Source organism: Carcharodon carcharias, chromosome 5, assembly GCF_017639515.1.
Source record: "Carcharodon carcharias isolate sCarCar2 chromosome 5, sCarCar2.pri, whole genome shotgun sequence".
NCBI lineage: Eukaryota > Metazoa > Chordata > Chondrichthyes > Lamniformes > Lamnidae > Carcharodon > Carcharodon carcharias.
This window is the reverse complement of record NC_054471.1, coordinates 198,668,600-198,812,778: the sequence shown is the minus strand read 5'-3', so window position 1 is coordinate 198,812,778 and position 144,179 is coordinate 198,668,600. Positions and strand designations below refer to the sequence as shown.

At 41.1% G+C, this 144,179-nt stretch overlaps 1 protein-coding gene across 3 annotated transcripts; it reads left to right on the top strand.

Annotated features, from left to right (window-relative positions):
- Positions 1–36,417: 36,417 nt before the first annotated feature.
- Positions 36,418–136,399, top strand: si:ch211-243j20.2 (uridine-cytidine kinase-like 1). 3 transcript variants are annotated; one of them, XM_041187323.1, is made up of 15 exons: positions 36,418–36,529; positions 67,074–67,273; positions 69,595–69,701; positions 73,822–73,992; positions 80,468–80,539; positions 87,821–88,010; positions 95,132–95,193; positions 99,305–99,324; positions 103,252–103,350; positions 106,582–106,675; positions 107,660–107,722; positions 110,231–110,353; positions 118,644–118,751; positions 120,596–120,752; positions 135,240–136,399. In XM_041187323.1, the coding sequence occupies exons 1-15, from the start codon at positions 36,453–36,455 to the stop codon at positions 135,314–135,316; spliced, it is 1,620 nt and encodes a 539-aa protein (XP_041043257.1). In that variant the 5' UTR covers positions 36,418–36,452; the 3' UTR covers positions 135,317–136,399. The 3 variants fall into 3 exon arrangements, with proteins under 3 accessions (XP_041043257.1, XP_041043259.1, XP_041043258.1); XM_041187325.1 differs by having other exon boundaries at positions 36,426–36,520; XM_041187324.1 differs by lacking the exon at positions 99,305–99,324 and adding an exon at positions 98,110–98,126 and having other exon boundaries at positions 36,426–36,529.
- The last annotated feature ends 7,780 nt before the right edge of the window (positions 136,400–144,179 follow it).

Sequence of the window (144,179 nt, the reverse complement as noted above, 5' to 3'; positions counted from 1 at the left end):
GGAAGGAGTGTTTGGATGGTGATGACGGGGTCGTGGGGGGGTGGGGGGGGGGGTGTTGGCGTAAAAGGGCATATTTCCAGCATTTACATGGAAAGGTGCTGTGAGAAGGGGACAGGGGCTGTTGAGGAGTGGACGAGGGTATTACAGAGGAAATGGTCCCTTTGGAATTCTGAAAGGGGAGGGAAAGGAAAGATGTGTTTGGTGGTAGCATTGCACTGGAGGTGGTAGAAATAGCGGAAAATTTTCCATTGCATATGGCGGCTGGTGAGGTCAAAGTGAAGACAAGGGAAACCCTATCATGGTTCTGGGAGGGAGGGGAAGAGCAGAAGTGCTGGTAAATGTAGTGGACATGGTCAAGGATCCTGTCAACCAAAGTGCGGGAAGGGGAATTTTCAGTTGAGGGATAAAGAAGACACAGCAAAGGAACACTGGTGTGGAAAGTTGCATCATTAGAACAGATGCAACAGAGATAGAGGAATTGAGAGAATAGAATGGAGTCCTTACAGGATGTAGGTTGTGAGGAAGTGTAGTTGAGATAGCTGTGGGAGACAGTGAGCTTATAATGAATATTAGTTGATAGCCTATCGCCAGAAATGGAGACAGAGAAGTCAAGGAAAGGAAGAGTCGGAGATGGACCATATGTGAAACTGACAGAAATGTGGAACTTGGAAACAAACTTGATGAAGTTTTTTAATTCAGAGTGGGAGCAGGACATGGGACCAATACAGTTATCAATGTACCAGGAGAAGAGTTGAGGGAGGGGCTGAAATAGGACTGGGACAAAGAATGTTCCGCATATCCCATAAAAGACAGATATAGCTAGGGCTCATAGCAACATCTTTTATTTCGGGGAAGTGAGATGAATTAAAAGAGAAATTGCTCCATGAAAGAACAGGTTCAGCCAGGCAGAGGAGGGTTCTGGTTGGTGGAAATTGGTTGGGCCTCCGTTTAAGGAAGATGTGGAGACTCTCAGATTGCTCTGGTAGGGGATGGAGCTGTAGAGAGATGGAACCTCCATGGTGAAGAGGGAATGGTTATGGCTAGGAAATTGGAAGCTTTTAAAGTTGCAGAAGGCATCAGAAGCATCATGGATGTAGGTAGGAAGAGACTGGACAAGTGGAGCAAAAATAGAATCAAAGTAGGAAGAAATCAGTTCCGTGGGGCAAGAACAGGCTGAAATGAGAGGTCTACTAGGGCAGTTCTGTTTATGGATCTTGGGAAGGACATAGAAGCGAGCAGTATCGAGTTGGGAATGTATGAGGTGGGAAGCTGTAGAGAGAAGATCACTGGAGGAAATGAGGTCAGTGGCTCTTCTGGAAACAATGGCTTGATGTTCGATGATGGGATGATAGTCAAGCATGAGGTAGAAGGAAGTGTCAGAGAATTGACGTTTAGCCTCTGTTAGGTAGAGGTGAATTTGCCAGACAACAACAAAACTGCCACCAACCCCCCCACCCCCCACCCCCTTGTCAGCAGGTTTGATGAAAATGTCAGGGTTAGAGCTGAGAGAACAGAGTGCAACATGTGGAGAAGGAGACAGGTTAGAGTGAGTGAAGGGAGCAGAGAAATTAAGATGGTTGTTGTCACGACAGCAATTCTCAATGAAAATATCAAGAGCGGGTAAGAGGCCAGAGGGAGGGGTCCAGGTGGAAGGAAAACACTGGAAATGGATGAAAGGGTCTTTTGAGCAGGGTGGGGGCGGTTAGCATGATTATCTCATGCAGAGGTCTTCTAAGCACCTGATGCACAGTGTGAGCTGTACAGTGTGTTATGATTCCCAGAGAGACCAATAACTTTTTAAAAAAAATCTAAGCTTCCAGTTACTAGCTGAAAGAATGATATGTCAATATTTCACGTATTACAACTTTTACTGTAACGAATGACAAAAATGCTATTGACTAAACACTATTTTTGGAGGCAACTTATATTTTAAACTCCAGAAAGTGATGTTCTCCTTTTAATCCATTGTGACCCTTGGACAGCCTTCCTGTCCTGCTACCAATTGAAGACCTTAAGTGGGCAACTGATGCCTATTTAAGGCCCTCATCCTTCTGACATTAATGAATTGCAGGGGGCTCACCATGTGGCAATCACAACAAGCAAACTCTGGCAGGTTTGTTTCCTGGCTCCCAGTGATTGGCGCGGGAGAGGGGCCCCTCGTTCAAAGGCAGTCAGTGCCTGGTCAAGGGACCCAGCATCCTGAAAGTCACCTGCTACCCTTGCTCCTTACTCCACTCAACTCTCCCCTCCCTCATAATCCCTGAGTTAATTGCCTGAGCAACACAAGATGTGGTGGGCCTTCTTGGAAAGAGGTGATGTGGGGGGTTCTCGCCAACTCATGGCTGAAAATGGAGATCAAATGTTAAAGCTCACCTCCATAATATTCAGCCTTCAGAGACTACTTATTGTAAACTTGGAGACTGCTGCCATTGTCCCCAAGCATAAATACCTTGCACCTTCTTCTCAATAAAGCAATCTAAACCTTCCTTTGATTGCTAACCAACAAACCAACTAGGCTTCTTGTCAGGCAGACTTGCAGAACAAGCCACATGACCTCTTTACCATAAATTCAATCTCAAGATATAATAACCTTATAAACCTCATAATTGCAACACCCCAAAAGAATGAAAAGTCATCATCATAGCGATGGCCTTTCACAACTACTATCCAAAATATATCAACCTGTCAGATTCTAAACATTTTAATAACTAACTTACATACAAGTAACATTCTCGCACCATGCTGTCACATTGTCCATTAAACAGTCCATCTTGGCAGCATCATGATGTTTAACCTGTATCAGTTAAATACATGTAACAGTTAAAATTTTAAATCCTTTCTACAGTAATTCTTAAATGCCTTCCTATCAAATGATGACAAGTGTTTTCATTGCTAGTAGCTCCTTTCTCATGACAATTAAAGTCCATTTTCTTTCCACGTCCTTGTTTAAAAGGTGGCACAATTGATTCAATCTGGTAAACTTTGTCAAGAACAATATTGCTGACTTTTGATAGTCCATCTGGCTTTTGAATACCAGCAAGTGTAAATTGTAGACTCAGAAGAAATTCTCTATCATAAGGTTTTTTTCTCCACTGGATTCAGTATTTCCTTTTGTTTTCTTTCATAGTCAGTTTGTGAACCACTTGGCCCAAGCTTTAACATTTGATTTCCATTTCCTTTCAGGGTTACAGGTTTTTTAATGTCTAAATCTGCAAAAAACGTTTCAGCTATGGAACCAACCAAGTTGTCTTTCTCCTATTTATGTGCAAGATAATGATTCTTCCTCCGTTGCTTTAAGAATCTTGTTGAGATTATATTTATGTTCTGGCAAAAATTCTTGATGTTCTTTTTAATTATCTCTCTCAGTTTTCTACACTTCTCTCTCTGTTTTTGATCTTCCCATTCAGTATGAACTTTGTCCAATTCCTTTCGAGCAAGAGCCACATCTCCTTCATTTTGGAGTTTCATTTTCCACCTCAAAACTTTAATGCAGCCCTGTAATTCCACTGCATCAACATTAGCTACAAACAAATCTTTTTACTTCAAAGCACTCTCTTTCTTTGGCTCCATTAGGCTGGAGCACAGCTGCTGTATTGCCACCTGTGGCTTAGCATTGGTAGACAAGCTCAAAATAGACAAATTCAGTTCATTTGCATTTGAGTTTAACTCTGCTGCCAGTCAGAGGTTTCAAAGTTTCTCTACCCTCAGAATTCTGAGCTTTTAATTCTCTGAACACAACTTTAGTTGAAACAGCGCTTCCTATGGCAGGATTACAAATAGTCGCTGATTCTTTGCGTACATTGTCAATTTCAGAAAACTTGCCTCCCATCCCAGGAGATGGCAACACCTTATTCCCTGCGAGGTAATTCCCTAATTTGAGATCGACATGATAAATAGGCAGTTTCAACATCAACCTTACAATAACAAATCCATTGACTAAAGCACAGTTTAAGTTCACCCTACACAATGGAGTAGATGAACAATCTCCATTAATACTCTGTATTAATACATTTCTATTTAGTGAATTCTCTGGAGAAAAGTTCACATCTTTTGCTGATCTCAAGCTTTGAGCTGAACCTGTATCCCAAGGATCTTTTTGTGCCCTTTATCAGACAAAAATGGAGCTATTTCAACCTCAAATATAAAACTCCCATAAACTCTTACACCCACTGTAAATACATTAGATTGAATTGGTTTGTCACCAGCTTCACCTATTGATACGGCATTCTCTGGAGAAGCCCTAGAAACACTCATAAAAGCTACTGGCTTTGGTCTTAACTTCAAGTAGTCTGTTTTTACATTGTCCTGTCTTACGACAATAGAAACATTTTGGTCCCCTTGAGTAATTTTTTTCCTTTGCAGTTTTGCCATACTTCTCACGGTCATTAGGGCCCCTGTTCGTTATCAACTCATTTAAATCTCCAGCTCCAGTGGGGGAGCATTTTAGTGAAAGCGACCACAACACGGTACAATTTAAGCTTGTTACGGACAAAGAAGTAGACAAGTTGCAAAAAAATGTTTTGGATTGGGGGAGAGCGGATTTTAGTAAAATGAGGCAGGGTCTGGCCAAGGTAGACTGGGAACAGCTACTTTTTGGGAAATCTACACAGGAACAGTGGGGGGTGTTCAAAAAGGAAATGGGGAGGGCACAGGCTCAACATGTTCCCTCTAGGGTGATAAGAAGGAGTAACAAGCCCAGAGAACCATGGATGACCAGAGATATTCAGGATACGATGAGAAGGAAAAGAGAGGCTTTTAGCAGGTACAAGGGAAGCAAATCAGCGGAGGCATTAGTGGAGTACAGAAAGTGCAGGGTGGAGCTTAAGAAAGCAATTAGGAGAGCAAAGAGGGGATATGAGAAAGCTCTGGCTGATAAAAGTAGGGGAAATCCCAAGATATTCTATAAGTATATCAATGGGAAGAGGATAACCAGTGAAAGATTAGGCCGTTAGGGACCAAGGGGGCAATCTATGGGTGGAGCCAGAGGACACCAATAGAGTGTTGAACGAATACTTCACATCTGTCTTCACCCAAGAGAATAAGGATGAAGGTATCGAACTCGGGGAGACAGACTGCGAGGTTCTTGAGCAAATTGATATAGGGAGTGACAAGGTATTGGAGGTGTTGGTAGAATTAAAAGTGGACAAATCTCCAGGCCTGGATGATGTGTCCCAGACTGCTGAGGGAGGCAAGGGAGGAGGTTGCAGAGGCTCTGACCCAAATTTTTAATTCCTCTCTGGCCACTGGGGAGGTGCCAGAGGACTGGAGAACAGCTAATGTGCTTCCGCTACTTAAGAAGGGTTGTAGAGATAAGCTAGGGAACTACAGGCTAGTGAGTCTCACATCAGTGGTAGGGAAACTATTGGAGAAAATTCTGAAGGAGAGAATCTATCTCCACTTGGAGTGGCAAGGTTTGATCAGGGTTAGTCAGCATGGCTTTGTCAGAGGGAGGTCATGCCTAACAAATGTGATTGAATTTTTTGAGGAGGTGACCAGGTGTGTAGATGAGGGGAGTGCAGTTGATGTAGTTTATGTGGATTTCAGCAAAGCCTTTGACAAGGTCCCACATGGGAGACTTATAAAGAAGACAAATGCACACGAGATACAGGGTAATTTGATAAGGTGGATTCAAAATTGGCTTAGTTGTAGGAGACAGAGGGTGATGACAGAAGGATGCTTTTGTGACTGGAAGCCAGTGTTCAGTGGCATACCACAGGGATCTGTGCTGGGTCCCCTATTATTCGTCATTTATACAAATGACATAGATGACTATGTGGGGGGTAGGATTAGTAAGTTTGCAGATGACACAAAGATTGGCTGGGTGGTTAACAGTGAGGTTGAGTGTCTTGGGCTTCAGGAAGATATAGACGGGATGGTCAAATAGGCAGATAAGTGGCAGATGGAATTTAACCCTGAAAAAAGTGTGAAGTGATACACTTTGGAAGGAGTAATTTGACAAGGAAGTATTCAATGAACGGCATGACACTAGGAAGTTCTGAAGAACAAAATGTCCATAGATCTCTGAAGGCGGAGGGGCATGTTACTGGGGTGGTGAAAAAGGCATATGGGACACTTGCCTTTATCAATCGAGACATAGATTACAAAAGTAAGGAGGTCATGTTGGAGTTGTATAGAACCTTGGTGAGGCCACAGCTGGAGTACTGTTTGCAGTTCTGGTCGCCACATTATAGGAAGGATGTGATTGCACTGGAGGGGGTGCAGAGGAGATTCACTAGGATGTTGCCTGGGATGAAACATTTAAGTTATGAAGAGAGGTTAGATAGACTTGGGTTGTTTTCGTTGGAGCAAAGAAGACTGAGGGGCGATCTGATTGAGATGTACAAGATTATGAGGGGCATGGACAGGGTGGATAAGGAGCAGCTGTTCCCCTTAGTTGAAGGGTCAGTCACAAGGGGACATAAGTTCAAGGTGAGGGGCAGGAGGTTTAGGGGGAGATGTGAGGAAAAACGTTTTTACCCAGAGGGTGATGATGGTCTGGAATGCGCTGCCTGGGAGGGTGGTGGAGGCGGGTTGCCTCACAGCCTTTAAAAAGTACCTGGATGAGCACTTGGCACATCACAACATTCAAGGCTATGGGCCAAGTGCTGGTAAATGGGATTAGGTAGGTAGGTCAGGTGTTTCTCACGTGTCGTTGCAGACTTGATGGGCCGAAGGGCCTCTTCTGCACTGTGTGATTCTGTGACTCTGTGATTCTGTGTGGGTTTGCAAACAATGGTTTGTTGCCACCTAGGTGTTTGAGGTCTAAGTTGTAGCTATCAGCTAAAGCACCTGACTCCCTTATATTGAAAACTTTAAGGTCTTCTAGGTGGGACTTGATTCCTAAAGGAACATTATTCAACCCATACCATCGATCAAATACCATCTCTTTTTCTCCAGCAGATTCCACAAAAGTCTGATTCTGTCTCTTCCCCTCTTGTCTAAATTTTTGTCTATACGCTTCTGGAACTGCTCATATGTATTAAGCCCAACCATCTTAACTATGTCATAATCTGAAGACTGTTCCTCAGAAAGAGCCAAATAAACTTTCAATGCTTTTCCTACCAGAACATTTCATAATAGGATTGACTAAATTTCTTTTAATTCGCAGCAATTTTCTCAAATGGGACAAAACACATTTCAACTCCTTTGTCACTGAATTTAGGCACTAGATGAATATTCCTTACTAATCCGTATTCTATTATTCCTTAATAAACCTGGCCGATCATCAAATTTTCCTTTTACTCTCTGTTCACATAATCAAAACCTTTCTCTGTCCAGTTTAAGTTCCCTAGCTTTCCTTTCTCTTTGTAATTCAAGGTTTTCCCTTTCTTTTACTCTTTGATAGTATTTATCTTTTTTTCTTTCTTCCCTTGGGAATTCAAGTTTAAGTTTTCGGAATTCCCTTTCTTTCTCCTCCCTTTTTAATTCAGTTTCTTTTCATTTCTTTTTCAATTTCAAGCTGCTTCATTTGCAACTGAATCCTAGCCAACTCAGTCTGCATTTTATCTGGTTTATCTTTTTCTTCCTCAAGTTCAAATTTTGAGCCAATACTATTTCTTCATTCACAGCACCTATTTTTAACTCAGTTTCCAACTTTTCTACCATAGCTTTTAAATTAACCTTTGGTAACTGTTGCAAGGCACTCAAAGACAAATCCTCTCCTTTGAGGAAAGCTTCAGCAATAGACATAGCCATTTTTAACTTTCCAATAGGTATAGAAAAAGTAACTGTGGAATCTTGTGTGTGTAAGCTCTGGCCAAACCCAGTGCACTCACCTCAGCTTCTGGACCTGAAATTCAGGACAAGCCCACAATTTTGTTACAATCCGCAAAGAGACTGAAAGATTTTAAGAAGAAGTTTGAACGTGGTGTTAAGCCAAAAGAATTACATCATGATTTCATGCTAAAACCTTTACTGTAAAGAATGACTAAAATACTATTAACTAAACAGTACTTTTGAAGATAAATTATATTCGAAACTACAGAAAATGATGTTCCCTTTTATACTTATCACCCATCACACTCTCCATGGAATTACAGTCCTTAAAACAGTTCACAGATACTCCCAGCTTCCAATGGGTTCTTACCCCCGGCTGTGCCAGGACAAATTTAATGAAATCCTTAGAAGATTTCAGGATGTGACTCTTCGACTAGAGACCATCTCCCTGCCACATCTGGCTGTGGTAAGTTACAAAGTCAAGCAGCCTTATCTCTTGGCTAACCACACAAACCCACTGTCTGTCTGAGATATGTACTGATTTGCAGGGAAGCCAGTAACCTGATCTCAAAAATGGCTTCCTCTGTCCTCTTCTGCATGGCAACATGAAACTCATTAGCCTTGTATCTAGGTAGAAATGCTAATTAGCCATCCTTGACCTCACTGCCTTTCATCTTAGAAGTAAATGCACAGTTTACAGCACAATCTTTTACCACCCAGCACTTTCAATACCTTTCTGGGGCTTTGGAGGCGCAGGCCTAGATTTTCAGAGTTGTGGAGACTCCACAGATTTTCCAAAATGGTGCTGGAACCATGGATCCGGAAGTCCCGCCCTTTTTCTAACAGATCCTATTTTCATCAGTCGGGAAACTGTTGGCGCGGGGGGTGGGGGTGGTGGGGGCAGTGGGCAGGTATGACTCACACATGAGGGAAACCCAAACCCACCAGAGCCATTTTCACTCAGTGCTGAATTGAAATAGACCCCATTTTTGCTGGAGTGAAGGCTTTATCCTTAGTAGACATAAATGCTTGTAAAAGGTGGATACCATCTGTGGAACTATCAAACTGTTAAGTTATTGAAATTCTTGCCCTTTAAATTTGAAAAAAAAATACAGGCTGACTATAGCTTTGAGTTGAAAAAAATGGTGCTTGTGGTTTCAATTTATATTTGTTGATATAACTCTAATTACCCATTATTATAGAATTGACTTATACTATATACTGCTTGACTTATTCCACAACCTGTCATTATCACCATTTGGGGGATGGGGGCTGTAAGTTCACAGTATTATTGACAAGCCCCAAGTGTTTATTAAGGATTTAGCTGCCTTTGATGTGGGACAATGAATACAAGTGTCTGTTTTAATGAGGGATTGAGTACTTGGGGGGGGATTTAAATGTATTGAATAGGTTTTTATCAATGAGAGTTTTTTTATATAGTGAAAGCTGTAATATTTAGAACTTTCTTTTATTTCATCTCAGTGTAGCTTCTGAGGTCTGCCTATGGTGGATACAGGGTGAATTTTCATGAAAGGTGTAAGGACAAAGAGTGATAGGTGGGGTGCATGGGTTGTCATGCATTGACACAAAGTGCCATTGGGATGGGTGGAGTGTCATGTGTTGGCATAGAGGGTTATGAGGTTACATTGGGGGTGGGTGGAGGGTCATGGGTTGCTATAGAAGGTATTAGGAGCCATTGGGCATGTTAGAGGGGCACGGCTTGAGATGAGCGGTAAGGGGGCCATTGGAGGTGGGTGGAGGGGCATGGGTTGGCATGGAGGATATGAGGAACCATTGAGTGTCGGTGGGGGCATGGGTTGGCATGAATTGGCAACAGAAAGTGGTTGAGAGTTCAGGAGGTGTAAAGGGTGAGATCTAGAGGGCTTAATATTCAGCCACATAATTGGGACAAAGTCTCAGAGCATTGAGGCAGGACTTTTAAACAGATCACCTCGCCACTCAGCAGCTCCTGTGGCCACCTTTGAACTATATCCAGGGGCAGCAGGCCTGCCTCCAGCACCACTGGGCCCCTGGAATGAAGATCGTGTTTTCTGGGCACTATATCCCAAGGTGGGTGTGGCAAGTTCATTGTAAACTCAGGTTGCTGCCATTGTCTCCAAGAGTAAATATCTCACATCTTCTTCTCAGTAAAACAATCTAAGCCTTCCTTTGATCTCAAACAATTAGACCAACCAAACTTACTGTCAGGCAGACTGCAGAACAGGTCACATGACCCCTTCATTTACCCTAAATTTAAAGATACAGGGCAGAATTTTCCATGCCCATTGGCGTTGAGCGTGTTTGGCGGCATGAGCGGACAATATGGCAAGGCAGCCAAAAATCAGTTTCACAACGTCGTGAAATCAAATTGCAATTGCCTGCTCAGCCCATCAATGGCAGGCCCCCTTTCCTGCCATCGGGAACCTTATTGTAATACATCTGCATATCATTATAAGCCTAGCCCATTGGAATCATCCCCCCATGCTGGATCATCCAAGCAATCATGTGCAATTATGCCAACATGTTTCACAACTGATCATAAGCAACGTGCACCTGGCGAGCTGCACTTCGCTCAGGGCTTTGAGGTTTCGTTGCTTACCTTGCTTCAGGAGGCACTCGGAGTCATCAGCACAAGGCTTCACAGAAAGCACCATATCACAGGGGGCTCACAGGCAGGTCTCTACCTATCAGACCAGCCATAAGGTGGGGAGGCTTTTCAACAGCTGAAGGACTAGGGCTTGCTTGGGGAAGGGAGAGAAGTTGCTTCAGGCAAGGGAAGAGGCTGCAGGGCGAGGGCTATACTGGGGAAGGGGGTATCCCAGGGTGTGTTTGGGGGCTCAAGTTGATCTGTACAAGTAGTCTCAAGATGGTGAGGGCTGAGGAGGCAGTCTCCAGAGGAGATGAAGCCAGATGGAGATGTGAGGGCATGTGTCAGAGAGTGAGTGGTGATGTCCCTTGAGCTGTCAGTGAGTGACATGCTAGTGAATGTGTGATGGGATTGAGTGCTTGAGTTTAGAGTGATGAGATGGTTGCCTTACCCTGGTAGCACAGATAAGATCATTCATCCTCTTTTGCATTGGATGGCAAACCTCTTCTGTGCAGCATTGAAAATGATCACCACTGCCATCGCCTACCAAGCTGGGGTGGTAAGATTGCTGCCTTGCTTGCGGCCAGAGCGGGGTAGAGGAGACCACGGAGGGCCTCCATGGCATCCAGAAGGTGTTCCAGGAACATGTCACTAAATTGGTGGGCTGCAGTCTTTCGGGGCAATGTCTTCTTTGCAGCAGTCCTGGGCTGGAAGCACAGAGAGGTGTGTGTGTACAGCTGCACTTTAAATATGGCACTCGGTGTGAGGAAGCGGCAAGGTGACGGCGTGACAGGCAAATAAGAGTCCACCTGCTGTTGAGACAGCATGTTTCTCGGGAATGCATGATTAATGTGGCAGGATTGGAGTGATATGGCGTGAAAAGCCACCATTGTGGTCAGTGGGTAAAACGTTCATTCTCCCACCCGCTACCGCACTTAGTGCAAATCTGGGTCGATTCTACTCACAGTTTAAAAATATAATAATCTTATAAACCTCATAATTGTAACAAGTTACACAAATGCCCTGTAGCATTTTGAACCTGAGTGCATCATATTAGTCACGGGGCAGAATTTTTCGTCTGACGGGTGGGCGCGCACCCAACCTGAACGGGAATAAAGTTATGTGCGATGACGTCAGGCAAGCGTCCCAATATCATCGCGCGCTCAGACAATATTTTGCTTGGCGGGCGTGCATGGGTGCCAGAGCCTGCCATTAACTAAGCAGCCACTTAAGGCCCTTAACAGTCCAAGTGACTGTGATTTTCTGCTCGTCGCACGGGCAAAACGGGCAGGCGGCCTGCCGACATTTTCACAAACCTCAACCAAGGGCAACATAAAAAGGGTCAGCAGCATTGCCAGTGTGAGTAGTGAGCAGCTGGTTGTTTATTGGTACTTGGTAGCTTCATCTCTGTTCAGGGCTTCATTCTTAGCCATTCCAAGCTTCATTTCAGGACTCATTGCTGTCTGACAGGCCCCCAGAGGATTCAGACCGTGTGTTCCCTTCCAGGAATCAGACAGCCTTCTCTTACCCTGGTAGCGGGGATTGTGGTCTCCGCTGGAGGGACCTCCTCGTCCGAGGAAGAGAGGGGCAGAAGGAATAGGAGGCCACTTGTCCCTATGCATCTTCCAGGGGCAGGGAAGGGGGAACCTATGGGAGGAGAGGTGCAGGGCCAGCAGGTAATCCGAGGGGGAAGGGGCTGCAGAAGACGCCACTATCCTGCTGCCAGGGTTTGCAGGAGGTGATGCAGCTTCCTCAGTATGTCTGAGGTGCAATGCCGAAAGAGGATCTGCCTCTCATGGGAGACCATGATCTTCATTTGCCAGATGATTGAGCCTGAGATCAGCTCCAACTGTGTGGGTGGACACCCTATGCCAGTTGCTCCGAAGGTCACAGTGGCCCTCAACTTCTACGCCTCTGACTCTTTCCAGGGCTCTGGGGGATCTGTGTGGGGTCTCCCAATCAGCTATCCACAGTTGTGTCAAACTGGTGACAGAAGTTCTGTTCAGATGAGTGCTGACCTTTAATCCCTACCAAACAGAAGAGAACATCCAGGCTGAGCAAGACAGAGGCTTTGCAGCGATTGTGGGTTCTATTGCGTCCAGGGTGCCATCGACTGCACAAATGTGGCCATCAAGGTGCCAACAGGTCAGCCGGGTGCCTTTGTCAACAGGAAGGAATTCCACTCCATGAGCGTGCAAATAGTGTGTAACTACAGGATGCAGATTCTGCAAGTCTGTGCAAGGTACCCTGGCAGCTCCCATGACGCGTACATCCTGAGATACTCCCAGATGCCGGGGCTCTCCAGCCCAACTGGATGAATGGCTGCTCATTGACAAGGGCTATCCGTTGAAGGGGTGGCTCATGACGCCTCTCCGCCACCCAAGAACAGAGGCAGAGAAGCATTACAAAACGAGTCATGCTACAGACCAAATGCATTTTGATTTCACAAATGAATAGTGCCTTTGTAAAGCAAAGTTATGTCTGTGCATTTGGAAAGTACATGAACTGTAGGTGCAGAGCTGGGCATTGTTCTTATGTGAAGTAACACCACCATACATGGGCATCCTGTCTCAACTTTTCATTAATTTTGTGAATTTGCAAGTTTAAAATGTGAATTTTTGTTGTTGGAAATGATGTAAGAATTTAATATTGGTCCCTGTTTCTTTGAATTAATGCTAAACCACTGATTACTTACTGGAGCAAAAGCAGGAGCACTAAATTTCTAAAACAGACTTTGTTTTTCAGAGGCACCAATGATTCAAACCTTTTACGCATATAAATCTTCCATTAAAGGAGAAGCATTTAAAGCAAACTTAACAAGCCCCAAGCCCACAAAATTTAAACTGAAAAGGCCAACAGAATGAAAATAGGGGTAGGTGGTGTTGTGGGAGAGGACTGCAGGGCTGTAGTAGTCATTGGCAATGTTCCCACTTGGCTGCACGGTCACAATTGTAAAGGTATGCACAGCCACTCACAAGCTGTCAATTTTAAGATACTGGACATGCATGCACAAAAAATTTGAAGATACCATGCATTGAATTGAACAGGCTGCATACAACAAGAAATTTAGAGAGATTCTTGGTATCTGCAAAAGTAAGAGTCTTTAATTTTCCTTTAATCTAGTTAGTTTCCACAATCTAGTTAATTCTTGAAATGCAGCATTGCAAGGTTTGTGTTTGTTACATTTAATTCTAATCCTGACCACCCTAACACGGATTCAACTACGATGTGACCCAAACCTTGGTGAAATACAAGTAGATTTTGTAGAAATTCTAAGTATGCTACCAACCAAAAATACATCTTATAAGACTTAACTATATAGATTATGCCACTGAATAATAAATAATTCTTTCAGAAAAAAATAATTTAAAATCTAATTTTATACCATGGACCAGTTGTTTGAATCAAAAGAACAATTTTAGTGAGTAAGTAGTTTCTTAACTTTGGGAAATAATTACTGCTGTTGAAGTAAACCTATCATTTTATTTAAATTACTTGAACAATTCAATCACATAAATTATTGTAAAATTATTATAAGAAACATGACATAAGGAAGCTTTCCAGGATATTTGTCACACAGCCCTGAACCAGCATGAATTTTATAAATGTATATTATATATCCTGAAGCTGCGACTGCATCACATGTATTTTTAATATATGTCATGTATATGAGACAGGCCTTATAATTTTATTTTACTTATGCTTATCAAGATGCTGGAATTGGACAATGAATGCTTCCAGATATCTATTATACAATGAACTAAATTTTTAAATTCCCAATCCTTCATATTATCACCTTCGTTTTTTTCAGACACTGAAGGCTCAAATATTTTTAATGAGACTCTGGGCAAAAATAGTTGGGTAGGTACTGGAAAAATCAGATAGAGCCTGGATCTTTCCGAATTCTCCTGCTTTACGCAGCTGAGATATTTTACATTAGGGGAGAGAGAAGACAAATTTAAGCCTGAATGCCCAATCCCCCACAACAAGATTTACGCCTGCGGCAGGGGAGTTCCCAGACAAGCCTATGAATTCTGCCCAGTGCGTGCCTGGCAGGCCTCAGCTGGAATCCTTGTCAGTTGAGATATGGTGTGAGTCCCAGGAACTGACGCTCCAGGAAAGAGACCTGAATACTGGCAGCCAGACTTTAATCGCAGACTTTAATTTAAGTGGTGCCAGTGTTCCCTTCACTGCTGTGTCTTCCACAGCAGTGGTCCAGCTCTAACATTAAAGCCACATGCTACTGCTCCAATTTTCCAGGTTTTTTTAGAAATGTGTACCCCTAATATGTTTTTCTGGACATGGGTTTCACATTCCGATTATGGTTGATTAATGATCGGGGTATTCCCTGCAGTTTTGGCTTATGCTCCCAATTAGCTTTCCACATACAGGGTCATGGCATACATAACGAGGCTAATAACACTACAGGAAGTGCAATAGACGACTGTAGGCATTCTATGGTCCTGTTTCTTGATGCTGAAAAAATGATGCCCTCCTTTAATTGGTTGCAACCTTTTAAAGGATGCACCAACTCTATAATCCCCTCTCTCCCAATAGCAGTAACTCAGTCAGGAGCAGTATTACTCCTCAGCCCAGCCTGCATGACTAACAAGGGCCATGGAAGGTAACTTCAGTGTGTTATTGGCGGAGTCACAGACTACGCACCTGTCATGAAAACATAACAATTCTCATAATATTATTGTGATTTTTTGTAAAGGTAGGTTAATAGTGAGGTTTGGATAGTTTGTGTGTGTGGGATTTAATTGACTTGGAGACAGCTAGTCTGGAGACTTTGAGTTGTCAAAAAAAAAGCTAGGTTTGAAACTAAATACGTAAACATGGCTGAAGTTTTAGAATGTGAGGTGTGAGGAAAATTTGCATTTATAGATAAATTAGGTTAGTTTGAATTTCAAAGAGATGGTAAGATGTTACACCTAACCAGAAGAAGCTAAGCCAAATAGTGTGTTTATTTTTCCCAAAAGTTACTGATAAAATTAGTACTATGAAAGATTTATATTATAAGGAAAATAAAGTTGCAAAAACATATGGGAAAAATGGAATTTGCATTATTAGGGAGAAACATGTATAAAGGAGATGAGGCTATGTATGAGGAAAGACGGCATTCTAAGATCTAACAAGTGTGTACAGCCTCAAGTCTCTGTGCATCAATTTGCTGTCTACAGAAACCGAAGCTGAGAAAACTCACTTTGAATTCGACTGTCCAGGGTATTGTGTTGCTTTATCTGGGTCTCATTAAATCTATTTGTTTGTACTGTTGCCTTAATGGGGGTATAATTGTAAGCCAGATTAATTAGGGGTTTTAGGGGGTATTATAGCAGTAATTTGTAGACCCCTGTATGTGCTTGAAATCTTTTCCTTTGTTAATAAATGTTTAATTTAGTTTTCTAAAAACCTCTGAATTCAGGGTACGCATCTCGAAATAAAATACAAATTGCAAAACAGTTGTGACTGCATGTTCAAGTTTCCCTCGTGGATTTGATCTGCCTGGCAAACATCACCTGCTGCGTCAAAACAAATTGGGGGCTCTTTGCGGGATATTTGAAATTCCTTGATTGGTTTGGAGTTGGTGAATCTTAAGGTTACGAATACAAAAGGCACTTTGAATTCAGGAGTTGGTGTGAGGGATTTTTAAAGTGGTGAGACTACAAAAATGTCTGTATCCATGGCTAAAACTTTTTTTGGAAGTAGAAGATATAACTCTGATTGGGTTACAAAAAGTATCTAAAGATAAGTTAACAGAGTTGACGGATAAGTTGCAGTTGAGGTTACCTGTGGGGCAAAAACTGCAGACATAGTTGATGTGATAGCACAGCATTTAAAGTTGGAAGGGATACCTGCCACTGGTGAGTCACAGTTAGAGGTAGTGAGAACTCATGTGGAGGAACAGAGGGTTAAAATGGTAAGACGAGCAGCAGAGATAGCTGATGATTATGGGTTAGTTCATAGATCTAAACCTTTTTTTTGTCATTCTTTTAAATCAGAGGAGGATAGAAAGTGGGAAGGTGAAAGGAAGGTGGGTAGTCAGGGAAGAGAAGGGGTAGGTGGAAATTCCAAGGAGATTTTTTTTCTCAGAATGAAAAGAAAGGTGCCGAGGGTAGAAGTGACACTCGAAAATTGAGGTGTTTTCATTGTAATAAAGTTGGGCACACAAAGTCAGTGGGTTGGAAATTACAGGGAAAATCTATTGGTATTATTGGGGTGCAGAAAAGTTCTGGAAGTAAAAGTACTGTGGGTTCTGAGGTTCAGGCACAGGAATATTCTGTGTTTTGTGTACAGGTAACACAGGAAAAATCAGTGATAGGTAAAGAAGTGGGAATGTGTTCACAATTTACCCAAGGGAGTTCTGAGAAACAGGTTGTAGGAATGTTTAAAGATTTTGTATGTGAAGGGGGAGTCTTTCCATGTGTACAGGGCAGAATAGGACAAGATATTAAATTTTTAAGAGACACAGGGGCTAGTCAATCTTTAATGTTGTGGGATAGTGATATTTGTTGTTCAGAGGGAGTGTTGCAAGATCAGGTGATAATAAGTGGGGTTTATGGAGATGCTAAATCTATTTCATTGTGGAAGGTAAATTTAAAGAGTAAGTGGAAAACAGGTGAGGTGATTGTTGGAGTATTAGAAAAAATGCCCATTGCAGGGGGTTCAATTTAGTTTATGTAATGATATAGCTGGGTCACAGATGTGGGTGATGTTTATGGAGTTGAGCAGCCTGTAGAGGTGTTTGCAACAGAAGTGTTGCAGAAAGAGCATCTGGATTGCTTCCAGATTGTGTGATAACAAGATCACAGGCACTCTTTTTGATAAGATTGTTCAGGAAGAAAGAATGGATGATAATGCAACTGAGGTATTTAACTCAAGGCAGTTGGTAGAGTTACAGAAAAAGAATATGCAAACAAGACAGTTATATCAGACAGCTTACTCAGAAACAGAAGCAGAATGTATTCCAAAATGTTATTACCTTAAGGGTTTTAATGAGAAAGTGGCGGGTGTATCATGTTGCAGCAAATGAAAACTAGAGGGAAGTGCATCAGATTGTTGTACCATTTGGATATGGAAATGAGATCCTGAGAATAGCTCATGAAATTCCAATGGACAGAGGGGGGATATTTAGGAACCAAAAAGACACAGGCGAAAATACAGAAACATTTCTATTGGCCTGGATTTCATAGAGATGTAGTCAAATTCTTTAGACCTTGTTACATATGTTGGATGATAGGGAGACCACAAGCAGTGATTAAGCTGGCACCTTTAATTCCAATTCCAGCACTTGAAGAACATTTTACTACGGTCATGATTGATTGTGTATGGCCCCTCCCTGGGACTAAAAGTGGAAATCAGTACTTACTGACAATAATGGATGTGTCTACAAGGTTTCCTGAAGTGATACCTTTAAGAAATATTACAACAAAGAGAATTGTGGAAGAGTCGACTAAATTTTTTTTACAAGATATGGTTTACCAAAAGAAATACAATCAGACCAAGGTTCAAATTTCATCTCACAGCTGTTTAAAGAAGTAATGAACAGTTTGGGGATAAAACAGTTTAAGTCAACAGCTTATCATCCTGAATCACAAGCGGCTTTGGAAAGATAGCATCAAACTTTAAAAACTACGATGAAGGTGTATAGTCAGGATTATCCACAGGATTGGGATGCGGGAATTCTATTCTTGTTATTTGCCATTTGGGATGCTCCTAATGCATGGACTGGATTTAGTCCTTTTGAACTAATCTATGGTCATGAGGTAAGGAGACCACTGAAATTGATTCATGAGAAATTGGTAGGTCAAAACTCAGAAACTATTCTCCTGGATTATGTATCAAACTTCAGAGAAAGATTAGACAGAACATGTGAGTTGGCTAGGAAACATTTAAAGATATCACAGCAAGTGATGAAAGTGAAGGCAGATAGGAAAACTACAGCTCGTAGTTTTGTTGCTGGGGAAAAAGTGTTAGTTCTGTTACCGGTACTGGGTGACTCATTAAAGGCAAGGTTTATTGGACCTTACAGGATTGAAAAGAAACTGAATGACGTAAATTTTATTTAATAAATACTCGAGATAAAAGAAAGAAGCAGAAGTTGTGTCATGTAAATATGCTTAAAAAGTACTTTGACAGGGAAGAGGACAAAAGGAGGTATTAGTGGGGATAGATAAGGAGAAAGAGGTAGAAATGAAGGATTCTGAAATTGATTTTCCTCTAATCAAATTGGATAATGAGGGGGTGCTTGAAAATTTAAATGAAATATTGAGTTACCTTCCAAGCAAATGTCAAAGTGATTTGGAAAAGCTATTACTGTCACACAAAGCCATTTGTGAGACTACGCTGGGGAGGACAAATTTAGCTATACATGATGTGTGCGCAGTTTACAAGTCAAAGGGGATGCTTTGCTCAAAAATGGAAAGCCATGTATATCAAACAGACAATGCCTATGAGGTAGTGAGTTATAGCAAAACATACTGAGGGAAGGTTAAAAGGGATACCGGGGGACAGGAAGGAACCTAATGGGTAGTTAGGGATACATAGCTCTTGGGAGAATTAACGTCAGTGACTTAAAATTTAGATGCAAAATAATGTTAATTTAAAAGTAGAAAATCCTGGAAATACTCAGCAGGCCAGGCAGCATCTGTCAGGAGAGAAACAGAGTTAATGTTTTTCATCAGAAAATGTTTTGCTTCTGCAAAATATTATTCCCTGCTATATCCCAGTGATTGGGAAAGAAGGGGAGCTCAGCAAGAAAATTAAGGATGTTAACAAGTGGCTTACAATATGATGTAAAAGCATGTTCAAGTTGATGTTTATACATGACACCTCCTCCCACCCTTGCCTCTTAATTACATCAATACTTCTTTCCAATCCTTTCTCCCTCATGTGTTTGTCTAGCATCCTCTTAAATGCATCTTTGCTAGTTGACTCAGCTACTCCTTGTGATTCAGAGTTCCACCTTATAGCCATTCTCTGGGTAAAGAAGTTTCTCTGAATTCCCTATTAGGTTTATGAATCACTAATTTATATCTATGCATTCTAATTCTGGTCTCTCCCACAAGTGAAAACATGCTTTCTACATCTACCGTTGCATAATCTTAAAGACCTCTAGATACCCTTAAGTACCCTGGGCCACCCCTCAGTCTTTTCTCATATCCATTAGGAATAGAATGCCAGTATTGAAGGGTGTTGTGGCAGTTTGGAACTATGATGCAGTGACAATATCAAAAACATTGCTAAATTTGGAGGATGAAACAAATATATTAAGGGTATATAGAGTGTTCATGGGGGGGCCGATTAGCTCAGTTGGCTAGACAGATGGCGTGTGGATCAGATTAACGCCAACAGCACAGGGTGTGGTCCTCGTTCCAGCTGAGGCAGACTCGGGGCCTATATCTGTGCCCTACCCATAGTAAAGAATCATGGCACTTTGCTGTGGTTCATGTAGTATAAGGATATCCGATATAACAAGTGTTAATGTGGGACTGGGAAACAGTTCCACCCACAGTATGATGTAAACAAACACATGACCTGAGACTAGAATCATTTGTGGACTGAACAGAGGCCCGTAGAAGCAAGCATGGAGTTAGCTCATAGCTTGGGCTATACCCTGCATATATGTACATAGGCATGTGTTATCAATAAATATTTAATGTTCAGCCAAACAAGACTCAGAATCTCTGAGACCTGCTGAACATACAACATAGTGACAGCTAATGGAAAACCCCAGAACCTCAGAGAAACTGGAGCAGAAATTCAAATGCTGGAAAACTAAAGGAACAGCATTCTGACTTGATTAAAAGCACCTGAAGTGAAGGCACAGAGGGAGATCCCCTGAAAGAAGTTCCACTGCAGAATTAGAAGCTGAAAGACAGAAGATAAAGCTCCAGTGTGGAGTTTAGGACTCCTTAAGATCTCATAGAGATCTATTGTGAATGCCCACAGAGTGCAGAGTCAAAGGACCTAGCAGGGATGAGCAAAAAATTCAGCTCTAAGCCAGGACTAGTTTAAAGTCATATGGACTCGAAACATTAACTGTATTCTTCTCCGCAGATGCTGCCAGACCTGCTGAGTTTTTCCAGGTATTTTTATTTTTTTTTTGGATTTTCAGCATCCGCAGGTTTTTGTTTTTATTCTAGTTTACAAAGCTTCAGTGCTGTACAAGAGTCAGAGCAGCCAATTTCCGAAAGCACTGGGGCCAGCCTGGGCTCAGAATCAGTGTAATACCACATGGCTGCCAAGCTTATTGTAAGAAGAAAAAAAATGGAAATGAATCGAATAGTTTAAAAACCTCAGTCAAAGCTGAGAGTCCACTACAAAACACCCGCAAGTCCTCCGCTATCACAGCAAAGACCCGGAATAGTTGACTGAGTAAATCGCCGCACAAAACTAAAGACAAAGAGGTCATGTCTACCATCGCCGCAGGAGCCCGCCAAAACGTGACAAGCGCGAGAAGACTCTTTCAAAAAATGTTTACTGTGAGGCCATCTTTAAAACCTGTACCACATTTAAAGCTGGACTCACCTGAACTTGAAAGGATCCATGGACGACAAACCAATATTACCAGACCAATCTGGACTGATCCAAGGGCCAGACCAAACACAGAATTGGGGACTTTGGCGGAAAAGATTCGTAGGACACAAGATGGCTTCAGGATTAGATAAAAAGATAGAAGCTGAACAAGTGAATACATTACTTTATTCAGTAGGTCCAATAGCCAATGATTTTATTGCGAGGCAAGGGATAAACAAATACTCAGATAAATTTGAAGAAGTTCTAAAATCCTTCAATACATATTTTAATATAAGAAGCAACAAAATTTTACAGAGCACGAAATTTAACAAACGTGTCCATCAGCCTGGAGAACCAGTTGACTCTTTTATAAACGAATTATACAGATTGGCTGAATGCTATGACTACGATGACTTTAAGTTAGAACTCATAAGGGACAGGATTGTTGTTGGAGTAACTGGAAATGCCCTTTCAGACATACTACAGGCCAAGGAAGATCTGGCTCTAGAAAATGGCATCCAAATAGTCAGACTGCCTGAAATCCACCAAAAGCATTGATCAATTTTATGTGTCGAAAGCAAGTCATGGTACTGAGCAACCCCAACTGCCCAGCTCGCAAAGCATCAGAGGGCTAGAGAGAGTCCAGGCCAAGGAAGGCAATACCCAAATCAACCACAAGAGGGTGGGCAACCATATCAGTATTGTGGAGCCAAACGACCTCACAGTGAGCAATGTCCAGCAATCTCAGTACAGGGTTTCAACTGCAACCACCCAGGACACTTCAGAAAACTATGCAAAACAAAGACAACCAGACAAGCAGAGGATCCCAAGACAACCCATGATAGCGAAGTACCACACCAGGAAGAGAACCAAGCAAAAATAAAAGCAAAATATTGCGGATGCTGGAAATCTGAAATAAGAACAGAAAATGCTGGAAAAGCTCAGCAGGTCTAACAGCATCTGTGGAGAGAAAACCACAGTTAACATTTTGAGTCCGTGTGACTCTTCTTCAGAACTTCTCCTTTGAAGAAGAGGCATACGGACTCAAAACGTTAACTCTGTTTTTCTCTCCACTGTGACCCAAGCATGTTTCTTGGGTGAGGTCAAGGATCCTGAATTCTCTTTTTGGAATGCGGGCATTTCAGTAAATGGTCACCACAGCAACTTCAACTTGGACACGGGAACCAGTGTTATGGTGTTCACAGATAAGGAACTGTGGCAGAGAGACCTCCGCTATGGCTGACAGGCACACCACCCTACGGGGCTGGAGGAATTGGCCTTCCGGTCATAGGCATGATCCTAGAACCACTAAGGTATGACAACAAGAAAATATCCAAAGTTATGTATGTCATCCAAAATCAATCTTTTTCTCCCTTCTGCAGAGATGCCCTTAACCTTTAAATGGCAGAAGATGTCAAGACAACCTCTGTCATCAACTACATGGAACTGCAAGTTCCCATGAGACCCACCAGCAAAGAGACTTTTGACTGGGGTTCCATCTCTGAATTTCTTTGTTCTTTGCAGAATCGGTTTGTCCAATTTCTTTGCAGGTGGCAGAAGCTACTCTTTGGTCAGACCAGCTAAACATTCCAATAATTACCATTCTACCTCAAGAGGAAGACACAGAGGGAAATGACCAGCAACAGAAGAATGAGCCCCAACCCCTGGCTGTCACACTACCTGTAAACACCACGCGCAGACACTGCAGCCTCCAGCCAAAGCGCAAATCTGCAAGACGATGCTGGAGTAACAAACTAGTGACCATCAACTTGCCAGGACAAACCTCAGTGAGGCACGGAGTCACACGGAAGAACACAATGTCACGATAAAAGCCAAACTACAAGGTGAGCCCATTGATGAGGAATATCCAAACAACAGAGGAGACACTTTCAATTCCTAGAAAGATAACGGCAGACCATACAGAAAAAGAAAACCAGATTTATATCACGAGTGAACAGAGTGAACACTCTCTCCAGAAAGAATGGGACAAGCCAGTGGTCCCCGAGCAGAGCAGATGGGGAGTCGACAAAAGAAGTCCAACTCCAAGGAGCAGAAAAAGCACATCCAAGACAGCCAATTGCCAGAAACACAGACGATATCTCAAACTCTGAATCAACAAAGGTTGCCCAAATCAACACAGCCTACCAATCCTCCAAATGTGACCAGAATGAGATCGGGAAGAATTGTCAAGCTTCCAGGCCATCTGGATTTGTAAAGTCAGAAACTTAAGTGAGGAAGGAGGGGTAACACAATTCTAATGTAAATACATTGGATAAAATTTGAGGGTGGTTTAGTCTAATGGTATCTGACATAGCCAGGGTTAACGTGGGACTGGAAAATAGTGCCACCAACAGTGTGATGTAAACAGACACATGACCTGAGAATAGAGTCAGTTGTGGACTAGACAGGGACCTATGTAGAATCAAGGTTTCTCATGTAGCTCATAGCTTGGGCTATACCCTGTATATTTGTACAAAGTTATGTGTTATCAATAAACACTTAATGTTCAACCATACAAGACTCAGTACCTCTTTGTGAGACCTACTGAACATACAGCATACAACAGTTTGGGGAATAATCACCATGGAGCTCAAGGAAAAAAAGAGTGTTCATATAGGCAAGTTGGACAAAAAAAAGAGGTGGCTTAACCCTATAGGTCAAGGCGCCCTGGAAGGTAAAATAATGTCATCCTGTGGAATGTGTCATGAAGCTATTAATGTTTATAATATTATTGGAAAATATTTTTCTTTTCAAATAGAGGTTAAGTCTGTGTGTGTGACTTAATTGAATTAAAGCCAGCTAGTCTGGGCGCTTTGATGTGTACTAGTTTTGATATGTAGGAGAGATAGAGTGTATTTGCATTTTTTGAATAGAGCATTCAAGAAGTGGGGTGAAAACTACCGCCTAGCTAGCAGATACCAAGCAATATGTTTTTACTGCTAATAAAATTGGTACTATGAAAGGAGTTTTATTGTTAAAAGGTGGAGTTCAAAGATGCTGGTGATACAATAAGAATTCACATTTAATGAGCAGTGCTAGGTATAACTTCAGCAGTTGTGTGTGTGCAGGGCAGAGGCAACGTTGGATCAAAGCCTGTAAGCCTACCACCATGTCTGCAAGGAACCAAGTTGAAAGGAACCTCATTTTGAATTTGTAAGGTGAAAATGCTTTGCCTGGTGTTTGGTTAAGTCTATGGGTTGCTGTTGCCTCAACGGAGATTAGTTTGGGAATTTGTTAAAAGTTATGATCTAGTAATTTGTAGCCATGTGTATCTATATTTTAACCTGTGTAAATTAAAAAAATGTTTCATTTAGTTGAATGTAAAACCTCGAGAACTAGTGCAAAAACAGAAACAGAAATACCTGGAAAAACTCTGCAGGTCTGGCAGCATCGGCGGAGAAGAGCACAGTTGACGTTTCGAGTCCTCATGACCCTTCAACAGAACTTCATGAGGACTCGAAACGTCAACTGTGCTCTTCTCCGCCGATGTGTGCAGATCTGCTGAGTTTTTCCAGGTATTTCTGTTTCTGTTTTTGTTTTGGATTTCCAGCATCCTCAGTTCTTTGCTTTTATCTCGAGAACTAGTGGTCCGATTCCTGAATTTAGAGTTGCATCTCAAACATAACACTTAAAATTATAGGTTAGGACAGTTGTTTAACGTTTCCCTCTGGGATTTTTAAATAACTCAGCTCTACCAACTGCATCAGTCATAACAAATGGATAGGCTACAATATAAAACTAACCAGGATAAACATCTTTAATGTAAAAAAATCCAAACAAATACTCGAGGTTTGTTACAAACCACCAGGTCAACTTAAAGGAGGAGAATTGCTCTACGAAGAGCACGTGACAACAGAGAAGTCATATACTGGAGATTTCAATCAAATAATTACAGCAACTTGCATTTATTTAGCATGTTTAACAAAGCAAAACATCGCAAACAATCTAGTAAAACCAAAGTATTTAAGAATCAAGAGAATTGGTAAATGCCCATATTTCTTTAATTCTTTCTGTCACCCCCATCCTGGCTGATGTGGCTTTAGTCTAGATTAGGAGACCCCTTCACTGCAATTAGATCCACCCTTTTCTTTAGCACCTCCTTCAGAAGTCCCCCCAACGTAATCTCTTGGAATTATGATGTTCTGCTTCTCCATATTTTAAATTTTCCAGTTACCCTTGAAGGGTGATCAATAGCTCTTTAAAACCTGCTGGTGCCAAATCCTTGTGTGTTCGCACTGAAAATGCATTATCAGTGCGAAAAACCTTTTTTAAACAACCTGTTCTTTCATTTAACTCCAAGGTCATCTCAGTGGAATGCAGGCACATGCAGAATTCACATTGAAGAGCTCATTACTTTGGGAAATATCACTTAAGTATAGCAATATGATGCAGAGATATATGAATCCTGTAAATATTTATCAATATGTTTCTACCAGAATAGAAATATCAAGAAATACGCTGCTCTGTGTTGCTCCAATGGCCTCAGGCCATCACAAATTGCCATGTCTTTATGCAGAAGCTAATTTGCACACAGGACAGCACAGCAATGTCCCACAAACAACAATGAGATAAACAACCACGTAATCCCTTTTAGTCTGTTGAGGGCACCAGCAGAATTCCTCTGCTGTTCTTCCAATAATGCCATGGAACCTTTTATTTTAATTTGAAAGACAGAGCCTTGATTTAACATCTCATCCAAAAGATGGCACTTCCAACAATGCAGCACTTCCACACTGCGGTACTGAAGTGTTGGCCTAGACTATCTACTCAAATCTCTGGAATGAGGCTTGAATCTATGACTGACTCAGATTTGAGAATGCTACTACTGAGCCAAGACTGATATTCCAGCAGGTCAGCAGGCAATAAGAATTACATCAGTGCTTGGGCAGCCCTCTACTTCAGTCGTCCAGCCTTTGATTTATTTTCCAGCTACTCCCAACTCTGTTCTGCATAATCAGTCGCTGCTTCCACTTCTAGAATTTTCTTCTATTCTTCAGACTGCTATACTTTACTTCTCAACCACTGCATTACTCAATTGGACAGTACCCAACCATCAGCTGTGCTTCTTTTCATCTAGTCCACTCACTGATCACTGCTTCATTTCATCCACTGAAACACTACCTCTTCCCAGTTGCATGAGCCAAGTCAGGCTCCAGTTCTCCCAATCACCAATGGCTCAAGCCTCCAACTCCAATTCCCTCGCAACTTCTGTTTCTTTCTCTCTGGCACATGTTATACTAACTCCCAGTTAGACTATCACCATCCAATCCTGGTATTCCTCTGAACCTGGTAACGTCAGTTGCCCTCTTCATGCATGCTCTGTGTTTTAACAAAAATACGATGTAAAGCTTACCAACATTAGTAAAAGATCATAAGTAAGAACCACACAGAGACTATGAGACATACAGAAGAGGTAGGAGAAAGAGGGAAGGAAAAAGAGTGAGAAAGGGGGTATGAGAAAGAAATAGTTACAAATAGATACTACAGGTGCAATAAGTGAAAGCCATACAAAAACATAAAGAGAACAGAAGAAAGAGCGAGGGAGAGGTAAAGAATGGGAAGGAAAAGTGTAAGTTATAAGAAAGAGGCAAGTCTTTTGTTTGTGAGCCCTGCCAAAGGAAGTCAAACAGTGGGTTTTGTTTATCATAACTTGGCAAAATCCAATGAAAAATAACCTCAATAATTGGCTTATAAAGCACCTTTGCTACTCGAGCGAACACTAACTGTGTTAAAGCCTTGTCAAAAAATGTGAGTCCATGTCCAAATGCAGCAAAACCTGGACAACATTCAGGCTTGGGCTGACAAGTGGCAAGTAACATTCGCACCATACAAGTGCCAGGCAATGACCATGTTCAACAAGAGAGAATCCAACTATTGCCCCTTGATATTCAATGGCATTATCATCACTGAATCCCCCAATATCAACATCCTGGGGGCTTACCATTGACGAGAAAATGAACTGGACTAGCCATATAAATACTGTGGCTACTAGAACATGTCAGAGGCTAACAATCCTGCGATGTATAACTCACCTCATGACTCCCCAAAGCCTGTCCACCATCTACAAGTCAGGAGTGTGATGGAATACTCCCCACATGCCTGGATGAGTGTAGCTCCCACAACACTCAAGAAACTTGACACCGTCAGGACAAAGCAGCTTAATTGGCATCACATCCACAAATATTCACTCCCTGCACCACCAACACACAGTACCATCTACAAAATGCAGTGCAGGAATTTGCCAAGGCTCCTTGGACAGCACCTTCCAAACCCACAACCACTGCCATCTAGAAGGACAAGGACAAGAATACCACCACCTGAAAGTTCCCCTCCACATCACTCACCATCCTGACTTAGGAATATATCACCATTCCTTCACTGTCACTGGGTCAAAATCCTGGAACTCCCTTCCTAACAGCACAGTGGGTGTAACCACTCCACATGGACTGTAGCAGTTCAAGAAGGTAGCTCACTACCACCTTCTCAAGGGCAACTAGAGACAGGCAATAAATGATGGCCCAGCCAGTGAAGCCCACATCCCATGAATGAAAAAAAATCTCATTGTCACCAATATTACCACTTAATGGCAGGTAATAGACCAACAAGAACAGTGCAGTACAAATTACCTCTTTTTGATCTTCCTTTTTTTAAAATTAAACTGTTCAAAATCATACATTAAGTTTTACCTATTGTGTTAATAAAAAAACTGTTGTAAGTTTTTTTGAAAATTTTATGTTCTCACGTAGTTCTGCTGTGTCTATAATGATGCATTGTTCAAAATTTATTGTAGCCTTACAAATTATATACCTGTATTCTACAAGCAAAAACTTAGTCAGCAGCAACTTGCACGGTATTATAAAGGGAAGAATAAAATACAGTGAAGCCAATGAATTTTATTCATTGTCACTTCCCACTCTTTGCCATTTCTGTCATTGTCACTTCCTACATATTGCCATTTACTTTGCTGTCACTACCCACACAGATATTTCTTTGCCTCTTCCCACTTACCACACAAAAAAGTGTTGAATAAAATTTAGCCCTAAAAGCTTTCAAATGTACATAAACAATGATAAAGGCCTAATTGATTTGATTCTCTGAGGGGGGGGGAGGTGAGTAAAAAGAACCAACAATTCTAAAACATGAAGCTTTTTCATAGTTTTTCGTCTCTGTTCACTTAAAATGGATCTTCCTTCCAACTGTTTTTAAAGAAATCATACTTCTCTCTTATGCTGATTAATTGTGCTAGGGTATAATTTCATAATTCCTAATATGTGAACCAAGACTATGATTTTTAACTGGATAATGAAGCAGGTTGGACATCACTCAAGCTAGACCATTCGCTCATTCAATATCAACATACACAAAATTGCAATATAGGTTTCCGGACAGTAGCCAAAGTTGGGGATCCTGACAGATTTCAGCATTCACTTTGTTGCTCCCCTAGCTAAGATTAGGTAACACAACACGAAATCACAAGTGGGACATTTCTGTCAACATATTTCAATCACACATGCAATGGGGCTGTATGCACCGATTTTTCCGACATTCCCCTCTATTCTTTAAAAAGGACAGCTCATTTCCCTTTGACGGTAAGAACGTCTGACAGGATTGCTAGGTAATTGCCAGATTCAGGATTTGGTGGCCACTGCTAGAGGCTCAAATGGAATATGTGTGTCCTGGGGAGCACCATAACTCCTGGTATACTTTGAAAGTCATCAGGAAAGATTTGGCATCTTAAATGGGCTTTTGGAATGGAGTAAAGTATGGATCTCCAGCGACATAATTTCTCTGTTCATTATCCTCCCAGCCACAAAATTGTTCATCATGGATGTCAGTCTATGTTTTTATTTTTTTCTCGGAATTTTCAATTTCAATGTAACTTGCAAAAATGCCCTCGTCTGAATATTCAGATACTTGGTTGATAATGACCCACCTTACTGTGCTCGTGTAAGATAGCTAGTATAATAGTTCGTAAGATATCTAAAATGAAGAAAATACCAGATTCATGTTTTCCTCCTATTTCTTCTTATATCATTGGTCTTGCCATTGAACACAAAAACACATGAACACAAGATGTAGGAGCAGGAGTAGACTACATAGCCTGTCGAGCCTGCTCCGCCATTCCAAATGATCATGGCTGGTCTTGGGCTTCAACTCCACTTTCCTGCCTGTTCCACATATCCCTTGATTCCCTGAGAGACCAAAAGCCTGGCTATCCCAACCTTAAATGTATTCAATGATGGAGCATCCACAATCTGCAGGGGCAAAGAATTCCAAAGATTCACAGCCCTTTGATTGATGTAATTCCTCCTCATCTCAGTCCTAACTAATCTACCCCTTATCCTGAGACTGGGCCTCTGCATTTTAGATTCCTTGGAAACAATCTCTCAGCATCTACCCTTCAGAATCTTGTACATTTCATTGCTTAAGCAGTATTCTCTGCTGTAATGCCAACCACATGGAAGATCTCTGCTACCTTTCATTCAGTTACTTCTGTTACAAATGTATTTACCTATTTATTTACCAATTATTTACCAGTTATAATAGCATTAGCAGTTCTCCAGTGCTTTGTCCAGATTGCCATTGTGTGGGCCTGGACAGTGAGTACCAGCAGACCATTGGAGGCATCAAAGTCCAGTCCAACTGTATCCTCACCCAGTGGGCTAGATTCTACGTGCTCCCTGATGGGTGTGCTTTCAGCAAGAGGGCATGAAAATCGGGCAGGTGCTGAGCCCACCACCTTTGCACCCGTGCCCGAGCTCACCTCCATAACACGGTAGGAGGGAAGGCGCCGAAATCAGCAATCTGCCCAATCAGCAAAAAAGAACCTTCTGGCCTACATGAGTAGTATTGGTAGGTATTGTACTTGCACAGTTAACTGAACACTAGGCAGCATCTGTTGGCAGCAAAAACACTGTAGCAAATACACTCCAGAATCTCCTCTAGAAAAGCAGATATTACACTACAAACTAAGTTCACTGTTTATTGGACATAAGAGGTACCAAATCAGGCAATGTCTTTAAGCTGTGAGGCAAACTTTTGTTTTAGCAAAAGCCTGATGGCAGTTGAGTTCAAAAGATAGCTTGTGATCAACATATAAGCTCACCTTACCTACTGACATTAAAACTAGGAAGTGGACATGTTCAGAAGATATATCCTTGATAGATTGTTATCATGATAATACTTGTGCTTGTCCTTTTTATGAATTACCTGGAGGAACTTTCAGAAGAGCTAAGAATAGGGGGAAACCATGTAATTGTGGTGGAATGAAGCTCTGAATGATAAAAGAATATTCAGTCTGTCAGTCCTTTCCAGTCCTATAGATCATAAACAATACACAATTCTTTGGATTCTCCCAAACCCATTTAATCCTTCTGAGTAAAGGTTGTACAATCATGTGTCAGAAAAATAAGAATTGAAAGAAAAATTTGCATTTATACAGCGCCTTTCATGACTTAAAGATATTGCAAATTGGTTTACAACAAATGAATTACTTTTGAAGTGTGGTCACTGTTGTCATGGAGAAAATGCAGCAGCCAATTTGCCAGAAGCATCCTTGTTACTAGCTGTGAATTCTTTCCAATGTATTGATATCCTGTCGAAGTACACATGATAGCCAGGATATATTCCTGGTGCATGCTAAAAGCATATCTGGAAAATGAAAGTCCTCAGGCTGTGGTTTTCCATCCATTAATTTTAATGACCAGAAGGCCATGGGCAGGAACTATGGAATTTCCAAATAATATGCCATAGGAACACTAAAGCAGAAAATCTCAAGTCAATATTCTGATTATGGCCTCACCAATGATCTATGTAAGTTGACAGCAACTTGTTTTGACTTACAGGAGGCAATTTTCTGAGTATACACTGGCAGTGGGAAACATCACCTGTGTCAAATGTATATCATGCATGCCTATTATTTTCATTATGTGCTGGTAGCAGTGTGCACTTAAAAAATTGCTTCCCAATGCAAATGCCCTGAAATACATTTGTTAGGTGACTAGCCTGGTTAAAAGTGGCGTCATATTCACTGGATGCTCTTTGATATGGTGGTTAAACCCCAAGCTAGCAAGTGTTAGGAGATTAAAGAAACATTTGGGACTTAATCACCAATTACATTCAAGCATCATAAGTGATGTAATTGAGTTTGAAAATCATATAGTGCCAGTAAGCAATATTCATGTTGTAGAATAGCTCTGAGGAAGTCAGTGGTCCTCTAGTACCTCATCAAATGCCTAACCTCCTCTTCTAAAGCAGAATAGCAAGTACCACACTGTGACAGCTATTGTAAAAGAGCTTGAGCCTCTTGATTTCTAAAATCATACATTTCTATAGCTAGTCACTCAATAGTGATTAGGAGTTGGAATATTGCCTAATTTCTGCCCTCACTTCTTCACGTAAACTGAGTCGAATTAAATAGCTCTGTTACCCTTTGATTCATAAAATTCTGAAGTTGTCCAAGAGAATTGTGAGTACTATTGCTGTTATCTTGAAAATGTGCCAGTTCATTTCTGTACCCATCTGCAACTGAAACCTTTGACACCTCCAACCTAAAAGTCACTTTCCTCAAATATATCCTCTATGCCAGAGAGGTATTTACGTTGTGCTGATACAGGAACAAGTGTTGATGCAGATACCATAATCTCTGTTCTGCTGCTTGCAATAGTGATGGTTTTGCATTGTAGAACTGAGTTGTGTGGTGTCTGTTTGAACTCCAGATGGTACAGGTTCACAGGTGGGAAAGTATTAAAGTAGGATTGTATCACACCACAACATATCCATATGCGCCGAGAAGATTATTTCTACTTATTGGCAGGAAGTTACTATATCAACTAATGGACAACACATGCAGTCTATACTTTTTGAATTTTAGCAAAAGATCATAATGCTTATGTAAGTATTCTTCCCGTTGTATGCTGTATAAAACCAAAGTTTTATATCGAAAATGCCTCTATATATTGAGTGGACTGAAACCACTGAATAAGTAAAAAGACTGAACAACATAATTTTTAAATGATTTAAAACAGCAACTTCTATGATGGCCACATATTTCCACAGTTGTACCCTACAAATTTCTAAGCCATTAGAACTGAGTCAGCCTGTCTAGAAATAGCTCACCACCAACAATCAACTTAGATGAATGTGGGCTAGACAGGTGGGCAGAAAAGTGGCAAATGGACTTCAACCCAGAGAAATGTGAGGCGGTGCACTTAGGGAGGTCAAACAAGGAATAGGATTACACAATAAATGGGAGGATAGAGTAGAGGAAGTGAGAAACCTTGGAGTGAATGTCCTCAGATTCCTGAAGGTGGCAGGATGGGTTGATAAGGTGGTTAAGAAGGCATATGGAATCCTTTTTTTTTCTTAGCCAAAGCATAGAATATAGGAGACCTGGGTGTCCTTGCACCAGTTGCTGAAGGTAAGCATGCAGGTGCAGCAGGCGGTAAAGAAGGCAAATGGTATGTTGGCCTTCATAGCGAGAGGATTCGAGTACAGGAGCAGGGATGTCTTGCTGTAATTATACAGGGCCTTGGTGAGACCACACCTGGAATATTGTGTGCAGCTTTGGTCTCCTTATCTGAGGAAGGATGTTCTTGCTATAGAGGGAGTGCAGCGAAGGTTTACCAGACTGATTCCTGGGATGGCAGGACAGACATATGAGGAGAGATTGAGATTATATTTGCTGGAGTTCAGAAGAATGAGGGGGTATCTCGTAGAAACCTATAAAATTCTAACAGGACTAGAGAGGGTAGATACAGGAAGGATGTTCCTGAAGGTGGGGAAGTCCAGAACCAGGGGTCACAGTCTGAGGATACGGGGTAGACCATCTAGGTCTGAGATGAGAAATTTCTTCACCCAGAGAGTGGTGAGCCTGTGGAATTTGCTACCACAGAAAGTATTTGAGGCCAAAATATTGTATGTTTTCAAGAAGGAGTTAGATGTAGCTCTTGGGGCGAGAGGGATCAAAGGATATGGGGAGAAAGCGGGAGCAGGCTATTGATTGGATGATCAGCCATGATCATAATGAATGGCGAAGCAGGCTCGAAGGGCTGAATGGCCTACTCCTGCTCCTATTTTCTATGTTTCTATAAGAGCAGGGAGGTTATGTTGGAACTATATAAAACATTAGTTAGGCCACAACTTGAGTACCGTATGCAGTTCTGGTCACCTCTTTACAGAAGCGATGTAATTGCATTAGAAAGGGTACAGAAGAAATTTACAAGGATGTTGCCAGGGCTGGAAAATTGCAACTGTGAGGAAAGATTGGATAAGCTGGGGTTGTTCTCCTTTAAACAGAGGAGGCTGAGGGGAGATTTTATTGAGATGTACAAAATTGTGAGGGGCCTAGATAGAGCGGATGGGAAGGGCCTACTTACCTTAGTAGGAAGGTCATTGATTAGGGGGCATAGATTTAAAGTGATTAGTGGAAAAATTAGAGAGGAGATGAGGAAAACCTTTTCACCCAGAAGGTTGTGGGGGTCTGGAACTCACTGCCTGAAAAGGTGGTAGAGTCAGAAACCCTCAACTCATTCAAAAGGTAAAAGGATATGCATCTGAAGTGCCGTAACCCGCAGGACTATGAACCAAATGCTGGAAAGTGGAATTAGGCCGGGTGGCTTGTTTCTCAATTGGCGCAGACACGATGGACCAAGTGGACTCTTTCTGTGCCATAAACTTTCTGTGATACTATGAATAATTCATCTCCTGAATCATTCACAAAACATCCAGACATCACCTGTGCATTCAACTAGGTGTAGAACAGGACAATAGACCCAATCACTTTGGACAATTGATCCTGGCTGAGAACAGAACTCCTCCAGCCACAAACTAACAATTTCTAAATAATGGACCTGGAATCAGCTTGCTATAACCACGTTTGGGTAACTGGCCAGCTTGTGAGAGGAGATCACGTGATGAGCAAGCAAACCCTCTTTGTGTTTTATGAAACTGCTTCTTTTGAGGCCAGCTAGAGTAAGGTCAGAGAGTGAGACCAGAAAGACCTTGAGTCTGCACTCTGTCTCTCTCTCCATCCATCCTGCAAGCTTCTGTCTATTGTTTGACCAGCCACTCGCTGCAGGCAGTATCTTAAATATCAACCCAGCAGCTGCTGACTCTGGAAGAAATCATCCATCAACATCTTTAAATCGCCTCAACACAGAATCCGGAAAGATCATCGAGCCCAGTCTGAAACCATCCAAGTCATCAATCCACAGGATCCATATACAACTGACTTATTTTAGGATTCTTCATCAATTTAATCTACCCTTCCACTTTGTAACTTACTTTTGTGTGTGTGTGTGAACTCTTGAATGCATGTGTGGGTGAGAGATGGAGTGTTTTTATTTTTTTAGGTTGGGTGTTAAGTATAATTAATTTCCTTTTCTTTTAAAACTTACAAAAAAAACCTGTCTGTGTGTCTTTTATAGTCCCAGCACTTAAACAGTTAATTAGTCTCTGAATTAGCAAGCAAATTCTTTAAAAAAAAGTCCTGTTGTGGTTAATCAAGGAGTGGAAAAGCATATTCTACCACTTTACACCTGACTGTAAAGCACAGATTGAACCTTTTGACGAACCTATGCATTTTGTTTGTTTTGGAGATGCCATTCGTTCACCACAGAACCTTCCCGAAGACTTTTATTCAATGAATGAAGACTTGATTCCGAATCTGGTGCCCCTGATCTGCTTCTCCAATCAAAAAACTTTGTTCATTAAATCAAACCTTTGTCGACTTTTTTGCCCTTCATGCCGCAAGCTTTACTATGTTACTATGGAGTTACTGTGGGGTTACATGTAAGGCCCATAACGCTTATTACTTTCCATTACAGGTGTTTTAATTGTGATGATTGCTAGTGCAATAATTGAATTGTTTAGATTATTGGTTGTGATATATTAAAGGGGTAAATATTGTCAATAATTCAGTTGCTATTTAATGTGACTTAGGTCAATTTGCCAATCAGACGTGACTATGTTAGTTTGCATTATACCCTGGAAATGGAAGCTACAGAGTGTGATATCAGTCTCAATTGGTCTCCACCCATTTCACCGACTGTATCAGCTCCAATGGTCCAGCCTTGGGTGGCAGCATAAGATCCTGGTCAAAACAGTTGGAAGCTCCATAAGTTTATTAAAATGAGCAGAAAGTGGTAACGTTTAGGCATCAATGACATTTTGCAATGTTTATTTACCTGGATGACTTAGGAATCCACAATCGAAGACATGAGTGAACCAGATTGGATTTTACAACAATTGATAATGGCTTCATAGTCACTATTACTGAGACTAGCTTTGAACTTCAGACTTTATTAATTGAATTTAAATTTCACCAGCTATTACAGTGGGATTTGAACACTTACCCCCATTAGTCTAGGCCTCTGGATTATTAGTCCAGTGACATTAACACGAACGACACCACTGCCTCCTCCAAGCTCATTGGCCCAAATTGTATTATTTAAATGTGACATCCAGTCCATTACATGGTTAGGGCAAATCAGCAGTGATCTGGACACACATTGTTCCTTTGGAACAGGCATTAAAAGGGAATCTTCAATTAAATCTTCACATTTAAAAAAAATGAGGGCACCTTAACTTTGTTGTCGGGCATTACTGCTCCCATTGGCAGTGAAGAAAGATTGAGTATATCCACAACTCAAATTACAATCCCATGTCCCATTGCATGTTAGTCTGCCTGAAACTTGTTGGTCTTCCAGCGCAAAGAGTTGTCCCCAACCAAGTGTTGCAGACTGGCACGTTCCAAGGTCCAAGGACTACGTGCTGAGGGATGCACTAAAGCTTGGGGCAGCCGCCACAAAGGCGCAATGGGGGAAAGGTCGCTGTCTAAGACCTTTCTGCCATAGGGCACCAAGGGGCTGGGAACTGTTGAGAGCCCCTCGGGCTGTACATCTCACAATGAATGTATGCATTGAATACTAGTTGTATTATAAATGTATTGAAGCGCCCCAGAGTGCAACATGACGTATGTTGATAACTCCAGTACCATCGTCTGATTGTCTGTAATGACCAGATGGAAATGATTGTCAAGACCCGCTGAGCTTTTCCAGGTATTTTTGTGGTTGCAACATTCATTGATTGTACTGATGCACCCGGTGGCCCATGCGTAAAAGCTGAATCTGATCGTACCCTTTGTGATGGCGATTTTGAGATGTTCTGTAACGTTCTCCCAGATATTTCATGAATAAAGTCTATGTTGAAAACAAAAAATAAAAAATACGGCACGTTCAGTGTTATGACTTTTACATTCTAAACCCATGGCCGGGGCCGATTTTAAGTCATGAGCAGAAAATTCTGGAAATATCCAGCAAGGCTGGCAGCATGGGTGGGAAGAGGAAGACAGTGGACAACCTTTCATCTGACTGGATTTGGTGGTCAGCTTTTGGAAGGTCGCTTTTCAGATTTATTCCCTGGGGGTGGAGGGGGGGAGGGTGGAGGGTGGAGGGGGGGGGAAGTTCCAATGCCGTGTTTATACATTTGATTAAATGTACACTGACCTTGATAAAGACGAGATCATTTTAATTCAACACCAAAGCCACAACAGGCCATGAGGGAAAGCAGCCCGACGTGATGACGTCACCCAGCGTACGCATTACGCAAGCGAGCGGAGTGCGGGGAAGCCATGGCGGGGAACGTGGACCAGATGGCAATGGTGGGAGAGGAAGAGGAGGAGGATAGGAGCATCTCCAGGTCGGACAGGTAGAACAAAAGCCAGGGCAGGGCCGGGCCGGGCCGGGCCGGGCCGGGACGGAGTGTGCTTCCCGACACAGTTAACGCGGTTTTGTGGGAGTCGCGGCGGCTGTGGAATTCCCTACACCTGGTGGGGGGTGGGTAATGGCAGTTGGTGAAGGAGGAAGCCGGGCCTTAGACTGGGGCGGGCGGTTACCAAGGGCAACCTGGTTATCGGGGCCGCCGCCGAGCGCGAGCGCGAGCGGGAGCGGGGTGGGGGCGCCTCGTGCCTCCTCCAGGGGACCGGGGTGGGGGCGGGACCGGGGCGGGGCGCCTCGTGCCTCCTCCAGGGGACCGGGGTGGGGGCGGGACCGGGGCGGGGCGCCTCGTGCCCCCTCCAGGGGTCAAGGTGCAACCCCCACTTGCCCCTTTTTGGTGTAACATGAGCTTCGGGGGAATGGCTGGCTGAATGTGAAGGCCACTTCTCTGCTGCAGTTTATTCCTGGATACCTGGTTCACTGGGCCTGGTTTTGTTGTGCCAAATCTACCTGGTTGCACCATAACCACATTGACAGGCAATTTAAGCTGGTAACAATGTAGAAGTGAAGGGTGGACGCTGAAAGTCACACCGATTCTGCTGCTTAAAGTGATTGTAATATAAGAAGCAGGTCAGATCTTTGGCATGTATAGGGAGCATCCGTCTCATATGGGCCATGCTACAGCCTTTTTATCCTTGAAAATGAAGTTGAAATTGAACCACATTGCCGGAAGTGGTTACAGAACGCCAGGGACCTTGTTACAAGCTTGTCATTTTTAAACATTCACTTGCTTTGGGGGAATGGTTGAATCTGAAGGCCACTTCGTGTTTTTAATTAACACGACGACATGAAATTTGTGAAATCAAAGATTTGATTTTTTGTAGATCTATCAAACACACCGAGTGAAGTAAAAGCAAAATACTCCAGATGCTGGCAATCTGAAACAAACACAAACATTGCGGAAAAACTCAGCAGACCTGGCAGCATCATGTGGAGAGAAAGACAGAGTTAACGTTTCGAGTCCGTAGATGGTGGGTCATACGGACTCGAAGCGTTAACACCAAATAGTGTTTTTCACACATGAGTCACTGGCACCAGCATTAGGGTAGAAGGGAGCTGTTCCAGTGGGAGGGGCTTCACTTGAACTGTGCTGGGACCAGTCTCCTGGCGAATCAAATAACTAAGGCTGTAGAGAGGATTTTAAATTAAATAGTTTGGGGGGGGGGGGGGGGGGGGGGGGGGGGTTGGTTGGTTCTGGAGAGGGTATATGTAGGCTTACAAAGCAAACGGATATGGCAGCATTGCAGAGTGGCTATTTAAGCAATGATACCCAGAGTGTGACAGGAAGGCACAGTGTCTAAACACTAAAAAAAAAGCAGCAAATAAGGTCAAAGGAGGGAAAAATTATAAAGAAAACAAAATTAGTGTCTCTTTACTTAAATGCATGTAGTATTTGGAACAAATTAAATGAATTAACGGCACAAATAGAGGTTAATGGGTATGATCTTATAGCCATTACAGAGATGTGGTTACAAGGAGATCAAAGCTGGGAACTAAATATTCAGGGGTATGTGACTTTTCGAAAGGACAGGCAGGAAGAAAAGGGTGGTGGGGTAGCCTTGTTAGTATGAGATGGAATAAGTATGACAGCAAGAAATGATTTTGAATTGGAGGGTGTAGATCCCATACGGGTGGAGGTAAGAAATAACAAGGGGAAGAAGACATTGGTGGGAGTAATCTGTAGGCCCCCTAATAATTGCTATGATGTAGTTCAGAGGATAAATCAGGAGATAATGAGGGTGTGTAAAAAAGGCAGAACGTTAATCATGGGTGACTTTAATCATCTTGTAGATTGGGAAAATCAAATTGTCAGAGGTAGACATGAGCAAGAATTCATAGTGTATTTGGGACAGTTTTCTAGAACAATATGCTATGGATCCAACTAGGGATCAGGCTATTTTGGATCTGGGAATGTGTAATGGGGCAGGTTTAATAAATGACCTCAGACTAACAGATCCCCTAGGAAACAGTGACCATAACATAGTGGAATTTAGCATTCAGTTTGAAAGTGAGAAACTTGGGTCGGAAACAACTGTGCTAAACTTAAATAAGGGTAATTACAAATGAATGAGGGCAGAGTTGGCTGGAGTGGACTGGGAAAGCAGTTTAGCAACAAAAACATTTGATGAACAATGGCAAGCGTTTAAGAAAATAGCTCATGATTCACAACAAAGATATACCCCAGTGAGAAAGAAGAATTCTAGGAAGGGGATAAACCAACCATGGTTAACCAAGGAAGCTGAGTGTATCAAATTGAAAGAAAAAAACATACAATGTAGCAAAGATTAGTGGTAAGCCAGAGGATTGAGAAAGTTTTAAAAATCAACAGAAGCTGACCAAAAAAAAATAAAGAGGGAGAAAATAAACTTTGAGGATAAACTAGCAAGTAATATAAAAATGGACAGTAAGAGCTTCTTTAAATATATAAGGAAGAGAGGGGCCAAAGTGAACATAGGCCCCTTAGAGAATGAGGCTGGGGTAATAATAATGGGGAAGCAGGAAATAGCAGAGGAGTTGAATAAATACTTTGCATCAGTCTTCGTCGTAAAAGGCACTAATAGCTTTCCAAAAATACTAAATAATCAAGGGGCAAAAGGGGGGCAGGGGGAGGAAATAAATACAATAGCTATCACTAGAGAAAAAGTACTAGGGAAATTAATGGGGCTAACGGCCGAAATGCCCCCTGGACCTGATGGGTTGCATCCTAGCATATTTTAGAAGTAGCTACACAAATAGTGGATGCACTGGTCGTAATCTTCCAAGAATCCTTAGATTCTGGAAAAGTCCCAGAGAATTGGAAAACTGCCAAAAAGGGATGGAGACAAGAACAGGTAGCTATAGGCCAGTTAGCTTAACATCCGTCATTGGGTAAATGTTAGAGTCTATTATAAAGGATGTTATAGCAGAGCATTTAGAAATGGATAATATAGTCAAGCAGAGTCAGGTTGGCTTCATGAAGGGGAAATCATACCTGACAAATTTATTAGAATTCTTTGAGGAGGTAACAAGCATGATAGATAAAGGGGAATCAGAAGATGTAATATATTTGGATTTCCAAATACTGTTCGATAAGTACCACACATAAGACTACTTAAGATAAGGGTCCAGGGTATTGAGGATAGTATGTTAACATCGATAGAGAATTGGCTAACTAATAGAAGACAGAGAGTTAGGATAAGGGGGGCATTTTCAGGACGGAAACCTGTGGAAAACTAGTGGAGTGCCACAGGGATCAGTGCTGGAGCCACAATTACTTACAATATATTTTAATGACTTGGATGAAGGAAGTGAATGTACTATCGCCAAGTTTGTGGATGACACAAAAGTAGGTACGAGGGCAAATGGTGAGGATGACACAGAGTCTACAGAGGGATATAGACAGATTATGTGAGTGGGCAAAAATTTAGCAGATGGAATGTAGTGTGGGAAAATGAGAGGTTATGCACTTGGACAGGAAGAATAGAAGAGCTGAATATTATTTAAATGGAGAAAGACAGCAAAAAGCAGTAGTACAGAGAGATTTGAGGGTCCTTGGGCATGAATCACAAAAAGCTAACCTACAAGTTCAGCAGGTAATAGGGAAGGCAAATAGAATGTTGGCTTTTATTTCAAAGGGAATGGAGTATAAAAATTGAGAAGTCTTGCTAAAACTATTCAAGGCACTAGTTAGACCACACCTAGAATACTGTGAACAGTTTCTGTCCGCTTATCTAAGGAAAGATGTACTGGCACTGGAGGCAGTCCAGAGATGGTTCATTAGGTTGATCCCAGGTATGGTGGGATTTTTTTACGAGGAGAGGTTGAGTAAGTTGGGCCTGTACTCATTGGAGTATAGAAGAATGAGAGGTGACTTTATTGAAACATGTAAGATTCTTAGGGGGCTTGACAGGGTAGATACTGAGAGGTTGTTTCCCCTTGTGGCAGAGTCTAGGATCATAGGGCATAATCTCGACAGTAAGGGGTCGCCCATTTAAGACAGAGATGAGGAGGAATTTCTTCTCTCAGAGGGTAGTTAATCTTTGGAATTCTTTACTACAGAGGGCTCTGGAGGCTGGGTCATTAAGTTTATTCAAGGCTGAGATAGACAGATTTTTAATCAGTAAGGGAATCAAAGTTTATGGGGGGGGTAAAGGCAGGAAAGGAGTTGAGGATTATCAGATCAGCCTTGGTCTCATTGAATGGTGGAGCAAGTCTTGATGGGCCGAATGGCCTTCTGCTCCTCCGTCTTATGGACAATCCTCGAATCCCCCTTCAGTTTGTCTATGCTTGACTTTGTTTAAAATTGGTAAAGTGTTCATGGGGTTAAAAACAACAGCTTGTATTTATATAGTGCCTTTAAAAGTCGTAAAAGCACAAAAATGCTTATCGAAGGCTTTAAAAAAACAATATGACACCGTGCTACATAAGGAAATATTAAGCCAGATGACCACAAGCTTGACCAAAGGGAGAGGTTTTAAGGAGTGTCTTAAAGAAGGTGGAGAGGGGTAAGGAGGGAATTCCAGAGCTTCAGGCCTAGGCATTTAAAAACATACCACCAATGGTGGAATGATTAGAATTGGGGATGCATTGGAGCCTGGAATTAGAGTGTAGATATCTTGGAGGGTTGTAGGGCTGCAGGAGATGATAGAGATAGGGAGGGGACAAGGCTGTGGAAGGATTTAAACGCAAGGTGAGAATTTTAAAAATGAGGTGTTCCTTAACCAGAGGCCATTGCAGGTCAGTGAGCATGGGTGAATGGGATTTGGTGTAAGTTAAGATATGGGCAGCAGAATTTTGGATATGACCTCAAGTTTACGTAAAGTAGAATGTGGGAGACTGGCCAGGAGTGCATTAGAATAAAAACAAAAACAGAATTACCTGGAAAAACTCAGCAGGTCTGGCAGCATCGGCGGAGAAGAAAAGAGTTGACATTTCGAGTCCTCATGACCCTTCGACAGAACTTGAGTTCGAGTCCAAGAAAGAGTTGAAATATAAGCTGGTTTAAGGTGTGTGGGGGGGGTGCGGAGAGAGAGAGAGAGAGAGAGAGAGAGAGAAGTGGAGGGGGAGTGTGGTTGTAGGGACAAACAAGCAGTGATAGAAGCAGATCATCAAAAGATGTCAACAATAGTAGATCAAAAGAACACATAGGTGTTAAAGTTGGTGATATTATCTAAACGAATGTGCTAATTAAGAATGGATGGTAGGGCACTCAAGGTATAGCTCTAGTGGGGGTGGGGAGAGTATAATAGATTTTAAAATATTTAAAAATAATGGAAATAGGTGGGAAAAGAAAAATCTATATAATTTATTGGAAAAAAAAGGAAGGGGGAAACAGAAAGGGGGTGGGGATGGGGGAGGGAGCTCAAGACCTAAAGTTGTTGAATTCAATATTCAGTCCGGAAGGCTGTAAAGTGCCTAGTCGGAAGATGAGGTGTTGTTCCTCCAGTTTGCGTTGGGCTTCACTGGAACAACGCAGCAAGCCAAGGACAGACATGTGGGCAAGAGAGCAGGGTGGAGTGTTAAAATGGCAAGCGACAGGGAGGTTTGGGTCATTCTTGCGGACAGACCGCAGGCGTTCTGCAAAGCAGTCGCCCAGTTTACGTTTGGTCTCTCCAATGTAGAGGAGACCACATTGGGAGCAACGAATGCAGTAGACTAAGTTGGGGGAAATGCAAGTGAAATGCTGCTTCACTTGAAAGGAGTGTTTGGGCCCTTGGACGGTGAGGAGAGAGGAAGTGAAGGGGCAGGTGTTGCATCTTTTGCGTGGGCATGGGGTGGTGCCACAGGAGGGGGTTGAGGAGTAGGGGATGATGGAGGAGTGGACCAGGGTGTCCCGGAGGGAGCGATCCCTACGGAATGCCGATAGGGGGGGTGAAGGGAAGATGTGTTTGGTGGTGGCATCATGCTGGAGTTGGCGGAAATGGCGGAGGATGATCCTTTGAATGCAGAGGCTGGTGGGGTGATAAGTGAGGACAAGGGGGGCCCTATCATGTTTCTGGGAGGGTGGAGAAGGCGTGAGGGCAGATGCACGGGAGATGGGCTGGACACGGTTGAGGGCCCTGTCAACGACCATGGGTGGAAAACCTCGGTTAAGGAAGAAGGAGGACATGTCAGAAGAACTGTTTTTGAAGGTAGCTTCATCAGAACAGATGCGACGGAGGCGAAGGAACTGAGAGAATGGGATGGAGTCCTTACAGGAAGCGGGGTGTGAGGAGCTGTAGTCAAGGTAGCTGTGGGAGACGGTGGGTTTGTAATGGATATTGGTGGACAGTCTATCACCAGAGATTGAGACAGAGAGGTCAAGGAAGGGAAGGGAAGTGTCAGAGATGGACCATGTGAAAATGATGGAGGGATGGAGTTTGGAAGCAAAATTAATAAATTTTTCCAAGTCCCGACAAGAGCATGAAGCGGCACCGAAGTAATCATCGATGTACCGGAGAAAGAGTTGTGGAAGGGGGCCGGAGTTGGACTGGAACAAGGAATGTTCCACAGAGCCCATAAAGAGACAGGCATAGCTGGGGCCCATGCGGGTACCCATTGCCACACCTTTTATTTGGAGGAAGTGAGAGGAGTTGAAGGAGAAATTGTTCAGCATGAGAACAAGTTCAGCCAGACGGAGGAGAGTAGTGGTGGATGGGGATAGTTCGGGCCTCTGTTCGAGGAAGAAGCTAAGGGCCCTCAGACCATCCTAGTGGGGGATGGAGGTGTAGAGGGATTGGACGTCCATGGTGAAGAGGAAGCGGTTGGGGCCAGGGAACTGGAAATTGTTGATGTGACATAAGGTGTCAGAGGAATCACGGATGTAGGTGGGAAGGGACTGGACAAGGGGAGAGAGAAGGGAGTCAAGATAACGAGAAATGAGTTCTGTGGGGCAGGAGCAAGCTAAGACGATCGGTCTACCAGGGCGTTGTTTGTGGATTTTGGGTAGGAGATAGAAGCGGGTCGTCCAAGGTTGGGCGACTATCAGGTTGGAAGCTGTGGGAGGAAGATCCCCAGAGGAGATGAGGTCAGTGACAGTCCTGGAAACAATGGCTTGATGTTCAGTGGTGGGGTCATGGTCCAGGGAGAGGTAGGAGGAAGTGTCTGCGAGTTGACGCTCAGCCTCCGCGAGGTAGAGGTCAGTGCGCCAGACAACAACAGCACCACCCTTGTCAGCGGGTTTGATGACAATGTTAGGGTTGGACCTGAGAGAATGGAGTGCAGTAAGTTCAGAGAGACAGGTTAGAATGGGTAAGAGGAGCAGAGAAATTGAGACAACTAATGTCGCGCCGACAGTTCTCAATGAAAAGATCAAGAGAAGGTAAGGATCCAGAGGGAGGGGTCCAGGTGGAGGGAGAATATTGGAGATGGGTAAAAGGATCCGTTGAACTGGGAGAGGACTCCTGCCCAAAGAAGTGAGCCCGGAGACGAAGACGGCGGAAGAAGAGTTCAGCATCATGCCGAGCCCGAAATTCATTGAGGTGAGGGCGTAAGGGTATGAAACTAAGTCCTTTGCTGAGCACTGAACGTTCAGCATCGGAGAGGGGAAGGTCAGGGGGTATAGTGAATACACGGCTGGAGTTGGGATTGGAAGATGGGGTGGGGACGGAGGGACGGGCAGGGGTGGAGGGTCCTAGATGGGTGTTGGTGTCGATGAGTTGTTGGAGCTTGCGTTCCTTAGCACTTGAGAGAAAGAGAAAAAGTTTCTTGTTGAGGCGTCGGATGAGCTGAAGAATAAAATGAAACTGGGGGCACGCGCAGCTTTGAAAAAGGGTACGGCAGTGCTGCTGGAGGGAGAGGTCGAGTGTGTTCATGTGGCGGCGCGTGGCACTGAGTGTGGATTTCAGAATGTGACAGGAACAGCAGTCCGAGAAACATTTTATGTCTTGGAGATACCTGTAATCCTGGGTGGGTTCGAAACATGAGGGGTGGAATTTCAGTTGAAATCCACGTGGGGTAAATCGGAGACGGAGACAGTCATTGAGAAAGGAGATGAGGACTCGAAACGTCAACTCTTTTCTTCTCCGCCGACGCTGCCAGACCTGCTGAGTTTTTCCAGGTAATTCTGTTTTTGTTTTGGATTTCCAGCATCCGCAGTTTTTTTGTTTTTATCTCTGTGCATTAGAATAGTCAAGTCGGGAGGTAACGAAGACATGGTAAATGTTTCAGTAACAGAAAGTCTTATACGGGGCAGAGTTGGGCTGTGTTATGGAGGCGAGAATGGGTGGATTTAGTGATGGTATGAATATGTGTTTGAAAGCTCAACTAGGTCAAATATGACTCAGAATTTGCAAGCAGTCTGGTTCAGCCTTAGACAGTTGCCAGGGACAGGAATGGTGTTGGTGGCAAGGGGGTGGAGTTCATGGCTGGCTTCCCTTAATTATAAATTTATTAGAATGTTATTGTTTATTGTGAGGGGAATTGAATACAAAAGTAGGGAGGTTATGCTTCAGTTATACTGGGCATTGGTGAGATCCCATCTGGCGTATTGTACAGTATTTGTCTCCTTATTTAAGGAAGGATGTAAACGCATTGGAAGCAGTTTACTAGACTAATACCCGGAATGGGAGGGTTGTCTTATGAGAAAAGGTTGGACAGGCTAGGTTGGTATTTGCGGGAGTTTAGAAGAATAAGAGGTGATTGACTGAGACTTTAAGATTCTGAGGGGTCTTGACAGGGTGGACGTGGAAAGGATATTTCCTCTTGTGGGAGAATCTAGAACTAGGGGATACTGTTTAAAAATAAGGGTTCGCCCATTTAGGACAGGTAAGAAGAAATTTTTTTGAGGGTCCTGAGTCTTTTGAACTCTCTTCCTCAAAAAGTGGTAGAAGCAGAATCCTTGAATATTTTTAAGGCCAAGCTAGATAGATACTTGATAAGCAAAGTGATGAAAGGTTATTGGGGGTAGATGGGAATGTAGTGTTGAGGTTACAGTCAGATCAGCTATGATCTTATTGAATGGTGGAGCAGGTTCAAGGGGCTGAGTGGCCTACTCCTGCTCTTGATTGGTATGTGCGTGTGAGAGCCCGGAAAGGAAGTTGGACACCATGCTCTACAACATTTACACCTCTAAACGGTGGGGATGGTTGTAACTTAATTGATCCACAAAATCTTCCCTTTGCTTCTGTCCATCTAGCTGCACAAGACGTCATCTTCCTGCATATATTTATTCCTAATGTGAACTCCATCACTAAACATCAGTGTTTACAGCCCACTGAGGAAGGAGAGCTGACAAAATGGGCCAAATGGCCCTCTTCTGCACCCTAGCAATTCTGTGATTATGTGTGTGAAGCAGTGCTTTGTATGCTTCTGGGGAATGGAATGGAGCAAGTGGAGCATTTTTCAGTCGGGGCTCATTTCGGGAACAGTGATCATAATACACCATAACCCCCTCCAGCCGAAATCTAGTGTTCGAAGCAGTTGTCCAGAATTTTGTTTGAGCAGACCCAAACATCGCAAGGTATCATTTTAGTACAGTACATTTGGAGTCAAAACATGGGAGATACAGTATTTGGATAAGTAAAGTAATTTTTATTACTATTTTATAATGTTTCACCCCTGGTTTATTATTCAGGTAAATATTTATATCTATGGTGTTTTTTGGGTCATGCACATTCTAAAACCCAGAAAATTCTGAAATCCAGAAATGACTACCAAGCATTCTAGACTGGAGAGGTTACAGCATATCAAGTTAGAATAGTCATGGAGAAGGACAAGGAACAATCAAGTGCAAAGCTTGGAGGGGGGCTAATTTTAAGTGAATTCAAAAGGTATTTAGTCCAAGTGAATTAGAATTGCAAATTGATGGGGAAATTACAGAAATTGAACAAAGCAAGGTTGTCGGACAGGATATAGTTCAGGAACATAGTAGACACATTCTCACAAGGGGGAAAGGAAGGGAATTCAAAGCTAAAACTCCCTGGGTGACTAAAATATAGATGTTAAAATGAGACAGAAAGGGGCTGATAAATTTAAGGTTCATAATACGTAGATAATCAATCTGGATACAGAAATTACAGAGGGAAAGTTAGAAAGGAATAAGAGGGGTGAACCAAGAAGTCTTTTATAAACCTGTAAGTGGGTAGTCAGAAGAAGGGTGGAGCCAATCGGGGACCAAAAAGATCTTGTGGAAGCACAGGGTATAGCAGAAGTATTAAATGAGTGTTTTGCATTATCTTTACTGGAGAAGCAGGTACTGCCACTGTATCAGTAAAGGATTCCTTGATAGCCACATTGGATAGGATAAGAAAATGATCAGGAGGGTGTACTTAAAAGATGGGCAGTACTCAAAGTGGAACAGTCATCCATTCTGGGTGGGTTGAGTCTTTGTTTACTGAGAAGTAAGGCTGGAAATTGCAGAGGGCCTGGCTGCACTTTTCCTAAGATATAGGAAGTGGTGCCAGATGACTGGAGGATTGCAAATGTTACACTCCTGTTTAATAAAATGGGAGAGTGATAACCCCAGTAATTAAAGGCCAGTTGGCCAAACGTTGGGAGGATAATTTAAGGGACAGTAAACAGGGACAAAGTTAATTAGCACTCAGAAAATAATGAGCAAATAAATGAAAGCCAGTACAAATCATATTTAGCTAACTGAGTTCTTTGAATAAGTAACGGAGAGGAATGATGAGGATAGGGCTTTTGATGTCTATATAAATTTCAAAATGTGATAGACCAAGTACCAAAAAACAGATCTATAAGGAGAACTGATGTCAATGGATCAAAAGGATAACGGCTGTGTATTGAATTGGCCAAGTATTAGAAAGCAGAGAGTAGTGGTGAACAATTGTTATTCATGCTGGAGGGAAGTATACAGTGATGGTTCCCAGAGGTTGGTATTAGGATCACTTCTCTCTTTGACATGTGAACAATGTGAATTTGGGCATAGTGGGCATAATTTCAAAATTTGCAGATAATACAAAACTTGGAAATACAGTAAACAATAATGAAGATTTTAACAGGAAACGGTGGGGGGTTGAGGTGCGGGGAGGGTAGTGAGGAGACAGTGGTGTAGTGGTAATGCAGAGGCCCAGGCTAATGCTTTGGGGACATGGGTTCAGATCCTACCATGGCAGCTGGTGGAATTTAAATTCAATTAATTAATTAAATCTGGAATTCAAAACTAGTCTCAGTGATGGTTGATTGTCGTAAGAATCCAGCTGGTTTACTAATATCCTTTGGAGAAGGAAATCTGCCATCCTTTCTGCAGAGCTGCAGGCTGAAAAGTCCCAAATCCCATTGGGCTTCAACATAGGGTCTTAAAAGAAATGGCTATTGAGATAGTTGATGTGTTGGTTTTAATTTTCCAAAGTTCCCTAGATTTGGGGAAGATTCCATTTGATTGGAAAACAGTGAATGTAACCCCTTTATTCAAAAAGGGAGAGAGACAGAAAGCAGGAAGCTACCGGCCAGTTAGCCTCATATCTGTCAATGTTGGAAACTGTTGTTAAAGACGTTATAGCAGGGCACTTGGAGAAATTCAAGGTAATCAGGCAGAGTCAACAGCTTTGTGAAAGGGAAATCATGTTTAACCAATGTATTGGAGTTCTTTTGAAGAAGTCTTGTGCTCTGGTTAAAGGGGAAACGGTAGATCTACTGTACTTAGATTTACAGAAAGCATTTGATAGAGTGCCCCATCAAAGGTTATTGTGGAAAATAAAAGCTCATGGTATAGGGGGTAACATGTTGGCATGGATAGAAGATTGGCTAGCTTGAGGAAACAGAGTAGGCATAAATGGTCTTTTTCTGATTGGCAAGATGCAATGTGTGGTATGCCACAGGGAGCAGTGCTGGGGCCTCAACTTTTTACAATTTATACAAATGGCTTGGATGAAGGGGCCAAAGGTATGGTTGCTAAATTTGCTGATGACTCAAAGATAGGTAGGAAAGGAATTGTGATGAGCACATAAGGAGGCTACAAAGGGATATAGAAAGGTTAAGTGAGTGGGCAAAGACCTGGCAAATGTAGTATAATGTGGAAAAATGAGAAATTATCAATCTTGGGAGGAAAAATGAAAAAGCATATTGTCTAAATGGTGAGAGATTGCAGAGCTCAGATGCAGAGAGATCTGGGTGACTTAGTGCATGAATCACAAAAGGCTAGTACGCAGGTACAGCAAGAAATTAGGAAAGCTAATAGAATGGCATTGTTTATTACAAGGGGAAGTAAATACAAAAGTAGGGAGGTTATGCTTCAGTTATACAGGGCATTTGTGAGACCACATCTGGAATGCTTTGTACAGTATTTGTCTCCTTATTTAAGGAAGGATGTAAATGTGTTGGAAGCAGTTCAGAGAAGGTTTACTAGAATAATACCTGGAATGGGAGGGTTGTCTCAAGAGGGAAGGCTGGACATGCTTGTATTCGCTGGAGTTTAGAAGAGTAAGAGGCATTGGGTTCAAAACATACAAGATCCTGAGGGGTCTTGACAGGATGGATGTGGAGAGCATGTTTCCTCTTGTGGGGGCATCTAGAACTAGGGGTCACTGTTTAAAAATAAGGGGGCACCCGTTTAAGACAGAGATGAGGAGAAATTTTTTATGAGCATCGTGAGTCTTTGGAGCTCTCTTCCTCAAAAGTGGTAGAAGCGGAGTCTTTGAATATTTTTAAAGCAGATGTTCTTGATAAGCAAGGTGGTGAAAGGTTATTGGAGGTAGGCAGGAATATGGATTTGAGGTTACAATTAGACCAGCCTTGATCTTATTGAATAAATAAAAGCAAAATACTGCAGATGCCGGAAATCTGAAACAAACACAGAAAATGCTGGAAAAGTTCAGCAGGTCTGATGGCTTCTGTGGAGAGAGAAACAGAGTTGACGTTTCGAGTTCGTATGACCCTCCTACAGAGTTGCAGGGAAGTAGAAATGTGATGAAATTTATATTGTTCAAAGTGGGTGGAGCAGGTGAAGCTGGATAGAAGGCAAGCGATAGGTGGGGTCAAAGGGCAAAGGAGAGATTGATAATGATGTCATGAACAAAAGGACAAAGGGAGTGTTAATGCTGCTGATAAGGGCTAAAAAGGGTGCTGATAGTGGCAAAGGTAAGAAAGCAGAATGGGATAATAGCAGAACAAGAGTAAGCACCCTGAAAAGAATGACATGAGCAAAGAACAGATGGCCCTTGTGGGGGTGGGGTGGGGGTAGTGGGCAGTGATAGGGAAAAAAAGAATCGAAAATGTGATAAAAATGGGAATAAAACAATGAATAAAAATAAAAATGAATTTTGTAACAAGGGTGAAGGTAGAGGATAGAGAACATGTTCTGAAGTTGTTGAACTCAATGTTAAGTCCGGAAGGCTGTAAAGTGCCTAATTGGAAGATGAGGTGCTGTTCCTCTAGTTTGAGTTGGGCTTCACTGGAACATTGCAGCAGGCCAAGGTCAGATATGTGGGCATGAGAGCAGGATGGTGTGCTAAAATGGCAAGCAACAGGGAGGTCTGGGTCATACTTGCGGACAGACTGAAGGTGTTCCGCAAAGCGGTCACCCAGTCTGCCCCAGTTAGAGGAGACCACACTGGGAGCAGCGAATGCAGTAGACCAAATTATAGGAGGTGCAAGGGAAGCACTGTTTCACCTGAAAAGAGCGTTTGATCCCTTGGACGGTGAGGAGATAGGAGTAAAGAGACAGGTGTTGCACCTTTTGCGATTACATGGGAAGGAGATGAGGTGTTGCGGATAATGGATGAGTGGACCAGGGTGTCGCAGAGGGAAAACTCCCTACGGGCTGCTGATCGTGGTGAGGGGAAGATGTGTTTGTGGTAGCATCATGCTCGAGTTGGCGGAAATGGCGGAGGATGATCCTTTGAATGCGGAGGCTGGTGGGGTGAAAAGTGAGGACAAGGGGGACCCTATCATGGTTCTAGGAGGGAGAGGTTGGTGTGAGGGCAGAGGTGCAGGAGATGGGTCAGACACAGTTGAGGGCCCTGTCAACCGCATTGGATGGGAGACCTTGAGTAAGGAAGACATGTCAGAAGCACAGTTTTAGAAAGTGGCATCATCAGAACAAATGCGACGGAGGCGAAGGAACTGAGAGAATGGGATGGAGTCTTTACAGGAAGAAGGGTGTGAGGAGCTGTAGTTGAGGTAACTGGAAGTCGGTGGGCTTGTAATGAATATTGGTGGACAGTCTGTCACCAGAAATGGAGACAGAAAGGTCATGGAAGGGGAGGGAATTGTCGGAGATGGACCATATGAAGGTAATGGAGGGGTGGAAATTGGAAGCAAAATTGATAAATTTTTCCAGGTCCAGACAAGACCATGAAGCGGCACCGAAACAGCCATCGATGCACCAAAGAAAGGAGTTGTGGGAGGAGGCCTGAGCAGGACTGGAACAAGGATACATATCCCATAAAGAGACAGGCATTATTGTGGCCCATGTGGGCACCCATAGCCACACCTTTTATTTGGAGGAAGTGAGACAAGTTAAAGGAGAAATTGTTCAGTGAGAGATGGGGATTGTTCGGGCCTCTCATCCACCACTACTCTCCTCTGTCTGGCTGAACTACTTCTCACTGAACAATTGATGACTGTTTCAGTGCCGCTTCATGCTCTTGTCTGAACCTGGAAAAATTTATCAACTTTGCTTCCAATTTCCACCCCTCTATCACCTTCACATGATCCATCTCCGACACTTCCCTCCCCTTCTTTCACCAGAAATAGAGAATGTGGGGTCATAAACAGTCCACCAATATTCATTACAAGTCCAATGACTCCCACAGTTATCTCGAGTACAGCTCCTCACACCCTGCTTCCTGTAAGGACTCCAACCCATTCTCTCAGTTCCTTCGCTTCCGTCACATCTGTTCCGATGATGCCGCTTTCCAAAATGGCGGTTCTGATGTGTCTTCTTTCTTCCTTAACCGAGGTTTCCCACCCACTGTGGTTGACGAGGCCCTCAACCGTGTCCGACCCATCTCCTGCACCTCTACCCTCATGCCTTCCTCTCCCTCCCAGAACCATGTGAGGGTCCCCCTTGTCCTCACTTTTCACCCCACCAGCCTCCGCATTCAAAGGATCATCCTCCGCCAGTTCCGCCAACTCCATCAAACACACCTTCCTCTCACCCCTCTCCTGTCAGCATTCCATTGGGACCGTTCCCTCCAGGACACCCTGGTCCACTCCTCCATCACCCCCAACACCTCACCCCCTTCCCACGGCACCTCCCCATCCAATCGCAAAAGGTGCAACACCTGCCCCTTTACCTCCTCACCGTCCAAGGGCCCAAGCACTCCTTTTAGATGAAGTAGTGCTTCCTTTGCACCTCCTTCAATTTGGTCTACTGCATCTGCTGCTGCCAATGTGGTCTCCACTACATTGAAGAGACCAAGCTCAGACTGGGTGACCGCTTTGCGGAACATCTTCGGCCTGTCTGCAAGCATGACCCAGACCTTCCTGTTGCTTGCCATTTCAACACATTGTCCTGCTCACATGCCCACTTGTCCGCCCTTGGCCTGCTGGAATATTCCAGTAAACCCCAACGCGAACTGGAGGAACAGCACCTCATCTTCCAATTAGGCACTTTACAGCCTACTGGACTTAACATTGAGTTCGACAACTTCAGACCATGAACACTCTCCAAATCGTCACCTGTTTTCTTTAATCCCCTTTTTTTCCAAAATTCATTTATTTTTTATCCACTTATTTTTATTGTTGTTCATTTTTATTTTTATTCATTTATTAATTGTTTTATCCCCCTTTTATCCCATTTTTGATCCTTTTTTCCCCACCACCCCTCCCCCACCCCACTCCCACAAGGGCCATCTGTTACTTGTTCATGTTGTTCTTTTCAGAGCACTGACCCTTGTTCTGCTATTATCACATTCTGCTTTCTTACCTTTGCCACTGTCAGCAACTTCTTTAGCCCTTACCACTGCCATTAATACTCCCTTTGTCCTCTTGTTCATGACATCTTTATCAAACTCTCCTTTGCACCCACCTATCACTAGCCTTTTATCTAGCTTCACTGCTCCACCTACGCTAAACAGTATAAATTTAATCATTTCTACTTCTCTGTAGCTCTGAAGAAGGGTCATACGGACTCAAAACGTCAATTCTGGTTCTCTCTCCACAAATGCTATCAGACCTGCTGAGTTTTTCCAACATTTTCTGTGACCTTATTGAATGGAAGAGCAGGCTTGCGGGGCTGAGTGGCCTTCTCCTGCTCCTAATTCATATGTTTGTACGTTTCCTGGTCTGGCCTACCTGTGATTCCAGATCCACAGAAATGTAGGTGACTCTTAACTGCCCTCTGAAATGGTCTAGCAAGTCACTCTTGTACCAGAAACCCCTACAGAAACATCAGCCAGATGGACTGCAGCAGTTCAAGAAATTGGCTTGCCAAGGGCACTTATGGAGGGGCAAGTAATGCTGGCTTTACTTGCGACACCCACATCCATGAAATAATATACTGAAAAAAGAAATCCAGGACATAAACTGACGAAAAGGCAAGACACGTGGCATTTAATATTTAATGCAGAGAAGTGTGAAGTGATACGTTTTGATGGGAAGAATGAGAAGCACGAGGTGCAGAAACAGGTGAATCCTCGGGGTGTATGTGTACACATTTTAGAAGGTGAAATGACAAGTTGATAAGGCTGTTAATAAAGCATATGGAACCTTTGGCTTTACTAATGTATAGAGTACAAAAACAAAGTTACATTTTGTTATAAAACACTGGTTAGGCCTCAGCTGGAGTATTGTGTTCAAATTTGGGCCAAGCTTTAGCATGGATGTCAAGCCCTTGGAGAGGCTGCGGAAGAGATTTACTAGAATTGTATTAGGAATGGGGGACTACAGTTAGGCTGGAATGGTTCTGCTTAGAGCAGTGAAGGAGTTTTCATGGAGATGTTCAAATCATGAATGGTTTTGATAGAATAAATGAAGAACTGTTTCCAGACACAGAGGGTCAATAATCAGAAGGTGCAGTTTTAACATGACTGGCAAAAGATCCAGTGGTGACATGAGGATTTTTTTATTTATGCAGCAGGTTATGACTGAAAGGTTCAGTAGTAACTGTCAAATGATAATTGGATAAACACTTGAAGGGAAAGAATTTATAGGACTATGGGGAAAGAGCAGGGGAGTGGGATTTTTTGGATGTCTCTTTCAAAGACCTGGCACAGGCATGATTGGCCAAATGGTTTCATATGTAGTGTTACAGTAAAATCCCTGAGTCAGATTCAGATGGCACGAAATTCTGCTTGTGTCTAAGTTCTCAACCATTCCTACCAGCAGAATAGCAAAAGCCATAAAACAACGCCCATAATCAGCTGAAATTCCACAGTGATCGATCCAGTTTAGCAAAACTTTTGTTTGGTGCCAGCAAGAAAAATAATGCCGAAATCCTTCGCAATAGAGGTGTTTCTGCGGCGCGCCAAGCTGACTGCTTTGCCATTGGTCATGTGACTGTACCAGCCAATCAGAGAGGAGTGGATAGATCTAAGCGCACTCAAATATGAATTGCTGAACAAGCTGTTTTGCATTGAGGTTTCTCTATGAAGCAATGTGCAAGTGGCAAAACCTGAGAGAAAGCTAAGTGTCGATCAAAGAGAAGATGATGTTGATAGAGCATGGTGTGTAGCAGAAAATGGGGATCATGAAAAAGTGGGAGGTACCCCATAAATTTGTCCACCATTCTGAAAACCAAGGAGAACATCTTGGAACAGTTCATCAAACAAGCATCCTCTCCAGCAAGGAAGAAGATGAGAATGGCTGCCTATCCCAAAGTTGAAGAACTCTGCTAATGTGATTCAAGGCAGCCTGATCAGAGTACATGCCCATCTCTGGCATTAGGGCGGTGTTTAATGCATTGCAGTGAGGGCCCAATATGTGGCATTTCAAATAGAATGCATTTTAGGCATATCGGGCTACATAGAGACGCATTCGCTTGGCACAGTGGGCCTCTGCAGCTATCACACAGTTCTGCTTAACTCAGATTTCAAGGTGGTTCCCCTGGGATTTGATTAATCGAGAGTTTACTGTATTTTGTTCTCATACAGCTTGGATTTGATGTAATAACTGGGGTCAGGAACATTTTAACTGAAAACTAGGTAATATGCAGACAAAACCTTTGCATCAGGAACTTTAAGTTTCCTCCTCTATTGAGTTACCAAATTTCTAACATTCTTCCCCACCCACCTTTTGGGGGGGCACTGAAGCTGTGCTTAGAGGGGATTTGTAACTCTACTGATAGTTATTGGTCTCTGGAACTAATTCAATTTATCAAATACTTTTGAGATCTTTTTACATGTGATGAGGCACTACACAAAATTATATATTTTAAGTGCCAGATTTTCTGCACACTGCAGAAGCAGAAAGAAGCCTGACCTAACAAAAAGACTAGAATTGAAAACAATAGTAACTACATATTCCGTACACATAGAATCTCAGAATTGTTTCAATGTAGAAGGAGGCCGTTCAGCCCATTGTGTCTGCACCGGCTCTCTGAGGATTTTAACTTAGTACCAATCTCCTGCCTTTTCCCTGTAACCCTGCACATTTTTTCTATTTAGATAATCACCTAATGCTCTCTTGGTTGCCTCAATTGAACCTTCCTCCACCACACTTCCAGGCAATGCATTCCAAACCCTAACTACTTGCTGTGTGAAAAAGTTCTTTCTCACCTTCCATTTGCTCCTTTTGCAAAACACTTTAAAACTGTACCCTCTGGTTCTCGATCCGTTTATGAGCAGGAACGGTTTCTCCCTTTCTATTCTGTCCAGGCCCCTCATTATCTTAAAAACTTCTATCAAGTCTCCGCTCAGCCTTCTCTTCAAGGAAAACAGTCCCAACTTCTCCAATCTTTCCTCATAACTGAAATGTCTCATCCCTGGAACCTAGAACATGTCAGAGTCTGTCATCGCCAACACACTGGTGTGTCTGCTTCATTAAAATATGATGCTAACTCTCAACAGCGCATCTCTTAGCTCCACAGTCCCTGAACTGAGATTATTAAGCAAAAAGAAAAATTAAAACATTCTTGTAGAAACCTTTGTCATTCTAAATTTATTATCTTGTCATGAAATGGTACAAGAATACTTCCATAGCTAAACAATGAGAAACTTCTTCCATGAATGGCAGAATTAAGCCAGTTGAGGAAATTAATGAAGCCTGGGTTTCGTTAAAGGGCCATTTATCATAAGGATTGGATGGAACAGAATGAACCACCCTAGGAATGACCAAATATTAACTATCGTGGAACTGTCTGCCGTTTCTGCATACCCTTCCGGTCATAGCTATAAGAAGTTGCGGGTTCTTGATTTTCTTGAAGACATCAAAATGGAGGGTTTGGGGAAACATACAGCTCAGGCCAAGTACAATCTTGCTCTGATGATTTTGTCTATCTTCTCCCTTACTCCACACAGGTTTACATATAAATACCAAAACACTGTCTGGTATCAGAAATGTGTTAGAGAGCGGAATCCTCTGGTAGTGGCAAGGTTGTCGGTGACAGTGGGACCGGAAGTATGTGACACTTCTCGTAGGTGGGCCAGCTGGCCACGCGATCATGCAGCAGCCAACCAATTGAGTATTTATGCATGAGAAGTGTGGCAAATCATGTGACAGGGGTAGACAGGAAGTTGACACTCCTGACATTACCTTATGGGGTTGAAGGCCTGGGTACCACATTTTAAAGGGCACTTGGACAAGCATTCATTCCCTGCATGCCAGAAGCATTACTCTTGCTGTCAGAGAGTAGGATTTGGGATCTGCAACTGTTGCCACCCACTCTCCACCTGCAATCCTTGGATCCCTGGAGCTGTTGCCACTCCATACAAAATTGGAAAATGTTTGAGAGCCATGCAAGACTGGTCCCACCATTCAGCGATGCCACCCTGCAGGTTCTCCTCCAGCTCATCCAGGAACAAAAAAGAAAGAAACACTCCCAGGACAGGTCCTGCTTTCCAAGGCGTGGCAGCAGGAGGCCCTCCTGTCCTGAGCACTTGATCAATGGGAAGGCCTATACTTAACATCAGCCACACCCTGGTTTTCACCCACCCCACTGTTGTCAACTTCATCCTCAAGGTTCACTGCAGAGAACTCTTCGTGTTAACACAGCCATGTCCGTGAACATTCACAGTGACCCTGAAACTGGAAGCCATCGCCTTCCAATGCCCCTCAGTCCCCTTTTTGATCTTCCCTCCATCATCCTCAACCCTCAGTCCATCACCCTTGCCCTGCCTTTGGTGTCCTTTGATCCACCCCAATCACACTTGACCAGCTATCATTTTCAGTCGAGCTCTCCCCTGGCACAGTGGAACTATGCCATCTGCCCACCTCCCTACCCCTTACCCTCAACCGTACCATGCCATCAATCATCCTCAACCCTCTCTCTAACATCCTTGACCTCTCCACAACCATGCTTCCTTTTGACATTGACCTTCCCTGCTTAGCACAGCTTCTTCCCTCACTCATGAGACTTCATAGGGCTGCCACCTGTCTCCCTCCTTCCCTCAGTCAACCATACCCTGTTCTCCTTTGACTTGCACCTACACTCCACTCCCCCTCCCTCCCTCCCTCGGTCAGCAATGCCTCATTCCTCTTTTTCACCTTCGACTGCCGTCACCCAATCTCGATTATCAATGCCTCCTCTCCAGTTGTTGAATGAAGCTTCTTATAAAGGAAAAAGCAGCTCCTACTCAACCCAAATCCACCAGGAAGACAACCTCACCTGCTGTACCACATGTTTAAGGATTCATAAATCTGAAAGCATGTGTTTTTTGTTTTCTGATTACTTAAATGAGAAGGTACACTTAATTTTGGTGATGTTGCTTCTTACTTAGCATACATAACATGCAAATATATTAAAATGAAGTGCCCGACATTTGCCGCTGGGAAGCTCGATCTGCTGCCAACTTAATTCTGTAGTTTCATCCTGCTGTTGGGAAGCTGACATTTTGCTTCCCGCTCAATTAAGTGTCACCGCCCACCTTGTTCCCTGGTCCTGGGAGCTTCACAAGGTTTCACCCAACAAGCCAAAATTTTGTTAATTGTAAGTCTTCAAAAACATCCTGTAAGCACTGCCTGTAGAACAGAACAAGGCAGAACAGCACAGCATCTTTGTTCGCGTGCAAGCATTAACACAGCTATTCACATCTTAGGATGCAGTTATAAGGAGGAGGAGCAAGTTTTTTGACCAAAATAGAGCAAGAATCTTTAGTCCTGTAGTACCTCAATTCCAGATCTCATTTCAGCCTCGGTCCGAATATGGACAACAGGGAGCACTTCCAGAGATGAGCTGAGTAACTGCCTCTGACATCAAGACAGCATTTGACTGAGTGCGGCAGCAAGGAGCCCTAGCAAAATTTGGAGCGAATGGGAGTCGAGGAGAAAACTGTCCACTGGGTGGAGTCATACCTAGCACAAAGGAAGATGATTGGCCCTCAACCGCAATCATCTTAGTGCAGGGCATTGCTGCAGGAGTTCTTCAGGGCAGTGTCCTAGGCCCAACCATCTTCAGCTGCTTCTTTAAATACCTTCTCTCCAACATAATGTCAGAAGTAGGAATGTTTGCTGATGATTTCAGTGTTCAGTGCTATTCACAGCTCCTCAAATACTGAAGCAGTCCATATCCCCATGCAGCAAGGCTTGGACAACATTCAGATATGGGCTGATAAATGGCAAGTGACATTCACACCACACGGCAGACAATGACCATCTTCCCTTGACATTCAACGGCATTACCGTTGTTACATTCTGGGCTTTACCATTCAGCAGAAACTTAACTGGACCAACAATATAAATTCTGTGGCTACAAGAATTCTGTGGGAATTCTGCAGTAAGTAACTCACTCCTTGTCTCCTCAAAGCCTATCCACCATCTACAAGGTACAGATCAGGAGTGTGATGAATACTCCACTTGCCTGGATAATCGCAGCTCCAACAACACTTAGGAAGTTTGACACCATTCAAGCCAAATCAATCTGCTTGATTGGCACCCTATCCACCGCCTTAAACATTCACTCCCTCCACCACTGGCACACAGTAGCTGCATTATGTACCATCTACAAGATGCACTGCAGTAGCTTGCCAAGGCTTCTTCAACAGTACCATCCAAACCTCTACCACCTAGAAGAACAAGGGCAGCAGATGCATGAGAACAGCACCTGCAAGTTCCCCTCCAAGTTACATATCACCCTGAGTTACCATTCTTTCACTGCTGGATCAAAATCCTGGCACACACTCTCAAAAATCACGGAGATAATACCTACACCACAGGGGCTTCAGCAGTTAAGGATGTGGCTTACCGCCACTTTAAGGCAATTAGAGATTGTTGGCAAAGCAAGCATTCATTATCAATGTTCACACTCCAAGAACGAATAAAGAAAAAATTCTCTTGCTCCTTTAAGACTACTATTTGATTAAGCACTCAGATGTCTCCTTAAGTGACCCAGTGTCGAATTTTGTTTGAGAATGTTTCTGTGAAGTGCCTTTGGATGTTTTACAGCATTAAAAACAAGTATTTGTAACAACATCTTGGACAGATCCACTGGTGTAAAGCTTAATACAGTCGTGACCTTTACAATCCTAGGAAGAGCTATCCCGGAACCAGATCAGGCAAAATCTTGGTGCTTTGCTGATCTTCAGGTATCACATTCTTTAGATCACCAATAACCCTTCCATAAAATTGCCTGATTCTGTCCATCCACTGTTGAAGCCTTTATCCATGCTTTATCATCATCTTTACTTCTTCCATTTCTGCTGACCTTTTAGTCTACACTCTCAAAAAACCCAAATCTCAGCTGTACATATTCTGTTTGCATTATTTTCTACACTGCTTGTCTTGGCTGACTCCAACTTTGCCTTATCCCCAATGCATTTCCTCAGCCACTCCATTTCACATTCCTTTGCTGCATCTCAACCTTAACTCTGCACTTTCCAACAGTATAACTCCACCCTTGGTCTTCTAACTCCAGTCCCCTTCCAAACAATTAATGTTGGAATGTGGGAAGTATGAAAAAAATTGATTTCCAATTTTCATAAGATTGTTTCAATCCTAATATTGATTTAAACAACCTACAAAAAACTATGGGATTTTATCATTTGAACCTCCAATTTCTTTTCACCAAATTCAAGGTTCTTTATAATGACATTGGCGTAAATTACATGTACCACAAACTTCCAACAGAATGTTCTTTTGCTTCGTCTACCTAATTTATGTTCACAAAGTTTGAGGCTTTCAACTGAAAAATGCTTCCATTAACTGCTGCTGTCCTACTCTGGAATTCCTTCTCTAAGTGCCTCAGTTTCTACCTCTCCACTGATTTCCCGAAAACTACTATTTCAACCAATATTTTGGATACCTATCCAAATCTCTCTCCACCCACTCCATCCAGTCATTTGATCTTTTATCTTTCTCTGTGTTAAGTGCCTTGCATGTTTGATAATTTAAAATGCTATGAGACTGCAAGTTCTTTTCCCTTTCCTTGTCACTGCTCAAGACCCCCTTTGTAGCTTTGGTACTTGGTATGGTTGCTTCAAGACACTTGAAGCTACAATGCTGATATGTGAAGTACCTTGCAGCTTGCAAGCTTGTAAGTTTGCAGATAATTAAGAGGCTGTTTGATGCCAGATACAAGCTACACCATTGTACTGCTACATTACAACAGTGATTATACTTCAAAAGCACTTAATTACTGTAAACGCTTTGAGGCATCTGATGGTCATGAAAAGTGCTATATAAATGTCATCATCCTCTGACTGCTCCTCAATGACATGCAAGCTGTGGTTCTCACCAACAGAGTCTCTTTCTCAATGAAGACTGGGGTCAAGTTAGGATCTGTCATTGTACCAACCCTCTTCTTCATCTTTTTCCCTGCAAAATTGCACCTCATTCGTCTCCAGCAAATTGCCCACAGGCCTGGGGATAATTTGAAGAACAGATGTGAAACTGTTCAACCTATTCAACCATGCCGAGCACATCAATAGACTTTGCCAAGGACATGCAGTGGCAAATCTGAGGCATGGGAGAGAGCGCATAAAGCTGCAAACACCTCACCTCGCCCAACCCTTCAAGCACCACCTGCCCCACATTTGGTAGTGTCTACAGCTTTGTGCATTGGACTTATTAGCCATCTCTTAATCCATCGAACCAGAGTGGAAACAAGTCATCCGTGATCTTAAGGAACTGCCTAAGAAGAAGAATATAAACAATGCAAGTTTTTCTTCCTTTTGTATCTGCCCATTCACCCAATATTTTTAGCGAATATATTCCATGTCAAAGCCTATCCTGCAAATTATTTTGAATTAATCTTATTAACCAATTGTTGGAAGTTTGCTGAAAACATTCCTTCATCACTGTCTCCTCAATTCAAAATGTAGGAAAGCACCAACACAAGCAGCATGACTTCATTTATGACTTCTGCTTTGTCTGAACGAGAAGCAATTCAGTTTTATCTTTCCTGTTCAAAGTCTCTTTTAAAGGCCCTTTTAACATTGAAAGTAGTAACGTTGAGCTTAATACCATTCTTATGAAAAAAATGTAGCCACAGCAATCGATTCAGTTCCATTCCAGCTCGGTCTTATCTTGTGCTGAATTTTTAGTTTCAAATACTAATTTGCCCTAATTCTTATGTCTGTGTTCTTTAAAAATTATAATGGATTTTGCTTCCACCACTGTTTTTAATGCAATATTCCGTGTTCTAACTACCTTCTGTGTGAATGTGAAAAAAATCTGCTGAACTCTCCCTTCTGTGAAATTTCTGCATTTCACCTTACTGACTCATCAACTAGCATAAATATATTTTTCTCATTTGCCTTATCAAAACTTCAATAAATGTGTTTTAAATTATATCTCCCTGTAATCATCTTTGAACAAAAAGAGCTCCAGTTTGTCTAAAATGCAAGCACATTACTACAGTTAATGGAAATCTGAAAGAAAGACGGAAAATGCTGGTTACTCTCAGCAGGCCTGGTAGAATCTGTGGAGAGAGGAATAGAGTTAAGGTTTCCTGATACAGGTCATTGGCCTGAAATGTTAACTTTCTGTCCACAGATGCTATCTTCTGTTTGTTTCTAGTGTTTTCTGTTTTTTAATCTCACTTTTCTCGCTTCTTATTTCTGGTATCATCTGGGTGAATCTATTAATCACCCTCTCTGTGTTTTGATGTTGTCCCTGAAGTAGGATACTCAAAACTATACACCAGTATTCTCTGGCTCACAATCCCTTTAACTATCCTTTGAATATTGAACCCAGAAGCATCTGAGCCTAAACACCATAATTTTATGTTTTCCAAGTCACAGGCTTTGCAGAACAACCTTGCTAATGATTAATGCAGGTTTCATTAAAAATATAAGAAACAGGAACATGAATAGGCCATTTGGTCCTTTGAGCCTATTGCTCCATTCAACAAGACCATGGTTGATCTACATCAAATACATCTTCCTGTACAATCCCCATTTCCCTTGAATCCCTTAACACCCAAAAATCTACTGTCCCTGACTTGAATATGCTTGACAACTGAGCGTCCACAGTTTTCTGGGGCAGGGAATTCCACAGGTTCACATGGACCGTTGATTCAAATTTCTGCATTTGTTGGCTGTTGCAACATGGAGCCAGTGCTCAGATATTCACTGCTTCAGAGTTGGCTATCAGTTCTTCTGTGAGATTCTTGTCTGGCGTCAGATGCTTCCTCTGCTGGTGGGATGTATTTGTAATGCTGAAAAAGGACTGGCAGGGAATTTTGCTTCTAGGTACAAACAATTCACTTGAACCCAGAAGGTAACTTCTCTACTTTGGGATGCCATACTATACTGTACATGATTTCTCAAATTCCACTGGCTCAAATTATAGATAACTTGTGATGTGACCTGCGATCTGAAACAGATGCCTTCAAAATCCAGACCAAGGTCAAGTAAGGCTGTGTGATAGCCCCAATACCATTTGCAATCTGTCTGACAGTGGCTATTCACCTCATCAAAGATCAATTGCCCTGTGGTGCCAGTATTAAATACTGCCTAGCAAGAAAAGTCTTTAGCCTCCATCACCTTCATGACAAAATTAAACTGTCCACCATCGGTATATATGATCTACGTTTTGGGAATGACTGCATTGCCATTGCCCACTCTGCGCCAGGTTTCCAAGCATGCTCAATCTCTTCAATTTTGCATGCAAGAAACTCAGCTTGTCCTTGAATATTGCCAAAACAAAACTCGTGTACTAGTCCACACCTGGTCAGCCAAATATTCCACTACCTCATATGTTGAAGGAGAGTCTCTGGAATACGTTCACACCTCCCATACCTTGACATCCACATCTCTCTAACGGCCTACGCTGATGAGGAGACCCAACACCAGATTAGCTGCACCAGCTCAACCTTCTACAAACTATGATAGCGAATGTTTGACAGCAAAGACCTCTGCAAGTCAGCAAAAGTCCTAATGTACAAAGCAATTGTCCTCACCACACTCCTGTACTGCAGTTAGACTTGAACTGTGTATCAGTGACACATAAGAGCACAAGAGAAATTTCATGAGCAGTGTATCCACCGCCTCCTACGAATTCAATAGAAAGACCGAGGAACAAATGCTCATGTCCTCCTTGAAGCCAGCTTCACAGGGATTTAGGCAAAACTCCTGCAAAATCAAATTCAATGGACCAGACACTCTATCTGGATTGCTGAAAACGACCCCCACCCTGTTTTCTCAACTCTCAAATGGCCAACGTTCAAGAGGAAGACGAAGAAAATGCTTTTGCTGCTCTCTCTGAAGCACGGCAGCATTGCCCTTAATAACTGGTTGGAGAATTCTGCCAGCCAACTTGTCCATCAAGCTGCATCGCACACACTGTGACAAAGTCTTAATGATGCAGCAGAGAAGGAGAGTAAAGGAAGCAAATCCTTCACTCTGGATCCAACTACCTCATGGGATGTCCTACCCCATGTGCCCAAAGACCTGCATTTGAGAATCCACCTGTTCAGTCACATGAAGATCCATGGCAAAACTTGTGACTCTGATGCCATATTTGAATCAAGGGATAGCTGACGACGATGTGAACTGCCAGAGGGCAAGGAACCTCACTAACAATGTTGATGTGTAAAATCATCCTTGTAGTTTTAACTTGAGATTGTCAAGTGGCATCTCCCTTCATTTACCCTCCCCCACCATTTGCCTTGCCAGAATGCCCTCTACTTTTTGGGAAATATTACCAAAGCAATACAGTAGCTTCACTCATTTAGATGTGCATCAAAGCTCTTGCATCTTAGTGAATTTAGTTATCTTAGATTGCTGTAGTGTGATGTACCTTTTATGAGAATACAAGAGTGTGAATAGCTTATATTAACAGTTCTAAAGTGTACTATGTACAGATCAGTTTTTCCTAAAATTCTTGGTCCTGAGTTGAATAGCATGTTACAAACTGGAATATAATTAGTATACTAGAGTTCAGAATGATTGCATTTCCATCATTAGTCATACATAATAGAACTTTTAATCTTGGGATATCTATTTGTAGTGGATGATGATCAAGATAAGAGGCACTTCAACTATCTGACCAAAATATTTTAACATTTTAAAACCTGGCAGTGTCCTGCATTATGGGTGACAAAAAGGCTGAGCACAGTAACTGAAAAGAATTGTGGCAGTAGATGGATAATGGGAAATGAGTTTTAAAGTAAAAAAGAGTTTGAGGACCAATTTGCAACACTGGAACTTCCTTATGGGACTTAACGGCATCTGAAAAGTGTTGAGTGGTGTACCTCCGGTGATCCCAAGAACCACTTATCTCTGTGACAAATCCTTTCTCAGGACTGGGGAAAGAACATACCTGTGCCTGGTTTACTGTGGCCAGATACAGGACTTCCAATACAATTAGGAATATTTGCCTTTAGAAAATTTTGATGATGGAAAAGTATTGAAGGTTTGACGGTTTTCTGCTCCAAAGTCCATTGCATACGTGGAGTTGAAGTTCACTGTGACTAATAACACATGCTTGAGAGTTATGGCTGTTGCATTCTGAATATCTTGCACATATATTGTTAATGTAAGATAAGAGTGGAAACCGTTAATGTTGATGTGAAATAAAAGGCTAGTTCTGATAAAATGAAAGAGGCTACTGTAGCACAATACAGTAAAGTCCCACAGTTTGCAACTTTGCCTTTTGTGATTTTGTTTATCTGCGTGAAAGTCCTTTTACACACGATCGTCCATTGCGGCAGCAGTGTGCGTGTGAGAGTGAAACACTGGCGAGGGGGGTGTGGGGGGAAAGAGATGCAGGTTAGCTGTGTATGCACGCACGTTTATATAGAGATGTTGTTGTAGTGGCAGCTTCTCACCCTTGTCCAAACAGGAGAGAGAGGGTCAGCAACAGCAGCAACTTCTCCTTCAATCGTCCTGAGTGTCACCTGCACAACAACAACCAGCAATAAAACAAGCGGCAACTCTTCACCCAATGTCACCCTGAGCTGGGGTGGGGAGAAGAGAGCACTCATTGAAGAGAGGGAGAGCCTTTAAATGGGCCTTCAGACAGACGGGACCCCAGCATTAGGCCATAGTCAAATGTTGGGGAGAGGAGGTGTAAAGAGGGTTAAATACCGGGATCACAGGTGGTGAGCTGTCTCCATACTGGACAATAATGTGATGTTGTCAATAACTTGGGAGGGAGGGAGAGAGAGAGAGAGGCCTAGTCCTTTAAACCCCGCTTTCTCATCTCTCTCTCTGTAATGGTGGAGTGAAAGGAACCGGCTCAGGCCATGCTTTTTGTTTTCGGTTTTCTGTCATTCAAAAGGCAAAGGAGAAAATAAATAAGGAAGAAAGGGAGGGAGGAACTGGATCGGAGCGAGAACTGTGTGTAACAGCAAAAGGAGCAGTTGGTCCCTTCAGTACAGGAAAGTCTCTCAATGGGGGAGAAAAAACCCGATTAACATCCAAATTTTGGGATGGCCGCAACCTATCTAATTCACTCCCATTATAAAGTATGTTTGCCGTTCATGATTTGCCTATTGTGAGAATTTGCAGGAGCGTAATCCCTGCGAACGACAGGACTTTACTGTATTCATTCATGTTCCTGATTATGGGTATTGGAGCAATAAAAACAAAAAAACTGCGGATGCTGGAAATCCAAAACAAAAACAGAATTACCTGGAAAAACTCAGCAGGTCTGGCAGCATCGGTGGAGAAGAAAAGAGTTGACGTTTCGAGTCCTCATGACCCTTCGACAGAACTTGAGTTCGAGTCCAAGAAAGAGTTGAAATATAAGCTGGTTTAAGGTGTGTGTGTGGGGGGCGGAGAGATAGAGAGAGAGAGGTGGAGGGGGGGGTGTGGTTGTAGGGACAAACAAGCAGTGATAGAAGCAGATCATCAAAAGATGTCAACGACAATAGTACAATAGAATACATAGGTGTTAAAGTTAAAGTTGGTGATATTATCTAAACGAATGTGCTAATTAAGAATGGATGGTAGGGCACTCAAGGTATAGCTCTAGTGGGGTTTTTTTTTTATATAATGGAAATAGGTGGGAAAAGGAAAATCTTTATAATTTATTGGAAAAAAAAGGAAGGGGGAAACAGAAAGGGGGTGGGGATGGGGGAGGGAGCTCACGACCTAAAGTTGTTGAATTCAATATTCAGTCCGGAAGGCTGTAAAATCCCTAGTCGGAAGATGAGGTGTTGTTCCTCCAGTTTGCGTTGGGCTTCACTGGAACAATGCAGCAAGCCAAGGACAGACATGTCCTTGCGGTCTGTCTGCAAGAATGACCCAAACCTCCCTGTCGCTTGCCATTTTAACACTCCACCCTGCTCTCTTGCCCACATTTCTGTCCTTGGCTTGCTGCATTGTTCCAGTGAAGCCCAACGCAAACTGGAGGAACAACACCTCATCTTCTGACTAGGGACTTTAGAGCCTTCCGGACTGAATATTGAATTCAACAACTTTAGGTTGTGAGCTCCCTCCCCCATCCCCACCACCTTTCTGTTTCCCCCTTCCTTTTTTTTCCAATAAATTATAAAGATTTTCCTTTACCCACCTATTTCCATTATATTAAAAAAAAAAACCCACTAGAGCTATACCTTGAGTGCCCTACCATCCATTCTTAATTAGCACATTCGTTTAGATAATATCACCAATTTGAACTTTAACACCTATGTGTTCTATTGTACTATTGTCGTTGACATCTTTTGATGATCTGCTTCTATTACTGCTTGTTTGTCCCTACAACCACATCCCCCCCCCTCCACCTCTCTATCTCTCCGCCCCCCACACACACACCTTAAACCAGCTTATATTTCAACTCTTTCTTGGACTCGAACTCAAGTTCTGTCGAAGGGTCATGAGGACTCGAAACGTCAACTCTTTTCTTCTCCACCGATGCTGCCAGACCTGCTGAGTTTTTCCAGGTAATTCTGTTTTTGTTTTGGAGCAATAAACTACTCTTTAGCAGAAAACAGTGTGCAAAATTCTTGACCTTAGAGGCACAAATGTTTGGGTGTTCAGCCGGATAAATGCTACAAGTTCTAAGGCTAAATTTGGAAAATAATTGCATTTGTAACTGCAAAGCAGTATGTGTCTAATATTGTAATTATTCTATCTTAGTGGCAGTGGTGAGGATTCCTTGGATAGTTTGTTCTCTCGGCTACCATTAACTCCATCTCTTTCTCCACGGAAAAGAACAACAAGCCAAAGTAAATCTGAGCCACCACTCCTGAGGACGAGCAAGCGCACCATCTATACTGCAGGGCGACCTCCCTGGTATAATGAGTCAGGAACCCCATTTAAAGAAGCCTTTGTCATTGGTAAGTAATACTCAGGTTTTACACATTGCCAATGAAAAATACAGTAAAACATGATTTAAACTTGGCAGCAGTAATGCTTATGGAATGTAGAACAGGAGTTGGGGCCAAATTAAAAAACAGAACCTGAAAGGTAATAATCTCTGGATTATTACCTGAGCCACAAGCAAATTGGCATAGGGTAAATAAGATTAGAGAGATGAATGCTTGGCTCAAAGGCTGATGTGAGAGAAGCGGCACTTGCTTTTTTTTTATTGATTCAAGGGATGTGGGCTTTGCTGGGCCAGCATTTATTGCCCATCCCTAACTGCCCTTGAGAAGGTGATGGTGAGCTGCCTTCTTGAACCATTTCAGTCCATGTGGTGTAGGTACACTTACAGTGTTGTTAGGAAGGGAGTTCCAGGATTTTGACCCAGCGACAAAGAAGAAACAGCGATATATTTCCAAGTCAGGATGGTGAGTGATTTGGAGGGCAACTTCCAGGTGGTGGTGTTCCCATCTACCTGCTGCCCTTGTCCTTCTAGATGGTAGTGGTTGTGGGTTTGGAAGTTGCTGTCGAAGGAGCCTTGGTGAATTCCTGCAACCATGATCTTAATGAATGGTCGACTCCTAATTCTAAGCCATATGTCCCTATGAGTAAGAATCTCAAGCATGTTCTGCATTCATTTAGACCATGGTTGATCTGTACCTCAATACCGTCTACCTACCTTGATTCCATACCCCATATTACCTTTACCTAGCCAATACCTGTCATTCTCAGGTTTGAAATTTTCAATTGACCAAGTTCCAACAGCTTTTTGAGAGAGAGACTTCCAGATATCAACTCCCCTTTGAGTGAAGGAGTGATTCCTGATATCACCCCTGAATAGCTTTGATTTAATATTAAGGTCTTCTGTCACTAGAGGAAATGATTTTGCACCGTAGCAATCAAATCCTTTAATTATCATAAACACTTCTTTTAGATCACTCCTGAATCTTCTATGGTGAGGAAATGCAAGCCTGGTCTTTCAACTTCCTTATAATTGAATTATTTTAGCCCCAGCATCATTCAGATGAACCTGTGCTTCACCTGCACCAAGGCTTTGTCTTCCTCGAGAACCAATCGTAGTACTCCAGATGTAGTCTAACTGCTGTGGCATAATTTCCACCCCTTTTTATTCAGTCTCCTTGGGATGCGGGCCAACATGCCATTAGCCTTTTAAATTTATTTTTGTACCTGCCCATTGAGTTTTTAGTGATTTTTGTACGTGAACCACTAAATCTTTCTGCTGCTCCACATTTCTTAACTTCTTACCATTTGGTAAATACTCTCATGTATCTTTTTGAATTCCATGTGGATGACCTCACACCTTCCCACGTTAAACACCATCTGCACAGTAAAGGATTAATTTGTAAACTGGCTCAATGCTGCTAGATCTAACCTGTTAGCACAAGTTTTGCTTCTGGGGTACATAGGAAAATGTTGCTTCAGTTGTACTGGTCTTATTGTATGCAACTAATTAGGTACTGTGGCTTCCTCTTGAACTTGTTTTACAACTGTGTAGCAGCCATGTGTTTTGTGTGTGTGCTTGTGCATGTCCTTAAACTTTGAGCGAGCCAGTATGTCAAGATACGTGCCACATTTGAACAACAATTACTTGTAGCCAACTTGATGACTTGTGTGTTGGGTAGGGAGTAGCCACAAATTACTCTTTAGATATAGAGCAAAGGAAAATATTCCTATAAAAGTAAGTAGACATTGACTAATACAGAAATAACTTTAATCTTTGCCACAGAAAAACAAAGTAAAGTGGCTTAAATTTTATTTGCACTTTTTTCAGTTACTTGCCATGAGAAGATCAGACAGTAAAAGAGAGAAAAAAATTCAAGTGTCAGTCCATGTATGATCACTGCATTAGTGCTAGACTCCAAACACTGCTCATAAAAAAATTGTTGATTGTCCATAATTTAGAGTGGGGAAATGAGGAAAAGAAATATAATTTATCCCCACCTTTTAATAAAAAATATTTTCATAAAAAAATCTATTAAGTGGCCTAAATGTCCATCTGTCTTCCAAACCTGACAACCATAGTTCACTCTCTTCCTCTACACCTCTTTTGTAAGCCCATTACCTATTTGAAAGACGCAGTCCTGGCCCACTATAACAATCACAAACACCAACTTTAAAGGAAACCTCATAACTTCAGCTATAATGTAATTCCCAGGGTTCATAATGCACTCCAGTTCTGAATAGCACCCTCCCCCCAACCTTCTGCCCTGTTGTTGTTCCCTCCCTCTCCACTTGTTAACCTCATAGTGTGCTTACAGAATGTTTTCCTTTCCAGGTTTGTGTGGAGGAAGTTCTTCAGGCAAAACCACGGTGGCTAACAAGATCATTGAGGCTTTGGATGTTCCCTGGGTGGTCCTGCTATCTATGGATTCCTTCTATAAGGTAGCATAGTTTTGTTTGTTGGTGTTGAATATGCTCTTTACAAATATCTAGGTCTTCAAATTATAATGCAGGATACTACAGTATTCATGTGAAATTCTTTCCTTTGCTTTTTTGGCGCCGTTAACATCTTCAGTAAAATACAAACAGAAGATTAAAAATGTGACACAAATTTTGTTATAAAAATGAATTAATTTATTGCTCTTAATGGATATAGCATTTTACATCATTAGATAGACACTTTCTGCATTTGCCTATATTTAAAATGATTTTGAAGTGTCTTGGTTTGCTAATCCAGGCACGCTACTGGGTTAAAAAAAAAGTCCTGCTTTAGTGATGACTATTCAAAGTGGCCTGTGCCTGTCCATGTCATTGAATGTGTCCAAATTTACTGAGCTGGTCATTTCCATGGTTTTCACCCTTTGCAGGGCCTAGAGCCTATAAATAGGGAAGGAAAGTCAACTGCTGATGCATATCGGTTGGGCCTTCAATAAAAGCAATGACTGCCATGGTCAGGGCCTTCTGCCCACATTCTAAAACCTCTATCTGATGCTTATAAAGGGAGAGAAAGGGACGCCTGCAGCACTCTGATTCTGCTATTGGTAGAAGCTGTGGGAAAGGTCTTGAGACTGATTCTTCTACCATCTTGCTACTGAAAGCAGAAGAAAGAGGAGTGTGAATGATCCTGCTTCATATTATATGCAACACAGTGCCTATGCGTATTGCAAGTGATCTGTACCCACTCTTCCCTGGGGATTCTTAAAATCTAGGTCTGCACCCAGTTATAATAGGCCTGAAGTCCTGCTCATTTCCTGCTGTGAGCAGTTAAGGAATAAGCCAGGATAGCCAAACTTTCTGAACCATAGAGCTGCATATGGCAATCTTCAGATATGCAAGAGCTGCAAGATGGGCAACCTTTACAGACACATTTTTATTACTTTGCACACACTTATGTAAGAAAATATATTTATCAAAAATGTAAGTGCAAATAGTAAAAAAAAATTTATGCATGTTTTCTAATCTATGTATTTATTTATTTTTTAAGTTTTCTCTTAAATTCAATAACCATTGTGCACATACCACAGTTTCTAAATCTGAATTGTTAAATTTGGCCTGTGTTCAAGATATGTGTGCTTAGATTAAATTCCACTTTAAAGTATTATAATAGTAATGTCACTTATAACTTGCAGTTATCAGAGCTAATCACTGCTAGAGGTAGAGGCCTTGTGCGTTTCCATCCTAGATACAAATCTTTGAAAATCTAGCTGATATGTTGCCATGGTCATACACAGGAGCTCCTTCAGGTGTTGAGGGCTGCATGATGTTTTGATTTTATGAACTTCATTGCAGAATACAGCGACTTACAGCAGTATATTGCGCCAAAAATTGAAAAAAGTCACACAAGAGCCTTGAGTTGAGGATATTTCGCTTCTGGCACTTGCTTCCAGAGCTCTTGTTGATTGGAATTTATGCGGCATCTTTAAACCTTGGTCCTCCTGTAATTCCAACAGTTCCATTCCTACAGATGTTTCTGTAACCAAGGGAGAGGGACGGTATGTGGAGGTTGAGGATGAGTTACACCCATATTTTTCCATGAGCCACACTTTATAGGTTAAAAGAGCTGCATGTAGTTATGAGCTGTGGTTTGGTCATCCCTGGAATAAGCCTTCCCAGGGCATTAATGAAAGGAAAGTTATGTTTAATATAACATATACATACCGTTTTTTAAAACAATAGAAACTTTGAAACAGTAGTGCTTCTTTGAAACTTCTGAAATAATCTCAAAATGTGGGCTGAGTTTTAGTAAGATGCTTTATTTCAGGAATAGATGTCATTACAATTTATGAGCTATAATGCTTCTTCCATTCTGATATTGGAGATAGAACTGTTTTTGGAGGGGAGTGTGGGTGGTGGAGAGGGGAGAATATAGATTAATAACCATAGCAGGCTTGTAGTGCATGATAGCAACACTCTATTTTATTAAGTCCCTAATGACCAAGATCTATAAATTTTTAGTCGGGGCCGTTGTAATTGCAATTTGATGCTACTTTGGTTTTTTTAAATTACATAGTTATGGATAGCTTTCAACATATTAAAATTAATAGATACCCTGCAAACCTGACCCTTTTTGGTTAATCTCAGTATGAGCTATTCCCACATCCATCTCTCTTCCTTCCAAAAAACATAAGTTGTTTCTGAAACCATTTTATGCCATTGGCTTTACCTGTTTTTCTTGTCTTTTGTGCAAAATATTTATCTGAGTTCCCTCTTTACCCCTAATTTTTAAATTGTCCTTATTTTTGAACCTGTGGCCAAGATAAACAACTTGGCTTGTTCAAACTTATCATCTTCTTAATTTTTAAAGCTTTTATTAGATCACATCAGTCGTTCTTCTGCACTGAGCCCATTTTCATAACCATTCAATTAATTATGATTCCTGAAATCGGCTAGCATCTTGATGGTCCTAATATTCCTGGTATGGTCATCAGTCCTTTATTTCAGATTGGAGCCCAGCCAGTGTCTCAAGAGCAACACCATCACTCTTGGTTTGTTTCCTGTCTTTTTGCTAATGCAGCCTAGAACCTGATTCGCTCTTTCCACTGCAGCAGTTCATTGGGCCAGTGGTTTCCAAGATATTTTTCTGCAATCCCTTTTCCTGACAAGTATTTTCTAGACTGATACACATCACTTAGTTTGACTTCTTTGCTTTTTCATGTCCTGAATCTGGTTATGTATTTCCTTATTACTTTCTCTGCCTATTCTTGTATCACCTGTGAGCTTAGTGATCTTGTTTCAATCCTTTTATCCAAGCTTTGATTGTATAAATTGCAATTAACAGAGATCCCAGGAGCTTTGGTGCTCAACAGATTACTTTCCTGCTTGAAAAATTGTCACATAGCTGTGCTGTTTCCTGTTTTTATCATTTTTGTACTTGACACTCAATCATTCCCTTCCTCATCCATGACTTAGTTATACCTTAGTCATTACTTCATCATAGAGTTCTGCAAACCTAAATATATAATATCTATTGTTTCCCTTGCCCATCATGGAGATGGTGACTATAAGAAACTTTAAATTACAGTAAGTCTTTGCTTTAAGTCACCCTACTTAACATCATTTTGTTTAAAAATTATTTATTCATAAGGGCCTGTTTTTCCAAAGTGCACTGTCATTTTCTTTTTTACATCATCTGCACTCAGGTCCTGCCACCCCCAGCGCTGCACTCTGGGCCAGCCGCCGCATGTTCTGATGCCGGAGCTGCTGTTGGCAGCGGCTAAAGCTGTGGGAGAGAGCGAGGCTGGAGACCCAGGAGCAGAAGCACAGGGCAGGGAGCCTGACTCAGAGGCTCGGTCGGGATGGGAAGCTGCAGACTTGCCAATTGGGTGGTAAAATTTGAGTAACCCAGAGAAGTGGGCAGGACCCCTAGCTCAGTCTGCAGCTAACCCCAACTCTCCCGCCCACTCCTCCTCTCCCCTCCCCCTCAAGCTCAATCCGTCTATCCCCCCCCATGGTTTAATTGGCCTGGGACAGAGGCTTGGCCCCCTACAGACTGTCAGGAAGAGGTCCAGGCTTCGGGCCCGGGTGCAGCTTCGGACTGGGAGTTGGCCAGAGCCATGAGTTGTTGAGTCACTGCCCTGGGCGGGGATGAGATCCAGGTGGAGTGGTGATGAGAATCAGGCGGGGTGAGAAGGAGCAAGCAAAATGTTGAATTGAGTTTCAGGAGTGCTGTGGATGAAACACATAAGCTGTGCTGCTTGGGTGATTTAATATTATTTAATTTGAATTTGTACAACATTTCTGTTATATTCCGTGATTTATTTTAGTTTGCAAGTTATTCCAACACACGTACGTACTGTATTTCAACTTGTACGTTGGTTTTTCCAGGCAAGAAGTGCTCGAAGGAACTTAGCTCCGGCTTTAACATTGATTCCTATGGGAACCAAGTTGTTTCACTTTGTCACAATTTTCAGGAACGCAACCACAACTCTAAGGATTTACTTGTATTCGTGACCTCCCCTGGTTCATACTGTATTGTCTGTGTCAAGCTGTGAATAAACCCTGAGATTTATTACTCATAAACATAAGTATGGCAATGGCTCAGTTGTTTTCTTTCTGTCACCAGGTCTTAAACAAGGAAGAACAAGAACTAGCTGCCAAAAGTGAATATAACTTTGACCATCCTGATGCCTTTGATTTTGACCTAATTATACATACATTGAGGAAGCTGAAGAAAGGGAAAAGTGTGAAGGTTCCAGTTTATGACTTCACTACACACAGCCGAAGAAAGGATTGGGTATGCAAAATAGTTCTAATTCCTTATTTATTTTGCAGAAAATTACAGTTTGGAATTATAACCTACATAGCTATTAATACAGCATGTTGGCTAATAATGCACCTTTATTGTTAGGAAACAAATGTCCTGTTTTTTCCTTAGCTGAATCACTATTGTATGCAGTTGCCCAGAAGAATAAATGTGCACAGTAGTGGGCTATAAAAAAAATTCTATCGCTTGGACTGTACCAATCAGGCAATCATGATATGAAAAAAGAAAATCAATTCCTATCCCTGATTGATTTTGGTGACTGCTGAAAAGAGTGGATGTAAGCATCAGCATGGACTCAGCAGAAATACCCCCAGGGCTAAATAACAACTTGCTTTTTTAAGTCCCTTTAATGTTAAAAAAAATCCCAAAGTGTTTTTTCAGAGCAGGAAGATAAAAATCATAGAAGACATGAAGCAGTGAATCCTATGCTTCAGTATAGGAAGAGATTAGGTGGGATGACATAAAGTTTGTAAGAAATAAAGTTGCAAGAATTTTCTTTTTCAAAGGCGTGGAGAGCTTAGGGAGGGAAATCCGGAGAGTAGGGCTGAGACAGATGAAGGCTGTGCTACTCGTGGGTGTGCCAGAAGAACGGAGAAGCGCAGAAAGCCAGTATCTGAGCTTTGAAAGTGAAATGTAAGGCAAGAAGCAGTTGTAAAGATTCTTTGGGGTGAAAACATTGAGGATGAGAACATTAACTTCAGTGCATTGGAAAACACAGATCTAATTTGGATATATGGACCTTGAGTAATTGGGACTTGGATAAGATGTGGAAGATGAATTTATGGAGAGCAGTTGTTGGGAAGTCAACAAGGAACATGTTGAAGAAATTGAGCCGAGAGGTGATAAGAAAACTGATAAGGATTTCAGCAGCTATGAACTGAAGGAGATAAAAACAAAAAACTGCGGATGCTGGAAATCCAAAACAAAAACAGAAATACCTGGAAAAACTCAGCTGGTCTGGCAGCATCGGCGGAGAAGAACAAAGTTGACGTTTCGAGTTCTCATGACCCTTCAACAGAACTAAGTAAAAATAGGAAAGGGGTGAAATATAAGCTGGTTTGGGGGGGAGGGGGGGTAGGGGGGTAGGGATGGGGTGGGGTGGGGGGGGTTGTTGAGACAAGCAAGCAGTGATAGGAGAAGATAACCAAACCACAGACAAAAGAACAAAGAGGTGTTGAAGGTGGTGATATTATCTAAAAGAATGTGCTAATTAAGAGTGGAGAGCAGGACAAGCAAGGTAGTTCTAGTGGGGGTGGGGTGAAATAAACAATGGGTGGAATACATTTAAAAATAATGGAAATAGGTGGGAAAAGAAAAATCTATATAAATTATTGGAAAAAAAAAGGAGGGGGAAGAAACGGAAAGGGGGTGGGGATGGAGGAGGGAGTTCAAGATCTAAAATTGTTAAACTCAATATTCAGTCCGGAAGGCTGTAAAGTGCCTAGTCGGAAGATGAGGTGCTGTTCCTCCAGTTTGCGTTGAGCTTCACTGGAACAATGCAGCAAGGCAAGAACAGACATTTGGGCAAGAGAGCAGGGTGAAGTGTTAAAATGGCAAGCGACAGGGAGGTTTGGGTCATTCTTGCGGACAGACCGCAGGTGTTCTGCAAAGCAGTCACCCAGTCTGCGTTTGGTCTCTCCAGTGTAGAAGAAACCTCATTGGGAGCAACGAATGCAGTAGACTAAGTTGAGGGAAGTGCAAGTGAAATGCTGCTTCACTTGAGAAGAGTGTTTGGGCCCTTGGACACTCCTTTCAAGTGAAGTAGCATTTCACTTGCACTTCCCTCAACTTAGTCTACTGCATTCGTTGCTCCCAATGTGGTTTCCTCTACATTGGAGAGACCAAACGCAGACTGGGTGACTGCTTTGCAGAACACGTTCGGTCTGTCCGCAAGCATTACCCAGACCTCCCTGTCGCTTGCCATTTTAACACTCCACCCTTCTCTCTTGCCCACATGTCTGTCCTTGGCTTGCTGCATTGTTCCAGTGAAGCTCAACGCAAACTGGAGGAACAGCACCTCATCTTCCGACCAGGCACTTTACAGCCTTCCGGACTGAACATTGAGTTCAACAATTTTAGATCTTGAACTCCATCCCCACCCCCTTTCCGTTTCTTCCCCCTCCTTTTTGTTTTTTCCAATAATTTATATAGATTTTTCTTTTCCCACCTATTTCCATTATTTTTAAATGTATTCCACCCATTGTTTATTTCACCCCACTCCCACTAGAACTACCTTGCTTGTCCTGCTCTCCGCTCTTAATTAGCACATTCTTTTAGATAATATCACCACCTTCAACACCTCTTTGTTCTTTTGTCTGTGACATCTTTTGGTTATCTCCTTCTATCACTGCTTGCGTGTCCCAACAACCCCCACCCCGCTTAAACCAGCTTATATTTCACCCCTTTCCTATTTTTACTTAGTTCTGTTGAAGGGTCATGAGGACTCGAAACGTCAACTGTGCTCTTCTCCGCCGATGCTGCCCGACCTGCTGAGATTTTCCAGGTATGAACTGAAGGAGGGTAGATGCAAGTGGTGACATGAAGCTGAAATTAGGGGGCCCTGGTAGTGAGCTGGAGGGTTTGAGATTCTGGTTGGAGTCAAGCAGGGTAATTAGATTTTCCACAGTCTGGTACAACATAAGAAAGTAGCTGGGGAATTGGTGACAAGGAAACAGAGTTAATCAGTTGAAATGATAGCTTCAGTCTTGATGTCTTGTTGGACTCCTGTCAGACAATCAAAAGGTATGGGAACAAGTGAGACATAAGAGAGGAAAAGCTGGTGTTATTAGCATTCATCAGAATAACTTGCAGGCATACATTATTCAAGCTCAGCCAAAGAATGGCCACTTGAGAAGGATAACTCTGAACTGTTCCAACCTGGGGGTGAATTTCAATCTTGTCCTGACTTTGCAATAATGTACCCAAATTTTATAAAGGTTCCCCAGCTTGGGGAATAAAGCATATTTGAAAATTTTTCAATTTTTTTCCATACCCTTCAAACTCAGAAGGATCAACATTAGTACCTTCATTTTATGAGTCCAAGTTTATCTTGGACCAAGATCCCTTGATTCGTTTGTTACAACCAAAGCACTGAATTTAACTCAACTGTAATGTAAATCATAGTTTAGAAATAAAATATTAGGTACTATGCATAGTCAAAGCAGCACAAACCTTTTGGTTTGCATGTTGAGGGGTACACTGTGGATTATTGCCGCCTGAGCAGGTATCTCCTATCATGAGTTAAGCTCTATTGAGAGAGGAAGATTGAAGAAATACAATAAATTTGTTCTATATATAGAAATTCTATATAATTTATAACACATCAGTGATGCACAATAGCTTAACCATGAAGAAGGGAACCACCCTGTGCAAGCAAGATCAGAGTGACGCAAGCACTGTTTCAAGAAGACATTGTTACAGAAGTGCTGTTGTAGCGAGGAACACTATCGTGTCAATTACTCTTAGAAGAAATGTTCATGACTGATTTGAATCTTCCTGTTCACATGCACTTAAACAAGATTTTGTCCCTTGTATTATTCTTTGTGCTAGCGCAACTGCCATCCATATTCATCCTTTAGAGTAGTGCAATTTTACTCTGCTCCATCCAAAAGAAACTGAACAAAGTGTAGTGTCTTCCCCAAATGCAGCCATGCTTTTCCCCCTCTTTCTCAAGTGTAAACATATACTTTCCTATCCCTAATGCAATTACTTATTTTGCGATATATCAGTGATATTGGAGAGTTCATTAAATGGTGTCTGTTTCAATTTTTAAAATATCAGAAATTAAGTGGCTGTTTATGTTTCATATGATTATCCACAGGCAGCTGCTTCCTGATTGACTTTTAGGCAGCCCCATACAGACAGGCTTGCATGTCATTTCACGCCTAGTAGCAGAAAGAAAATATATCTGTAGAGTTGTAATTAATAGCCGACAAATTATTGTATGCACAAATATCTACCAGTATTTTCAGCTTCTGATTATTCCTCTCTGCATATAAAGTAGTTTTTTTTCTTTCTGAAAAGACGTGCATTTGAATTTGATATTACACAGTCAAAGCACGAATCTTGTGGGTGTAGGATTGGGACTTATGACAGATAAGTGTTACTGCCTTGAATTTTGCCATTAGTGAGGGTTGTAACAGGTGCTTGAGGGCGGTAGTTGGCCCTCTGATGATACAACAAATACACTTGCTGTATTTTTTTTTTCCCTTGTTCAGTTTTATTGATCCAAGATTAAAATATATAACTATGACGTTATTAGATACATTCAAATCGAGCTTATGGTATGACTTATATTCAACAGAGGTTTCTGATTTACAGTGACTCACTAATTCAGATGCTGTTTTCATTTCACAAGTATGCTGAGATTTATACAAATGTTTCAGCAATTGTGTTCTGAACTCCTGCTGAGCAAAGGGCATCACCATCTGTGCCAGTGTAACTTTACTGTCGTCCAGTTTGCTTAACCATGTGGTTTTGCTGAGAATGATTTATTCCCATTTTGTCAAAACCTGCTTAAAGATATGGTTTGCTGGCAATAGCATTGAAATTGCTCAAAGTCCTTTCAATAGTAATGGATTCCAAAAAAAAAATCATGTTTAAAGTTGACACTAACCTCATAGGTTATTGAGGTACAACTCAGATGGCCAGACAGTGAAGAATAGAACTGGAACCTAGACTTCATATATTTATAGGGTTTTATTTACGGAGACACACATTACAGACACTTCATTACACATTCATCTCTGATCTAAGAACCATAGTTCCTATTTTATATATATATTTTTTAAAAATGAGCATAGGTGTTTCCCCATTGAAACGCCACCACCTGAATACAATTAAGCAGCCAATTAGTATATAATTAACATACTGGACACAATTTTGAAGCTCTTCTAGAAAATTCAAATCAAGTCCCATCAATGAATAAAATATACTTGCTAACTTTTGCGTTAGCAGGCTAGCAAATGGATTAAGCACAGTGACGTATACATTAAACTGCCAGCAATAAGAGTATTAAGATGCCTATGTTCCAAGCTTTAAATTTATCCCAGCAAAAGGAACTAAGAGTTCTATGTTGAGATTTAATTTTGATGAATTGTAAAACTTAAGTGTTGATTTGTTGCTGAATTAACCATTAAAGGGCAGTGCTTTATCTCTGGAATTTGAGGTGTTTTATTATTGAGAATCTTTTTTCAACTTTCTGTAGAGTTAGATAATCCTGAAACTTGATGACATACTTTCATAACATACCAAGTCTGTTAAAGATCTTTTTAATGTTTGAGGGGATAAGGAATCAGCCACTAATCGTGAAAGTTGTTGGACACTACTACTATTTCCTGAAAAAGAGTTGATTAGCTGTAATTGTTTAGCACTTATTACGTAATCTTTTACTATATACATTAAGAAACCTTAATGCAGATTGTAATTCTACCTTTGTGTGAGTAAAAGGCAATTAACAGGTTATTTGTAAAATGGCCTAATATTTTTAATTTAGTTCTTTTTCCACATTTTGGCTATTCTATTGCCAATTTTAGATTTCAAATGGCCTGGCTGACCAGAATGGTTTTAATGATTGAAATGAAATGATTGATATGAAATATAAACACATTTTTCAAGTAGTGCTAGATCTGTTGGTTGCACAATGTTAGCATTAATATCAGTTCATAGTTCTCTTTGTGTCTTTAATAAATAAATTTGTACTTTAATATGTAATAATAGAAAATATTTAGTATTATACTTAAAACTTAAATTGTTAAATTCTCATTTGTGGATTCTGGAATATTGAACCAAATTAGGATAAATTCTTAAGAAAATGTCTTACTGTTAAGAGAAAATACATTTGAAAGAGAATAGCTTTTCCAGATTTAAGGAATACATTTTTTGACCATAGTCGTAATTAGCTTAAGGAGAAAACATTTGGAAAGATTGAGGTGATGTCCTGGATAATGATATATGTATTTATAAATGGTCTGCATGATAAAAATTGGAAATTCAACATTTAATATTTTGAGTATCAAATCAGTTTCAATTTTATATGGTAAAAAATGATTGCTTTCAGGTTTAGTGAAATAAGTGTAATCGGTTTAAACAAAACACTTCATTTTTTAAATATTTATTCTGGTCCCCAAGTCATATCCTAATCTGTGTGTAATTATGTATATGCAATCATGTTCAATTGAAATCAAGCTGAAACTGAGTAAAATAATTCTGTACAAGAAGCACCCTTATAGCTAACAAAGTAAGCAGAAATTGTTGTGTCTCACTGGATTCAATGTCAGAAGTAGAAAGGTGATGATCTAACCATTTCTCCCCTGCCCCCATGCAGCCAGTGCTTGCCAGTCATTTGTTAAATTAATACTGATAGTCTATTTTATGGTAGCATTAAGCATAATCTATAATGTGTTAGTATTTTATGCTGTGCATTAACTTTTGTTTGTTTTTGCAGAAAACGGTATATGGAGCAAATGTTGTGATCTTCGAAGGGATTCTTTCATTTGCCAACAAGGAACTCCTAAAGGTGCATAGCTATTTTTTGTTGGAATATTTAAACAAAAACTGTTTAAGCACCATAACCCATTGAAAACCACTGTGTCTAATACTGAGTAGTAGTATGTTGAAAGTAAAAGTACTTACAAAGTATGTTTTCTGGAACTTAGTGCTCTGAATCCCTTAAGCTGAATGTAATACGTTTGAATACAAAATTGATTTTGCATGAAAACCAAATAATTGATGAAAGAGTGGGAATTATCTAAATTCTGTATTCTTGTCGTATGTTACACTTTTCTATATGAACTATCTTTCTACTTAGCTGCCCGTCATTCCATTTAAGTAGTCAGAATTTAAGTTCCTTCAAAATCTCCTTAATTCAGAAGTTTAAAATATATTTTAAAAATCCAGTGTGGTCAATGTATCATAACATATAGTCTTTTAAATTCAGTACAGGAGCTGAATTTTCATTTTCAAAATGTAGTTTCCAGTCTATTTTCTTTGTCACAGAACTGAAACTTTGTTCTACCTTTATAACTTAATGGTGGCTTATGATCTCATACTCCCCCGAAACATTGTGAATTGTCTCCTTTCTCTTTACCATCAAAAAAGTTCTCAAGTGACAAGAATTTTTATTATTCATTTTTGAGATGTGAGCGTCGCTGGCTAGGCCAGCATTTATTGCCCATCCCTAATTGCCCCTAGAGATTGATAATGAAGATGGTTATCAACTGCTATTCTGGTCATTAAAGTACACTGCATTTGATTTGAAAAAGGTTCAATGTTGTTAATGATCATGGAAAAGTGAAATCATACAGAAAATCAAAAATACAGAAACACGATTGTTACCCTGTGCTTTACTTGATAACATAATTTGTAGCTTTAGATGAAATGTATGGTTACTTACACAGTAGCTAACAAGGATTTTGAAGGTTGACCACTAGGAACAAGATTAGATGCTTGAAGGAGGAGCATATATGAGAAGAGTAAGGATAGTGACAAAGATATGTTTTGGTGTTCAGCATAATATTTCTAAAGGGAACAACTTGTAAGCTGCCTGCGTGGTAACTTCTTGGTTGTCGCATGGCCAGACTTACACACAGATTGGAGGGGAATTTTGCCCCTGCTCCCTTGGCCTTTCCAGACATTCCTGCAAGTTTTTCTCCTCCAAATATTTATTCACTTCCCTTTTGAAGACTAATATTTAAACTGCAGCCTCCATCTTGTAGGTAGTGCATTCCAAATCCTAACCACTTGTGCAAAAAAAGAAAAGTTTTCCTCATGTCGCCAGTGGGTGCTTTGCCAAACACCTAAGTCTGTGCCCTTTCATTATCAAAAACCTCCCTAAGAAATTTCCTCTTGGTCCTCCCTGCTCTAAGGAGAACAATCCCAACTTCTCCAATCTATCTGTGTAACTGTAATTTCTCAATCCTGGACCCATTCTAGTAAAAATCATCTGTACCCTCTCCAGAGCTTTCACACCCTTGCTAAAGTATGGTGCCGAGAATTTGGCACAATACTCAGGCTGGTGCCGAACTAGTGTTTATATAAGTTTCACATAACCTTCTCGTTTTTAATCCTTTATTCATTAAACCCAGGATCCTTTATGCTTTATTAACTGCTTTGTTAATCTTCCCTGCTATGCTCAGTTATCTGTGCACAAGCATCCTTGGGTCTCTCTCTTGCACCCTCTTTAAAATTGTACCATTTAGCATATATTGTGTTTCTCTATTCTTCCTACCAAAATATATCACCTCACATTTTTCTGCATTAAATTTCATCTACCGTGTGTTTGTCCATCCCTCCAGCCTGTCTACCTCATCTTGAAGTCTAATGCTATCTTCCTTACTATTTACTACGCTTCCAAGTTTTGTATCATCTGCAAATTTTGAATTTGTTCCCTGAACCCCCATTATGTCAAGAACAGTGGTAGCCCTTGTACTGAAGCTTGGGACCTCCACCTCCTTCTAGTCCAAAAAACAGCAATTCACCATAAATCTGTTTTATATCCTTTAGACAATTTATATCCATGCTGTTACTGACTCTTTTATGTCCCAAAGGCTGCAATATTGCTAACAGGCTATTATCAAAGGCATTTTGAAAGTCTACATATACACAACATCAACTGCACTGCCCTCTTCTACCTTCTCTGTTACCTATTAAAAAAACTAAACCAAGTTAGTCAAACATGATTTGTCCTCAGAAAAATTTATGCTGCCTCTCCTTTATTGATCCATGAGTGGCCACGTGCCTTGTTAATTTTCTCCTGGATTATTGCTTCTAAAAGCTTGCCCACCACTCACATCAAACTGACTTGCCTGTAATTGCCAAGTCTATCCCACTCCCTTTCTTTGAACTAGGGTGTGATAATTGCAATCCATAGTCCCTTGCAACTAACCCCCCCCCCCCCCCACCCCGCCACCGTATTTAAGGAGGAAGTGGGGATGGTTACAAACACCTCTCCAATTTCTATCCTTACTTTCCAACTATCTATGACGCAACCCACCCAGGTAACATATCCACCTTAGGAATTACCAACCTTTCTCGTACTGCTTCTTTATTTTTTCTCTTATCCTGTATCCCAGCAGCCTCCTCGTTTACCATGGTTTTTTTAACCATAGTTTTGGCATTGCCCTCTTCCATGGTAAACAATGGTACAAAATACTCAATTAGCACCTTAGCCACGCCTCTGCCTTCATCAATATATCTCTATTTTTATCCCATTGAGTTATAACCACAATGATCTGTGGAGGCTGACTATAATATAGTTAATGCAGCAGTATGAATGTTATGTCTGGGCAAGAAGGCTTAAGCTTTCATTTTGTTGTATGAATAAAACAGTGAAAACTGAAGCGAATGTAGCAATTCTGTATGTTAAGGATATTGTGGGAAAGCACACCTACCTTTAAACATTTTATTCATCGGTACTACAAAAATAGCTTGGAACTGATTTTTTAAAATCCATTTCAGAGGGTATAAATGAAGTTTATTTTTAAAACATTCCTCTCATAGTTGGCATATCATAATTTACTTCAGATTAGATCTTAGTTGAAACTGAAATTCATGCTACGGATTTGCCAAAGTGGCAAGTGTGGGATCATAGAATGAGAGTGATTTGTGGGGAGATACCCACAGTGTAGACTCCGTCAAACCTGATCAAGAATGTTAGTGTGGATTGATGTATCAAGGTGAAAAGTTTAAAAAATGCAGGGTTTTAAAATGCATTGCATGCATCACATTTCTCTTTTTAAATATATTTTTTAATTGATTTCCTACAAGACTATAGTGAAGGTTTGTGCATGTTCTGAGCTTTACTGTTATGACCGATGCAGTTGAATCACCTTTCGATAGTCCACACACAATCTTTGTGTTCCATCTTGTTTCGGTACCAGTACAACAGGCGAACTCCAGTTACTGCAACTAGACTCAATGATATCATTTTGAAGCATGAAATCAATTTCTCTTTGTACTTGTGATAACTTTGCCGGATTCAATCTATAAGGTTGTTGCCTTATTGAAGGTGATATTTCTATACATACTAAGCTAAATGCGTCTTTCCCAACTTATTTCCACAAATAGATTTGTGTGACAGCAATAGCTTTTCCAATCACTTTGACACTTGAAAGGTAACTCAATATTGCATTTAAATTTTCAAGCACCCCCTCATTATCCAATTTGAATAGAGGAAAATCAATTTCAGGGTCTTGCACTTCTAGCCCTTTCTCATCATCCACCATCACTGACAACTCTTTTTGTTCCTCTTTCTTGTCAGAGTACCTTTTAAGCATATTTACATGACATACCCTCTGCTTCTCCACATGAGTTCTCACTACCGAAGGGATTGAATCTTAGAATTCTTCCATAAGAATGACTTCCCTAAGAGCTGCATATGTTGCCTCTATTTTTAATGCCTGGTCAAAATTACTTTGTTTTACTCTTTCAAACTCGATATAAGTTTGCCCAGGTTGTTTTCTCATATTCCTAAATTTCTGCTTGTATGCTTCAGGAGCCAACTCATATGCACTCAAAATAGCTTTTCTCGCCACATCATAATTCACTGACATTTCTCCTGAAAGCAAAGCCCCCTACCTGACAACTTAGACTGTAATAATAATGTCCAGTTTTCCTGTGACCATTTCATCTGTTTAGCTAGCTTCAATATCTGTTTCCTCAAACTTTGGAAGAGCTTGTACAAATTTAAACATATCCCCACTGGGTTCTACTCTGGAGACGAATCCTTCCTCATCTATTGGCATCTGTTTTCTAACTGCCAACATTTTCAGTTGGAATTCTCTTTCTCTCTCTCTTTCTCTTTCCTCCTTCTCCATCTTCACAATTTCTAATTTCCTTTTAAAAGCCATTTCTCTGATCTTTGCTTCAAATTCAAGCTTTTTCATTCACAACTGAAGTCTTGCTCCCTCCAGCTGTGACTCACTAGTGTCAGGTTTCACTCCCAACTGTAGATGCTGTGCTCTACTTTTTATATCAGATTTCCTAGCCCCCGCAGGTAGCCCCAATTTTAACTTATCCGCCAACTCCGTTAACTTACTTTTGGTTATTTTCTCCAACCCAATCAGAGTTATCTCTTCTACTCCCAGACAAGTCTTAGCAATTGCCAAAACCATCTTACAGCCTCACCACTTCTAAAATACCTCACCAACTCCTGAACCCAAAGTGCCTCTCATACTTGTAAGCTTAAGATTCAACAATTCCAACCAATCGAGAAATTAGAAATGTTATTATCCTGGCAAGAGCCCCCAATTGTTATGACCGATGCAGTTGGTAACGCTGAGTTATTTAAAAATCCTAGAGGGAAACTTTAAACAACTGTCATAACCTATAATTTTAATTGTTATGGCCTAATAAGGCCATTAACAAAGTCATTAAAGCTGTTAAGAATGCAGCCCGTCCAACCTTAAGGTTGGCGGGCAGGCAAAGAGCCCAGGCGGCCTTCGTGTTTTTCATCAAACCTCATCCACAGGCGGGATGAGGTTTCATGAAGAGATCATTAATTAAATAAATTTTTACAAAAAATTAATGGACATCTCCCAGCTCACGTGACAGTTTCATACGAGGGGACATGCCCTTAAAAAATTTTTTAACCTTTACTACATTTTTCAAGACAAAACCTAATCTCCCTGAGGCACCTCCATGCCTCAGGGAGATTGCTGTGCTCTTTCACGCGCATGTGCGAAAGAGCGCAGGCCCCAACTCAGGGAATCCCCCCCCCCCATGGAGTGCACAGCCCTTCCGGGTGTGCGTCATGCTGGGCGGGCCTTAATTGGCCCGCCCATGGAAAGTTGCGGTGCGCACGCGATTTGGGGCGCCGATCAGGTTTGCGCTCGCTCCTGCTCACCCTCACACAACCCTTCCAATGGGCGAGAGAATTCAACCCATTGTCTCACCAGCCTCTTTAAACTTCATCTTTTAACAATGAAACCCCTTTCATAGTATCAATTTTAGTAGTAATATAAATATATTGCTTGGTATCTGCTAGATAGGCGTAGAAGTTTCACCCCACTTCTTGAATGCTCTATTCAAAAAATGTAAATGCATACTACCTCTCTCCTATCTCAAAACTAGTACCCATCAAAGCACCCAGACCAGCTGGCTTTAATCCAATTAAGAAACACCCACAGACTAAACCTCTATTTTAAAAGAAAAATATTTCCCAAAATATTACATACATTAATAGCTTCATGATGTACATAAGTCTTTAAAGTTGGGGATGCCACAAATACTTGCTCATAATCATATTTTCCGTCACACATTTTTATAGATTCCAGTAAATTGGTGAAAATGGAAGTGCACACAGGCAGCCACTTTTCCCAAGACTAATTTGTTCGTAATAGAAGTTTTTACTATTGCTTTTGCTGGCAGGGTTGTATAATCTTGAATTAGTGAACTTATATGAAGATGTTGTTTATCATTGTGGTGAAGGCAACTTAACTGCATACTCATTGAAGCCATTCAGAAGAAAAGTTTTTCTACAAATGTGTGATATTACTGTAATACAAGAAACATCAGGAATGTTTTAGTTTCAAATAAATAAGTAGAAGTGATAAATAATAAATACAAGGCTTTTACAAAGAAGATGCACATTGAGTACGCATTAGAGTTGGTGAATATTACAATCAGTAGAATAATGTAGGTAGTTATATCACTTTACCTCAGATTTGATTAACAGCATGCTCAGCATTAGCTGCTTGTATTAAATGAAATGCTAAATCAAATATCATGGCGTAGATAACGAGGGAAATTTATTTAGGAAGCATAACCTTACCCCATAATCCACCAGGAATTTTTATTCCTGCATTGAAACTGAAGTCATTTTTATAAATTCCTGCTCACCCAGGACCATAATTGCCAGGGTAAATAGTATATTAGATAATTTTGCTTTGAAGGACTTGACTTAGATGACTCTGTGCACATCGCATATGGTAAAGTGAATGTTGGTGCATTGCATCTACAAAAAAGTTTAGATGGGAATAAGAACTTAGTATGTGAGTGTCAGCGACCTGATTTAAAGACTCACCAGTATGAATAGAAAACCATATGTGCATGGGACTTGTGCAGTGCAAGATAGCTTAAAAAGAAACACAAAGTAAGCTCTAGTTGGGGAAAACCACAAGCAGATTGTGTTGATCATTACATACAAGAAAGGACAAGGTATTGAAAAAAGAGTTAAAAGTAAGTTATTTATATCACAATATGCAGAGACAGGTTATATTTTTTGATTTTTCCTTACAGATGTTATATGACAGCAATTCAAAAATGGTGCAATTTTTTCCTGTACTTAATGGGATTGCAAGAATTTTAGGGTGCTATTTAGTTATAATTTAACATGGAACGCTGCCAACTCTTTGTTCTGGGTTGGGAGAGAGGATAAAATACAGCATAAATTCCTGGTTGCTGCTATCTAATTATCCTTGCTGAAATTGTTACAGGATTACCCTCATGGAAGAGGAAGATGAAGAGAGCAGCATTTATACAAACTTGCCAAATTTTCATGTATAATTCAAAACCCACATGCATCCTTTGTAGAATGTAATAATTAATAGTAATAATACATCAAACATATTATGTTTGGCCTAATGGCCTCTTTCTGTATCATTCTATGACTCTGGTTTGTTTTCTGCTAGCTAGTTTCCTATGCATCTGTTATAATTACTACTCAAGCAAAGTATCTTTGTATTGCTGGGTTTTGTTGTATCAGTAGAAACATTGTAATGTTAATGTAAGTTTAAACATGGCAGACTTTTTTCACTCATGCAAAATGATGGAATTTCTTTTGAATTGTCTTTGTCTTCAGCTTTTGGATATGAAAGTTTTTGTGGATACTGATTCTGACATTAGACTTGTCCGACGCTTAAAAAGAGATATATCCGAGAGGGGTCGTGACATTGTTGGTGTCATCAAACAGTACAACAAGTTTGTCAAGCCTGCCTTTGAGCAGTACATAGAGCCAACTGTACAGCTGTCAGACATTGTAGTTCCTCGAGGTAAGAATCACCTATACAATTAACTGGGATTTGATTGGTTCAGTTGTTGAATTGAATAATGCATGAATTTGAAAAATATACCTGGTTTCTTATATGGAAGTGTTGATCTTTTTTTAAAGTTAGCGTCCTCTACAAATGTAAGTTATAATTGGGACTCAGGGAAAGGGAGTAGAGAACAGATCAGAATTTTAACCTGGGACTTTTGAACTCTGCGTCATAAAATTAAAATCTGATGTTTTAGAACATAAGAACTAGGAGCAGGAGTAGGCAATTCAGCCCCTCGAGCCTGCCCCGCCATTCATTATGATAATGGCTGATCTCATTTCGGCCTCAACTCCAATTTCCCGCCCTCTCCCCATAATCTTTCAACCCATTACTAATTAAAAATCTGTCTATCTCCTCCTTAAATTTATTCAGTGTCCCGGCATCCACTGCACTCTGAGGTAGTTTTCTTGCAAATGGACCATCTTCACTTCAGAGGCAATGCCATATCTGCATGGAGAACTTCTGTTAGATTATTTTCTTTGATGACTTGCCTACTTCTGGTTGTTGGAGGTGTTACTGATAACAGATCTGCCTTTTTTTAAATTCACTCATGGGATGTCGACATTGCTGGCTATGCCAGCATTTATTGCCCATCCCTAATTGCCCTTGACAAGGTGGTGGTGAGCTATCGTCTTGAACTGCTGCAGTACATGTGGTGTAGGTACACCCATTGTGTTCTTAGGGAGGGAGTTCCAGGATTTTAACCCAGCGACAGTGAAGGAATGGCAATAAATTTCTAATTTCAGGATGGTGTGGCTTGGAGGGGAACTTCCAGGTGGTGGTGTTCTTATGTGTCTTCTGCCCTTGTCCTTCTAGATGGTAATGGTTGTGGGTGTGGGAGGTGCTGTCTAAGGAGCTTTGCTGAGTTCTTGCTGTGCATCTTGTAGATAGTATACACTGCTGCTACTGTGTGTCAGTGGTGGAGGGGGTGAATGTTTGTGGGTGGGGTGCCAATCAAGTGGTCTTCTTCGTCCTGGATGGTGTCAAGCTTCTTGAGTGTTGTTGGAGCTGCACTCCATCCAGGCAAGTGCAGAGTATTCCATTACACTCCTAACTTGTGCCTTGTAGAAGGTGGACAGGCTTTGGGGAGTCAGAGCTGAGTTAACTGCTGCAGGCATCCGAGCCTCTGACCTGCTGTTGTAGCCTCAGTATTTATATGTCTAGTTCAGTTTGGTTTCTTGTCAATGGTCACCCCCAGGATGTTGATAATGGATTCAGCAATGGTAATGCCATTGAATTTAATGGGGCGATGGCTAGATTCCATCTTGCTGGAGATGGTCATTGCCTGGCACTTGTAACATTCGCACCACACTTGCCACTTGTCAGCCCAAGCTTGGATATTGCCCAGGACTTGCTGCATTTGAACATGCTTCAGTATCTGAGGAGTCGTGAATGATGCTGAACATTGTGCAATCATCAGCGATTATCCCTACTTCTGACCTTATGATGGAAGGAAGGTCATTGATGAAGCAGCTGAAGATGGTTTTGCTTAGGACACTACCCTGAGGAACTCCTGCAGTGATGTCCAAGAGCTGAGATGACTGACCCCAAAGATCACAACTATCTTCCTTTGTGCTAGGTATGACTCCAACCAGTGGAGAGTTTCCCCCCACCACCCCCCGATTCCAATTGACTCCAGTTTTGCTGGGGCTCCTTGATGCCGCACTCAGTCAAATGCTTCCCTGCCATAATAACTTCTTTAGTGATGTATTGGAAAAATTATAGAATGTAACCTCCAAAGCACTTGTTAAAAACCCCAGATTTTTGTGTTATAAAAATGGAATTTCACTTTATTCACTAAACTACTGGGCCTAAAATTAAAAGTGAAATATCCTTGAGCTTTGTTTAAGCATTTCCAAGTTGCCCAATAGAGAGAACAGAACTTGAAGTATTTTTAAGTAGCATGTATTTACCCTTTGGTGTCAGCTCTACACCCCAGTTCTTCACTAAATGCTCATTGACACTAGAATGATGCCATGCCTTAAAATTTTGGAGAATTCCCCTAGAAATAAAGGCCGTAATTTCAGTCGGAATCTATGTGCTGCTATGTCAACATTGATTTTTCTGGGAATGTCGACTAAAAAAATCACTAGAGTAGTTGCCTACTTAATGTAAATATTTGCCAAGGTTTATTTAATAATCCTCTAAATGTTTCGCTATTGACCACTTTCTGCACCTTCCGTATGCTGTTGGAGTAATAATGAGCTTGATTGATTCTAGATAAAGCATACACTGAGCAACCACAAAGTGGCCTTGCCACAGATGGCATTGCACATTGTTTTTTACTCCTATATTACATAAAACCCTAGGACCTAAGCTACTGTGCTAGTTAATTTTTATTCCCACCCTTGAATCTTCTATATGCCAAGAATGCAAACCTAGTCTATACAGCCATTCTTCATCATTTTTAACCTTTAGCCTGGTATCATTCTGCTGAATATGCTCTGTACCACTCCTAGGTCAGTATATCTTTCCTGAGGTGTGTTGCCCAGAATTAAGTGGATACCAGAGTCTAACCAGAGTTTTATCCAACAGGAGCCATCTAGCTTCCTTGATTTGAAGGCTGACATTCAGTTAATCTTTTTTAGTTATATTTTTTATCTTTCCACTAGTTTTTGTAATTTTTCCACAGTTCCAACCTTCTCACTATTTAAAAACTGTTCTTATCTGTCTTCTTTGGGTACAAAATGGTTAAACTTGCATTTCCCCATGTTAAACTTCATGTATCATTGTCCTGCTATCATTGTCCCTTTGCAACTTTCAGTTCCCATCCACATTACATACTGTGCCACCTAAGTTAAGTGTTGTTGGAAACCTTGGATATATGATTCTCTATTCCTTCATCTAAATGATTTATAAATATTGTAGAAAGCTGAGGCCCCAGTATAGATCCCTGGAGGACCACACCAGTCACAGTGTGCCAATTGGAGTACATACCCATTACCCTTACTCTAGTCTCCTATCTCCTAACCAATTCTGCAACCATGTCAAAAGGTTACCTTCATTTTCCTAATAGTGTCTTCTGTGAAACATTATCAAATGCCACCTGGGGAAGTCCACAGATACTCCCTTACCTACCACATTAATGACACCTCAGAAAATTCCATTATCCTTTACAAATTCATGCTGGCTTTGATCACTTCATATTTGTCCAAGCGCACCATCTATCCCTCTGTCCACATTAACAAATTCTAGTAACTTCTCCACACAGTACTTGCTTTGCATCTTGGCAGCCAGCCCTGATGGTGTCCAAAGGTGACAATTTTCATTCCTCAAGTATAATCGAAACATAAGATGTTTTCCTGAGGGACGTTGGATGATCTTGCAAGCTGTAATACAAATTATGTACCTCCAAATCAAGTTTTGTACTCCAAGCATGCTGTTGTGGGGGTGGATAATCCACATTTAAATGCTGTGAATGTCTCTGCCTGCTCTGATTTCATTTCAAATAATATCCCCTCTGATGATGCAGAATTAAATGATAAATTTGCATAGAAAATATACTGGCAAATCACTTGTATGCAGCGTATCTAATTTGACCCCCTAAGGGAATTTTTAGCACATCCTGTCTGTCGAGAACGGGGCAAGTGAGTGGCTGGCTCCATTTCATGCAACTATACTTTCCAGGTGGCTGGCTGAAGCTTTTTGCTGCAAGCGGGTTAGAACCTCACAAATCCCTTGAATTGAGAAAAGAGTTTGGATGGCAAAAAGGCTGAACGTTCTCATGTGTAAAGCCAAACTGTACTGGTTGAGGTTTTTTTATAGTTAGCTGAAGGTGTAATTGCTTGTGGTTTATGAAGGGGTAAAATCTCCTCGCTCTGTCAAACCACTCACCCCTCCATCCCAAATCAAACTCCCTTTTAAGAGGTACATTAGTATTTCAAATATCCTAATTTGTGAGCACTACTAGAAATTGCATGGAGTAGCTCAGCTGGGAGCTTGCTGCTGGTACTATCATCCAACCAGTCTGCCATATTATAATGAGACCCCAAACTTCAAATCAGCTTAAATTAATGACTTAACAAAATCGAGAAATACCATAATCATGTTCTTGAGCTACACAGCTAGCAGAGACTTAACAAGCCCACCTTAATCTCCCTCGGTGATTTATCCCACATTACTGTAAAGGATGAGAGACGCAATTTGAGAAACTTTTGCAAACATTATGAGGAGGCACCAAATAGTGGAGCAAGTAGCAGTAGATTGGAAATTGCCCCATATGGACACCATAATCAAAAAGGGTGAAACAACAAACGTAGTCAACAATAGACCTATCACTGTCATTTTCATTCCTTGTAAAGTAAACCAATTATTTAAAATCAGTATTATTTGTACAAAATAAATAGTCGTTGATAGGGATTCTGAAGGGGGGGGGACATCCTCTCTGACCATGCTCCTCACTTTCTATGAGGAAATGACATCCCAACAAAAGATTTTCCCACTGAATATACAGCATGGCACAGCTGCCCAATATAACTGCACTGGTGCTTTTCGGACAGTACAGTCATTGACTGCCATATGACCAACCTGAAGGCCATCTTCAGTGTAAGTGACTGTGTTTATGTTGAAATGGTTTGATGTGTGAAACTCTTGGAAGGTGTTTGTTGTAACATTTTCAATTGTAAGTTCGAATTTAATCGTATGCCTTGCCACAGTGGGATTATGCACTAAATGCAATGTAATTTCTGTAAGGTTGTGTGAAGGCTATGCATAAGTAAGTAGTAACTGTGGAATAGGTTTGTTAACAGCATTATGTGGCATGTAATCTTGGGCTGTTTACCTGGTAAATGTTTCCTGGATCCTAGAGGTTCTGTACATAGTCCTAGGCATGGTGCACTGCTGTCTTGTCAGGAGGATGCCCTGTACAGTCGAACAGGGCAACCACTCCTATCCATTTAATACAGCAGCATGTCCATTTTGTCAGTCATTAGAGTTAGTTTGAATAGTGTTTTTCAACATGTGCCACCAGGCTCAGTCTTGTGCTTCTACACTGAGTTTACCTTCTCTTACACTCTCTCCCCTTTCTGTCCCACAGCCTTTCAAAAGCATGCCAAATATCTTAAAACTATTTTCAATATTTCTGAAGTCTGGAAAAGCTTTTACCTCTTGAGGTTGTTTGCATTTAAGTATTTCAGAATCTTCAAATTACTTCAGCAGTCCTTATTGCAGGCCACACTTAGTTGCACTCACTGCATCTGGGTCAGTGTGTGCAGTGGTTATATCTAACTGCTGATGCAAAATAATCATTTTACTTGTGTTTGAGATACAGACTCTTCTGTTGCCAGTGTGATGGGGCCACAAGTTTAGCCCTCACAATCTGGAATGCCATTGTTCTGTTTTACGGTGTAGTCAGCACTTTGGTTCCTTGATGCGAAAGTATACTTTATCTTGATAAGTATGTATGGAGAATGCACATGATTTCGAGAATGAACAGCCATGAGCCATGTAATCAGATTTCCCTAGAATCTTGTCATTGTACCTGGATCTGACTTTTGCAAGACCAGGTTCATGGATATTTGTTCACAATCATATTGCCACATAATTGTTCACCATATTCTTTACTTCAGTTTCAAAAAAATGTTGTTGGACTTGTCACTCGATTAGTTGCAGCTTTATAACTTAAAAATAAGAACAATGATCTGATCTATCACTGAATTATTAGCTTGGATTTTGTGGTGCAAAATTGTCAGTGTTCACCATTATTATTCTGTGAAACTGACCCAACCTCTGGTGTCTGCATATGTGTAGTCAAACATGGGGCAGAATATTAAGCTCGGCGGGCGCACACGCGCCTGAACCCAGTCAAACGTAAAATGACACGCAGTGACATTGGGCAAGCGCCCCACGATATTTCATTTGACGGGCGTGCACCAGAGTCGGCAGCATGCCTGCCGATGATTAAAAGGCCTGTTAAGCCATTAAAACGGTAATTAAATTCAAATTTATGCTGCCCGTCCAACCTAACGGTTGGCAGGCAGGCGAAAAGGCCAAGCAGCCTTTACACTTTTTAGGAAACCTCATCCACATGAACTAAAGCAAATAAAAATCAAATAAAAATTTTACACTTGAATTAAAAAATATGTCCTTGCTCATGTCACATAAGAGGGACATGTTTTATGATATTTCTATTTTCTTTATTTTATGTTTAGACCGCGCTCCATCTCCCTGGGGTAGCTCTGTGCCTCAGGGAGACTTTGAAGTGCTCACTCACGCTCGCCCACCTCCCCCCGCCCGCACAGGTAGCGCTCAGCGCTGCTGCTCGGGTTCCACGCTGGACAGGCCTTAATTGGCCCACCAGTGTGAAATTGCAGTGCAGTACCAATTGCGGGCAGCGGTCAGCTTCCCGACTGCCCCTGCCGAGCCTGCACACCAAGGGCAAAATTCTGCCCATGAAATCCAGTAGTTGCTATCAGTGATTCACTGTTCCACCAAAGCTTATACGTTTGAAGTCTTCACGGATGGAAATCAAATAGACATCACTGAATTCGTGAGCTTCTACATTTTACACTATTCTTGTTGTACAAAACATTGAAAGCATTGAACCTTAGTGAATAACATGTAAATGGGTTTTTAATGGCATACTAAGTCATAATTATTGATTGAGCAACCTCTCTGGCCCTGAAAAACTAACTCTATATTTGAGGAATGTCAATTTTCTCCATTCTATGATTTAAAAAATCCATGGATTTTTGAAAGAAACATTTTTTTTAAAGTTTATGATTTCAGCTTCTCCCTTAATCCCATGTTTATCTCCCAATCTTTATTTTGCTTTCGGTTATATTATAAAAATGAGTAGTGAAACCTTGCTACTTCAGATTTGCTGTCTGTGAGATTTCTTCAGTTTGATCAGTTGCTTAGCCTGCTTAATAACATCACTGCTGCTAGATGCTAGTGATCCCCTTTGGCACCATAATGGAATTAACATCAGAAAAGGTGAAATTCATTTCAAACGGCTTGCTGGTTCTTTATGGACATATTTTTTAAATCAGCAGCAAGCACCGTCACTTCACTGCTAATCCCAAAATCTGGGCCCAAGTGTTTGTATAATTCACATTTGTATCTCTCTATTTTATCAGGTGGAGAAAACTTTGTTGCTCTTGACCTGATTGTCCAGCATGTCCATAGTCAGCTTGAAAAGGTAAGTATGGCTCATGGCTATTGTAAAATGTTAATTCTTTTTGTCTTTTTTTTTAACTTAATATGCTTATCCTTAATAAAACACTCTTCTTGCATGTTTATTTTTTTCTTTGAAAATCGCAGTAATAATTTTCATTGTTACTTGTTCACAATTATGTTGTTACATTGACCAAGATGTTTGCCATGAGTGTGCTCTCTTTTCTCACTAATGGTACATATCTAGCCCAACACCAGACCACAGCTAATATTGCAGAATATTTGTATGCTATTACCTAATCTGAGATTCTGAAAGAGGTCCACTTCACATCACAAAATGAGTAATTGCAATGCTAATTAATCAAAAGGTACAATAATAGATTTTATGCTATTGTGCTTCTGACATGAAGCTTCTCAGCTAGAAATTAGCCAGAATAAGACTGGAACAAATTGAATTTTCAAGAAAAACAAAGCTTTGAGAACAGTTGAGCAATATTGTCATAATTTCTGTTGTTAAAGAAGTTGTTATAACTGTCCCCATTCAGCATCCTAAATGGATTGCCAAAGTGAGATGACAGCTGACCAGATTCTCAAAGGATTAACATCACATAAAAAAGATCTCCTTTAAGATGTTATTGAAATTATCAGGTAAAATTTTAACACAAAAGTGTGCAAAACTGATGGTGCTTCAGACATTCCCAAGGCACCTCGCCCAGCTTTCCTTTCCACTAAGTGATGATGGCTGCAATTCTTGTCTTGACCAGTCCTGATCTAAGAGTCCTTCTCTTCTGTTTTTCTCCCCACTAGCCCCTCATCAGGCTAATTTTGAGATTCGCCTCCTATGTCCTCCACCCAACTCCTGGTCACATAGCGACTGACATCATCAGTGGCCCCCTTTTTTTTCTGTCTCCAAAACTGGCATCATCCTGTGCCTTAGAAAGTCTACTTCATCTTCTGCCCATCTTTGCTCTGTTCCTTTCTTAATATTTTCAAACATACCATTGTCATCAAGACCCACACCCACCTTTCTTGTTATTGCCATTTAAATTCCTTCAATCTGGCTTATAACCCACTGTGACAGTCTTGGTCAAAGTTTCCAATGATGTTTTTTGTGACTACAACTGTGGTGTGCTATTTCCATTGAAAGTTAGAGTTGGGCACTGTTGAGGAGGTGTCTACTTGCTGTCTCTTGGTGATATCAATTGTAGGCATGGTATTGGTCTCCAAGTGTATATCCATGCTCTTACCCCATAGCCACCATTCCCTGCTGTGATGTGACTGTTGTGGATGAACCAGAATGTTTTCTACCAAACATAACTTCTTCCCGAAACTCCACTGTAGCTCCTGTATCTGTCTCCCTTCTCAGCCGCATATTATAGTTGAACCCAATGGTGTGTGATGTTTAAAAATTCTGTTTGATCCCAAACTCTCATGTCCTTTCTATCTCCAAAGTGCTTATTTCTGCCTCCTCAACAGCGCTCAACGCTAAGTTTGCCCACTTCCCCATTGCTGCTGAAAGATGCATATCCAAATTCGGTCTCTACTCTGCAAACATTGCTGGTTTCCCTACCCTCGATGGCCTTCACTATCTCTCCATCCCTAATGCACGGAATTCGAAATCCTCATTTTTATATCCCTCCAGTAACTTGCCTCACCCTTTGCAATCTCATCCAGCCATTTGTAGGTCCATAATTTGTATTCCAATTTGTCCTCATTTGTTTGCCTACTCCACCTTTTAGATGTAGAGCAATCAACTGTCTTTGTCTATGTTCTGGAACACAAACCCCATTGGCTTAATACTGTTTCCCACTTTTAAAGCCTCCTCAAACTACATTCTTGACCTTCAGCTCCTGCACCACTTCTGTCCTCTGATTGCTTGTACACTCACTTCTATAAAGCGATATGAGGCATTTTACTACATTAAAAGGACCATATAAATGCAATTGGTTATTAAGATTTCCTTCAAAGTCCTCCCCCTCCATCTTTAAGCACTACTTTAGTATGTCCCCAACAATGCAGAGAATACCAGCTTAAGAAGGGCAGTCTAGCTTGTAGGATCGTCTTCATTTTACAAGGTAAGTGTTCTTCCTAAACTGGAATGCCACCTGGCCATCCTCCCGGGCCTTGTACGGAGGGCGTTTTGTTAATTGCTTTTTTTCCCTCTGCGTGTGACTTCCGGCAAATATGGACTAGCACAACTGTTATGAAACTATCCTTTTGTGCTACATACAGTCATGTTTCTAGTGTCATAAATCAAAAACATCTTAAAGTAAGGCTTTCCCCTTGTGCGATTTTAACCCTGCATAAATTAGGCAACTCTTCATTGTGTTATCTTCATTCTATTCTTCTAGGAATAAGTAAGACAAATACTTTCAAATAACATCTGGTATAATAGTACATTCAAATATAGCTGTTTCTTTAATTCCCAAAATAACATTTTCCTTTGTTAATTTTGTGTTTTATATGCCATCTTCCTGATTAACATGACATTTGGAATATCTGTTTGAAACCTTTGATCACTGAATGCAATATGCATTTTTGAAACTTTTCTAGTGTGTAAAAAAAAATTAGTAAAAATCTATAATAAATTCTGTATAATATAATCTATGGTCATTTTCAATTCTATTACAATGTGCATTTTGGTTTAAAAAAAGTGATGTGCAACATGTATATTCAGCTACTATTCAAATCAACATGAGATAATATATAACGGAATATTTTAGGAAGAATATCCTCCTCATAACATCAATCAAAAAGAAAGTGAAGACTGGCTTTATTCATGGCAAAATGCACACAGATTGCTTTTTTGTACTTGAACAGTTGCAGCTTGATATTGAATGATCCCACAAATGAGAATGACTTTCATTTTTATTTCTTTCCTCCCATGTGTGGTAATGAAATACTTGATAAATCCTGAACGAATTTACTGTAATCACCACAGCGTGAAATCACTGTAAGGTATGACAAAAAGAGTGATGTTTTGAGCCTGAAAAAGGGGAGAAGGAGCATGATGAAGCCATAGGCACCACTGATGGCCTTTCAAAAAAAAATAAAATTTCAGCTGACTGGAGCTTCTATGTGCCTCAGACTGTCTTTGTTTCAAATACCTCCTCCTTCCTTTTTAATAACATGCCAAGATATTTAAATGCAGAGAGCCAATTACAGAAACTAGTTATTTCAATGGTATGTTTTCAGCCACAAGTACGTGTTTTCTCTGTTTAAATTTAATTAATTACCTATGCTATGTGTCTTTAAAAAAAGCTGTATTCTGCCCAAACTATCTAAAATGCATTAAAGCTGATCTTTTGAGTATTTAATCAGTTTTACTTATAAATAATTCAATTTTATTTAATACAACTGAAATTTTTTCCAAATTTCTGTATCTGAATATTGTAAATTAGGTTGTACGGAACAGTTAGATGTTGTATTCATGCCATTTATACTTTTTTGGTGCAGAAATATTGCTGTTTTCCACAAACATAATCCAATTTGCATTTGTGTTCAAGTAAAATGTACTTAATTTAGAAGTAGTGCCTGAGAAATTGCAAAATACCATCTAAATAACTAGCACTTGGGTTGTGTCCAAAAATCATTTAAATAAATGTCACATTGCTCCTCTCTCTTGGCTTCCAGAAGTGAACCATAAATGCAGCTTTACATGTATTGCCCACGTCTCGGCAACAAATTTAAAGAACAAAATTGAGATTGTGAAGTAACATCATTTTTTTCCTAAAGCTCCTGCATTTCGTGAGGAGCTGTATGAAACACTCTGACTATAAAATTTTTGTTGTAGCATCCAAGGATTGTGCTTTAGTGAAATCGATTGTATATGAAAAAATTTGCATCCAGAAGGATTTTGTGAGTGATTTTCCTGAATCTGATTCTTGGGGTAGGGAGGAGAGGTGATGTTACTGATCTTCTGATTTCTTTACAAAATTTAATAGGCTGTCAGGAAATTGGCCTGTTTTCTCTTTCCAGAAATGTCTTGCTTCAAAAGTGAATTTTGGACAGCTCCCTAATGCTTTTTCAGTGCATACGTGTTTTTCTTTGTGCTGGCACCTAATATAGATGTCTTCTCTTTCTGTCCATGACTGTTTCATCAATTGTCTCGCATTGAATAATTCTGAACTGAACAGAGGAAACTTCGCTGGGATATGTGAGGACAACTTGTGTATTTTGAGTTTTGTTTTCAACCCTGAAATGTTAATTTGCAGTTAGTTTTATTTTTCTTGCTGTTTAGCTACTTTGCGTCTTAAGTTGTTTCTTGTCTTGGCATTCCTCGCAAGTAGTTTTAATAAGTTGGAAAGTTTTGAACATTAAACAGCTGAGTGAACATAGAAGTTTGGTATTCAGATGTGTGTGCACTGAATTTTGAAGGTATTCTGTATTTAGCTTGTCTTGTGTTTAAACCATTTATTTAAATAGAGATAGTGTTGTGTGTTTTCTTAATATTGAACAGTGCAGTATAACTATGTTAATTATATTATTTGTGTGCGCTATGAATACTGAAATTGAATTTTGGAATACTGAAATGAAACTAAGTACTCTCAGCCTGTTGTAAAGCTGTTCTTTGATGTTTGGTTGCTGATGAGAAACTAGCCTTGGTTTGTCATTTGTAGGTTGCATGAAGTTCCTTTGTTTACACTAGTCTAAATGTATATTAATTAATGGGAAATTATGGCCAATTTTCATATTATTGAACAATATGCATCTAATGGTTAAATATTATTCAAGTGAAACTTTAGACATTAGTACTTGGGAATATCAAAGAGAGTCTTGCCAACTTTATGTCCAAAAGACAGCCAGCCAGCATGGAGGCAGTCATGAGATTTAACCAGGTCTGGAGAAGTGCAGCTTAATGTCATCAGTATACATGTGGATGTATATATACATCTGTAGTCACTTGTGTTTACAGATAATGTTCAGAAGAGTAACATGTAAAGAAGGATGAATCCTTGGGAGACCATAAGAAAGTTGTAAATTCGTTTCTGGAGATGTGCTTGCTGTATTGGAACACATAGAAGTGGAACTATGCAAGGGCAATCCTGCATGCTGGAGAGGTAGTAGAGGGAAATGGTGTAATCAACTCATTGTGGAGAGGTTGAGGGGAAACTAGGTAAGATAACATGAGTCACAATGGACTTTGGGTTGAAGTCAACTAATTGAATGAGTTTAGATGGAAACTGTGCAGGGAGCTGAAATCCAAGGGCTTTGGAGATGAAAGGGAGAAATAAACTTGGAGCAGGAGTTGGAAATGATGTGCCATGGGTGACCTTTTTGGAAGTGGGATGATGGAAGTCGGTGAAAACTGCATTGGGAAATGAGAGGCAATGAAGGGCTTTGTGAAATCATGGGTGACTTAGCGGGTGCAGGATACAAGGGTACCAATGACAAGTGAGGGAGCTGTCAACTTCCAGAACACATCAGTTTGGTAGTTATATGTATTGACTCAAATATCTTTGAAATGTTTTCCTGCAGCTTTTTGTTCCCCTGGACTACTGTTTATAGGAGCCACCTTTTGACGTGTATCCTCCTGTAGTTTAGTTTTAATGGCTGAGAGATTAAAATAAGTGACTTTGAGATTGAAAAAATTAAATCTATTTAGGCCCACCTTTTATTGCATTCCTCTCTTTGAAAAAAAATCATGTTATTTCAAATACAGGATTCCAGTTAAAGGTGCTTCTGTTGCACTTGAGGAGTAGGATAATTGGTGTATGAAGTAGGTATTTCTTTATATTGCTTTCACAATTCATTTTAGAGAGCCATCCCATCTCAGGTTGTCCTCCAATGGAGAAACAAATTTGAATAAAAAATGCACATTACACAAACCTCTTGGCAAGGGCAGGCAAATCCACATTTTTTTTTTGTTCGTAATTATGCAATATTTTCTGCAGCATGTAATTATCTCTAATTTATTAACATAACTGCTTTGCATATCAAAGCAACAATTGATGTTTGGTTAAACTACTTAAAAAAGAATCAAGCTGGAAAATATATGTTAAGAAAGAAAATTCTGCAAGTACAAGTGCATTTTGTTGCCATGTAAACTCAGCTACAAAACAATCTACATGTTAAACAACTACATAACAGCAGCTTCCATTTTATGAAGCACCTTTAACAGAGAAAAATATCACAAAGCATTTCAAATGTATAAAGGGGAAAAATTGGGCACCCAGCCAAAGATATTAGGAATGACCAAAGGCTTGATTAAGGATGTAGGTTTTAAGGATGTTCTTAAAGATAAAGAGAACATGGATGAGACTTAATGAGATAATTCTAAAGTGTGGAATCTAGGTGGTTGAAACCTGGCTGCCATTGGCAGGGGGTGGGGGAGGGAGGAAAAGGGCATAATTTTAAATTTGAGGTATTGGGGCCAAGAGTCAATGTAAATCAAGAAGGACAGAGATGATGTTGAAGGATTATTGGTGCCAATCCTGGGGTCGGAGCCTTCCGGGCACTGTTGATAGCCTTACAGAATGTTGTCCTTTTAAACCTCCTACCACTACGACAGCCCTGCTAAACCTATGGTTGCCATGGCTTCATTGGTTGCCATCGCAAAGAAGTCACCAGCTTAGTGTGATGTTATCCATCAACACCCCTGAAACACCCTCGCGACAGAGTGGTGGTGAGAAATAGGACTGGCCGGTTACTGGGGTGAGGATGAGAGAGAGAGAGTGAGAGAAGTGTGGGGCTAGAGTGAACAAAGACTAGGGGTCATGGGAGTGTGCAATGGGCATGGATAAGGGGGTAGTAATAATGGAAGACAGAATGGGCACTGGGGGAGAGGAGTCTTGGGCATCATGTAGGTCCTTGTATTTCCTGTAGGTTGGGGAGCAGCAGATGCTGCAATATGGTGCGTGGCACTGAGGGGAACAGCCAGTAAACAGGTAGGAAAAACCGGTGGACTTTCCTTTGTGTCTTACGTTTGGGGCTGTGTAATGTATTGAAAGGAAAGAAAAACATAAAATTGTCATCTAAATCTGAAAAGAAAAACGTAATTGGGGGGCAATGCTTTGCCAGATATATTCATCCTCATATTAAAAGAAAAGCTCACTTATCCCATTTGTAAACATATTCGGAAAGAATAGCATTAAAAATGAAATTGCTTCCTCTGTTAAAAATATGACGAGGACCTGCAATTAGACATGTAGAAGTAGGTGTAGTCGGTGCGCAAAGCATAGCAATCACTACTGGGTATAGGTGTATAGTGCCCTCTGCTGACAGCTAAAAAAAGTCAATTTTCTGACACGAGAAAACCTCGACCTCAAATTTGAGAAAAATAATTTTGTAAATATATGTAGTTGATATGTTTTCAGCACTGGTTTTTATTTTCCCCTAGCATGTCCATTCCTAAAGGCATTAACACCTGCTGGAATGTAGTTCCACATGCACCAAGCACCCTTTGATACATCACCCAACTTATCATTTTTTATCAGCCATGACAGTGAGTGCTTAGAGATGATTGGGCAGTGGGTGCCGTACCTGAGTCAGATGCTGTTTTTATCTGATATCTGCTCAGACACTTCCAGAAAATGTGGCTAGAAAATAGGTCAAGAGGGGCAACCCTGGCCGATGCTCCCCCTTGTTGCCAATAAGCGGTGAGACCAATTCTAGCACCACCACCACTGGTTAACCATCAGTTAACTTAGCATAGATTTAGGATTGATTTTAGTATCTTAGCCTGTAATGCTTTTTATTACAACTGTGACTTCCTTGACTATTGTATTCATCAACTTTGTAGAATTTGATTTTGGATTTGAAAATTTAATTGATAGAAGATATTATTTGAATGCAAAAGCTTGAAGCAAGTCTTTACTGACAATTTTATAGAAATAATATAATTTGGATGATCCTATCAAGGATAAAAAGTCTAGACTGCCAACAAAAGGAATGGTTGTTTCTTAAAAATACCGAACCAGTTTGCTAGTTGTCAAATTAGAGAATTTGTGACAAATGAGAGAATGGTCTTGCAGTATTCTCTAACAATACTACTGACTGAAAGAAGATTTAACTCTGCACTTATTACAAATGCTGTTTCAGGTAAAGATTTTCATGGTGCTAACTTTCTTCTTTATTTCTACAGAGCAGCCCTGGCCTCTGCCCACCAAGGGCAACCTCTGCCAGATAAGCTAAGTGTCCTTGAAAGCACTCCACAGGTTAGAGGATTGCACACAATTATCAGGTAACTTTAGACATGCTTTACCGTATTTAAGAAATGTATAATTTACAAGAGCGGAGTCCCTTATCAAGAGGGGAAGAAAACTGCCAACATCTCATTAAGAGATGGGTACACTTAATGGAAGAATAGCTTTGCTGCTACACTACAGTAATTGTTGAGTCTGGGGCCTAGTTACCTATTGTTTGTGTGCATGAAGGATCCAAACCATCAAGGAGTTGGCCAATGTAGGTCCTCCCACTTTACTGAAAGGAGATGCTTGTCAGATTTATGATAAAGAAAAGCTGAGACTTGGGATGTTAGCTGCAGGAAAATGTTATTTTTGAGGTCAGCTGTAAGATTCCATCCTCGTATATCCGGATCTTGGTGTCTTACAATGATTAGGTTGAAGAGAGACAAATAACTGTGGCAGAAGCTCTGTACTTCCTTTCAGTGGGTCATAGTGTGTGTTCATCCTTTGGTTAGGTGGATGGCTACAATGAGTTCTGTTGCTTGCCATATCAGTAGTGAGAGACCCTCATTTCAGTTGTTCATGAGAGGGCTTCAAGGTAACATGCCTGACAGAAAAAAAGTCAATCTTCTGTGGTAGGTTTGGTTATCCAGTATGTGAACTGGCTGGGTCAAAGCTAACCCAGGGTGCTGTGAATGATTGACCAGTCAATTTGTTTATGAAAGCAGCCTAGAGGAAGTAGGGACAGCAGCAGGTAGTGGGCATGGAGCGATGTCAGGATTCTAGCCACTAGGATCCAGATAATCCTGAAAAACAATACCCTAATAGGTATAGTATGATATTAGCGGGGCAAGCAATGAAATCTTGCCAGTGCTCCATTCTGAAGAGCTAACATATTTACTTGTTCATATTTCAGCAGTGCCCCTACATACACTTGAAAATTGTAAGCCTAGGTTCTGCCAACCAGCAATTGAGCTCTATGGATTTAGAAATGTGGGATGTGTCCTTACAAGGGGATTGTATACGCTCCATGTTGAGTAAATAGAAACTCAACAAGTGACTGTAGCTTTCCCAGCTATATTTGGAGACTCTTAAATATACCGATGAGTTTTTACTTTAGTGGTGGACGATTAAACAACTCGCTGGAGGAGGAGGCTCCACAAATATCCCCATCCTCAATGATGGTGGAGTCCAACACAGCAGTACAAAAGAGACGGCTGAATATTTGTAAGAATCTTCAACCAGAAGTGTGGAGTGGATGATCCATCTTAGCCTCCTCCGAGGTCCCCAGCATCACAGACGCCAGTCTTCAGCTAATTCGATTTACTCCATGTGATATCAAGAAATGGCTGAAGGTACTGGATACTGCAAAGGCTCTGAGTCCTGACAATATTCCAGCAATATTACTGAAGACTTGTGCTCCAGAACCTGCCACACCCGTAGCCAAGCTGTTCCAGTACAGCTACAACTCTGGCATCTACCTGGCTATGTGGAAAATTACCCAAGTATATCCTGTACCCAAAAAGCAGGACAAATCCAACCCAGCCAATTGCTGCCTTATCAGTCTACTCTCGATCATCAGTAAAGTGATGGGAGGAGTCATCAACAGTGCTATCATGCGGCATTTGCTTAGCAATAACCTGCTCACTGATGCTCAGTTTGGGTACCACCAGGGCAGCTCAGCTCCTGATCTCATTGCAGCCTTGGTTTAGATATGGACAAAAGAGCTGAACACCTGCGGTGAGGTGAAAGTAACTGCCCTTGACATCAAGGCAGCATTTGACCAGGGAGCCCTGGCAAAACTGGGATCAGTGGGATCAGGGGGAAAATTCTGCTGGTTGAAGTCATACCTAGCACAGAGGAAGATGGTTGTGATTGTTGGAGTCAATCATTTCAGTTCCAGGACATCTCTGCAGGAGTTCCTCAAGGTGGTGTCCTAGGCCCAACCATCTTCATCTGCTTCATCAATGACCTTCCTTCAATCATAATATCAGAACTGGGGATGTTCACTGATGATTGCACAATCTCCAGCACTATTTACGACTCCCCAGATAGTGAAACAGTCCATGCCCAAGTGCAGCAAGATCTGGATAATATTCAGGCTTGGGCTGAAAAGTGGCAAGTAACATTCGTGCCACACAAGTGGCTGGCAATGACCACCTCCAAAAAGAGAGAATCTAACCATCGTCCCCTGACATTCAATGGCATTACCATCGCTGAATCCCCCACAATCAGCATCCTGGGGGTTGCTGTTGACCAGAAACTGAACTGGACTAGCTATATAAATACTGTGGCTATAAGAGCAGATCAGAGTCTAGGAATCCTGCAGTGAGTAACTCACTGCCTGACTCCTCAAAGCCTGTCCACCATCTACAAGGCACAAGTCAGAGTGTGATGGAATACTCTCCACTTGCTTGGATGAGTGCAGCTCCAACAACACTCGAAGCTTGACACCCTCGGGGACAAAGCAGACCACTTGATTGCCACCCCAGCCACAAATGTTCGCTCTGTCCACCACCAATGCACAGTGGCAGCAGTGTCTACCTTCTACAGAATGCACTGTAGGATCTCATCAAGCCTCCTTAGACAGCACCTGCCAAACTCTCAACCATACCATCTAGCAGGTTAAGGGAAGCAGAAGGATGGGAACACCACCACCTGGAAGCTCCCCTCCAAGCCACTCACCATCCTGATTTGGGAACATATTGCCATTCCTTCACACCACATGGACTGCAGTGGTTCAAGAAGGCAGCTCATCATCACCACCTCAAGGGTAATTAGGGATGGGCATTAAATGTGGCCTAGCCAGTGACATCCACATCCCATGAGTGAATAAAACAAAAAATTCTCTATGTCCCACGTAACTCACAGTCAATTAAGTACTTCTGAAATGTGGGCGCTGTTGTAATGAGGGATAACATGATGGCCAATTTGACACACATCATCTCTCTGATGTGGGCATTGAACCAATGATCTTTTGACTTAGGTGATGGTGATACTGCAGAGCTAAGGCTGACATCTAAAGTTTTCCACTTGAGCTTTTCTCTTGAAGTTTACCAGGACATTTGAAGCCTTCAATTAGTTTCTGTATTCCATCATTCTTTATATAACTAAATTGCATTTAGTTTTGCTTTAATTGGATTGAGTAAGTTAATGTACATAGTTTTCAATTAGTATTTTCAAAAATGTTAATCTCTAATTTATCTTTTGTTGACATACTGCAGTTGATGTTTCAGAAATGTTATTATATATATACATTTTTGGATTATTCCTTGTCTGTTGAACAGAAATAAAGACACAAGTCGAGATGAGTTCATCTTCTATTCAAAGAGATTGATGAGGTTGCTGATTGAACACGCCCTTTCTTTCTTGCCACTTAAGGTAATATTTTCAACTGTGCTTGTATTGAAGTCATGGGTATGGTCATTGGGCCTGATGGGCAAGAAATACATTGCATTTGGCTTGACACTTAGTCTGATTTAGTTTCATAATGATGGAAGCAGACTTCAGTCATTCTTGGCAAAACTAAAACCATTGGTCTGTTTACATTAGAGCAGAGGATATTAAGAGATGATTAGATGGGGGTTGAAATTATGAAGGGATGAGACAAAATACTGATAACATTGTGTTTCTAGTTGTTGAGGGATCCAGCACAAGAAGACATAAGATTAAATGTAAAAGATTATAAAGAGCAAGAAAAATAATTTTACACAGGCTTCTGAGTCTGGGAATGCCAACTAAAGTTAGTGATTTAAGCACAGATGATCTCAACATTTGAGAATACATTAAATTGCTATTTGAAGGAACAAAGGAAGGGTATTATGATTGAAAAGTTGCCACGGCATTATTTATCCCTCAACCAACACCTAAAAATAGATTACCTGATCATTATCCCATTGCTATTTGTGGGACCATGCTACATGCAAATTCCCCATCTTGCTTCTTAAGGCTGCATTTGCTGCCAACGCCAGGCATGCACAGTCGATTCTGTTGCTCCCTTACGTAATAGCAAGTGACAGCCCTGGCAGCTGCCAGGACAAAAAATGGCACCGCCCAAGTAATCACAATTGTTTTTTTCCCTGGAATATGGAATTGGGACCAGCACTCAAGTGGCGGATAAACATCAACGTGGACTCATTGGGAGGAATAGCCTGTTTCTGTATTATTACTTCCTCTATGTATCTTTTTGTTTCATTCCTCTTGTCATCTTATAATGGAACAGAATGAGGCTCATATCATGAGCTGTGTTATGGTCTGACTCAAGTCCAGCATATTTATATTGGCTTTTGCTGTCGGAAAATAACTGAAGGAAAAACGCTTCTTTTATTGATTACTGATTTCTGATTTTTCTTTGAATATTTATAGCCTGTTACAGTGGAAACACCCCAAGGAGAACTGTATGAAGGAAAGAAATTTGGTGGAAAAAGGGTGAGCATCTCACTGTATCTAGGAGGTCTTTAGAAATTTCATTGGCTGTTAATGTGAGTTTGTATTGTTTTACACAAGGTCTCAGTCAAATCCTTCAAAAGTATTGTGTGATGGTTTCTTTAGTTGTTTACAGAAGGAAATTTTTTGTTCGTGAGAGGATGAGAAGGTTAAAAGTTCTCAGGATTTGTAGGAAAAGGTGAACTCTTTAGGAAAGAGGAGGATATCATAATGACTAATTACAAAATTATAAAGAAAACCAATAAAACTAAATCCAGAAAATTGTTCGCTATGGTAAAGGCCTCAAATACAAGGGCATGGGTTTTAAAATTAGAATTTAGGATTCGGAAAGTAAATTATAAGAATTTATTTTAACCAGAGTTATAATTGTGGAAAAAGTTATGGGGGAATACCATTGAAAAGGTTCATGTAACTGGCCAATTAGGTGCATTCCTGGAGAGAGATCAAGGGATTATGGTTAAGAACCATATTTATTTAGTTAATCTTTGTAGATCAGGCAAGCTTGTTTGGCCTGGTGGCCTTTTTCAAAAGCACCTTTTATCAACAATGTCTTGCATTTATATAGTGTCTTTATGACCTCCAGATGACGCAAAGTGCTTTGTAGCCAATTAAGTGCCCCTTAGAAATGCTGTGGCCAATGATGTCATTCCACTGCACCCAGCCTGCCAGTATACCAAGATAGTTTAGCAGATCAAGAACCATTAAAATGCTGTGTGTGAAACACCCCTTATTTCATGACTGGACTTCAAGCCTGCTATTAAATTTTGTGCTTAAATTACACTTCTATGAAATTATATGCCTAATTTAAAATTAAAGCACTAAAACAAAAGTAGCCAAGTTTTTTTTTTTCTGACCACTTTACTGGTCAGCTGCTAATTCAAATATGAAAAAATGCAAATACGAGAAATCTGAAATGAAGCCAAAATATTGGAAACACAGTAAGCCTGTTGATATCTAAAAAGAGAAGACCAAATTCTAGATGTCGAGTCTTCGTCAAAGTAGCAGTAGAACAGAAATCTTCTGCCCCTGAAGCTCAATGGAATGTTGTGCTAGAAGACTTTAATAGTAAATTTGGAAAATAGCATCACAGTATTATACTGGTATTCGGTTACAGCTTGCATGAGCTGTGGTTATGCAAATTGCAGCCAGTATTTTTAGGTTTGTGCATATACATCTGATAGTCCCCTGAATTGAGACTGTATGCTGGCATTAAAAGACTTTTAAAACAGCATTGTATGTTGTCTATTCAAACCATGATCCATTGGACGTGTTCGTGCAGTGCATTTATTATTGCCACCAGGTTTAAAATAAGGAGGATATGGTTTAAGATTTCTGCCTTTCTTCTTAAAAAGATATCAGTGAAGTCATTATTCACAGAGATAATTAATGCAAGTTCTGAACTGAGAATTGTAACATATTTAAAAGGGGGGTGGTATTACCGTTGCCTAAACAAGGGAAAAAACAGTTGTGATTACTTGAGTGGCGCCATTTTTTGTCCAGGCAGCTGCCTAGACTGTCGCTTGCTATGATGTAAGGGAGCAACAGAATCGACTGTGCATGCCTGGCGTTGGCAGCAAATGCAGCCTTATGAAGCATTATGGGGAATTTACATGTAGCATGGTCCCACAAATACCAATGTGATAATGACCAGGTAATCTGTTGTTAGGTGTTGCTTGAGGGATAAATAATGCCATGACAACTTTTCACATGCACCCGAGAGGATAGGGCAGGGCTTTGTTTGAACATCTCATCTGAAATATTGTACCTCAGGAAGTGCAATGCTCCATTTTACCCTGTAATGTTGACCTAGATTTTGCGCCCAAGTCTCTGGAGTGTTTGTAACTTACAAAAAAGAGCCCTTCTGTTCAAATCATGGCAGTTGGAAGATTGAGAAGATTCATTTTTTAAAATCTCAAAAGCAGCTTAGGTGACTGAGAAGAACTGATGTATTCAAGAGTTACCTACAAACATCTTGCTTAGTTCTCGGAGTGTAAACTTTTTATTTATGAAGTTGAATGACTTCTTTGAAAGCAATAGGCTGTTTCAACAGACCTCATTTAAAGTTTACAATTTGAAGTAATTTTTATTGCAAATAAAAGAATATATGATAGTTACATACTTCTACTGTATATATGTAACTATTGCATCCCCCGGTTAGCTTATTGACTTGTTGATGACCTAGTGGATAAAGGCTAAGTCACAATAAGCCGCCCAGACCAGAAACTCCCTAGTTTGATTCCTCGTGAATAAAAAGTTAGCTGATCTTGGTGCTAGAAAATAGCTTTTGTATATTTGGGCTAGAGAGGGGAAATGCAGCCAGGTTCTTTTCACTGATCACTTGTCCAGTGGCTTTGTAGAGTGATTTGTGTGAATGTTGGGTTAAAAGTATGATTGGATTGTGAACTGTTAGCACCCATGAGGAAGTATTTGTGTAACAGTTTAACCTGTAAATTCAATGTTTCAATTAATGAATTATTCCTCATTTTCTAGATAACAGGCGTCTCCATTCTTCGTGCTGGCGAAACAATGGAGCAGGCACTAACAGCAGTGTGCAAGGATATCAGACTAGGAAAGATTCTTATTCAGACTAACCATGACACAGGGGAGCCTGAGGTACATACATTACTGTTAATTAAATAGTGCTGGGGGGCATCTAGTTTAATTAAACTTATGACAATTGTCTCGTGGAATAATTCCTTTACAATCTATGTTGTATCTGAAATAACAGCCTAGTTAACCCCTTAAACTGGTCACATAATAAACAACATAATTTTCTTAATTGATCAGCAATCTGTATTAGAACTACCAGTAAATTGGTATATTTGAAAAATAATTGATGTCGAGCATGTCTTATATAATCTAGTTGCTTAATGCTTTTGTAGAAATAGCAGCATCCCTGATGGTTCTACCTATCATTAAGCCTGTAATTGTATTGTAAATCTTTTCCAGTTATCTGTTGGTATAATTTGCATTCCTAGACATTATAGAAATTGAGTACTCTTGGGAAGTAGTGTCTTTGCATAACATGTTGGTGAATTTAATACAATTGGCCTGAATTTTCATGGAGAAGAGAAATAGAAGATGCTTCCCTATAGAGGGATAAACAGCTTGTTTTGCTTCACTTGTCCTTCCCCCCCTGCCCTAGGTTCCTTCTTTCCTGGATGTATTGGCTCATGCCTGGATATGGTTCCAACAACCTTCTAGTACTTTATTCAAATGGTTGTTCCAGGGTGAACCAACATAGTGAGTCCGTTTGCAGGATAGAGTCAGTGGATAATGGTCAGGAACGTACCCCATTTTTCCTTGGCTCGGGCACTGAGGCCAATTTTAGTATTCCTATACAGCTCAATACACACCCCAAGAATTAGGAACAGGAGTAGGCCATTGGGCCCCTCAAGCCTAATCTATCATTCAATAAAATCATGGTTGACCTGATTGTGGCCTCAACTCCACTTTCCTGTCTGCCCCTCCATAACTGTTGACTCCCTTGTCGATCAAAAATCTATTTAACTCAGCTTTGAATATATTCAGTGACCCAGTTGCCACTACTCTCTGGGGAAGAGAATTCCACAGACCAACAACCCTCTGAGAGAAAAGATTTCTTCTCATCTCAGTCTTAAGTGGGAGATCCTTAATTTTTAAACTGTGTCCCCTAGTTTCAGACTCTCCCACAAGTGGAAACATCCTCTTAGGCTCCACCCTGTCAAGTCATAGAAACTAGGAGCAGGAGTAGGCCATTCGGCCCTTCGAGCCTGCTCTGCCATTCATTATGATCATGGCTAATCATCCAACTCAATAGCCTGCTCCCGCTTTCTCCCCATTTACTTTGATCCCTTTTGCTCCAAGAGCTATACCTAACTCCTCCTTCAAAACATACAATGTTTTGGCCTCAACTACTTTCTGTGGTAGCGAATTCCACAGGCTCACCACTCTCTGGTTGAAGAAATTTCTCCTCATCTCAGTCCTAAATGGTCTACCCCGTATCCTCAGACTGTGACCCCTGGTTCTGGACTCCCCACCATCGGGAACATCCTTCCTGCATCTACCCTGTCTAGTCCTGTTAGAATTTTATAGATTTCTATGAGATCCCCCTCATTCTCCTGAACTCCAGCGAATATAATCCTAACTGACTCAATGTCTCCTCATATGTCAGTCCCGCCATCCCAAGAATCAGTCTGGTAAACCTTTGCTGCATTCCCTCTATAGCAAGAACATCCTTCCTCAGATAAGGAGACCAAAACTGCGCACAATATTCCAGGTGTGGTCTCACTAAGGCCCTGTATAATTGCAGCAAGACATCCCTGCTCCTGTACTTGAATCCTCTTGCTATGAAGGCCAACATACCATTTGCCTTCTTTACCGTCTGCTGTACCTGCATGCTTACCTTCAGTGACTGGTGTATGAGGACACCCAGGCCTCATTGCACATTCCCCTCTCTCAATCTATAGCCATTCAGATAATAATCTGCCTTCCTGTTTTTGCTACCAAAGTGGATAACCTCACATTTATCCACATTATACTGCATCTGCCATGCATTTGCCCACTCACTCAGCTTGTCCAAATCACACTGAAGCATCCCTGCATCCTCCTTACAGCTCACCCTCCCACCCAGCTTTGTGTCATCTGCAAATTTGGAGATGTTACATTTAGCTCCCTCATCTAAATCATTAATATATATTGTGAATAGCTGGGGTCCCAGCACCGATCCCTGCGGTACCCCACTAGTCAATGCCTGCCATTTGGAAAAAGACCCGTTTATTCCTACTCTATGTTTCCTATCTGCCAACTAGTTTTCTATCCATCTCAAAACACTACACCCAATCCCATGCGCTTTAATTTTACACACTAACCTCTTATGTGGGACTTTGTCGAAAGCCTTCTGAAAGTCCAAATAAATCACATCCACTGGCTCCCCCTCATCAACTAGATACATCCTCGAAAAATTCCAGTAGATTTGTCAAGCATGATTTCCCTTTCATAAATCCTTGCTGGTTCTGTCCGATTGTGCCACTGTTTTCCAAGTGCTCGGCTATTAAATCTTTTATAATGGACCCTAGAACTTACCCCACTACTGACATCAGGCTGACTGGTCTATAATTCCCTGTTTTCTCTCTACCTCCCTAAATAGTGGGTTTACGTTAGCTACCCTCCAATCTGTAGGAACTGTTCCAGAGTCTATAGAATCTCGGAAGATGACCACCAATGCATCCACTATTTCTAGGGCCACTTCCTTAAGTACTCTGGGATGTAGATTATCAGGCCCTGGGGATTTATCGGCCTTCAATCCCATCAATTTCCCCAACACCATTTCCCTACTAATACTGATTTCTTTCAGTTCGTCCCTCTCACTACACCCTGTGTTCCCCAACATTTCTGGCATGTTATTTGTGTCCTCCTTTGTGAAGACAGAACCATTGTATGTATTTAGTTAGTCAGCCATCTCTTTGTTCCCCATTATAAATTCCCCTGTTTCTGACTGTAAGGGACCTACATTTGTCTTCACCAATCTTTTTCTCTTTACATACCTATAGAAACTTTTACAGTCAGTTTTTATGTTCCTTGCTCTCGTACTCTATTTTCCCCCTCTTAATCAATCCCTTGGTCCTCCTTTGCTGAATTCTAAACTGCTCCCAATCCTCAGGTCTGTTGTTTTTTTTAGCCAATTTATATGTCTCTTCCTTGGATCTAATACTATCTCTACTTGTAAGGCATGACTTGGCCATCTTCCCTGTTTTACTTTCGCGCCAGACAGGAATAAACAATTTTGTTGCAGTTCACCCACGCGCTCTTTGAATGTTTGACATTGCCTAAAGCCATCATCCCTTTGAGTAATGTTTCCCAATCCATCATAGCCAACTCACGCCTTATACTATTGTAGTTTCCTTTATTAAGATTCAGAATCGGCTACGTCACTCTCCGTCTTGATGAAGATGAAGAATTCTATCATTGTCCTGTCAGGATATTGTATGTTTCAATAAGATCATCTCTCATTCTTCTAAACACTAATGGGAATAGGCCCAACAACCTCAACCATTCTTCATCAGTCAATGAACCTTCTCTGAACTACTTATAATGCAATTATATCCTTTCGTAAGTAAGAAGGCCAAAACTACACACAGTACTCCTGCAATCTCACTAATGCCTTGCACAGCTGTAGTAACACTTACCTACTTTTATACGCAATTCCCCTTGCCTACGTTCCATTTGGCTTCCTAATCACTTGCTGTACCTCCACACTAACTTCTGTGATTATGTACTAGGACACCCGATCCCTCTATCACCGAGTTCTGCAGTCTCTCTCCATTCAAGTAGTATATGGCTTTGTATTTGCCAAATCTTTGCCCGCTCACTTAACTTATCTATCCCTTTGTAGCCTCCTTATGTCCTCTTCACAACTTACTTTCCTACCTATCTTTATGTCATCAGCAAATTTATCAACTAAACTTTCTGTCCCTTCATCCAAGTCATTTATATAAATTGTAAAAATTTGAGGCCTCAGCACTGATCCCTGTGGCACACCACTTATACCTTGCCAACCAGAAAATGACCCATTTAAGCCAACTTTGTTTCCTGTTATCCTTATAGCCTTCTCGCAATTGATTTCTGGCTAACCTAGCTATTTCTAACAGTTATATAGGCTAGTACTCCCCACCTATATATCATCTCACTCAATGATCTCCTTTATCTTTTTGCAGGAGTGCTACTAATTCTAAATTGTTAGCATATAAGTGCATACAATTAAAGCGTCGGATTATGCATGAACTTAGAAGGTTCTCTGGCTCTCCCTTCACATTTCAGGCATTAGCATATATAACATGTTTATTCTTTATTTTAGATGATGTTTTATTAACCTAACATGTTGTGCCTGTCATTTAATAATTTCAAAATTATCCCAAATTCAAATAGTGTTGTTGGACTGATAGGTTTTCTTAGTTTTCAATTTATTCCTCGCCGAAATAAACTTACTTTCTTGATACCCAGAACCTTCTAGATTTGTCCCTCCACCAGCCCCCTTTTTAAAAATCAAAATATGACCAACGCCCCCAAACATCAGCTCAATTTCTCTTTGAGTGCTTGAAATAGCAGCTCATGCAATTTATTTTATCAATTCCAATTTCAGAAACAGGCCCAGGCCCTGTGATTCCAAATGCTTTATCCTCATCAGAGACAGAAGTGCTTGCATATGTTATTTAGAAATTAACTGCAAACTGGTTAGAAGCAATTGCTTCGAAACATAACAAATGGTAACTAATAGCCTAAACGGGTTAAAGCCAAGTCTTTGAAAGGCAAAGCCTTAGTTCACATCATGACTATGCTGTGTCATTTGATGTCTAGATTTCTTGCCGCGGTATCTGTACTCGTGTGGTCCTGGAAAACTTTTTTTAATGCAAAAACCTATTGTGGCTCAGCCCATGTGCTCAATGGGTTAACATGTGCAATGATATCTGCCAATTTAGGAACTTAACTTTTGGACATTATTACATTTTTTTATTTGGCAAGTGGTGAATTTTTTAAAAAGCAGCCATCAGCAGAAAGGGTTAACTTATCTGCTTGTTTTCAAGGGATGGAGCAAAACATTCTCTCATGCACACAATTGTGTTACTTTGAGTAAGTTTTTTTTAAAACTTAACCAATCAAAGAACAAAACTCTATTTTAAACATTTTTTTCAAAATTCCTTTTTGCTATCTCTTCGTTTTTGCCCAAATTTTATCCTAGAGGACCGAGAACAACATAAATCATTAGTAACCTTTTTTCAAAGGAAGAACATTCTGTTCAGGAAAAACAGCATTTTAGATTAAATTCCAATTGATTCAAATGATTTAGCATCCTTGTAAGATATTAAAACCAGGATGATTTCCCAACCAGAATCAATTCAAATTATCTCAAATTCCAATTCATATCATTGATCATTTAAAATTCAAAATTGCCAAGGTGTGTGAGCCTTATTATCTGGAATTAAAGTCTCCCACATACCTTAGCATCATAACTAGAATGTCACTGTGGCCACAAATGAAATTCAAGTTTCTGCAACTCAGCAGGTTAGTTATCCTTGATATTTCCAATTTGATTCAAACCAGCACTTGTGAACTAAATACAGAACATAATAGCGCACACACTAAGAAGAAAAGATAAATTACATAATTCTCACATTGTTACTTCAGGTGCCTTTTCAAATTACTCTAATGAAAGTATAAAGAAAAGGCTAGCTTTCACAGTTAAGTAAAACCTCCAAAAAAATTCAAACCAAAAGAGTTAGAGGGACACCAGCTTAAAGAGACATAATGGCAACTTTGCAAACTTTAATTTTAGCAAGGGACAGAATCTTTCCTGTTTCTCCCTCGTTTATCCTTTTTTTTTCTTTTAAAGTTAAATTTTCAAGCTCTGATGTTTACCACTTAATTTCATATCAGTAAGACACGTTTTTAAACTGCTAAGGGTAGTTTTTAAACTCTAGTCAAATTAAAACAAAATATTTAAACAATTCAAATTGGATTCCTGCCAATCATTTTCGGATTGAAACTCATCTTTTACAACACAAAATGTTCCTTTTCCACAGTTGCAAAGATCAATTTTAAACAAGAATGATGCACAAACCAGCAACTTTAATTTGAAATATAATTCAGTCTTATATAAGGGAAACAAACGGACTTACATTCCTACTTTCATGCAACTTCAAAACATTGGAATTCATAAACCATTACAGGAATCAAAGCACCAAAAATCTCTTGCATTCTGATTTCCCAGTCCAAAGGACACAGCTTCAACTAGTTCACAACTAAAACATAACTCAAGTTTCCCAAAAAGATTTACAGCTGTATAGATAGCACAAACTGATGCTTCCAACATTAAAGGCCAGATAACAACGGGTTAATGACTTTCAGCTCTGCAGAAAAGTACTCAAGCGGGCACAGTTATGAACAGACTTTCATTCACAACACATACTGAAAACAAAATCTATTTGCCATTACCTTAAAACGGAAATGACACTTAATCTTTCCTCATAGCAGTTTTAACTATTGCTGTGGGTCTAAAACTTATTTATTTTCCTACTAACCGTTTTCCCTCCTGCACAATCTTCAATTTTTCTCAGCACAGTAGTTAAAAACATTTACTATCAGCCTAAGTGATGGTTTCAACTCCAAAGCTGTTTTTTGCCTTTTGAATTGGCCTCTCAACAGCTTGTTTTGGTTGCCTAGCACTTTTTAAACAGTCATCCTCTTCCGCCTGATGTTTCGCCTGGTTTCTAGCTTCTTGAGTTTCAATCACAGCTGCACTAGTGTTCAGTTTAGAAACATGTTGTGCTGCAGCAAAAGCAGTTGTACACTTTTTGTACAGTTCCAAATCTCGAAACCCCTGGTTCAGACACTCTATCTCCTGATCTTTCCGGTTAATAATTTGAGCATACAAATGAGTGCTGTAAGCGAAAAGGTCTCTCGCCCTCTCACTTTTTTAACTACTTCCAGCTTATCCTGTCTTAGATAAACTGCATTTTCTGCTCGAAGACCTGTTTAACATTTTTGGATTGCATAACTTCATTTATTATAGTGCAAGTGCCTTTGATCACTGGTGGCTCCATAAAGGTCTCCACACTCCCCAAAGGTCTTCTCTCCCAAGAAGCGTGCCGGCCGAACTTGCTATGTCAAGACCCTGACATTCTCACAAAGTGTTCACAACCTGGCCAGTCCCAAATGGGGTGCCACTGTTGGCTTTAGTGGTTTTTCAGCCCCCAGTTGTTATGGGAATGGACTAGCAAAAAGTTCAGTCATGGGACTACTTTAGTGAGAAAGTCAGAACAAGTTTAAGTTTTCAGGTAAACTATAGAGGTAAACTTAGGCAGTGATTTGCAGTCTATAACACAGACAATTTACTTTCCATATTATGACTGGATGGGGAGTGCACAATGACTTTTTGCAGCCTTTGGTCTTAGGGCTCCACTTCTCTGATTCTTTTTGTTCCCTCTACCTTGTCTCTTGTCGTGATTGCTCTTGCCTTGTTTTCTAGATTTCTCCACCATGCGAATCTGATCAGGAGGTTCTCTTTTATCCTGGCTCTTAGCCAATTAAACCATCCCTCTCCCCATTCATTTTCACAAAATGGTGGTCATGCCATGAGCATGCTTTCCTTGACCAACCAGGAATAGTACATGTTGTTGTTGCTAACCTTACATAATTATGTAATGCCCTTCTCAAGACATTTGCATCCTGTGCTGCCTCATGGAGACAGACATCTACATTCCATTCGTACACAAGCAGTTTCTCATAAACAGCCTTCAAGGTGCAAGCTTTTTGCTACAGTAAGCTGCAAAGCTTGACATAAACTCCCAGAATCCCTCTATCGCAGCATCTTTTCTATACTGTGCCCTACTTCTAAGTTCTCCCACTCAACTATACTCCCAAGACAAGTGCCAAATCAAGTTAGATGTTAGTTTCAATAAATTTAAATTTTAACAATTGGTATTCTGAAAAAAGAGACATGCTGTCGAAGCTTTTCATCTTTCATTCATCAAGACAGACACAAGAATGCCAAAATTCAAAGGAGCAATAATTTGGACTGTTCGTTCACTGGTGCATTCTCCCTGGCAAAGCCTTGACCCTTCAGAGTCAACTTGCCAATCAATCAGCATTCTTTTCTCATACCGTATGAATTGTTACTCCCTTTGAATTTTGGCATTCTTGCATCCATCATGACGAGTACAAGACAAATGGCTTCAACAACATGTCTCTTTTTTCAGCAGTACCAAGTAATGTACTACTAAACAACGACTAGTATTCTGGTTAGTAATCTAGTAATCTTACATCTGCTATGCATCTTGAAAATTAACTTGCAAGTTTCAAAAAATGAAAGATGGAAATGGTATTTTAGGTGGCTTTAGATTGATCAATTTATTTATTTTTTATATAGCTACATTACCTTCGATTACCTAAGGATATCAGTGAGGATTATGTCATTCTGATGGACAGTACAGTGTCAACAGGAGCTGCTGCAATGATGGCAGTTCGAGTCCTTCTGGTGAGTAATCCGTTATTTTAAAAGGGGTGCAGGTTACCTTTTACCCCACTAAATCTTTGTAGATTTGAATTGCAACCTCTGGTTGGCAAGTGGTGTATATAAGAAAGACCTTGTGAGGGAAGGAGTGTGCATTATCATGCTTTAAAGCATAATGTTTCTGCCCTGTATCTTTAGATGACTGCAGTAAAATTAGTTTCTGTATTTAGTTGGAATATTTATGGTGAAAAAGTTAGTATGCAAAAAACCTCAAGTGATGTCTTCAGTGGTGTTGTTTGTCTATGTTCATATTTCAGTTGCAACAGAAATCACTTCATGCTTTGAAATATTGAATGCATGAGAGAAATGCAGATTCTGGTCAGAAACTAATAGTTCACTGAGCCAGGCTGCCTATTTGAGAATGGAAAGCTAGTTGACGTGAAAGGGAAATAAATTCTTGATCTGGCATATCGAAGGTACATTTTGAATTGTAAAATTTAGTGCATAGACATGTTACAGTGTACACTCTCCTGGCAAGAAATATAGTTAATACTGCTTTACCAGCATCTCCAGCATTAGCCTACCTGTTTGCTCATTGTGGCAGGGGAGGTTCTCTGTGGACTCTGATACCCACGTAATGTTCACCTGCTGAAAGTTTTTTGATAGAACTTCCAAATTGTGGACAAATTCTTTTTCAGGAGAACGACCCATAGCTTGAAATACCATGGTAAAATTTGTAGTCGTTAATCCAATGGCAGGTTATTCAACTTGCATGTAAAGGAGCAAGTTTCAATTCCTTTGGGCTCTAAATCTGTGTTTTTTTTCTTTTATTCTTTAATGGGATGTGGGTATTGATGACAAAGCCAGCATTTGTTGCCTATCCAAAATTGCTCTTGAACTGAGTGGCTTGAGCGAGCAGTTAAGAGTCAACCACGGTGCTGTGGGTCTGGAGTCACATATAGGCCAGACCAAGTAAGGGTGGGTTTTACGATAATCAATGGTAGTTTCATGGTTGCCATCACTAGATTTCGATTCCAGGTTGGTTAATTAAATTCAAATTCCACCTGTTGCCATGGTGGGTTTGAACCCAGGCCCCCCAAAGCATTAGTCTGGGCCTCTGGATTACTAATCCAGTGACATTGCCACTATGTCGTCGTCTCCCCCCCTAATATCTTCTAAGCCTTGAACCCAAGTTTAATGTGTTAGGAGCGAGCTTGCAAAGTTAAGAGTTATATGCACAGTGAATTATAGATTTATTTCTTCAGTAATTTATATTGGAGCTATTTATTTAGATCAGTATGGATTAACACATGCAATGTGTGATGTCAGAGAAACGTTGTGTCCAATTGTTCGATGTACTTAATATTTGATATTGCTTTGATATTTAATGTCCTTCTCCCCAAAGTGATGATGGTTTAACATGGCAGTGTAAATACTGTATTGTCTGATCTCAGTTCTTTGCCTTACTCTAAGGAAAGGCTCAGAGCTAAATCACATTCGTGGCACATCAGAATATGATAACTCATCGATCTGTAGAAGGGTCTGTGAAATATTGGATGTAATTTTGTGTAATGTAATGGAGCATTGTCTTTTGCAGCTCTAGTTTCTTGTGAAGCAAAATAGTTCCATGAAAATATTGTAAAGTTTCATCTATTTGACTTATATCACCTACTTTTATGATTCATATAATTTAATTGCATGATTTCCATTACTTTGAACAGTCTCCATGGTAATTTTATGAAGTAATTTTGGTTTGAATATGTAATACTAGTTTTGGCAAAATACTTTGTTTCCAGTTTAATGCCCGATTCAGAGCTGCAGCTGATGAAAACTAAACCATTTCTTAAAATTTGTCTGACTTATTTCAGGATCATGATGTGCAAGAAGATAAAATTTTTCTGCTCTCATTGCTGATGGCTGAAATGGGAGTGCACTCGGTGGCTTATGCTTTTCCTAAGGTTAACATCATCACCACTGCTGTAGACAAGAAAGTAAATGATGAATTTCACATTATCCCTGGAATAGGTAAGGTTATATGTGAATTTGAATATAACCAAACAGCCTTCTTTTTTTTCCCCACCCTCCATGTACATTAGTTGTTTAACTCAAAGTAAATTATAAGTCCTAGAGTCACTAAATATAATGTTTCATGGTAGTAAACATTCCTCTTTAAATTTTTTGTGGGTATGAGGGGACAGGAAGGCTGATTATTGGTATGAAGGTTATTGATCACTACACATTTCAACAGAATCATATGAGTGAATTGCTGATATGCAATCCAAGGCAATTTAGAGTTACTGATCAAAAGCAAGGCATATAGAACCTAATGATTCTGATTTCCAAAATGTAGCCCAGTATTGTGAATATCTAAAAGACACTTGACACAGAGTCAACTATAGGTAGATTCAGCAATAGTTCTTTATTTAGTACAAGTGAGCACACAAGGGAAAAGCTCTTTCAGAATGCTCTCAAAGTCAGTTCGAAGTTACACAGTTTCTGTTGGTTATATATACCATCTTTGGAATATCTCATCATTAACTCACTATGTTCTTATCTTGAATGTCTAATCGTTACGTCCTTAATTACAAATGAGTTTACAACATAAACACAGAATGAACTGTTCATCACTTCTGCAGTTCTGGAGGAATTTGTAAAACAATCACGGAATGACCTGAAGTTAGCACAACCAATGTTCCAAAGCATGTACTTTGCTTATCTATTCTGACGTTCACTGCAGTGGCTAGCATTCTGTATATCTTGACCCTGAGGTCAAGCTATCAGTTTATTACAGTATAACTCATACACCATTCATCAACTTGCTGGCCTGGCCAGGTCATATTTATTCTAGCATTTTTTTTTAACTGCAACCACTTTTTAAAATTTATATCCACAACTTGACCAAGCTGGGTAATCCCATGATGCATCCTGATATGCCACTTCAGTCTCCATTTTGGTCCTTGGCTTCTAACCCCCAAGATGGCCACATAGCACTAAACTAACCCATGCTCCTCATCCCATCACTGCTGGCCAGGCAGGCACTAACGTTCACATGGTTGCATTTTCTAAACTACATCTAGTTTACACACTCTCTCCCCAGGCTTGCGTAGTGCTTTAGTCACCATTTTAGCAATGGCTCAGTGCCAGCAAAGTACCACATTCAATCTGAAGAGATGGAACTTGGCTAAAGTACCACCCTTTGTCCAAATAGGAAACCCAGAGGGGAGTCCACTTTACAGGAATCTCACTGGTTGGGTATAGGGACAAAGGGAATAACGTTGTCTGCCCACATCCTGTAGGGATGGGGATGAGAGCTGCATGCGGTTTTAACAACACCTAAGCTGTACCCTTGAAATTGGACTTATGATACAGATAATTTCTACCTTGAAGAGAGCTTTGGATCCCCTTCCGGTAAATTGGGTATAGCCAGGACCATTCCTACTAATTGCTAGCGTGTGGTGACACAGTGTTTGGCAGTGCTCGTGTCAATCCTCTCGGTGCATAATTTCCACCTTTGGGCCACCCACTGTGGAGTTGGGTCAGATTGTGCTGGACTTCCCCCACCAGCCATGTGTCATAGGCTGTGCACACACGGTCCTTGCCTGTGCATGTGGAGAGCTGATGTAGGGTTGCTGATACCTGACTAATGGTGTGGGCGTGATTGTGAGAGGATCCCTTGGGCACACCCTCTATCTGCCATATTTGCTCCAAAACTCCCTCGTACCATTTCTGGGACACATTCCCCAGCCCGTTAATTTGATGCTCATGGTGTCTGAGATGGTGCTGCCAGTCATTACACTTGGCACATATACAATATCAAAACATTTATCCCCGACACTTGATGCATCGTTGGAAAGGGTCTTGCACCATTCATTTTTTTGTCCCTTTCGCTCAGGAGATCCCAAGGGTACTTCTTGTGGCGTTGTTGTTCCACTCCCAAGTGTCCTGGGGTATATCTTGGGCATACTCGTTTGTTAACAGTGATATTTAAGAGCTCCTGATCACAGTTGGCATCGCTCAAACTCGTGTAGAACAGGCCTGGCTGGGTCCTTTGGTCATCTGCCTTGGTTCCTTCTATGATGAGGCTAATCTTGGTCATCAAACATATTAGCAATATCATGGCATTCATTCCCCTGTAAGAGAGAGCATAACAGATGTCGGTCGTAAATGGTTAGTCCTTATTATTTTTTACACTTCCATACTTCTTAATCTGCATCTAGTGCTTCCACCGGCCTTTCCCTTTCATGTCTATGCGTGCGCACATATTGCTGGTCATCAGGATCTCATAAGGTCCTTGCCAGCGGGGTGCCAAGACTAGTTTTGTGGCAGGGCCCTGACCATCATTTGATCCCCTACTTCTGGAAATCTTTCCTTCTTTTTCCATATCCCTGGTAATCTGCTGGTCCCCAATCTCCTGTCATGCAATTGCTCACACAACTCTTTGATGAATTGTTTAACTTCTTTCCAGGCTGGCCCCACGTCCTCGCTGCCTGTACAAGTGCCCTCGGGCAGCCTCATAGCTCATCCGGTCATTAGCTAGAATTAACCCAGCCCTTGTTGGTTTCGGCAATGACCTTAGAGAGTGACACTCTGAGGGTCCAATTCATTCTTTCCACCTGACCTGAGCTCTGTAGGTGATATGGTATATGGAATGTTTGCTCAACTCCCAGCAGGGTTTAAGTCTGTTTTATTATTTTATCTGTAAAATGTGATCCCAGATCTGCAGAGGCATTCCCCATCCAGCAACAATTCTCACTACAGTATTAGTGGAACAATCTCTTGTCATAAATGCTTTGACTCGCTGGGTGAACTGATCTATTGCAACTAAGCAGTACGTCCTGCCTTGGCTAGGGGCAGTGGTCCGATAAAATCTACCTGGATGTGTTCCCAAGGCCCCTTGTATCTGGGCTGATGGACCATTTTGATTTTTACAGCTTTACCAGCATTAAACTGGATGCCAATAACACATTGCTGACAATGATTTGCTACATCCCTGCCTGTTCCCGGCCACCACCAACACCACTACAGATACCCGAGCATGGTGTTCCTCCCAGTATGTTGATTCCCATGATAAATCTTGAGCAGTTTTTGTCTCATATTCACTCATCCTACCTCCAGATTCTATACTCATCTTTACTCGCATTTCTTTCACACTCTTCCTTTTCTGTTTTGGGTATCATGTATTTTCTGCATTTCTACCTCCCTGGGCCAATAACGCAGGTTGCCACTGGCTTCTGGATCCCTGCTTCTGCCACTCGCTTTGCTGCCTCATCTGCCCACTGATTTCCTTTCCAGATAGGGTCTTGAACTTTCTGATGTGCCTTTAAGTTTTATCACAGCGGCTTGTCAGGATAATCATGCCTCTTCTACTAATCCTTTTGCTAATTCCTCCTGCTGCATGTGTCCCCCTTTAAACCAAATTTCAATTTTCAATGTTTGCTACTTAAGCAAGTTTGAAAGAAATAGTCAATAAAATGTGTCTTTAATTTGAAGGAACAGAATCTTTATTAACTCATGTTTTGAAAAATTCAAATTGGATTGCTGCCAAACTTCCGGCTTATCTCCTCAAACCAAGCAATTTGTTGGCTTTGGGCATTCCCTTTTTACACTTAGTGGAGTGTGCTGCTGAGGTAGACACAATCTTGATGTAATCTGTTCCTACTGGTATTCCCAACTCAAGAACTTTCTGGTGTTCAGGACTTAACCCTTCCTTTAACATTTTTAGAAACATTGGATCAGCCCTGACTGGGTTATCCATGCTGGAGAAATCACAATAAGCAGTGCATTTTCTTTCAGCATATTCATAGGAACCTTTGCCTTTGTTTTGTTACACCTACAACAGCTGTCCAATTGGAAAAAGCATTCCCCAATCTTTCCTTGACCAGTCTCTTCAATCGATTGCATCTAGCTACTTGGGATTAAACCCTGGGTGTTCTTCCACCTACCACTGGTAACTAAATTATTCATTTGTGGCCAAATCTGACGGGGCACTTTCGATCTTGTTAGAGCTTCCATGTCCTCCCAGTGGAGCGAGTGGATATCGATTGTTTCCTCCAACTTGTTCCAGAAATCAGTATTTGCATGGTTTTGTCTAGGGGTAGGTAGGTCCCTAGTCATCATTTCTCTCTCAGCTGGGGTTAAAGGGACAGATTTTACTGTCGTTTGGGTGTTCCCCTAACTGTTCCTACGTTGTTCATGTACAATGGGTGCCATGGCCACTGGCTCTTTCATCTCTGTCTCAGGTTTGCTGGCTGCTCCCAACTCCAGTCATCGTTCTGGCTGTCACATTCTGCAGCCCCTTTTCCCAGTCCTCCCCAGTCAGTGTTGTGATTATTGTCTGGGGATATAAGTCTCAATCCTGGCACCTGTGTCTCATTATTTTATTTAGTTTTTTTATCAATCTGATTTTTACTGAGTTTACTGAGTAGCTACGGATAACTATAATCATACCATTCTCTTCCTTATCCTAAGCATTCCACCACCCATTCCATAAGACCATAAGACTTGGGGCAGAAATTAGGCCATTCGGCCCATCGAGTCTGCTCCGCCATTCAATCATGGCTGATAAGATTCTCAACCCCATTCTCCCACCTTCTCCCTGTAACCTTCGATCCCCTTACCAATCAAGAACCTATTTATTTCAGTCTTAAATACACTCAATGACCTGGCCTCCACAGCCTTCTGTGGCAATGAATTCCATAGATTCACCACTCTCTGGCTAAAGAAGTTTCTCCTCATCTCTGTTCTAAAAGGTCTTCCCTTTACTCTGAGGCTGTGTCCTCAGGTCCTAGTCTCTTCTACTAATGGAAACATCTTCCCCACGTCTACCCTATCCAGGCCTTTCAGTATTCTATAAGTTTCAATCAGATCCCCCCCTCATCCTTCTAAACTCCATCAAGTATAGACCCAGAGTCCTCAAATGTTCCTCATATGTTAAGCCTTTCATTCCTGGGATCATTCTCGTGAACCTCCTCTGGACCCTCTCCAGGACCAGCACATCCTTCCTGAGATATGGGGCCCAAAATCGCTCACAATATTCTAAATGTGGTCTGACCAGAGCCTTATAAAGCCTCAGCAGCACATCCCTGCTTTTATATTCTAGTCCTCTCGAAATAAGTGCCAACATTGCATTTGCCTTCCTAACTACCACGTCAACCTGCAAGTTAACTTTAAGAGAATCCTGGACTAGGACTCCCAAGTCCTTTTGCACTCCAGATTTTTTAATTCTCTCCCTGTTTAATTTGGAGATGTGGGGGCGAGGGCTTCTCGGGATTCCATCCTTTCTTTCTCATTTTCTCTTAGTTTCTTATTTCTATCTATTAAAAATGTAGTTATTGACCCTTTTGGTCCTCACTGATTCTCATCTAGCCTGGACATATTAAACGGTACCTCACCTGGCCTGCGCATCAGTGTTTCTGACCTGCCTGCCTCCTGGTGCACCTCTGCCTGGCCCATCACCTAGGAATACTTCTGACCTGCCTCTCTCCTGGTGCTGCTCTACCTGGCCTATTGCCAAGGGGTGGTTCTGACCTGCCTGTCTCTTTTGTGCAGCTCTACCTGGCTCATCGCCAAGGGATGGCTCTGACCTACCTGTCTCTTGGTGCAACTCTATCTGGCCCATCACCAGGGGACAGTACTGAACTATCAACTGGCAGCTCATGACTAATGATATCTCACCTCTGGCCTGTGCTCCAGCGGTTCTGACCTGTCTGTCTCCTGCTGCAGCTCCAACTGGCCCCTTGTCTCAGAACGGTTCTGACCTATCTACCGTTCACGGCTAACTGCTTCTTCACCTTCAGCTAACTCTCTGGTTCAGCTCTCTGAACTGTGCCCGCAATCACTGGACTTGCACCCTAACTTTGGGTGGTAAATTAAAAGTACTCACCCACCTGGTGCATCTAACCAATCGGTTCCTCATCCACTGGTGGGGACCCTGCTCACAGTGCCAATTGTGGAGTATCTAAAAGACACTCAACACAGAGTCAACTGTAGGTAGGTTCAGCGGTAGTTCTTTATTTAGTACAAGTGTGCATGCAAGGGAGAATGCACTAAAAGGCAGTTCAAAGTTACACAGTTTCTATTTGTTATATATACCATCTTTGGAATAACTCATCATTAACTCATACTGTTCTTATCTTGTATGTTTAATTGTTACATCCTTAATTACAAATGAGTTTACAACATAAACACGGAATGACCTGTTCCTCACCTCCGTAGTTCCGGAGGAATTTGTAGAACACCCACAGATAGACCTGAAGTTAGCACAAAAGATGTTCCAAAAAAATGTACTTTGCTTATCTAACCTGGTGTTCATTGCCTAGCATTCTGCATATCTTTTCTCTGAGGTCAAGCTATCAGTTTATTACAGTATAACTCATAGACCATTCATCAACTTCCTGGCTTGGCCAGAAGGCCATATTCATTCTAGGTTATTTTTTAACTGTAAGCACTTTTTAAAACTTATATCCTCAGCTTGGCCAAGCCTGGGTAATCTCATGATTCTTCCTGATATGCTACTTCACCCAGAAATTCTATTAGCAAAACAGTCCTTCCTTTTTCGCTTGTTGGATATTTTGAATTACATTTTCCTCCTTTTTATTTTTGTTCTATGTTTGGCTATCGAGATATATTCATCTCTACTGTACAGTTTACTTCCCTGTTATTACTTTGTTCATATTGCCAATGTCTTTTTATTTAAACACTGAAAGATCATTTTTTCCAGAATCTGAAGCTTGGTACATTTACTCCTTGTACTACTTAAGAAAGTTATTTTGTTCTGAAATTTTGACATTATGCTTTTTGGACATTCGGAGGCTGTGAAAGTTGCTAAATAAATGCAAGTCCTTTCAACTATGTTTATCTTTTTATAACTTGCATTAACATTATTTTCTTTCCCATTAAATATAATTTTTTCTTTTATTAAATCAGTATGTTTACTGTCTTAAAAAAGGAGGGAAAATAATATGGTAAAAGTAACAAAATAGATTGAAGTGTGCAGTGGTGCTAATGCAGGAATAGCAGGAGTTTGGAGTTGACTGTGGGAAAGTGGTGGAAGGAAGATTAATATCAAATGGGAGTACAGGGTTGAGCAAGAGAAGATTTACTGGGGTGTGTAAATCGGGATTGTGCGCGCAGAAGTTAGGTTAGCAGTTTAGACAAGGAGTGGGCAGCATAAGTGTTGGTTTTGGGGCTGCTGGATGATGGATTGTCAGGGCTTCCAGGAGTTTTAGTTTGGTTGCTTGTTATTTTGCAGCAACTTCATAGTGCAACTTGATCAAATTCTTTGAAGTAACAGAGAACTGGGAGGTAATATCAGAGAGGAATACAAAGGTGTATAGAATATTGGGGGAGAAGGATAACATTAGAGTAGGAAATGGTAAGTTATTAGATGGGTTTTGGGTAAGGGAGAAAGTAACAAAGTCTAATTTAGGATTATTGTGCAAGTATGTGAATGTGTGGAGCTGGTAAACAAGATTGGTGAGTTACAGGTGCAGATTGCCATATGATGATGTGGCTAAAACAGAGACCCGGCTCAAAAAAGGGGAGGACTGGATATTAAATATTCCTGGATACAAGGTGTTCAGGAAGGGGTAGTGATATTGATTAAGGACAACATTGCAGAGCTGGAAAGGGAGGATGTAACAGAAGGGTCAAGGACAAAATCTATTAAGCTAGATTTAAAGAACAAAAAAAAGTGTAATTACATCACTTGGTGTAGTCTATAGATTGCCAGCTAGTGGGGAAGATATCGAAGAACAAATTTGCAAGGAAATTACAGAGAGATGTAATTTAAGTTATAATGGAGTACTTTAACATCCAAATAGAGACTGGGATAGCAGTAGGGGCAGGAGTTCCTAGGGTGTGTTCAGGAAAATTTTCTACAGTATGTTTCCAGTCAGATGAAAAATGAGGCACTGCTAGACTGGTTCTTAGGAATGAGGTAGGCCAGGTGGATCAAATGTCTGAAGGAGAAAATTTAGGGGATAGTGATCATTTTTTCATAAGGTTTAGGTTGACAACGAGCTAGGACAAGGAGCAATCCAGAGTAAGAATCGTTAAATGGGGAAAGGTGACTTCAATAGGGTAATAATGAATCTGAAACAAAAACAAAAACAGAATTACCTGGAAAAACTCAGCAGGTCTGGCAGCATCAGCAGAGAAGAAAAGAGTTGACGTTTCGAGTCCTCATGACCCTTCGACAGAATTCTGCCGATGCTGCCAGACCTGCTGAGTTTTTCCAGGTAATTCTGTTTTTGTTTTTGTTTTGGATTTCCAGCATCCGCAGTTTTTTTGTTTTTATCAATAATGAATCTGACCCTGATTAATTGGAATCAACAATTAGCAGGGAAAACAGTAACTGAACAATAGCTGCCTTTAAAGAAAGTTCGGACATGGCACAGTCAAAGTATATTCCCATGAGGGGGAAAGGTATCCAGAGCTTCCTGGATGACGAATGAGATAGAGATTAAGATGAAGAAGAAAAAGTGTGCTTATGACATATGTCAGGTGAATAATACAACCAAGAAGCAGGCTGAATATAGCAGATTCAGAGGGGAAGTGAGAAAGCAAATAAGAGAAGCAAAGCAAGTTTGAAAAGAGACTGGCAGCTAAAGTAAAAGGGAATCCAAAAGTTTTCTATAGGCATATAAATAGTAAAAAAAGGTGGTAAAAGGAGGAGTGGGGCCAATTAGGGACCAAGAAAGGGATTTATGCGTAGAAATGGGGGCACAGCTGAGGTATTGAATGAATATTTTGCATTTGCCTTTACCAAAGGAAAAGAAGCTGTGCAGATCCTGGGTGCAAGAGCAGGTAGTTCAGACACTAGAAGGGTTTATAATTGATAAGGAGGTGATATTAGATAGGCTGTCTGTACTTACAATTGAGAAGGAACCTGATGAGATGCATCCAAGGATATTGAAGGAAGTGTGTGGAAATTGTGGAGGCACAGGCCATAATTTTCAGGTCTTCCTTAGACTCTGGTGGAGAATTTCAAACGTTATACGCTTGTTCAAAAAACGGTGCAAAGATAAACTCGGGAGCTACAAGCCAGTCAGTTTAACTTTGGTGGTGGTGGTGAAGCTTATAGAAATAATAATTCGGGACAAAATTAATAGTCACTTGGGCAAATGTGTATTAATTAAGGAAAGCCAGAAGAGATTTGTTAAAGGCAAATCTTGTTTAACCAACTTGCTAGAGATTTTTGAAGTATCAGAGGGTAATGCTGTTGGTGTGGTGTACATGGACTTCCAAAAGGCATTTGATAAAGTGCCACATAACAGACTTGTGAGCAAAATTATAGGTCATAGAATAAGAGGGACAGTAGCAACATGGATATGAAATTGGCCGAGTGTCAAGAAACATGTGATTAATGGATGCTTTTTGGACTGGAGGAACTTTTGTAGTGGAGTTCCCCAGGGGTCGATGTTAGGATCCTTGCTCTTCCTGATATATATTAATGACCTAGATCTTGGTGTACAGGGCACAATTTCAAAATGTGCAGATGATACGAAACTTGGAAGCATTGTGAACTACGAGGGGGATAGTGTAGAATTTCAAAAGGACATAGACAGGTTGGTGGAATTGGCACCCAAGTGGTGGGTGAAATTCAATGCAGAGAAGTGTGAATTGATTCATTTTGATGGGAAGAACATGGAGAGAGAATATAAAATAAAAGTTACAATTTTAAAGGGGGTGCAGGAGCAGAGGGCTGTATATGTGCATAAGTCATTGAAGGTAGCAGGGCAAATTGAGAGAATGGTTAATGAAGCATACAGCATTGTAGGCTTTATTAATAGAGATATAAAAATACAAAAGCAAGGAAGTGATAAATTTGTGTAGAGCACTGGTTCAGCCTCAACTGGTGTATTGTGTCCCATTCCGGATGCTCCATTTTAGGAAAGATGTGAAGGCATTAGAGAGAGTTGCAGGAAAGATTCACTAGAATGGCTGCAGGGATGAGGAATTTCAATTACGCAGATTGGAGAAGTTGAGACTGTTTTCCTTGGAGAAGAGAAGGTTGAGAGATTTAATAGAGGTATTGAAAATCATGAGGAGATGGACAGAGTAGATAGGGAAAAACTTTTCCCATTGGTGGAAGGATAGAGAACAAGAGGGTATAGATTTAAGATAATTGCCAAATGAAGCAATGGCGACATGGGGAGAAACGTTTTCGCACAGTAAGCGGTTAGGATTTGGGATGCACTGTCTGAGATTGTGGTGGAGGCAGGCTCAATCAAGGCTTCCAAGGAGGAATTGGATTATTATCTGAAAAGCAAGAATGTTCAGGGCTACAGAGAGAAGGCAGAATAGTGGCATTAGTTAAATTGCTCCTTTGGAGAGCTGGCGCAGACACAACAGGCCAAATGGCCTGTTCTGCAACAGTTATGTGATTCTGAGATGCGGTTAATGTTGTGAATATGGACTGTCAAAAGATTTCTATCAAAACATCACATAATTCTTGTTAGAAAAATGAAGCCCATGGAATTAGATGGGAAGTGGCAACATGGATAAGATTGCTTAAGCAACAGAAAGCAGATAGCAGTGGTGAAAAGTTGTTTTTGAGACTAGTGAAGTATACGGTGATGTTCCCAGAGGCCGGTGCAGCAGATCTTTCTGATATATATTAAAGACAGCAGCTAGGCTTACACGGCGCAATTTTAGATTTGCAGATGACATGAAATTTGGAAATGTAGTGTAACATGAGAATAGTAAAAATCTGTTGAAATGGGCAGACAAATGGAAGATGAAATTTAATGCAGAGAAGCGTGAAGTGATAAATTTTGTTTGGATGAGTAAGGAGGCAAATGAAGCAAACAATACCATTTGAAAAGAGGGTGCAGGAAAGACAGATCATGGCATATGTAGATTTTTTTAAGTTTGCAGAACAAGTTGAGAAGGCTGTTTAAAAAGCATATGGAATCCTTGACTTTATTAATAGAGTATAAAGTAAGGAAGCTATGTTAAGTCTTTAGAAACACTAATTAGAACTCATCTGTAGTATCGTTTTCAATTTCAAGAACCACACTTTAGACTGGATGTCAAGGCCTTTTATAGGGGTGAAGAAGAGATTTACTAGAATGATACCCAGAATGAGGGACTTTAATTATTTGGAGAGAATGGAGAAGCTGGGTTGCTCTCCTGGAGCAGAGAATAGTTGAGATTTGATAGAGGTGTTCAAATTCATGAATGACTTGAGGAATTTTGGCAAGAATGCATGATTTTCAAAAACATAAATTGATATTCAACATTGCCAATTTCAAAGATCTCATGAGCAAATCTTCATTAAAGTTCTTTAATGAAATCCTCCAGGCATATAACTAAATAGCATACTGATATGAACGTCTGTGCTGTATTTATTATTCTTCGAGCTCTTGTCAGGCAAATGTTTGAGATTTATTTTGGGATTTGGATTCTGACAATACTTTTGAGTGTTCTATTGTTTATTGTTTTTGCAGTTTCTGTACATTAGACTTTTAGCTTTAGTGATTAGTTAAATAAAGGAGTTCAAAGTAAGAGCAAGGGACTAAAGGCCTTGTCTTCCCCGCTAGTCTCTGCATTTGTAATTATTTGCAAGCTGGTCAAATGGCTATTGTTGCTTTGGGTCAGGTTTATCTTAACTTGTGCATCAATGTAAATTTAAACAGTACAGAATAAAACACAAGGTCTGATTACTCATGCATGTTCTGACTTTGAATATATCATTATTAGCAATAAAAATGTAAGAAACATTTGACAGTAAAATTGTTTCTTCCAGCTCAAATCCTGTGGGCTTTTCTATATTTGAACACTCTGATTTAATTAGATAGGAAGTTAGGTCTGTCAGCATTTATTGTAATTGGAGGAGTTAAATTTTGGGTTCTTTGATTACTAATTATTTATCATCCAGCAGTGAGATCTTTTCTGTTATTGAGGTTTTCACTGGACTGTAACTATAATACTTAAAATATTGGATAAGGCCACTCAAAAAGGTAATGTAATACTGAGTTTTATGATGAGGTATCAGAAGTAAAAGTTGAGATGCAGTGAAGAATTGATAAGAAACCTAAGTAAGAACATAAGTGCGCAGGTTTGGGATCCAGGCTATTATATGTTGAAGCAAGAAAGAGAGTATAGTGCACATTCACTAGGATGCTGCCTTGTATAAGGCTGCACATTTCTCCATAAAAGTATAACCTGTTAGCAGTCACTTTTAGAGCTCACTGTTTAATGATGGCCATGTGTGCAAAGTACAGCAGCCAAAATCAGAGAGAGTGAAAAAAAGCTTAATTCTAAAGGGCATTGAGGAAATAGAGAAAGTTTGGTGAAGATTCATTAGGATGCTGCATGGTATAAGGAAATAAAATTATGAAGAAAGACTTGAGATGTGCATTCCTTTCATTGGAACATAGAAGTTTCTAGGGTGATTGATCGAGGTATTTAAAATTGAGAGGGTGGGACAAAGTGCCTGGAAACATTGTATTTCCAGCTAGAGTCTAGACCAAGAGAACATAAGTATATGATTAAATGGAAGAGATTTGAGGCTGAGAGCAGGAAATTTTTTTTACAGTGGCTTCTAAAGTTGTAGAATGTACTAACAGTTGGTAATTGAAGCAGAGAGCATCTCAACATTTAAGAATTGCTTAAATGAAGAGATATGGGAACAGAACGGGCATATGGAATTAAGCATTCCTACTCATATGGAGAATGTAAAATAAACTGTCTAACCAACTTTATTAATGATTGGTTGGCAACTGTGTATTATGTGTATCTTCATTCTGGTCTATCTTAGCTTCACTCTTATCTATCCGATCATAGCCACTAGACCACTGACCACCCAACTTCCCTTCCTAGCTCCCATGTTAGCTAGCATTGTTAACAGTTTGGTTCCTCTCTTCAAATCTGCTGTCATCACCCCTCTCAAAAAGCTAACCTTTGACCCCTCCGTCATTGCAAGCTACTGCCCTCACTCAAACCTCTTCCAATTCCTTAAACATGTTGTTGCCTCCCAAACTTATGCTCATCTTTCCTGTTTGAATGCCTCCAGTCAGGTTTCCGCTACTGCCATGGTACCAGAACAGGTCTAACAAAGCTACAAATGAGACTGTAACAAGGTCAGATTACCCCTCCTTGTCGTTTTCAGTCTGTCTGCAGCCTTTGACACAGTTTATTATTTGACACTAGCCTCCTCCCAAAGCCTCTTCACAATCATCCAGCTGCCTAGCTGGGATGGAATTCGTCTGGTTCCATTCTTATCTATCTAATCATAACCAGAGAATCGTCAAAAATGGCTTCTCTTCCCATTTCCCAAGGATCTATCCTTGGCCCCTCCTATTTCTCATCTACATGCTACCTCTCAGCAGCATCACCTGAAAGCATGTCTGTTTCCACATATACACTGACAACACGCAGCTTTAGTTCACCACCACCTCTCTTATCCCCTCTTGTTGCTCAAGTGTCATACTTGGTTTTATGCCTCCGTGAAGTGCCTTGGGACTTTAAAGGTGACAATAAATACAAGTTGTTGTTGGATTTCTACCAATGCTTCTCTTGCTACTCTTGCACCATTATTTTGGGAGGCCACAAAAATTAATCCTTGGTCTCCTCCACTCCTAATATACGTGCTTTCCCTCAGCAAAATCCATCTGGAGACAAGCAAACATAAGTAGTAGGAGCAGGAATAGGCTATTTGGCTCTTTGAGCCTACTCTACCATTCAAGAAGATCATGGCTGATCATCTACCTCAATTCTACTTTCCGTAACTATTCCCATATCCCTTACTACCCAAAAATCTATCAACCTCTGCCTTGAATATACTCCGACTGAACACCCACAACAGACTGGGGTTGAGAATTTCAAAACTTCACAATCCTTTGAATTAAAACATTTCCACCTCAGTCCCAAATGACCAACTCCTTATTCTGAGATTGTGACCTTGTATTCTAGATTCCCAGCCAGAATAAACATTTTTCAAAATCTACCTGTCAAGTTTCTTTGTAGTTTATATGTTTCAATTAGACCACACCTTGTACTAAACTCTAGGGATATCGGCCGGGTCTACTCAATTTCGTGTCATAGGAAATCCCTAGACTGTGCTCTCCCTGTATTTCTTGCCATTGGCAGTCATGGCTTCAACCTAGACCCCATGTGCTGGAATTACTTACCTAAAATCCTCTGGTTTTCCATCTTCTCCTTTTAATATCCTCTTTAGAAACCACCTCTTTGACCAAGCTTTTGGTCAGACCTTTTAATATCTGATCCTTCAGCTTGGTGTGCATTTTTCTCCTTGCAGCTCTGAATCACCTTGGGATGTTTTTCTACATTAAAGGCTGTATGTATGAGCAATCATATATCGGTTAATATTTTACCGTGTTCTTAATTTAAAAATTTAAGAAAGTGGAAATAAGAATAGAAATTATTATATGTAGAGTATTTGATCTAAATTGTGCAACAGAAATTTTTTATTAAAAATGTATTACAATTGTTGGTCATTATTAGTTTACAATAAGAATTGATGTAATAAATATTATTAACATGCAGGTAACTTTGGCGACCGATACTTTGGCACTGATGCACCCTCTGATTGGTATGAGAGTGATGAGGGCATGGACTACTGAGTGTCATTCTCTATATCGTGAGGGACCCAAGAGAAATTTGCTTGGAAGCAACAAGATTGCATTTGCTGTACATGAACATAATTTAACTGTATCTAAGAGCAAGCTGAACATTCCTTTTCTGAATTCAAATGGTCAATTAAGATTTATTTGGAATATGTTATAAAACAGAACTTTTTTATGTTAGAATTTTTAGATCAGAATTCTTGTTTGGAATGCCAAATATTTTCAAAATTTATCTGATATTTTCACATAAATTTGTCTTTAATTATATTTAAGTCTTCAGTTACAGAGGCTTCACTTAGGATCTCCTTCAAAAGAGGCAATACCCTTAATGGTGCCAGCATCATCCCTCTGTCCTAAAATGTTAACGATACTTAATGCGACCTTTTACTCATCTAGCTCCATTATGAAAATAATATGGTAAAAGGATCTGCTATTTTTAAAATCCTTTTTTAATCATTTAATTTTTAAAAATTTATTACACAAATCATTTACATCAGTTAACCTCTGTAATAAAGAAAGCACTTTAGCTGGTGACCTCCCTGCTTAATTTTCAATTTTACACGTTATATGGCCTGCTATTGTGAATGGAGACTATTGATTAAGATAATAGTTTTTAAAAATATACAATTCCCATAGCAATTGCAGTCGAGGAATAAACAGAATAAGGAGGTGAAATTGGTTTCCCCTCTTCATGATTACATTAAGTCACAAATCAATTTTGAAGTTGTCAACAAATGGAAGCGTACAAATACTGTAGGACTCTCTAGGGAGCTAGATTCTTCAAAATTATACACCACATTGTTAAATTATTAAGGAAATGTTGCATTTTCATTCTGCCTTTCACATCCTTGGGACGTGCCAAAGTTCTTTACAACTAGTAAACTACTTTTAATGCATAGCCACTGTTATTCTGTAACTAACTTTTGCGCTTAATAAATTAAATTTTGCAGAATCTGACTTCTAATCACTTTTAACTATCTCATTTTGTTTAAAGAAAATTTAATTCTTGTATTCTTTAGAAATAAGTGTAAGTCTGTCAAGACTCAACTGTACTTGAAAATAAATGGGACCTGAAGTGTTGTGCACTATAATTTATTATTGCTTAACTGGATATTCATGTGGACTAATACAATTTATACACCTGAATTTAATAAATTTTATGGACAGTATTTAGTATTAACTGTTTAACAGTTAAAATTTAAAAATATTAAAGTATTGGAATGCTATTGTTTAAGTGAAGTATATATGTTAAGACCCAAAAGGCAGCAATAGTAGTATTAGATTTATTTTTGAGTGGCAGGTGGAGGAAGAGATCATTTGTTAAAATTACCAACTGAAAATGCAAAATTCCCAAAAACTTGTTATGTCTTAATATGAAAATGTTCAAATGTCACAAGTCATGTAATGCACATGATATGCATAAACATTATGCAACCTATGCTGTTTTAACCATGCATTCCTTGCATATGATGCAATTGTGCAATATATTAAATGAATAATGGATATTACATATTTTCATTCCAGTTGGGAGACTTTCACAACACATGGATGGATGGCTTGCACTGACTCTCGCAAATATAACAATACCTGCACAATACTATACTTTTAAGATCCTAGGAACAATTTGTAATGGTTTCTGGTTCTACAGCAGGAAAGATTAAATAATCCAGATTATGATGGGACATCTTGCTTATTTTGACAAAAACCATTTGCAAAACCAGATGATGCAGCAAATTTTGCCCATAGACATGAGCTCATAGTTCTTCTAAACACATTAATATATTACTTTCTGTTAAAGCATTGTTATATATTCTGAATATAACAAATTTGCTTTCTGGGCAATTACATTATTTTGTTATTCTGCACATTGTGTTCTTGCAATTTTCCCCCATTGAATCTTCTATTTATTGGGGAAAATTACAAAAACGTTTAGAATATTTGTAGAAAGTAAACTCTGATCTCCGAGAGATTTTTTTTCTTTGTTTCATCCCCTGCATTCTTCCTCACTAAGTTGAGACCTGTTGCTGCTGTGATTTTGATCACATTTATACTGCAATACCGAAAACAACAACCCATAATGACACCTGATAACCACTTCATATGCAGCACTTGTGGCTAGGGTTGCCAACTGTGACTAAATGTATTCCTGGAGGTTTCATCACATGATTTGCCCCCACGCTGCAGCCATTAGTCAGCCGACACATCCATCCTTGTGATGCACTACCTTCCTGCTGCAATTGGAAAGCAAAAAGACTCATTACCCAGTTGGATGATGCTTGACTGTCAGCCAAACAGCCTTATAACCCAATTTTCAATATCTTTATATCTGGTAAAGAGAAATGCCAACTAATCAAACTCCAGTACAAGCATGTTACATAATTTCAGCCCTAAACTGTTATGGCTCAGGCTCATTTCAAGACGTTCAACCTCTTCTCCAGGTCTAATAACAACAGGTAGAAGGGGAGAAGTGAACCAAGGGAAAGCAAAAAAAAACAGTTTATATATAGCACTATCCATCTCTCTTTTGTTTTGCCATGTTTAACAAGTCAAGGAGACAATTGTCAATTAAAGGGAACTCCTTTTGATTATTTTCCTTCTGTTAGATGCTGTTTTTCCTTTTTCCTTGTTCTTTGCATTTTCCTTAGCCAACTCCAACACTCTGGTTCAGCTCAACTCTGAATCATTACATATACAATTTCACCACCCAACAAAGATCTTTATTGAACAACTGGAAGAACACAGTGAGGAAACAGGAGACTGAATGTGCAGCTGCAAAAACAGCATTTTCAGCAGCTAGAACTGTTTTCCAGGTTGTCATTGAGGAGACTTTCTTTTTTATCTGTGTCCTCTCCACCATTAGACCAATCCCTAACAAGCACACCTTCACTTATAATTGACTTCACCTCAAGATTGACAAAATATATTTCTAGTGCTACTAAATTAAATAAGATAATGACATTCTCTGCACACACTATCACCTTCAGGATAAATAAGTTTTATTCCACAGGAGGTGTTACATTGGCTGGCTTCTAAACCCCTAGCACAATTCCAATATGTAAGGAGGATTGGAAAGATTACAGTAAGAGCCTATGCTACTTCCTCTCAGACTTTGCCAAAAGGTCCTGGAGACTTATCAAGTGAGTTTTTTTTCCAGAACGGATTAACTCTCAATGTGGGATAATCAGGCATGAGGGCAGAGGCAAGCTAAATTAATAAATAGATAACTTGCCAGAGGTTGCATTCAAGACTTGCAAATTTTTAAAATTCTTTTAAGGGATGTGTGCATCACTAGCAAGGCCAACATTTGATGTCTATCCCTAATTGCCCTTAGAAGGTGGTTGTGAGCTGCTGCCTTGAATTGCTGTAGTGCATCTGTTGCAGGGTAGACCCATGACTTTGAACTAGTGACAGTAAAGGAACAGCGATATAGTTCCAAGTCAAGATGGTGTGTGGCTTGGAGGGAAACTTGGTGGTGGTTTTCCCATGCATCCACACCCTTGTCCTTCTAGGGGCTAGAGGTCATGGATTTAGAAGATGCTGTCGAAGGAGCCTTGGCATTTGCTGCAGTGCACCGTGTGTTTGGTACACATTGATGCCATTCTGCCTGATGGTAAAGGGAATGAATGTTTAGGTTGGTGGATAGGGAGCTAATCAAGCAGGCTGATTTGTTTTAGATTCTTTTAAAAAATATTCTTTCACAGGATGTGGCATTGCTGGCTAGGTCAGCATTTGCTGCCCATCCCTAATTGCCCTACAGAAGGTGCTGCTGGGCTGCTTTCTCGCACCGCTGCAGTCCATGTAATGTAGGTACACCCACAGCACTGTTGGAATGGGAGTTCCAGGATTTTAACCCAACAGCAGTGAAGGAATAGCAATATTGTTCCAAGTTAGGATGTTGTGTGACTTGGAAAGGAACCTGCAGGTGCTGTTCCCATGTATCTGCTGCCCTTGCCCTTCTGGGTGGTAGCGATCATGGGCTTGGAAGGTGCTGCTTTAGTAAGATGCAACAGTGCATCTTGTAGATGGTACACATTGCTGCCACTATGTGTTGGTGGTGGATAGGGTGCCAGTCAGGTGGGCTGCTTTGCCTTAGATGGTGTCAAACTTCTTGAATAATGTTGGTGTCCCACTCAACCAGACAGGTGGAGAGTATTCCATCACGCTCCTGACTTGTGCCTCGTAGATGATGGACAGGCAGGAGGTGAGGAATTTTCTGTGTGGAATTCCCAGCCTCTGACCTGCTGTTGTTGCCACAGTATTTATATGACTGGTCCAGTTCAGTTTCTGGTCAATGGTAACCCCGAGGATGTTGATGTGGAAGATTCAGCAATGATAATGCCATTGAATGTCATGGGGAGATCATTAGCTTCTCTTGTTGGAGATGGTCATTATCTGGCTCAAATATTACTTGCCATTTATCAGTCCAAGCCTGAATATTGACCAGTTCTTGCTGCACATGGACAAAGACAGATGCTGCACGTGGACAAAGACAGACACCCGAGATTGACCAAGGCACCTGAAATTACAACGGTAAACCCAGTCCTGTCGATCCTGTAAGGCGATCCTTTCTAACATTGGGAGGCTTGTGGCAAAATTGGGAGAGCTGTCTCACATACCTGTGAAGCAACAGCCTGACATAGTCATACACACAGAATCATAGCTTACAGATCATGTCCGAGACACCACCATCACCAGCCTTAGGTATGTCTTGTTCTAATGGCAGGACAGACCCAGCTGAGGTGGTGGCACAGTGGTATACAGTCAGGAGGGAATTGCCCTGGGAGCCTTCAACATTGACTCCGGCCCCTGTGAAGTATCATGGCACCAGGTCAAACCTCCTGCTGATTACCACATACCGCCCTCCCTCAGCTGATGAATCAGTGCTTCTCTATGTTAAACACCACTTGGAGGAAGCACGGAGGGTGGCAAGAGTGCAGAATCTACTATGGGTGGGAGACTTCAATGTCCATCAGCAAGAGTGGCTCAGTAGCACCACTACTGGTCGAGTCCTAAATGACATAGCTGCTGGACTGGGTCTGCGGCAGGTGGTGAAGGAACCAATAAGAGGGAAAAATGTCCTTGACCTCATCCTCACCAACCTACCTGCTGCAGATGTATCTGTCCATGACAGTATCGATAGGAGTGACCACTGCACAGTCCTTGTGGAGATGAAACCCCAACTTCACATTGAAGATCCCCCCCCCATCGTGTTGTGAGGCCCTACCACTGTGGTCAATGGGGTAGATTTTGAACAGATCTAGCAACTTAAGACAGGCTATATCCATTAGGCGCTGTGAGCCAACAGCAGCAGAATTGTACTCGAACACAATCTGTTAACTCATGGCCCAGCATATTCCCCACTCTACCATTACCACCAAGCCAGGGAATCAACCCTGATTGATCATGTGGAAAGCCTTTATTAACCCACTAAGCAATAGGTACTTTTTAAAGAATGTGAAGCAACCCACCTCCACCACCACCACCCTCCCAGGCAGCACATTCCAGACCGTCACCACCCTCTAGGTAAAAAGATTTTTCCTCACATCCCCTCTAAACCTCCTGCCTCTCACCTTGAACTTATGTCACTTTGTGAATGACCCTTCAACTAAGGGGAACAGCTGCTCCCTATTCACCCTGTCCATGCCCCTCATAATCTTATACACCTCGATCAGGTGGCCCCTCAGTCTTCTCTGGGGGAGTCCCACCCAATTGTTTGTCCCTCTTCCGCGGCTACGTTCGCAGCCGGGTGTCTTTGGAGAGGGAGCACGTGGTGTCTGCCGGCACCCTTGAGGCCTTTCGTGATCGATGGGCACCGCGGGGACTGGGGTGCTTTATTGACCCCCTTAATCACATTTTGGTTTAAAGTTGTAAGTTTCCTTTAAATTTTGTCTTTAGTTTTACAGCTGACCTGAATTAGGGGCTGTGCTTGATTTATCCTTCATTTTGTTAATTTGGTTTGATTGTTTTAACTCACAAGATCCCTCAGTCTTCTCTGCTCCAACGAAAACAAGCCAAGTCTATCCAAGCTCTCTTCATAACTTAAATGTTTCATCCCAGGCAACATCCTGGTGAATCTTTTCTGCACCCCCTCCAGTGCAATCACATCTTTCCTATAATGTGGCCACCAGAACTGCACACAGTACTCCAGCTGTGGCCTCACCAAGGTTCTTTACAACTCCAATATGACCTCCCTACTTTTGTAATCTATGCCTCGATTGATAAAGGCAAATGTTCCATATGCCTTTTTCACCACCCCACTAACATGCCCCTCCGCCTGTCACTCCCTATATCAATTTGCTCAAGAACCTCGCAGTCTCTCTCCCCGAGTTTGATACCTTCATCTTCATTTTCTTGGGTGAAGACAGATGTGAAGTATTCGTTCAACACTCTACCGATGTCCTCTGGCTCAACCCATAGATTGCCCCCTTGGCCCCTACTCTTTCCCTGGTTATCCTCTTCCCATTGATATACTTATAGAATATCTTGGGATTTTCCCTACTTTTACCAGCCAGGGCTTTCTCATATCCCCTCTTTGCTTTCCTAATTGCTTTCTTAAGCACCCCGCACTTTCTGTACTCCACTAATGCCTCTGCTGATTTGTTTCCCTTGTACCTGCTAAAAGCCTCTTTTTTCCTTCTCATCGTATCCTGAATATCTCTGGTCATCCATGGTTCTCTGGGCTTGTTACTCCTTCCTATCACCCTAGAGGGAACGTGTTGAGTCTGTACCTTCCTCATTTCCTTTTTGAACACCCCCCCACTGATCCTCTGTAGATTTCCCCACAAGTAGCTGTTCCCAGTCTACCTTGGCCAGATCCTGCCTTATTTTACTAAAATCCACTCTCCCCCAATCCAAAACAATTTTTTGCAACTTGTCTATTTCTTTGTCCATAACAAACTTAAACTGTACCACGTTGTGGTCGCTATCACTAAAATGCTCCCCCACCACCTGTCCGGCTTCACTCCCCAGAATTAGGTCCAGCAATGCGCCGTCCCTTGTTGGACCCTCCACATATTGACCTAAAAAGTTCTCCTGTACACATTTCAAGAAATCCACTCCATCCAAGCCCTTAACACTATGTCTATCCCAATTAATATTGGGAAAGTTGAAATCACCTAATATAATGACCCCATTGTTATTGTTTTTACACACCTCCACAAATTGTGCACATATTTGCTCAATTTCCTGCTGACTATCTGGGGGTCTATAATAAACACCTAACAATGTGGCTGCCCCTTTTTTATACCTAAGCTCTACCCCCAAAGTTTCATTCGATGCTCCCTCCAAGATATCACCTCTCCTTACTACAGTAACTGACTCCTTAACTAATAATGCAATGCCTCCTCCTCTATTACCCCCTCCCCTGTCTCACCTGAAGATTCTATATCCTGGAATGTTGAACTGCCAAACCTGCCCCTCCCTCAACCACGTCTCAGTGATGGCTACTATGTCACAATTCCACATGTCAATCCTCACCCTTTACTCATCCGTTTTACCTGTAATACTCCTGGCATTAATGAAGAGGCCATCCAGCCTTGCCTTACTCCCTTGAAACTTAATGCAGCTGTACTCCCTCTGACTTGATTGTTTTACTGTATTATGATGTGTCCCTATTCTCCTCACATTCTGTGTCCCCTCCCCCTGCCGAGTTAGTTTAAACTCCTCCCAACAGCACTAGCAAACCCGCCCGCAAGGATGGAGCAGGTTTCTCCGGTCGGCGAGTGAGGGCAGGGCCGACTCACCAACGTGTCAAATGACACGGGGATACGCTGGGTGTGGTCCCCGATGTCACCCCGCATCTTTTAGATTTTCAGTTCTGCACCTGCTGAACTGTCAACGGCCTATTAAGGCCATTAAAAAACTAATTAGCTTGAGTAATGGACCTGCCCGTCCAACCTTAAGGTGGGGGTTGGAGTTGAGGGTTGGGGTTTGGGTTGGAGTTGAGGGTTGAGAAGTGTGGGTTGGGGTTGAGAGGTGGGGGTTGTTGTTGAGGGGTGGGGGTTGGTGTTGAGGAGTGGGAGTGGGAGTGGGGGTGGGGGTGGGAGTGGGGGTGGGGGTGGGGGTGGGGGTGGGGGTGGGGGTGGGGGTTGAGGATTGGGGGTTGAGGGGTGTGTGGTTGGGAGTTTGGTGGGGGTTGAGGGGTGGGGGTTGAGGGGTGGGGGTTGAGGGGTGGGGGTTGAGGGGTGGGGGTTGAGGGGTGGGGGTTGAGAGTTTGGTTGAGGATTGGGGGTTGAGGGGTGTGGGGTGGGGGTTGGTGTTGAGGAGTGGGGGTGGGGGTGGGGGTGGGGGTGGGGGTGGGGGTGGGGGTGGGGGTGGGGGTGGGGGTTGGGAGTTTGGGAGTTTGGTTGAGGTTGAGGATTGGGGGTTGAGGGGTGTGTGGTTGGGAGTTTGGTTGGGGTTGAGGGGTGGGGGTTGAGGGGTGGGGGTTGAGGGGTGGGGGTTGGGAGTTTGGTTGAGGATTGGGGGTTGAGGGGTGGGGGTTGAGGGGTGTGGGGTTGGGAGTTTGGTTGGGGTTGAGGATTGGGGGTTGAGGGGTGTGTGGTTGGGAGTTTGGTTGGGGTTGAGGGGTGGGGTTTGAGGGATGGGATTGAGGATTGGGGTTGAGGGGTATGGGGTTGGGAGTTTGGTTGGGGTTGAGGGGTGGGGTTTGAGGGATGGGATTGAGGATTGGGGTTGAGGGGGATTGGGGGTTGAGGGGTGTGGGGTTGGGAGTTTGGTTGGGGTTGAGGATTGGGGGTTGAGGGGTATGGGGTTGGGAGTTTGGTTGGGGTTGAGGATTGGGGTTGAGGGGTGTGGGGTTGGGAGTTTGGTTGGGGTTGAGGGATGGGATTGAGGATTGGGGTTGGGAGTTTGGTTGAGG

What these genes read in the sequence shown, in the direction of transcription:
- si:ch211-243j20.2 (XM_041187323.1), top strand. Translation starts at nt 36,453, where the DNA reads ATGGCGGGGAACGTGGACCAGATGGCAATGGTGGGAGAGGAAGAGGAG. An exon ending in CCAACAAGGAACTCCTAAAG is followed by an intron (nt 80,540 to 87,820) that starts GTGCATAGCTAT and finishes CTTTGTCTTCAG; the next exon opens with CTTTTGGATATGAAAGTTTT. An exon ending in TTTCTTTCTTGCCACTTAAG is followed by an intron (nt 106,676 to 107,659) that starts GTAATATTTTCA and finishes GAATATTTATAG; the next exon opens with CCTGTTACAGTGGAAACACC.